Genomic DNA, 144,179 nt, shown 5'->3' on the forward strand with positions numbered 1-144,179 from the left:
AAGTAAAGAATTGACTTGTGGTCTAATTCCAAACTTTTGGCTGGCCCAGGTTGGGTCACTTGATCACTCTTGTTCCAGCCACCTGTGTTGGAGTTCAGGGCAATGCACAAAATGGGGTCCCACTGTTTGAGATGGGGCAGCAGGGAGGGAGAGATTAACTGGGAAGACATCCCATAGGAAGAATGTCTGACAAAGCAGAGTGGGCATTCTGGAGGGGGGAGGGGGTAAAAAGGGCCAGGAACAGCTAATAAGATGCTTGGTTTCACTTACGCTATGCATCATGGGGTCTTGGGAGGCAGCCCTGGTGGTTATGTGCAGGGCCTGTGCTGAGTAATTTCCATGCTCTTCCTTAATTAAATCTCAGATGAAGTAGATGAGGATAAGGAAACTGAGTCACGGGGAGCAGAAGTTGGTTGCTCAAGTTCACCTGGTTTAGGAGTGGCAGATCCAGGATCTAGGGGAAGAATTGCTCAGTGTCAATGTTACATTGCTCCAGGTCCCCTCACACCTGGCGCAGCCCTCAGGTCACCTCACACCCCTCCCAAAGGCCTGCAAGGCCTTGGCCTGACCTTGTCTCCCATCCTCTCTGACCTGTCTTCCTCTCTCTGCACCACACCTACTGGTCTCCTGCCTGTCCGATGACCACAATCAGTATGTTCCTACCCCATGGCCTTGGAACAAACCCTTCCCTGTGCCTTGGATGCTTGTTTACTTCAAATTTATAAGACTCACCTCACTCAGGTCTGCTAAGATGTCCCCTTGCCAGAGAACCTTCTCTGAACAGCCCACCACCACAACCTCCCCATTGCCCTCTACCCCCCTTCATCCCCCTCAGTCGCATGTGTCCCCCCCTGCTATCATTGGATCTTATGTGTATTTGTTTATCTGGTTATTGTCCATGCTCTACACTAGAACACAAGTTCAATGAGGCCAGAAATATGGTTAATTTTGTTCACTGCAATTTCCTGGTGTCCAGAGCATAGCTTGGCACACAATAGGTGCTCGATAACTATTTGTGTGCAAATCAACCTACAAAGCCAGTGACAATACCTCCTCCTCACATGTGCTGTGACAGTTAACTTAGATCATGTATGTATTTATTTATTTATTTTATTAAAAAAAATTTTTTTTGTATTTTTCTGAAGCTGGAAACTGGGAGAGACAGTCAGACAGACTCCCGCATGCGCCCGACCGGGATCCACCTGGCACGCCCACCGGGGGTGGGTGGGGGGGCGACGCTCTGCCCACCAGGGGGCGATGCTCTGCCCCTCCGGGGCGTCACTCTGTTGCGACCAGAGCCACTTTAGTGCCTGGGGCAGAGGCCAAGGAGCCATCCCCAGCACCCGGGCCATCTTTGCTCCAATGAGCCTCGCTGCGGGAGGGGAAGAGAGAGACAGAGAGGAAGGAGAGGGAGAGGGGTGGAGAAGCAGATGGGCGCTTCTCCTGTGTGCCCTGGCCGGGAATCGAACCCAGGACTTCTGCACGCCAGGCCAACGCTCTACCACTGAGCCAACCGGCCAGGGTGATCATGTATTTATTGAATGTATCATAGGGCCTGACTTGGGGCAGTTTTTCGATAATAGTCATTATCGTGGTCTTTCCTTTCAGTTGTGCCCGCCACCAGGGTCTGTGACTTGCTAAGAGGCAGCAGCGGCCACCCAGTCACCCAGGCTGGAGAGCTGGTGTGGGGTCCTCAGCTTCCCCAGTGTTCCCGCCCTCTTCTTTTCCTGGCACCAGCAAGGACCGACCTTCTGGCCTCCCAGAGATTTGGGGAGAGAAGAGTTGAGCGACTCATTCTGGGCAATTTGTTGTGAGTGCAAGTGCTTGCTATGGACTGAACTGTGTCCCCTCAGAATTCATATGTTGAGGTCCTAACCCCCCAAGATGATGTTGTTTGGAGATGAGGCCTTTGGGAGGTAGTGAAGGTTCGATGAAGTCTTGAGGGTGGGGCCCTGATGATGAGATTAGTGACCTTATGGGAAGAGATACCAGAGCTTGCTTCCTCCCTCTCTCTCTCCACCCTCCCACACTAAGGAAAGGACACATGAAGACACAGCAAGAAGGTGATCATTGGCAATCCAAGGAAGGCGTCCTCACTAGATGCAGCCCTGCTGTGCCTGATCTGGGACTTCCAGTTTCTGGAACTGTGAAAAACACATCTCTGTGGTTTAATAAGCTACCCTATCTATAGTATTTTGTTATAGAGGTGTGCACTGTCTGGGACAGTGGTGTCAGACAACTCTGTTGATCTGCTCCAGTGACCGGCAATGTGCCAGACGGTGGCCACTCTGGTGGCCTGGGTCCCTAAAAGAAGACTACCAGGGGCAGAGCCTCAGTGAACACAAACCCTCACTAATAGATCTTTGTTGATTTGGGGGTTGTTTTTTATTGCACAAAAGCCTCACTTATCCTGATGGGTCAGGTTACAGGGGCCAGTAAGGTTACACCTGTCGCGTAGTAGAACAATGTCTCTTTAGGATGAAGAAGGCTTGCTGCTGAAGCTGAATTCAGGCCTTGTCATTCTCTGGTTTCCAGAGAGGAATGACAATGTGGAAGCTGGAATCTCAGGAGGATGGGCCATCATGAAAATGAGAAGCCTGGATGGGCTACTGTTCTGGGGTCCCTGCCAGCCCATGACTCTGTGCTGTTTGTTTTCCTAGTTCCTTCAGCCTCCTGGGAAGGTCACTCAGAAATATTAACCCCCCCCTCTCTCCAGGTGAGGACATGTGAAGAATTGGCCATGTCTTCTGGTTTGCTTGCTGTCACATTGAATGCAGGCTCCAAGCCTGGCCACTCAGTCACTGTCATCAAGCCCCACACTCAGAGCGAGCACCGGAATCCTTCCCACTCACGAGGCTCTTCTCAGAGACTCCAGCCCTCCCCCAATCCTGTTTCTCTTCACTCTTCCTGTCACATCGGGAGATAGTGGCGTACAAGGTGTCTGGCAGCCAGAGGAAGAGTTAATTAAGCCTTGTTGAGGTGAAATTCTCTAAGGAGCTGTGCTTCTGGTTTGTTCCTTTCTGAGTCCAGAAGCGTGACTGTGCTCCTACAGTACTGTCCCCCTACTTTTGGCCATGTGTGGCATGACCTGCAGAGGCTCCTAGGCTCAGAACTTTAGGATGGTGACTGGATAATTCTTTGAGAGAGGCAGCATCACTCTGTGAGAAGAGAGCTGTTGACAATTCACCGTACAGGTTGTGCAAGACTAACGCAATTTCGGATGGTCTCAGCGGAGCTTGTGGCCAAGACATTGATCCACCAACTAGTCCACATGCCACCCTGCATTTCTCAGGCTCTCTTGAGGTTAAGTTCACACCATGTGACTTGTTCTGACCAATGGACTGTGAGAGATAAAATGTGTCACTTCCAGGGTGAGGTGGTGAAGAGCTAATGTGACTCCTCTGTCCCTCTTTTCCTATTCAAGGGAACTTGGGGCCACATGTTCCGGACAGTGTAGCTACAAGATGGAGAAGAACTAACAGACTCACATTAGGCCATGATGTGAATGAGAAAAAAGTCTTTATTGTGTGAAGCCATTGGATTTTGGAGTGTATCAATGGTGGGGGTCAGCGTTTATTAAGCCAGCAGATAGAGACCCTGGAGAATGTAAGCTCCATGTGAGCAGGGCCTTTCCTGTCTTGACAAGCATAAAAACTGCTAAATAAACCTCTGATGAATGACTGAATGAAGTTTCTCTTTGTCCAATGTTTCCTCACTAGGCAACAGTAAAAACCCTGCATCCAGGGTTTTCCAACAGAGGTCTTTGTTCTTTTCATTATTCTTGCTTGGCTCAGGTTCCATGGGTCATCACTTCTGGGAGTCCCTGCTGGTCCTGCTCATACTGCTCTATCTCCTGATGTCACTTTCCTGTGACTCAGGTCTTTCTCACATTTGCCCTAAGTCTGCGTTTTCTTCAACAGCTGTCTTATGGAGCACATTTGCCCCTGTGACATATCTGCCATTAACCACTGGCATAGGGGCTTCCCACACCAATTTCCCCAGTAGTTTGGTCCTAGGCCAACATGGAAGTTTGATACATGGATATCTGAGTCTGGAGACAGTGGCAACCAATGCTTCACAGCTAGTCTTGATCTGGTAGATGCCATCAGTGCCGCTGGGTCATCCTTCATGAGACAGTAGTCATGTGCTTCTAAATCTATCAACAGGCTCAAGTTTTGGGCCTCTAAATAAACCTCTTAGATTAATGACTAGAGGACTCTTTCTAAAGTCAAAGCTGACCCATCCCTCTGTTGCTGAAGAAGAGTTTTATGGCTTGGAACATGGGTTTTAGAACCCAGATACCCTGGTTCAAGTCCTCTTTCACCATTTAATGCTGTGTGGTCTTTGGTAATCTACCTAACCGCTCTCTGGCTCAGTTTCCACAACTGTTAATGGGGAAATTTGGAGTGGGAAGAAGCCTCCTCCAACTTTAAATAATGAAATAATAGTGTGGCCACTCTCTGTGCCTAAGGCATGGCTGTCACCATCTGAGGTTTAGAAAAATCCACTCACTCTCCCAAAGCCCTGGGAACTGGGGCTCGGGAAATGGCCCCAGGTGTTACTTGTGTCTCCTCCTCTTCACCACCCTCCACGGTGACCACACCAGGCAGGGACCCTGCTGGCCTGGCCCCCCAGCCTCCTGGGGCTTACTCAGTGTGACCAGCTCTGACCCTCAGAAAGGGCTTCTTCCCTTTGGAGTCCATCCTGCCTTCTGGAAGCTTCTGCCACTGGTCCTTGTTTTGTCCTTTGAAGCTGCACAGTGAGTTTAATCTCCTCAGTAACTGCAAAATAAATTTAATAAACTCCATTAAAGTGTGTAATCTCATAGACAGGGTGCAGAATTTCTCTGCTTCAGATGTTTTTCCATAATTGCCAGCACCATGGAAATTGCAGGGATTAGAGACTCGATTGGAGACAGGGACAGATTGTGTCACCAAGAAAGTACAAATGAACAGAACTTGCACACACTAAGACAGGCTGGGATTTGCATTAAATTAGGAGGCAGGTTCAGGCCATTAACTCCCTGGGCACCGACATTGCCCATCTAGTGTTTGTTTAGGCACTAGGGAAGTGAGGGGGGGTTGAGGTGGGGGTTGAGTGTGGTGATTTGGTGGCAGCCTACCTTTAACAAATGGACTCATTTTACCTCTCAGAGTTCATCTGGGACACCCCGTTTTCCAGGTCAGACAGCACCCTTCTTCCACCATCCCTCCTCCTCCACCGTCCATCCCCAGGAACGAACATGGCCTCAGTACCACAGCTAGTCAATGGGAACCTGGACCATAGTACAGGCTTTCTGATGCTATATCCAGTGACCTTCCCATCGGTCCTGGTTCCTGTCAGCTTTGACGAAACAAAATGCATGTGCTGCCAGACAGTCACCAGGTCAGCAGAAAATGTCACAGAACATGTCAGAAATTTGTCAGAAGAAGACTTTTCTTTTCCTACACCTATAGGATCCACAAGGAACCATGGGGAGGGCAGGGCGGAGTGGGGCCTGGCCCCTCTTAGCCCCAGTCCTGCTGCCCGCACGCTCGGCAGCACACCCGCACTGCGTCCCGTTGCATACTCAGGGCGACAGCGTTGATTGACTTCAGCAGCGTTCACACTAAGTGTGGACCTCGCAATCTTCTCCAATACCGGAGTTAACTCATGAGATGAAAGCTATTTGCTATACTCGGTCTTTATAAGCTCCATCAACCAAGAGAAAAAGTGCACAATTTGTGACTTTTTTTCTCCCTAGAACTCACTATTGAGCATTAACCATGGCCATTAGTGTGTGAAGTACTATGGTAGACTTATTGCAAGAATGGCCACAATCCCCATCTTTCCCTGTAATCGAGCCTTTCACAATATAACCCTGCATCTTCTTGCCTCAGGAGCAGGAGTTTATTTCCCCACTCCCTGTACCTGGGTTGGCTCTGTGATTTCCTTGGCTCAATAGAATGGGCTGGAAATGGCAGTATGACAGACAGTTCAGAGCCTGGGCCCCAGGAGACCCTGTATTCTTTTACCCAGTTGCTTGTCCTACTGCTGCCATGGGAACAAGGCTGGGCTAGTCTGCTAGAAGATGAGAGACCTCATGGCCTAAATATCCCCACTATCCCAGATGACAGCCAGGTAGCTGTCATTCATTTGAGTAAGGCTATCAAAGACCAGCTCCAGCTGACTTGCCGGCCTACTGTAGAAGTATGAGCATTCAAGTGGAATCAGCCAAACCTGTCCATACAAAAGCATCCCCCAGCTGTGTTGTGGACTCAAAAAATAAAATAAGTGCTCATTGTTTTAAGACAAGAGGTTTTGAAAATTAAAAAAAAAAAAAAGATTTTATTGATTTGAGAGAGAAAGAGAGAGAGAGGGAGGGAGGAGAGGGAAGAATAAATTTGCAGTTACTTCTTGTATGTGCCTTGACCAGGCAAGCCTGGGGTCTCGAACTGGCGACCTTAGCATTCCATGTCAATACCCCATCCACTGTGAATGCAGCCACATTTAACATGCACTACCTAATGTTATTTCATTTAATAATTTTATCCATGATCCCTAGTTTACAGATGATAAAGTTGAGGCTCAAAGAAGTAAAGAGTTGCTTGAGTTTATCCTGATAGTAATCACAGAGCTAAAATTCAACCTATGCTTTTTTGATTCCTTTGTGAATGTTTGACATAGCTGAAGAATCTCTAATGCTGGAGTGACAGATTGATTTCATTTCCTTTGCCAATGTCAGCTAGTGGTAATGTCTGCCTGTAATGTAGTGTTGAAAAGATGCAGGGAAAATAAGAGAGTACTGTGGTTGATTAGTGATGTCTGCTATGGGTGGTGAATGCAGAAGCAGCAGTGTGAGTGCTATATATTTTCCATGTAAGCTTTGTATCTACCAATACCAAAGTATGAGTGAACTGTGGCTGATAAATCAGGATTTGTCACTGAGGCAGAGCAGGGTGCCTGTAAGCACCACCTACTCTTACCTAAGATGACCATGCATTCTTCATTTATGTACAGCCCTGGGTCCCCTACTTGTTAGCCTTGCTGCCACCACTATCTGGCTCAGGATGACATAGTATTGTTTACGTCCTAGGGTTAGTGTTAAGATGAAGAGATAATGGGTGAGCCTGACCAGGCACTGGCGCAGTGGATAGAGTGTCAGACTGGGATGTGGAGGACCCAGGTTCGAGACCCAAGGTCGCTCGCTTGAGCGCGGGCTCATCTGGTTTGAGCAAGGTTCACCAGCTTGAGGCCAAGGTCGCTGGTTCAAGCAAGGGGTCACTCAGTCTGCTGTAGCCCCCTGATCAAGGCACATATGAGAAATCAATCAATGAACAACTGAGGAACCGCAATGAAGAATTGATGTTTCTCATCTCTCTCCCTTCCCGTCTGTCTTTCCCTATCTGTCCCTCTCTCTGACTCTCCCTGTCTCTATCACACATACACACAAAAGAGATAATGGGTGAGAAAATGATAACATAAGGACATTTGAATTCTATTCCTCTTCCAAAATCAACTAAAAACAATAATAACAAAAAATGGAATGTAGAAGTTGTTTTCCTCCCTGAATTTTTATTAAAATCAGAAATGGCCACAGACCAAAACCACGAACTTGGAAGTCTCTCTGCCCCATCACTGTGACATTTAGACCAGCACATGGAGCAACTATGGATCCATGCAAACATTCTGAGTATGTTTTTTTGTTAGGAAAGCTGAAGCTTTGTGGGATACATCCCAAATTTGAAAACTTCATCCAAAAGTCCTTGCCTTAGAGTACTTAGACCCAGACACAGTCTCCTCAGAGTCTTGGCTGGAGCCGCACTGACTGTTAAGTGTCAAACACTGAGCTGTGCTCTCACAGCAAAGGGAACCACCGATGTGGTGAGAAAGTCTAAGAGGATAAACCCAAATGGAAGCTGTCGTCTGCCCAAGGTCGTCCCTCCCCCTTCCCACACTTCTGTCCCACAAAGAGCTGGCCCCATTCAAAAATGAGGTAAGAAGAAACCAACACAGGGACTGTGCATAAACGCTGCAGAAAGGGAGAAAGGGAACATAAACAAAGGCAGATGAGGAATGGACATGGCAGGAGGAACTGCCCAAAAAGAAACTGGGGAAAACAGTTGTTTGTCACAGTTCCCATCAATTTCAAATGACTTGATGTTTCTTTGAAAAGGCTTAAATAAATATGAGAATTGAAAGAAGTGATTATAAAGTAACAACATGAGATAAAAATCAAGCTGGCTGTTCTCAGGAATGAAACAGAAAGAAAGAAGGAAAGTAAGAAAGCAAGGGAGCAAGAAAGCAAGGAAAAAGACAGAAAGAAAGAGCCCTGGCCGGTTGGCTCAGCGGTAGAGCGTCGGCCTAGCGTGTGGAGGACCCGGGTTGATTCCCAGCCAGGGCACACAGGAGAAGCGCCCATTTGCTTCTCCACCCCTCCGCCGCGCTTTCCTCTCTGTCTCTCTCTTCCCCTCCCACAGCCAAGGCTCCATTGGAGCAAAGATGGCCCGGGAGCTGGGGATGGCTCTGTGGCCTCTGCCTCAGGCGCTAGAGTGGCTCTGGTCGCAACATGGCGATGCCCAGGATGGGCAGAGCATCGCCCCATGGTGGGCGTGCCGGGTGGATCCCGGTCGAGTGCATGCAGGAGTCTGTCTGACTGTCTCTCCCTGTTTCCAGCTTCAGAAAAATGAAAAAAGAAAGAAAGAAAGAAAGAAAGAAAGAAAGAAAGAAAGAAAGAAACAGGGAGAGAAAGAAAAAGAAACAGAAGAGATTAAAACCACATTAGAAACACCAACGAATAAAATGAGTGTGACACTACAATAAGGAACATTGTGGATAAGCTATAGAAAGTCATATAACATTAAATAGAAAAGAAGAGCCTTGTTTTAGGTCAAAGATTAGAGTGATGAAAGGCATAAAAGACAGAAGTTATCTAACAAAATAAACCTTGTATGGGACAAATGGTATAAAAATATTCAAATTATTCAGAAATGAAAGTCTAGAAAAATCATGAATCTGCTGGTCCAAAGTGCACATGATTTCCCAGGAAAAATTGCTGATCAAATATCAGTTCTAAGACAAATATGAACAAAATAGTTAAGCTTCAAAAATAAAAGATTGATCTGGTAAAAAGATCAAATGACAATGGAGGGAGAAATCAGGTTGGCATGAATATCTCCATAACCATGCTGTGAGGCAGAATGAGACAATGTCTACAAAATTCTGAGGGAAAGAAAATACACCCCACAAATTTTATACCCAGCCAAGTTGCCTTTCAAGTGAAACGGTGACATGTTCTCCAGTGTGCAGAGCTCGGGAAAAAAACGTCCACAACTCCTTCTGGAAAAAAAAAATTCTGTTAAAACTTTTTGAAATAAAAAAAGAAAAGGCAAAGCTATGGTTAAAAATTAAAATAGAAAAGTAGAAAGGCAGGCAGGCAGGAAGGACTGGGGCTGAGAACAGACTCTATTTAAATGCAGAGAGAATCATGCTTCCACACCAGCGTGAAATGCTATAAACCTTGACAAGGTAATAACAACGTTTTAAGGAATAGTATAAGTGTGCTAATTTCCTAACATTTATTACCAGAGAGTCAATACGTTCAATTTAAAATCAAAACAAAGTTTTTTGTTTTTTTTTTAAGCATGGCCACAACATCTTAAAATTTTACAACCTTTCTTATTAACTGTAAAAATATTTTAGGAAAAAATACCTCTTGTGAAGCAACATTTATCTGAAGTTCATGTTTATTTCAGTTTAAACTCAATTTAAAAATTTTCTGTTAAATTTAAGTTAAATGGTATTTAATATGCTTTTATTAAAAATAGCATGTATAATTTCATTTTTCCTTATCTATCTTTTCTTCTACCCAAATACAGTCATGCCTCACCATTCCACAGTTCACTTTTCACAGTCTCACTGTATTGCAGACTTTAAAATTGTATGTATCTAATTTTGTACAGTATTGTGGATTTTTCGCTATATCGTGGGATTTTGCGGTACATAGGTATTTTTATATAGTTATTATTTTAATTATTTTTGTGGTAAAATAAGCATTTTCCAGCCTAAAAAATTGAAAACAATATAAAAATATTAATTAAAACATGTTAAAATGATATTACTGTATAATCACTGGGGAGTACCCATATAGAATTTTATATGTTGTTAAAATTACGTAGGTTTAAGAGTGTAGAAAGTGTTTAAGAGCATAGGAAGTGTTTATAAGAGTGAAGGAAAGGTTAATAACAGTGCGGGAAAGGTTTATAAGAGTGTGGGGAGGGTTTATAAAGCCTTATAATATATATAAATAATAAAATAGATATAAGGTCGCTACTTTGTGGATTTTCACCTATTGCAGGGAGTTCTGGAACCTAACCCCCGTGATAGACGAGGGACCACTTGTATATGCATGGTCTTAGAATAAAGATGCTTAGAATAAAGATTCACCAAATATTGCACTTATTTTTTGGGTACAATTTAGTATTACTTGGATGTTTTACACTACACATTTGCCAGTTTTACAAAATAAAATTCATTTAAAATTATTTTGGTGGCATCAGTCAGATCTCAGATTGTGTGCTGCTCAGTGAACTCAAAGCTAGTGTTTTGCTGGCCTCTCCTCAGACCCATGCGGTAGAGACTCTTATTAATGCCCAGTTTACAGGCAAGGGGACTGAGCTACAGAGAGGTTGAGTCACTGGTCCCAGGTCCCACTGCCCTGAATGGTAGAGCCAGGACTAGACCAGGCTATGTAGCTTTAACTCCGACATTGTTAGCTACCATGGCCCCACCCCTCACCCTCTATTCACCCTCCTCCTGCCATCCAGGCCCTGATAGGCCATGTAGCGACAGCAGGAGGATTCCACCCAGCAGCTGTGTATGTGTCACCAATAAGCTCCACCATAAGCCCAAGCAGCAGAGTTATCTGGAGAGATTGAAGATTGAGCATTTAGAGATGGGGTCAAGCTTTGGTTCATCCCTGTGAGGGTTGTGTGACTTTGGGCCAGCCACTTAACCTCTCTGGGTTGTCCTTTCCTCCTGAGCTTTGCTTCCTGCCTGGTGCAATGGGGAGAGGTTCAAGTGGATAAGAATACATTTTACAAACCTGAGAGGGGAAAAGGATTATTATGAGTTTGTGGGTATCAGTGTCATCATGGGGGCCCCCTCCTGTTCTCAAGCAATCCCAGGACACAGTAAGAAGCTCTTCTTTCCTCCCCTGGCACTGTTTCTCCTGAACCAAATCCCCCAGCAGGCGAGCAAGTGAAAGCTATGATTGAGCTGCCTTTATCAATATTCCTCCCACTGTTTGCCATCCTCCCCTGCGGACTAAGTATGAAAAATCCATCCCTGCCTCTGGAACTCCGAGCTTTATGAGGCCTTCAGTTTCCTTAGAACCCCAGCATGTCAGAACTACACTCCAGGATGCCATCTGGCTCAACCCTTTCACTGTGCAGCTGGGGAAACTGAGGTCTGAGGGTAAATAATAACAACAACAATAATGTCTCTGTCAATGCTTTCAGCTGCACAAGATGAAGAAAAAATCCATACCAAACTGACTTCAGCACAAGGGGGAGATACTGGCATAGGTAACTGAAGAGTCAGAGTAGGGCTTCAGGAATGGCTTGATCAAGAGTTCAATGTTGCTAGGTTGAGTCTCACTCTCCCTTTGCTCTGATTCTGCCTTATTGACCCCATCTTCAGACCCTGTGTGGTGGCAAGATGGCTGCAGTAGCCTTTTTGTCCCTTAAGATTCAATTTCAGAGGCAAAGAATATGTGCCTCTGTCCCAGCACTCTCAGCCAGTGCTGGCTGCCCCTTGTTTGCTCTTATTGGCCCACGTGATCATCCCTCAGCCAGTGGCTGAGTTACTGTCATCCCCTGACTAGGGGAGCCTGGTATAAAGCCCCACCTAGGACTTTAGACTGAGAATAGAAGAAAGGGTTACTTTTGATTCCTTCCCAAATCAAGGGTCGTTTTTGACATGAAAACATGGGTACTGAGCAGGGGAGGGGTGGCAGGGCAAGCTACAGATGCCCACTTGTGCACACCTGCTGCACACAGATCCTGCTCTAAGCACTTGGTACCCATTTTCACAAATCTTCCAAGCAAGCTGCCAGGGGGCATCCTCAGGAGGAGGAGGAAGCTAAAGCCAGAACGCGAGGCGACTCACCTACGCTCACCCTGGAAGGGATCAGTGTCCGCTCACCAAAGTGCACTTTGGGAGTTACCACAGGAGGCAACTGGGGCTCAGTCCCGGTAGGGAGCCCTAGGAGACATTCTAGAACAGGCCCCCAGCTATCCCAACAATGGTTCAGTTGGCGAGGTGAGTGTCCTTCGTGTCCCCACCCATCCTCCACGGAAGGAAGGCTGTCTGCCTGGCACAGAGGTGGGGAGAAAGCTCAGATGGAGACGCGAGGTACTGGCCGGAGCATGCCTGTGGCAGAGTCCGGGAGGGGGTGTGCTGAGGGACTGTGTCTGAGAGCACAAGGCATTTGCTACTATATGATTGTCAGAAGGGGAGGAAGTCTTCCCCTTTCCAGTCACGCCCACTGTGCCTTCCTGGCCTCTCCCACCCCATCAGAACGCATTATTGCTGGTGCCAGGGTCCATGTGCTACAAGACCGGAGCCTCTCTCTTCCGCTTCCTGCCACTGCCAGATGGAGGGCAGATGTAGGCAAGACCCACCTCGTCTTTCCCACTTTGTCCAAAAAAATCAGTAGGTGGGTGAGTTAGACCAGAGAGTGCAAGGTTGGCCCCGTGGCTCTCCTTCCCATCTTGAACTTCCTTCCTCCTTGTGGTCAGCCAAAGGTGAACCAATCTCAAAACCCACGGAAGAGTAAGGTAGGAGGACCCACTTAAGCTTTGAGCTTAAGCTGGAAACATTTATACAGGAGTCTGGAGAAGAGGCACAGTCAGGTGTGGAAGCATGGCCCACACAGAGAAACTGTGGACACGGTACAACGTGGTAGTGTGAATTGGATCCTGCCATTGCCGCAAGTTGTTCTCATGGCTGGGTTGTTGGGACACCTTCAAGTGCATTGCTAAAAATTCCAGGGTGCTGTGAAGCCCAAACACAGTATTGAGAACCATTTTGACCTTGGGGGATCAGCAGCCGCCCTTTGCTCCCACGCTCTGGGCCGCGTGGCCGAGGGACTGCCCCCCTGGAAGTGGCTGGGAGTCCTCAAGGGCAAAGTGACCCCGCGAGTACCCCTCCCGGTGCTGGGCTCGCTTCCGCCACGGCCCAGCTCGTCTCCTGCTCCACCGCGGGTCAGGGCGCTGGGCTGGGAGGTTAATGGGAGCCGGGAGGGGATGGCGGAGGGAAATTGCTGCTGGGCTTTCTCTCTCTTCTCCTCTGCGCCGCGGTCCTCCTTCCTCATCCAGCCGTCAGGCCAGGGCTCGGGCTCGGACTTTCACATTCCTTTTAACTGTTCTGGGTCAGAGTCTTATTGCTTTTGGCCAAAGGCCACTTCAAAATTTACACAGGGAAGAGTAGGTACAGCACGATCATTAGAATAAGTTACCGGGTTCACACGGAGCCCGTGGGTCTGATTTAGCGGCTCTGAATTACCTTTCCCTGGAGCGCGTCCAGCAGCCAGGACCCACGTTGCAGCTACGGCCACATCGGGCGGTTGGACGTGATTCCTCTTTCCCAGATGTGTCGTGATCACTGAGGAGCTGGTGGTGGCTCCGGGGCCTGGGCAGAGCGGGGGTGCCAGGACAGCACCGGGTGGTGAGGGCTCACTGTCTGCACCCAGCACACCCACGTGGGGCTGTGGGCCAAGATCCAGGGAGAGCAAGTGTCTAGCCAGCCCACGCCAGGTGGTGTCCTCGAAAATAAATCATTTTTCTGGTGACCCAAATGAAAAACATATTGCTTGGAAAGTGCTGTTTAAACAGAATTATCCGAACCTTTTATCATCAGAGCAGGCTTCACATGGTAGACATCTGGCGAAGGTGTCAATTACCATAATTAATTAGACCTTCCCCAGATTCCTGACAGGACAGTCTGTCTGCAGGAGCTGACTGCCCAGTCTGCAAGGATGAGGGGCAGGGAGGCACTGACCCCACACCTAGGTGCACCCGACTGTGGGAGCTCAGGGCGCTCAGTGGCCATGACAGCCCCAGATGGGGCAACTATATCCAGGACAGGCAGTGTTCACCCCAAACACGTCTTGGGGATGGTTTCTGAGATTCAGGCCAGGTGAATGGGAAGCACGTGTGTGTGTGTGTGTGTGTGTGTGTGTGTGTGTGTGTGACAAAAGTGTGACAGTAATAGTGATGATGTCACAGTTCTTGGGTATAAAGTGCTTACTCTGAGCTAGGACAAAATCAGATTTCATAGACATGAACTTGTTTAACCCTAATGACAAAGGTGACTACATGATTTACCATCCCACTGGGGCACTTCAAAGAATGACATCCTCCCTTGGGCTCCTTGATTCTTACAGATTGATTCTTACATTTCAGGTCTCAGCTCAGATGTCACCTCCCTCAAACCACTCCTGACTGTTCTCTGAAGTCTCAGCTTCACTTCCAGTCATGCACTATCCTCCACACTGTTCTGTGTCCTTGTCCTGTCCATGGGCCTCTTCTCTTCTCTTCTCTTCTCTTCTCTTCTCTTCTCTTCTCTTCTCTTCTCTTCTCTTCTCTTCTCTTCTCTTCTCTTCTCTTCTCTCTTCCCTTCCCTTCCCTTCCCTTCCCTTCCCTTCCCTTCCCTTCCCTTCCCTTCCCTTCCCTTCCCTTCCCTGCCCTGCCCTGCCCTGCCCTTCCCTTCTCTTTCCTTCCTCTTCTCTTCTCTTCTCTTCTCTTCTCTTCTCTTCTCTTCTCTTCTCTTCTCTTCTCTTCTCTTCTCTTCTCCCCTCCCCTCCCCTCCCCTCCCCTTCCCTTCTCTTCTCTTGTCGTAGTCACTTTTATGCCCTCATCAACATCCGGCCCGTCACTGAGTTGGTCAGTTGCTGGTGTCTGTCTCCCCTCCCCATTACCATGTGGACCCATGAGAGGAAGGGTCGGGTGTCTTCCGTCTTTTGCTGCACCCCGTGTCTAGAGCAGTGCTGGGCCTCAGTAGCTGCTCATCAGATGATGTGTGGGGGGGAAAATGAATGATGAGTAAATGAATTAATGAAAAGTTGTAAAAGAGAAGAACTGGAATATGAGCTCTCATCTTCTCTCTATGGGCTTTGCTGAGGCAACAACTCTCTTGGAAGAATCTTCTGTAATCTGTTACTTCGCAGGCTTGGGGGAGGGGGCAGCTGGGGCCTGGAGGTGAGCTGCTCAGTCTGAGAGGCAGCCTGGTGGACAGGCAGAGCACCCTGCAGGGTGGTGGGAGGGTGAGGAGCACCCAGGGACTTTGAAAATCTAGCTGTGTTCAACCACCGCAGCTGGGAAGGGGGTGAAGAATGCAGCCTGAATCAGTGGAGGGGAGCATTGAATAGCTGCATGCATGACCTTGGGTCTGTCACCTCCCTCTCTGCCCTCTTCATGTGTAAACAGTGATCTGACCCAGGCTGCTTTGAAGATAAAAAGAGTGAGGATGTGTGGGCACTTTGAACCAGTGCACAAGGCTTGGAGAGGCAGGGACTTAGTTTGATCTCCCTAGAGTGCACAGGCCTCCTAAGAGGGTCTCCCGCCCACCACCCACCCTCCAGCAGCCGCTGTCCCTGTGCAGGGCTTGATCAAGGGGCTCAGTCAACCAGGCAGGCCTGGGATCCTGTGACTTGGGCTGTTAACTCCTTCTGAGTCAGCCAGTTCCTTAGTGACAGATGTGGGCAAGTGGGCGGGGGGTGGGGTGGGGTGGGGAGAGGCAGTGCCAGCAGGAGCCAGGGGTCGGGTTTTGCCCAATGCCAAGGTTAAGATGGGGTGGGGGCATAATTCTTCTTGGAAACTTGTTTTCCCTAAAAGTTCTCATTATTCCCTCTCATAAATCTTTATTGAGCTCCTGGTACATAATGGGCACTGTGCTGGGGCTGAAGTATCATGGGAGTGACACAGACATGGCCACTGATCACTGGAGGTCAGAGACCAGCAGGAAGGGCAGGTGTGACTAAAATAATCACCCATAACACAGACATGCCCACTGGAAAAGTGTTGCGGGGGATGGGGGGGGTTGGAAGGGCTACAATGGGAGTGAGCTCGGACCAGCCCTGTCTCTCTCTGCACCTGTTTCCTTGTCTGTAAAATGGGGCCAGTCATGCATTCACCCCACAGGAGGTTGTGAGGGTGAAATAAATCTCACCTGTAAGGTGTTCATAGTGTGCCCGGACAACAGTAGGTGTCCAGCACTGGTTATGAGGGTGATGATGATGATGATGATAATTTCAAGTTTCTTCATCAGAAGCATACACATTAGTGGGAACTAGTTGTCACCAGTTTGCTGCGTGGCCTTGGCAAGCTGTTCCCTCACTTTCCTCAGTTCAGACATGGGATCAGGCTCCAAGTCGATGGTGGGCCCAGGGCTCCTTCCCAAGGCTGGGGCTCCCTGAGGAGAATGAGGTCACGCCAGCCACTGACCGGGAGGTCACAGTGGAGCCGAGGCTGGGGGTGGGGAACATGCCCTCTTCTCTGGAGACTCACTAGTCCTGCCCAGCCGCTCTGCAGTCTGCAGTCTCTTGTCCACCCCCTGCTCAGGCCCCGCCCAGGCCAGGCTACACTGGCCGCCCCTGGGCCTGGCCCCAGTGAGTCACTCTAGCTGAGGCCCTTGGGTCATCCAGGTGATCCCCCTCTCACAGAGGAGGAAACTGAGGGCCGGGGCTGGCTCGGGTCTAGCTCCGCTCACCACGGCGTCCTAGTCTCTTGCATAAAGCATGGCTCACAGTAGGTGCGTAAGTTATTTTAAAATGGGTTGGTGAGTTAATAGGTAACAGGGAGGAGCTTGACTAATCCAGCAGCCAAAAGGGATCAAAACAGGTCTCCCAACTCCATCCTGCCTCCTCACCAACCACATCTCAGATATGGGCACGGTGCACAGCAGTTTGCAAAGCCCTTTCTCTATTGGTGTTAATATTATATTAATGGAAGCCCGTTGTGTCTTTTTATCCCTCATGTTTCTTCAGCCTCACAACAAGCGTTATTGAGCCATTTTATAGACGAGGAAAGAGGCTTAGGGGAGGCTCTGACCCTCCTGGGCACAGCTGGGCCTGAGGCGTGCTGGGAAGAGTCCCTTGAGTCCCTCGTAGTTATGAATGGTGAAGCCAAGGCCTCAGGAAGGATAGCCTTCTGCCTGGGCTGACAGTGTGTTCAGGCCCAGCTGCCGGTCCTACTCCACAGACATCAGGATGGGAAGGTGGCAGGAACCCCTGGCCTCCTGCAGAAGCCCCTGTTGCTGGGGAACAAGGGGATGGTGTCCACTGAGTCTTCCCTGAGTCTCCGACTCCCCACAAGAGAGTGGCCACAAAAAGGCAAAGAGAGCTGGGTCAGGTGGCCCCAGCAAGGTTTTGAGTGACAGCTTCTAGCCAGGCCTCCAGAGCCTCTGGCCTCCCTGAGGGCTTCGGTGAGGACCCAGGGGTTAATGCCTGAGAGGTTCCGAGCCCTGCTGCCTGCCCCTCCTCACTGAGATTAATTCAGTTTGGTAAAGCTGTATTTACGCTGGAAATTTAATCGTCATTTCTGATGGTAGAGGAATTGAAAAATAAATTGAAAGTGTCAGGTGATGCATTAGGGTGGGTGATGGAGTGGAAGCAGGGTGTCCACCTGGCCTCCCCATTGGGCGGTTTATGGGCCCAAGAAATTAACCAGGTTTCTGTTCTCACAATTGCAGGATCACGAGCCACAGGTGATGGGGAGAGTGGGGTGAGGCAAGGAGACAAGAAGAGAGAGGGGGGACATTCTAGTACAAAAGTGGTGGCAGTATTAGCTGTCACCTGGCCTAGCCCTGATTCCAGATGAGGAGATGGGCCTGGAGAGTGGCAGGGGTCTGTCCACAATGACACGGGATGCTGGGGGCACAGTGAGGCTGGGGTCCACCTCCTTCTGCCAGGCCAGGGGATGATACTGATGGGGTCTGACGTCCCAGGAGAGGGATACTCTTGACAGCTCTGCCTTGGGGTCCACTAACCTGGGGGGATAACCAACACCCCCTCCAAGCTGCCCCTCTGCCTGAGGGAGGGGGCTGTCCACCCGAGAGAGGGGCCACCTCACCAGCGGTCTCTGTCGGGACAGTGTGTGTGCATGTCTATGTGAGTCTGCAGGGACCGGGTCCCCTCAGCATTGCCAGGTCTCTCCCAGAGTGCTTTGGGCCCCAGAGAGGAGGAGGGTGCCCCCTTCAGTTTGGTTGTTGTCAAGGGCAGGGCTGTGTCTTCTGGTAGGCTGGGGACTTCTTAGGATAGCTCTCTGAATCTCCTTCCAGGTCAGTGGCTTTGAGAGCCGGTGTGTGTCTCTTCCTTCAGACTGGGGTCACCTGAAGTCAGGACTGCCCCTCACTCCCACCAGCCTGAGCCTCCCTGAAGGAAGTGAACAAGCCACCCCCATTGGAATCCTCTCTTTAGTCCACTTAACAGGTCCGGGGTGGGTGGGGTCTATTGAAGGCCCAGTGGTCAGGCTGGCTCTGTCCAGACTGACCTGCAGACATGTGGAGGGGGTGTAGGCAGCAAGCTGTAAATGGAGAGGAAGCCACATGCTGACTTTCCAACTCCTTGGATACAAGAGAAGGTCCTTGTCAGGAGGACCAGGGGCCAAAGGATCATGAAGACAGATCCCCACAGTAACCTCCAGCTTGAGAGGACCAGCCCCTAACCCTGCTTGAAACCCTTCCTCCCTGATTGTTAACTGTGGAACAGGGAACTCCTAGCATAGGAGGCAGAAGGTCTCGGCTCTGGCCTAGCTGATTCATTCATTCATTCATTCATTCATTCATTCATTCATTCAATTGTCTCTTGAGCACCTTCTTTGTGCCTGGTCCCCTTCAGGGCTCTGCAGATGCAACAGGGAACAAAGCAGACAAGGTCCCTGTTGCATGGGAGCCTTCAGCCTTGTGGGAAGAGTGATACTAAACAGACCAATGAACAAATAAGCAGTATAATTTCTGAAAGTGTTAAATGCCATGAAGGAAATAAACAGGACAATGTGTACAGAGTGCCTGGGGTGGGAGTTGTTCCCTCAGGAGATCTGGGAAGGCCTTAAGACTCTAGGCTGAGATCTGAGAATGGGAAGGGCCTCCCAGGCATGGGGACGGTGAACAGAAAGGTTTAGGCACCATCTAGGAGTAATCAAAGTCCAGGTGGCCGAGCCACGGTCCACAAGGGACTGCAGGAGAGGATGGAAATGCTGTCAGTTCCTGTACAGCCCTGTGGCTGTGCGAGGATTCTGAAGTTGATTCAGGGAGCAGCAGAGTCCCTGGGTGGTTTTTAGAGAATAACGACACAGTCATATGTGTTTTTACAAGGTCACACTCATTTGTTGTGGGTAGTGGCATGTGGAGGGCAGAAAGGAACAGGGGGATCTGGCAGGAGCCACAGCAGGTGTTCAGGTGAGAGCTGGGGCCCTGGGCCAGGGTGCAAGCCGTGCAAATGGAGAGAGGCAGATGGAACCCAGACACACCACTGAGGTTGAATCAACAGAACTGGGTAACAAGTTTGAAGTGGGTGGTGGGAAAAGAGGAGAGTCAGAATGACTCTCAAGTTCTCAGATTGATTAACTGGTAGATGGAAGTGCCATTTGCAGGCATGGGAAAGCTTGGGGAGGTAATTTGGAGGAGGAGGACATTCCCTCTCAGAAATGCTGAGTTTTAGCTGCCTCCTGGGTGTACAACTGGGGATACCGGATATGCTGTTGGTGCTTGTACTGTGCACCAACTATTCCTTTTCTCCTCCCAGATACATGATGCACTTCTCTGCCCGCCTGAATTTGGATGAGGTCACCTGACTTGCTTTGCTCAACAAAACATGAGCAGATAGGAGCTTAAGAATCTGTGCACGATTCCCCTTGCTCCTGTTTCTCTCTGCCTAAGTGACCAGACATGCTTCCTCAGACCTGTCAGCCTGGGTCTTGGAGAGAAGATAACATGGATTAGAGGGGCCAGCCAATCAGGAACAGGTATCTTGAGTGAGAAAGAAGCTTTTGTGGTTTTAAACCACTGAGATTTGGGGGATGTTTGTTACCACAGCATAGACTAGCCTAACTGACCGAAGCAAAGCTCAGCTCAGAGTCTGAAACTCAGAGAAATGCTCATCTAATTGTGAGAGTCATCAGTGATTGACTTAAGACTTAACAACAAAATCATATTAGAAGGTACTGGGAGTGAGATTAGTGAGAGAAATGCCCCTTGCCCTCTCTGCATCATACTATATATTGGTCCAATGAATTCACTACCTTCTCCCCAAACCCCGGCTCTACCCCAACATTCCATGAAAAAGCTCAACATTCCAGGATGATCCTCTAAGTCACATTAATCTCTGCCCTCTCCCTCCCTTGTCAGTTTGTCCTTACAGGTATCTGTGGGAGGGCCCCTCCTTCCTGCCCCCAATGCCGCCATCCCAGATGTCAGCCCTGTGTGGGGCAGGCAGTGCTGGATTCAAGCCTGAGGGTGGCCACTTAATAGATGTATGATTCTCAGAGGGTAACTTAACCTCTCTGAGCTTCAGTTGCCTGAAGAAATGGGACTGTTAATAGAACAGTTCTGAAGATGAACTAAAACGAAGCACATGAAATTCCCAGGACCCACAGTGGTCAATATATGGTCACTAGTGTTACATCACAACTTGATGGTCACTAGACCTGTCTCCCACACAGCAGCCAAATGGCCCTGTTCTCCCTTAAACAGGTCTTTTAATCCCCCAGCCAGAGTGGTCTAAAGAGTCCAGGCATAAGGGTAACCTGAGTTCTATCTAGTCCCTGCTTTACAACTGATTTATAGTGTAACCCTGGGGAAATTTCTTGCCCTCTCTGGGCCTCAGCTTCCCTATTCAAGAAATGGAGGGGTCAGAGGGGGCGGAAATCAATCATCTAAATGCTTCATCGTAAAGCAAGCATTCCACCTCTGGGAGCCAAGCTACTCCCTTATTCCCAGCACTGCTGGGCCTGCCCCACCTCCCTTTCTTCCCCACCCTCTCCTCCTCCCCCTCCTGCAGTGAAAGAGAAGTCAGCGAGGGGAGGAGGCACAGCCGCGCAGCCGCTGGGCTGCTGGGACCGCAGGCCTGAGCAATTACACCTCAAGGGGGCGGGTCTGATCAGCAAAGGCGCTGCTGTGCAGGTGAGACTGAAACTGCCGGTTTCCAGGATTCAGAGTGTGGGTGCTGGGAGGAGGTGGGCGGAGTTCTGAGCACAGAGGGTGTGGTTGGGGGGGGGGGGCTTGTGAAATGGGGTCATTGGTGGGCAGGGAGTGAGGGGGGCAGCGACATTCACTGAGTTCGTCCTGAATAAAATGCTCACCAACATCATGTCATTTTTTCAAAGTGCTGTATAGGTGTCAGCTATTATTGTTATGCTTAACCTTCATAATTACCCATCATTCTACCTAAAGAGCTCCCATTTATTGAGTATTTACCTTACACTGAGCCCTGCTTTAACTTCCCTAAGGCTCCTGATTTACCTAATCTTAATGGTATCTCTACAAGACACCTATCATTTTACCACGGACCTCCTACTTTATGGATAAGAAAATTGTGTGGTTAAGCAATTTACCCAAGATTACGAAGCTCACAGGTGCTGAGGGCAGGATTTGAACCCAGGCTGTTGAGGCGGTGCCTAACCAGTACCCTGCGCCATCTCCATGTAGACCAGGGGTCCCCAAACTTTTTACACAGGGGGCCAGTTCACTGTCCCTCAGACCGTTGGAGGGTCGGACTATAAAAAAACTATGAACAAATCCCTATGCACACTGCATATATCTTATTTTAAAGTAAAAAAACAAAATGGGAACAAATACAATATTTAAAATAAAGAACAAGTAAATTTAAATCAACAAACTGACCAGTATTTCAATGGGAACTATGAGCCTGTTTTTAGTTAATGAGATGGTCAATGTGCTCCTCTCACTGACCACCAATGAAAGAGGTGCCCCTTCTGGAAGTGCGGCGGGGGCCGGATAAATGGCCTCCGGGGGCCGCATGCTGCCCGCTGGCCGTAGTTTGGGGACCCCTGATGTAGACCATGCTTCCCCCTCCCCCCCACCTTCCCATCTTCATTTGACAGGGGAAGACACAGGCTAAGAAGAGGGGTGGGACCTGCCTAAGGTCACACTGGAAAGCCCTTCGGTGGAATCTGCACCCCAGGTGCGGAGGGGCTGCCTGCCTTTCTTGCACTCTCTGTATTACCCTGAGCTTTAGAGAGTGGGGGGAGCTCATGGGCTCACCTCAGGTCCCTGAGTGAGTGGTCAGTGGAGACAACCTGGGAGAGGAGTGCCACTGGTGGTTTGTGGCCTTGGGCCAGTCACTCAAGCCTCAGTTTCCTCCTCTATAGAGAGGGGCAGTGGCATCTCATGGCGGGGGGGGGGGGGAGCCGAAGCAGGATCTCAGGCTCAGGAATGGCCGTGCCTTCCCATCCTCCCCGGAGGGTTGGATAAAAGAGGGTTATTAGTATTTTAAATAAATAATAGTTATTAGTATTTTTTGGCAGGATGGAGAGACAATGTAATGACCACACAGGTGTCAGAGCATAACCATGGGTGATAAGGAGTGGGCTTGCCTTGGCTAGGGGTTCCAGCTGCCCTCTCTAGAGAGATGTATCCATCCTTCAAGAGGTGTATGCCATCCTCCTCTGTGGTCAACCCAGTCTCTTCTTCCATTCGCAGTGTCCCGCAGTGGGAGCCTAGGACCCCACACAGGGGATTGTCTCTCCGGATGGTCAGCCTGCAGGAGTCTCAGCCAGTGGAGTTGAAGAGGCTTGGGAAGGGGAAATTAACAACTAGGAAGCAGGCACGTGGGCCCACCTGCCTGCAGGGCCCCAGCTGTCACCTCCACGGACAGACTTGCACCTGTATCCCATTACCCACTCCCCAGGTATCTTCATGCCATCGTCTGTCACTTGACCCTACCTCCTGTGCCCTGTCCCTGACAAGGTGCCCCTGATGAGGCAACTAAAGCCCAGAGAGGCCACGAGATGCGCTTGGTCATTCAACCAGCCAGCAAGCAGCAGAGCCAGAACTGACCCAGGCCTTGACTCCCAGCTGAGGGTGCCGAGTCCTGCCTCTCTGACTTTCTCTCAGCTTCCCTGGCCCAGGACCCCTATGGGGCCCCCCAACCCTGGGTCTGTCCTCTGTGATCACCAGCCTCCTCTTCCCACCAGTTGCCTCACCCAGGGCTTAGCTCAGAGCTGCTGCCACTCCCAAGCCCTTTCTCCAACCTCTTCCCTGAGCCCAGCCCCTTTGCTCCAGCTGCTGCCAGACACCGGGGTCAGGGACCCACAGAATGTCAGGATGGCTGGGGACTCAGGCAGCATCTGGTTCATCCTCCTAGGGGCACAGTGGAGCAATAGCCCCCAGGGCCTGACTTGGGGTGCTGCTCTCCTTTTTACACTTTTCCTCTTGCTTCCTGTCTCACTTACCCCTCAGCTAAGGTGACCAACTTTTTTTACAATGAAAAGGACAAAAATAAATGGAAGAAAACAATATCGTAAATAAAAGAAACATTTTATTCGTTGCAACAATTATACGCTATACTATGATAAATGCATAATAAAAACATTTGTAATATTTTATATTATAATTATGCTTACATGCCTATTAATTTTTAATAATTATTGAATGAATATTTTTGTAACCATATATTGGAACTATCTGAACAAGAAATATCCTTCATATTAAATTCTACGTGAATTGTGCTTACCTGTCTATGATTGAATATTCACCGAGAAAGAAATAACTGTGAGTCTACAATGTCATATGTGCTGTGTCATGTTTCAGTAAGAAGTACACAAAGCCATTTGCACACTTGCTATATCGCGTGCTCTCTCAAGGTCTCCTGTGTGGAGCACATGCATCTCATAATCGCGTCTGGCCGCACTGTACTGATTCTTGATGAATTGTCATGTCAAATACATCACATCACACGCAATGGATCGACTCTGCATTGATCGAATACGGACATTTACAGATTAGTCTTCCAATATCAAAAAGGAGGATATGTAGGAGGACATTTTTCGAGGGAGGACAGAACTTACAAAAGAAGGACTGTCCTCCCTAAGGGAGGACGATTGGTCACCTTATCCTCAGCAGATCCTGTAATCCAGGTCTAAATTCTGATTTACAAACTTCCTGGGGAAGGAGGGTGGTGTCTGCACCTGCAGTGGCTAAGAGGCTGGTGATTCACTCAGCAGGAAATGTTTGATTCTCAGGAGGGATCGGCTCGGCCCCTCCAGTTGAAGGCTGGGAGTTACTAAAGCTTTCCTTTCCCAGGGACCCGCCTGCTGGGGAGACACTAAACGTGGAGGAGCTATGGGGACCCTCACAGAGTAAAGAATAAATGTAGACCGTGTAGAGGGAGAAAGAAGGTGGACTTAAGGGTCATCAGGGGCCCGAGTTTAAATCCCTGCTCAACAGGTCTCTTCAGGGGCTTTAACTATGCATGTACAATAGAGTCTGAATTTGTCCCATAACTCACTGTTGCCCTGTCCACTTAAAAAATTCTTTTTCTCTTTATGTTTCAGTTTAAATAGTTTCTATTACTATGGTATCCTATTCATTAATCTTTTCTTCTGCAATTTCTAATCTGCTGTCAATTTTATCCAGTGTGTATATCATCTCACACATTGTAGTTTTCACCTCTCAATGTCCCATTGATCTTTTTAATCTCTTCCATGTCTCTACTTCAAGTTTGAGAACATATGAAATACAGATATAATAACTTTTAAAGTCCTTGTCTGTGTATGCTATCATCTTTGTCACTCCTGAGTTGGTTTGGATCGACTCATTTATCTCCTCATTATGGGGTTGCATTTTTCTGCTTCCTTGAATGCCTGCTAACTTTTAATAAAATCTATCATAATGGATGCTGGGTAGTTTTGTATGTCTATAAAATTTCTTATGCTATATTCCGGGGTGTAGTTAAATTGTTAATAGTTTAATCCTTTTGGTCTTGTTTCTAAGAATTGTTAGGTGGGCCTGAAGTAGTACTTAATCTAGGGGTATTTACTGCTCATGATCTAGGCCAGACCCTCTGTGTACTTCACTCAAATCCCTGTGAACCGGGGGTTTCCCTGCCTGACGAGTGGGCACCGGCTCTATTCCTAGCCCTCTATTCCCAGCCCTGTGTGAGCGCTGGCTACGCTACCTCTCATCCTTTCTGGTGGTTCCTTCCCCAGAGTTTCCTCACATGGGGGCCTTTTCCAGTGGAATACTTGAGAGGGACCCTCTGCCGATCTTCCGAGTTCTCTCTGTGTCCTTCCTTCTCCTCTTGCTACTCTGTCCTGCGAGCTGTCACTGTCCTGTCCTTCCTGGTTTCTCAGCAATGTCTCTTTAGCTTAGCCCCGCCTCTTTCCTCTTTCTTGCCTCCTGGCCCAGAAATTCCGTCAAGACGCTAAACTGGGAAGTCCCTGGTCCCATCTCTTTATGCCTCATCTCTCCGGGGGTCACTGTCCTCAATTGTCTCATGTCCAGCATCTCAGTCCTGGCACTTTACTTCTGAGGCTTTGATTTCTTATCCACCAAAGGGGGGTATAACAATAACCACCCTCCCTTTCTGGAGGTGCTGTGAAGATTAAATGAGATAATCTACTAAACCACCAAGCCTGAAGCCTAGAATACAACAAGCGCTAAGTAGATGGGGGCTGCTATCATTTTTATCATGACTGCCACCACTGCTATTTGGTACCAACGACTGAAGAAATACGTAATGGGCAGGCCCTGGCCGGTTGGCTCAGTGGTAGAGCGTCAGCCTGGCGTGCAGGAGTCCCGGGTTCGATTCCCGGCCAGGGCACACAGGAGAAGCGCCCATCTGCTTCTCCCCCCCTCCCCCCCTCCTTCCTCTCTGTCTTTCTCTTCCCCTCCGGCAGCCAAGGCTCCACTGGAGCAAAGTTGGCCCTGGGTGCTGAGGATGGCTCTATGGCCTCTGCCTCAGGCACTAGAATGGCTCTGGTTGCGACAGAGCGAAGCCCCAGATGGGCAGAGCATTGCCCCCTGGTGGGCATGCCGGGTGGATCCTGGTTGGGTGCATGCGGGAGTCTGTCTGACTGCCTCCCCGTTTTCAAATTCAGAAAAAAAAAAAGAAAAAAAAAAGAAATACATAATGGGCAAAAGCTAGCAGGAATGCAGAAATGTTTTTAATGAACTTCTCTGTTATAACCACAGTAGCACACACACATAACAAAGCAGTGGTCGATTATGTGTTATGTGTTTGAGAACCCCTTGCAACACCATCCCCAGGAGGTTAATATAACCACATTCTGACCTGATCTATTTGGAGCCGAGAGGGGTTTCTGATTGCATAGTTATGGCAGCGTTGCAGTAATAGGAGTCCAACACTCACCTGGGTCCAGCTTCCCCTCTGTCCCTGCTCCCCGTCCAAACAGAGTACTCAGCAGTCCGGGCCCCCTCTGGATTCAGAGCTGGGCCCTCCTCCCCTCCCCACCCTTAAGTCTCAAGCACTTGTGACTGAGGTTTGTATTTCTTTCTTTTTTTCTTTCAATGAATACATAATCATTTCATAGGATGAGCTAAGATGATGGCTGTAGTAAAACTGGTTCATTACATCCCTCTACACAGAGCTGTTTAATGAACACGTGGCTGCCAGCCCTCCTTGGCCCCTGAGTCAAATGAAAATAAAATGCATACCACAGTATCATTTAATTAGTTAGCGGATGGGGTTGGGAGAGGGAAGAGATAGTATGGGACAGAGACAGAGATAGAGGAAAGCATGACAGTGCAGGACAGTGGGGGAGGGGTGGCAGAGAGGATGGGGGAGGGTGGGAAGGAAGAAAGAGGGTGAGAGGAGGACAGGAGAGAGACAGGAAGTGAGGAGAAGTGAGATGGGACACTTACCTTTGGATCTAACACTCCAAATTGCTCCTATAGGGAAGGGAACATTGGGTGGGCTCATTATCCCACTGGAAAATGAGGACACCAAGTCCTTCCATGTGCTGCACACTGTGTCAGGGGCTAGATGAGATGGGTTTCAACAATGAACACAGCAGGCAAGATCTCTGCCTTCTTGGGTTCACGATAGGTGGAGAAGACAGGCATTCAGCAAATAATCACATCAAACACAGACAAAACTACAGGTAGCTTGCGATTATTTGCACGATGGTGTTTGGAAGGAGTGTGCAGAGTGGTTAAGAGTGTGGGCTCTGAAGAATGACTGCCTGGATTATAATCCCAGCTGCATTCTGATGGTGGGGGCTTGAGCAAGTCACTTAATCTCTCTGGGCCTCGGTTTCCTCATTTCTGAAATGGAGATAAAAGTACACATCTCTTAGGTGTCAATCACTTAGAATGGTGCTTGGTGCCCAGTAAGTAATGACAGATCTCCTTGACCAAACTTTAGACAGGCTCCTCTGAGCCTCCTTCTTGACCAGACCTTGACTTTGGGCTTGCGTAGCCATTATTGCCAAGTCCAGTTTTAATCAGGATCCTCTGAAATCGGTTAAGAGAGAGTCTCTCCTCTTTGGCATCTGATCACCTGTCTTACATTCAGTAAGGATCCTGTTAGATCAGTTTAAGAACCTCCCACCCTTGTTGCTTCCCTTAGTAATTTTCCATCCACCAACCCCTCACCTTGCTGTTTGGTTGTAAATCTGCATTTGTGCTTGTTGTATTTAAAATGGTGCTTAGTTTTACACTGAAGGCTCTCTTCCTCTATTGCAACAGTTTAAAAAAAAATAAAATCGGTCTTTACAACTTTACTAGTGTCTGGCTCTGGCTTTCTTTGATAGTACTTAACACATTCCAATTTTGAATATAAAAGAGCTAAAAGGTAAACAAAAGGATTAGAGGCTGTGGTTTGGCTCAGGGGTCAGGAGAGTACTTTCTGGAGAGGTGCGTCTTAAACTGAGATCTGAACAAGGATCCACACGTCAGGAAGAAGGGAGACAAAGTGGGCAGTTGGCTTCTGTTTTTTCGTTTTCCTGTCTAGAGCTTATCTCTCTTCTGGTACGACCACTTTTCCTTTGAAAAAAACATCCTACCCACTCTCAGGCCATCCTGGTGGGGCTGACCCATCTCTTGGCTTCTGCTACCCAGCCCTGGAAGTTCAGTTAATTTCACTTCCTAGCTATAGTAATTATTTCAGTAGCCAGTGTGATATCATCCTAATGCTGATAGTGTCCATTTCCCGCCTGGAGTGGGGAGCTTGACCACGAAAAACACCAACATAGAAGAGACGGAAAGACAATATCTTGATGTCTCTTGATCATTTAAGCACCGAAGTCCAGCTACGCTGGAAGTCATCAACTCTGGATTTTTTTCAGGTAAGTGCACTAATTAATTTTCCTTTTTTTTGTTAGTTTGAACCAGGTTTATTTATTAATTTTTTTGCCACTTGCAACAGAAATAATTCTCCTTGATATTGTATATTTCTGGCAAAGGAAATGGCATATGAAGGGTCTCAGAGGAGAGAAGGATCACGGTCTATTCAAGAAACTCAGCTTGACCGGGAGGTGGCGCAGTGGGTAGAGGGTTGGACTGGGATGCGGAAGACCCAGGTTCGAGACCCAGAGGTCACCAGCTTGAGAGTGGGCTCATCTAGTTTGAGCAAAGCTCACCAGCTTGGATCCAAGGTCGCTGGCTTGAATAAGGGGTTAATTTGGTCTGCTGAAGGCCCGCGGTCAAGGCATGTATGAGAAGGCAATCAATGAACAATTAAGGTGTTGCAATGCGCAACGAAAAACTAAAGATTGATGCTTCTCATCTCTTTGTTCCTGTCTGTCTGTCCCCGTCTATCCCTCTCTCTGACTCTCTCTCTGTCTGTGTAAAAAAAAAAGAAACTCAGAGGATGCCAGTGACACTGATGTGTGGCACGTGAGGGGGTGTGGTGAGTGTCTGCCTGTCATGGCTCAGGGTGCCACAAAATCTGAAAATACATTGAGGAAAGTAGAGAGGAACAATAAAGAAGCTAAAACATTGGCAGGAATTTATTTTTATTATCAGTGTTCCCGATGACCTGTTCCAAAGGCCTTATATTTTGTTACGCTTCATGCTTGACTCTTTATCCACTCATAGAAAGTCCTGAATCAAAGACCCAGGGACAATTATGACTGGACAGTTATGGAACATCAATACCTCTTACACAAATATTCTCACTTTATTTTAAATAATTAACCAAATAATATAAAAATAGATAATGTCTAATAATATGAATGAAGCAAATGGCTTTATTTTAAAGAATGAGAATTGGGTTCAAGAATCTCCATCTTGCCCAGAAAGATCTTGGGATAATAATAACAACAAAAATAATAGCTCACCTATTCATTTGGTACCAGCTATGTACCAGCTATTATGCCAAGCTCTTTACTTTAATTACCCTAGGAAGTAGATACCATTATTATTCTTATTTGCCATAAGGCAGCCATGTAGAGGCATTAAGAAACTTGCCCAAGATTATGTAACTAGTAAGGGGCAGAGCCAGGACTTAAATTTAAGCTTTCTCGTTTTAGAACCCATTTACTGATTCCAGTCACAATGCATAATTTGCAAGAGCAAATTTTCTTTATCAACCTGATAATTTTATCAGCTCTTTAGGCTACTCTTTATAACACCCATGTTGTCTAATCTGAGATTTGCTCCTTTTCTTATGAGCTGCTTTAGTTGAGCCTTGGACCACCAGCATTCCCAAGCTATAACTCTCTTTGCTTTTTCTCTTGGTCCAATCTGTGCTTGTACTTGGGATATAGGGGGGGAAACAGTTCTTGCCCTTAAGGAGCTATAGGCAATCTGGGGATATAACATATATACAAGATACACATTAGGTAAGGCCTAAACACCCTGAGGTTGCATACAAGACTCTGTAGGGTCTCCTCTAACATAATATATATATATATATATATATATATATATATATATATATATATTTTTTTTTTTTTTTTTTTTTTTTTTTTTTTTTCTAACATGATATTTTGTCTCAATGATTACCTTCACCTTTAGTCTCTAAACACAGATGCATCTCTGGGCCTTTTCAGATACTGCTCTCTGACTGGCATAACCTCCTACATGTCTGTTGAGCTCAGGTGCCACCTTCTCCAGGCAGGCTACTGTCGTTTCTACCACCAAAGAACCTTTGAGGCTTTTGAGGGTGAAACTAATAACAATGGGGGATACAGAAGGCAATAAGATATGGCAGCATTCCATGCCAGCACTCAATCCTTCAGAGACAATCTGGGATGCAGGAAGAGCTCTAGGCTTAGAATAAGGAGAACTAGGGTCTTTCCTTGGATTTCCTAAATACTCTGTGACCACAACTTCAGGCACCCACTCTGGAACATAAGCTAAATGATTGAAGAACACCCTCTTTATAGAGACATGCCTTGAGTGGCGCTGGGTCAGACCCAGTGCAGGGATGGGGTGAATGCAGAGAGAATCAGACCTGAACGGTAAGAGAGGTCAGGCATGGACTGCATCACAAGACTCAGGAGAGAACAAGACAGCTCAGATGAAGAAGGACCCTGTCAAAGCATGGGCATCAAGGGAGCTTCTTGTGGGAAAGAATATCTGAGTGGGGTGATGAAGGATTTAAGATGATAAAGGAGGCAGAGAGCATTTCAGAGAGAACAAAGGTCTCTGGTTCTAGTGTTCTAGGGTCTGATTCTGGGCTTTGGGCTCTGTAATTCTAGGTTCAGCGACTCTTATTTCTCTGTTCTGGATTTCATGGCTCAGAATTCTGTGACTCTGGGTTCAGAATTTCTGGGTTTAGAGTTCTTTAATTCTGGAGTCTTTTTCTCTAGGTTCTATGGCTCTAAGATTTACAGTCTATGAATCAGAGGTCTGAGATTCTACAGTCTTGAATCTGGTTTATATAATCCTGAATTCTGCATTCTAGACTTTATTTATGGTTCTGAGAACTTCATCATTTATATTCATCTTCAGACTCAAATGTGGAAAAGATGGGGAAGAGAAGAAGATTCCTACACCCTCCCAGCTCCTCTGAAGAATGTTGTTTCCCTCCCCACAGCAGGCAACTGGTCAAGGGAAACCCCTCCATTCATCCCGTCCTACCTTCTTTTATAGCCCTTTTCCTCGCAGTTTCTCTGCCTTAAATTTTTTACAGAGACAGAGTGAGTCAGAGAGAGGGATAGACAAGGACAGACAGACCGGAATGGAGAGAGATGAGAAGCATCAATTATTAGTTTTTCATTGCGCGTTGCAACACCTTAGTTGTTCATTGATTGCTTTCTCATATGTGCCTTGACTGCGGGCCTTCAGCAGACCGAGTAACCCCTTGCTGGAGCCAGCGACCTTGGGTTCAAGCTGGTGGGCTTTTGCTCAAACCAGATGAGCTCGTGCTCAAGCTGGCGACCTCGGTGTCTCGAATCTAGGTCCTCTGCATCCCAGTCCGACGCTCTATCCACTGTGCCACCGCCTGGTCAGGCTTCTCTGCCTTTAATAAGGTACTCCATGAAGATTGAGGGACAAGCTGAGAAAGGGTGTGGATGGAAGGGCCAGTCCACCTAACTCAGCAGAGCAGAAAATATATGTCCCCAGCCTCTGCCAATCCCTAAGTGATGGATGGCCTGGGTAGGACACTGCTCTCAGAAAATACTTTCCCCTCTCCTGAAATAACTTGAGAGCTTCCTCCATACTGAAGAAGGAGAAAGGAGTGTGATTTAGGGCACTGCATACTACCAGGGAGTCATCTTTTTGGATTAAGCATTGCTCTACCCTGGTGTCATCCCTCAGGCCGTTTCCCAAGCCCTGGAGGCCCACCCAGCCGTTCCGTTCTGCCTGAGCCAGACCCGACCGAAACAGGAAGCAGCAGTGAGGTTGGTGTAGCTCCTTCCCCAACACACATGCACTCATGCACGCACACATGCATGCATGTGACCTAACCAGCTCTGGCTCCCAGTAACTGAGTTCTCTTGAAGGAGGGACTGTTGGAACAGAATATAAGAACACTTCAAGGCTCGAGGAGAGATGTGTCACTTGTCTCGAGAAATGGGTGTGTATGAATTTGACTGGGTGTGTGAGAGAGAGGCCTGATGGTGGGACCATGCTGTCCCCAAAGATGTAGGTGGTGGCCTTGAGATAGCACAGCTGTCCCAGAGCTTGTGAGTGACTGTCCCTACCCATCCATCTGTAGCTTCATTCTCTCTCTGGGCTCTCGGCCATTGGAGGTGGGGAAGAGACAGCCCACTCTTCTTCAAAAATATTAAGTCTAAATTCCTTGCAGGGAGGTAATTTTTCCTAATCACTCACCCTGCTGCACAGATCTCCACAACTTGATTACCTCTAATTAGATTAATTAGATGGTGAATGATTTCTTTTCTCTGGGAATATGAATGGTCCCCAGGACAGAGCCCAAGTTTCGGAGTCCAGTGTGGGGCCTGCCTGGATGAGATGTCTGTTCCCTGAGTGGGGGAGGGACTTGCCCAAAGTCACACCACAAACAAATTGAACCCAGGTCTGCCTGATTCTGGAACCCAACTCTTAACTATCATATCACACTATTGGTCTCACCTTGGCCACCCCCTCGCTTCTCCCCTCCTGGTGTGAGGTCAATAGGCTGTACCCTCTCCAAGGTCACAGGACCCAGGGAGGGGTTAGGGTGTAGCTCCCCCCAGTGGACAGTGAGCTGGCCTCCTGGACAAACACATCTTCATGTCCCTCTCTAACTGCAGATCGTGTCTATGTCCTAGATCATGGAGTCTCTGTCACCGTAAACAAGGATAAGGGAAGGATTCTAGGAAACCAGAGACGGCACACTGCCCGGGCATTTGGAAATGCGCTGTGGAGTTGCTGGCCCAGGAATTGAGAGGCCCTGGGAGGCACCTGGCCCTTCTGCCTGACTCATCCTGGGCAGCTGCGATCTGTCTAATCCCTAGATGTGCATCCAAGCCATGCCAGCATAAGCTCGGGGGGCTGGCCTCCTCCCCCACCACAGCTGAGGCTCCTTGGCTCCACTTGTGGGCTTATTGCCCGAGCCCTGGATGGGCCCTGACTTGCAGTAGGAGAGGGTGGGTGTCAGCTTCACCCCCTGGGGCTCAGCACCAGGTCCTGGACTCTGCGTTTCCACTTTAGTGCTGGGCATCGTGTACCCGCTGTCACTGATCACCCCCTTCTTGCCCTCTCTGCGTCCTGCAAGTATTCACTGAATCCCCACCCTGTGTGGCCTGGCTGAGACAGGCACCCACGTGCCCTGAGAAAGCAGAGCGGTCCTGAGACCACCACCCTTACACTCAGGGATAGTCACTGTCCCTGCTCTCACACACCTAGTTACACTCATACCCACTCACAACCTGAGAGTCCATCCTTGTGACCTTCACATGTGTGCTGTGAGACCATCTAACACACACCATCTCTCTCTCTCTCTCTCTCTCTCTCACACACACACACACACACACCATCCCCCCCCTCTCTCTCTCTCTCTCTCTCTCTCTCACACACACACACACACCATCTCTCTCTCTCTCTCTCTCTCTCTCTCTCTCACACACACACACACACACACACACCATCTCCCTCTCTCTCTCTCTCTCTCTCTCTCTCTCTCACACACACACACACACACACACACACACACCATCTCTCTCTCTCTCTCTCACACACACACACACACACACCATCCCTCTCTCTCTCTCTCTCTCTCTCTCTCTCTCTCTCTCTCACACACACACACACACACACACACACCATCTCTCTCTCTCTCTCTCTCTCTCTCTCACACACACACACACACACACACACACACCATCTCCCTCTCTCTCTCTCTCTCTCTCTCTCTCTCTCTCTCTCTCTCTCTCTCACACACACACACACACACACACACACACACACACACACACACACACACACACCATCTCACGCAGCAGCATCGGCCCTCAGGAGTCCTGCCTGCTAGTCCCAGCCATGCCCAGATGTGTAGACCTCTGCTCCTTCTCACAGCCTGAGTCTCTCCCTCTGTAATAGGAGAGTTAGACTCAGTTTTTTGAGTCCCTTCTGGCTATGGCACCTTGGGGTTTAATTTTCTCCTTCTTCTCTCTCTTCCAATTTGAAGTTGACCGAGGGGCAGCCCAGCGTGGCGTCACAGGCTAATGCTCATTATTAACCTCATCATCACACTGGGATCTCACCTCAGTATCGCCAGGACAGAGTCAGAGATGGAGTCCGGGGCCTGGGAAAACAGCGAGGGCTTTCTGCCCCCACGCGGGCCCAATCAGATGCACGCGTGCTCTACTTTCATGCTGAGACACATCTGCAAGAAAAGTCGTTACCAGCTCGGAGAAACAGGATTTATCATCCAACACCAGTACTAGGGCCAGGACTCTACCTCCCACCACCTGTGACCAGTGACCACCATCTGTTCTTTGAATGTTTCTCTGAGAATTTTGCTGGCGAGGAGGACCATCCAAGGAAGGCGAGAGAGAGCAAATCTGGAGCCAGAAACCTAAAGACAGATGAATCATGTCTGGTCGCTGCAGATAGGCTCTGAGGACAGTTTGAAGGAAGGGGGCCTGGAGTCCTAGGTGGACCACAGAGTTGAGCTCCAGTTATGTGACCAGAAGGCTCTAGGTTAACTGACCTATCCTGCCCCAGGCAAGGGGGTTTAAAGAGTTTTGGGACAGGTAATCCAGTAAGGGGAATCTTGGAGTCTGACCTGGGTTTGATTTCCAACCACTGACTCACTGCAGGATCTGAGCAGCCACCGCCCCGACTCTGGAGATGGGTCCCTCATCCTCTCACCAGGGTGTGGAGCCTGCCAGGACCCCATGTGGGTTCCCACTGGGCAAAGGTGGCATCTGCAGGAGCTCCGTGGATGTTTGTTCTGTCCCCTCTGCAGGCCTCCCAGTGCCTGGCTCCAAGTCACCAGTAAATTAACTGGGTGAGATAATGAAATGAGCCCATGCTCCATGTCTGGACCTCATGGCAGCAACATCTAAAACTGTGTTAGGAAATTGAACAACTAGTGGGCCAGTGGGGTGGGGCTATCAGGAGTTTGGCTGCCAGACATCAGGGACGACATCTTAGAAAAGCAGGCCTTGGGTTGGGTAGGAGCTGGATGGAGGAGGGAAAGGCCTACCAGAGAGGGAGACTGCATGTGCAAAAGAGGGAAGTGGGAAGGGGAGAAATCAAGGTGAGACCTCTCTGTTGCATTGTGAAGCTGACATGGGTATTTGTGTGTGTGTGTACGTGTGTGTCTTTGGGTAGGGGCACCCCAGCATAGTGCTGAGGTCTCAGGGGACACTCAGTAACAGGGGCTCCTTCCCCCCTGTTAGCTCAGCCAGGTCACTTTCTCCCCTCTGTCTCCAGAGGTGGCCTTCTGACCTGGTCACATGTGGTCCCATCCCAGAGGGGAGCAGGCTCCAGTGCATGGACCTGAGGGGGGACCATAAACACATCACCCCTCTTGGGGAAGACCAGCAGGCTTTTCTTGCTATGAAAGAGCCCAGAAGCTCAGAGCTGGGAGGCTCCTCCAGCCCCTTCACCCTGTAGGAACCCGGTACAGAGAGGTTAAGGGAGTGGTCAAAGTCACCCGGCACCCAATAAAGGGCCTTCCAGTGCTTTGCTTTCTAACCAGCCTGGGGGAGGGTCTTTTGTCTCCAAACACCCTAACAGAGAGCCTCAGGGATTCCTCTCCCTTTGTCCTCCCTCTGCCCTTAGACCCCCATGCTCAACAGGCTGAGAAGAGCTTGGAAAGGGGGCCCAGGCCAGAGATTTATAGACCCACCTGGCTGAGGCCCAGGCTTGTGGCGGGAAGGGGAGGGCTAAGTCCTGAGTGGCTAGCCCTTTCTGGTTGGTGTTTAACTTGCAGTTTCTAAAGGCCATCAGAAGCCCCACAGAACAATTGTTTTTTGTCTTAATGACACTGCAGCAGATTAAAGAGTGCCCATCTCCCAGCCAGCACTGACAAGAGACCATCCATCACCTAGAATGGCTGCAAACCAGCAGCTGGAACAACTTTCCCAGAGACCTGCCTGAGTGGAGGAGGGGCCCTCTCATTCCTGCCGTCAGCAGCAGATCCTGCCGGGTCCCTCTGACACTCACTTCAGAGAGGACAGTTTGGAAAGACATTGAGATAGCCTGGGGCTCTGCTCCACACAAGAGAGAGCTCCTGGTCCCAGTGGACCACAAGTTGACAGCAGTCTGCCTTCATCTACCTTTTTCCTTTCTTTAATCTCTTTTCTTCCCCTTTTTCTCTAGCCAATCGCTGATCTGCTTTCTGTTACTATAGATTAGTTTACATTTTATGTAACTAGAACTATAGAGCATGTATTGTTTTGTCTGGTTTCTTTCACTCAGCTTAATTATTTTGAGTTTTATCCATGTTGTTTCATGTATATCCTGCTTGTTCCTTTTAATTACTGAGTAGTAATTTGCTACATGGATATACTGTACCACAATTTATTAATCCATTCACTTGGTGATGGATATTTAGGTTGTTTTCTGGTTTTTTTTTTTTTTTTTTTGATATTACAAATAAAGCTACTACAAACCTTTGTGTACAAGTCTTTGGGTGAACTTATGTTTTCATTTTTCTCGGGTAAATAGCTAAAAGTGGAATGGCTGGGTCATAGGGTAGGTTGTGTGTTTGCCTTTTTAGGAAACCATAAAACTGTTTTCACAGCACTGGTACCATTTCCCATTTCCACCAACAGTGTATGGGAGTCGCCCCTGACATTGGGTGTTTCAGTCTCTTTAATTTTCACCATTCTAATCAGTGTGTAGTAGTAGCTCACTGTGGTTTTAATTTGCATTTTCCTAATAACTAAAGATGTCAAGTGTATTTTTGTATAATTGTTTTCTACCCACATCTATTCAAGTCTTTTGCCCTTTTAAAAAACTGAGTTGTTTATTTTATTTGTGTGGAGTTTTGAGAATTCTTAATATATTCTGGAAACAAGACTAACATATTATCAGATATATGATTTGCAGATCTTTTCTAAAGCCTAGGGTTTGTCTTTTCAGTCTTTAACCAGTGCCTTTTGAAGGTCAACATTTTTAGATTTAATGAGGCTGCCATTCCAACTTTGCTGCTCATTATGATAATTATGCCATCTGCCATTATGGGATCTATCATCCCTACAGATGCCAGGGAACCCTGCTCTGGAACAAGCCCTTCCCGGGGTGTTAAATCCACCGCCACACGACAGTCTCCCTGTACCAACATGTTTCACTATCCGGCTTTATATTCTGCTCCCCTGACCCAGTACTTCCAAGATCATTTCCCGGTCTGCTCCCTGCTTCCTACTGGGCCTCGTAGCCAGGTCCCGTGGCTCTTTGGATATGTAATCGCTCTCTTCCCCTCCCAGTACTTAGGAAGTTGATTTATGCTTAGATTTGAGCCTAGTTATGGGTCTGGTGGCTAAGAGGGGATGTAGAGGAAGAAGGCACGCCTTTCTGTGTCAGGCATATCTCCTCCTCTGAGGCCTCTGCACAGCCTTCTGCCGAAGGGCTTTCACCTCCCGACACGGAGAACAGGCCACTTTGCGGGCCTGGGAGTTCCAGGGAATCTGGGTTCTCAAGTCCACCCCCAGGCACTCCCCCAAGTCTCTGGCACTTCCTCTGCTCCTATCAGGGCCCCGACGTTGGCACAGAAGACTTTCCTAGCCAGAGTTCATTTGTCTTTGGAGAGCTCCGCCGCTTTCCAGTGAGACCCTGCGCCTGGTCCCTGGCTGCTGGAGATGGATGCTTCTGTCTGTGCTGCCAAGTCGGCTCTCTGATGAACCTGCTGCTTCAGATTGCTGATCAATAAATCTGAGTCTATAATTTTCAGTCTTTGGTGTATCAGTGACACTTAACAATAACTTCTAATTCCAATTTCCTTGTGATTATTGATCTCACTTATGTCATGGTGCCAAAGACCTTGCACCAGCCACAGCACCCCCTCCCCACCTGTGTCCCTTCCCTGTTCCCTTTGCTGACTGTCTTAACAATGGCATTGCCACCACATGTCAGGGATGGCTTGCTACGCCCCTACCAGCAGTGACAGGGTCCTCACCGCGCTCTCAATAATTTCATCTTAGAGACTGCTTCTTAGGATGGCTTCCACTACCATGTAGCTGAGACTGGGCTCCCGAGAAGCAGAGCCTGAGATGGGGATTCTTGGGAAAGGGGTTTACTGGGATGGGGGGGAAGAAAGGGGAGCAGGTGCGACGGGAGGAGGAGGAGCTAAACAAAGATGCTGTCTCCAGACCCAGGAGAGCTGACTTAGGGAGGCTACCCGCTAAATATTAGGACATCCCTGTGGAACTGGGACTCTTGGTCTGGGCAGGTGTATCGGTCAGGCCTCTCTGGAGGAACAGAACTAATAAGGTGTGTGTGTGTGTGTGTGTGTGTGTGTGTGTGTGTGTGTGTGTGTGTCTATGGAGATTTATTATGTGGAAGTGGCTCATGCAGTTGCAATTATGGAACTGGAGAGTCCAGAGTCTGCTCTGCACGCTGCAGTCCTGAGAGGCAGTCTGCCGGGGAGCTCCCTCTTGCTCGGGGAGGTTGGTCTTTTTGTTTATTCAGGCCTTTGGTTGGACTAGGCCCATCCACACCATGGAGGGCAATCTGTTCACTCAAAATTTACCAATTTAAGCATTATTTTCACTCAAAACGTGTTCCAAGTTGACATATATAATTAACCCTCACAGCAGGATAGGTGGGCTGGGGCCTTACCACCAGGAGAGGGAACGCTAGCCCAGGACGGGAGGCAGAGGGCTGCCTAGGGGGACCTGTGCCTGGTCATGGGATGGGTGAGACAGGGGGCCACTGTCCAGGCCTGGCCACCTGGCTAGCTGGTGACATCGGGCAGATCTGCCAGCAGGCTTTGAGAGCCAGTGCAAACACGGGGAACAAGAGGGGCCTCAGACACTAGCCAGGAGTCTGTCTCATTAGAGGCTCGGGTGGGAAAGTCTGCTATCACCATTTCCCGTTCAGCCCATCCCACTCCTGCCCTCGGTCTACGATACCTCTCAACCCTGTGCTCCACCCGTCCCGCCGTTCTGCGTGACCCAGTGCTGAGGTTTACACGGGAGGTGATCCCAGGAGACTCGGTGAGGAGGGGACAACGGGGTGGGGAGGGAGAAAAGCCCTAAGGACTGAATCAGAGCGCTGGGGCTCAGTCCTGCTGGGGACCCCCTGAGGGGGTGTGCCAGACGTTCTGGAAACTGCCCCACTATGTTCACCTGCTGCAGGTGAACTCAGAGCTGACCCAGGGGACACGAGGCGAGGTATCCAAAGCATGAGGCTCCCCCTGGGAACACCCCCTCCTGTAAATGTACCTGACGCAGCTTCCCCACCTGCTGTTATCCCCGGCTCCTGCTATAAACAGCCAGACCCTCTCTCCATTCTAACCAGCAACACAACCCTCACTTCATGCTAAAGGCATAATTTGCTGCAAATTAAGCTTAATGGGACTATAATAATTATATTGACTTTTAAAAGTACTTTGAGATAAAAACTTGATTTGATATTTCAGAACATCAACCTTTTCATTGTGTTTCCTGAGAGAAAAGGGAGAGGAGGTGAGGCGGGAGTCAGAGAGAAGATGCCGAGGGCGGGGGAAGGCCTCAGAAACCATCTGAGGAGTACCCCCCCACCCCCCTTAGACCTCTCAAGGGGAGTAGAACCCAGGCCAACCTGTGGGAAAGCAATAATGCAAAGCATATCCAAAGTCTTAAAAATACCCACACCGCCTGACCAGGCAGTGGCGCAGTGGATAGAGCGTCGGACTGGGAGGCAGAAGACCCAGGTTCGAGACCCCGAGGTCACCAGCTTGAGTGAGGGCTCATCTGGTTTGAGCAAAAGCTCACCAGCTTGAGCCCAACGTCCCTGGCTCGAGCAAGGGGTTACTCGGTCTGCTGAAGGCCCGCGGTCAAGGCAAATAAAAAAAAAAAAATACCCACACCGTTGTCCTGCAAAGTCCACACATCTATCATAAGGGAAAATAAAAGGGGATAAAGATCTATGTGAAGAGTCAGCCATCCCAGTATCATTTATAAAAGACACAATTAGATGGGAACCATCTAAATGCCTAACAATAGCAATGAGCTACCTCAGTTACAGAACAACCATGTGACGGAATGTAGGGTACCATGAAAAACAAGCCAGTCAGGCAGTAATTCACATTGGGAAGATGCTGATAAAATAAGAGAGAGTAGCCTGACCAGGCGATGGCGCAGTGGATAGAGCGTCGGACTGGGATGCGGAAGGACCCAGGTTTGAGACCCCGGGGTTGCCAGCTTGAGTGTGGGCTCATCTGGTTTGAGCAAAAAAAAAAGCTCACTAGCATGGACCCAAGGTCACTGGCTCCAGCGGGGGGTTACTCAGTCTGCTGAAGGCCCGCGGTCAAGGCACATATGAGAAAGCAATCAATGAACAACTATGGTGTCGCAACGAAAAACTGATGATTGATGCTTCTCATCTCTCTCTGTTCCTGTCTGTCTGTCCCTATCTATCCCTCTATCTGACTCTCTCTCTGTCCCTGTAAAAAAAAAAAAAATTAAAATAAGAGAGAGTAAAAAGCAACATAGAAGTCTAAACATTCTAGACATACCCAGAGAAAAAGAAGTCTCAGGAGGAAGTATGCAAGAATACCAATAGTTGTTAATTAATTTTTAATGTAAAGGAAAAACAGCCTCTTGGGTGTCTCCTCGATTCTCACTCCTCTCACACCACCCTGCTTCACTCCTGATGTTAGGTGTGTGGGTTTCTACACATTAAACAATTTTGTGACACCAGCTGGCTGTCCTATGATTTAACTCAGTTCTGACGCTATTTAAATGGAGATAATATCAGATCCCATGAATTAAGGATTCAGTCCCACAGTTTGTGCTCCCACCCAACTCCCCACTTCAGAGGCACCGATCTGGGTGCCAGTGTGGGTGGGGGGAAGGTCACCGGATGGAAAGCACCACGTGAGGGTTCAAGGTTGCTGAGGGAATGCGTATCCTGGGTGCATGGCTGTGCTAGGTATAACCAGAGAGACTCAGACCCTCGCTGCTGACCGACTTGGAAGTTGCCGGATCCAGCAGAAGCCCCCTCCTCCTGCGATGTTCCTCCAGCGCTCTCTACTGAGAAAGCTTAATGTTGTGCTCACTGAGAAGGAGAAATGCTTAAAATAACTCAGCCCACTCTTACAGGCCAGGTTTGAAGAGTGAAGTTGGAGCTGAGGGGAGATACCCTGATAGCTGGCGCAATGCATCCATTTCACTGAAGTAGAAAGAGGGTGAAACTGGAAGTCAAGACACCTGGACTCTGCCTATGACCTTAAGCAAGTCCCTTTCCCCTTCTGGGCCTCAGTTTCTCATTTATTAAGTGGGAAGAGTTAGTTGGATGGAAGAATGTTGAAGTTTCCTTCTGATCTAAGGATCTGTGACTGTGACTGGGCCATTATGGCACACGGGAGACTGTGACGTGTTGACTGAGGTAAGAGCCTCCCCAGCTGACCCTCTACTTCCTCCCAGGCTCCCACAGCTACCAGGAACAAGGGCAGCACAGGGCCAGCCCCAAGCAGAGTCAGGGCTGAGTGTGGCGACACCAGAATTCCCAGCCCACTGATTTTAGCTCTCCCTGGGAAGGAGAGTCGACACAGGGAGGGAAGATGTCAATAGAAGTAGTGAGTTACCTTGTAGGGCATTTTCTCATCAAATTTTAGTATTTGAAGAGAACCTAGTGGTCTTCTCGTTCTATCCCTTGCTTGGGGTTCCTTCCACATGACCACTGCCACCAATCATAAAAATAATTTTACTATCATTAATAATCTTGTCACCCTTGTCATCATCATCTACATCCCCAGCACCGCCACCACCACCACTCTCCTTCTTATCACCTCTGTCATCTCCATCAACAACATGACTACCATCATTTCCATCCTCACCATCACCACCATCTTCTCCATCAATACTGTCACCACCATCATCATCACTGTTATCACCACCACTCATTCTCCTTCTTATCACCTCCATCATCACCATCAACATCATCATCACCATAATCATCACCATCATCATTATCACCAGCACCACCATAGTCATCATCCTTATCATCACATCATCACTTCCCCTTGTTGAGTACCTTCTATGTATTAGGCCAGTGGTCCCCAACCTTTTTTGGGCCATGGACTGGTTTAATGTCAGAAAATATTTTCACGGACTGGCCTTTAGGGTGGGATGGATAAATGTATCACGTGACCGAGACAAGTGTCAAGAGTGAGTCTTAGATGGATGTAACAGAGGGAATATGGTCATTTAAAAAAAAATAAAACATTGTTCAGACTTAAATATAAATAAAACGGAAATAATGTAAGTTATGTATTCTTTCTCTGTGGACCGGTACCAAATGGCCCACGGACCAGTACCGGTCCACGTTCCGGGGGTTGAAGACCACTGTATTAGGCACACAATATATATGACGGACAAATACAGATGAGGAAACTAAAGCTCTGAATTCAGATTTGTCTGATTCTAAAAGCTAACCTCTGTCCACTCCCCCTGGTGGCCCTGAGAGCTGACCTTCGCTGTCCACCTCCAATGTGTGTGGGGGGGCTGTCCCATCTTGGTTCACACTGAAAACTTTCTTGTGGCTTCACCCATTGCTCCTGGCTCTGACCTTTTGAGGACCGCAGAATGGCCCCAACTTCTGGCTCATGTGACAGCCTCTCTGAAGTTGGAGGCCAGCTCCCATATCCATGGGAGTCTCTTCATTTTTTCGATGAACGTTCTGTTCCTCCAATACTCCATGTGTAAATGACCACTTATCTGCCCTCCTTGGTTCCCAGCCTGGTCATCGTGTACTTCTGCAATTCCTCCTTCCTGGTCTCTCTGCTTCCATGCTCACCACAACAGCTCTTTCTTACCCAGCAGCCACAGTGATCTTAAAATACAAATCAGGTCACATCACTTTCCTGCTCAAAACTGCAATGAATCCCCTCAACACTAAACATAAAATCCAAACTTTACTATGGCCTGTAGACCCTAAATGATCTTTCTTCCACCAGCTCCTCACAACTAGTCTCTTATTTTTTTTTTCCTTACTCCCTCTGCTTCGACCACACTGACTCTCCACCGCCCTTGGGCGTATTGTTAAACCAAATTCGGAGGGACCCGAAATATGGAAGACAGGAGCAAGGTCCGTCGTTTACACATCAAAGCTTTATTGTCTAGCTTGGCCAAGCGGTGGGAACTCCGACAGAAATCTGATGGAGAGCGCGCCGGCCCTTTGTTCTACTTAGTTTTTATAGTTTTGTAAGTGGGAAGTACAGAAGCAAAAATTGCAATTAGGAGCCCCTTATGCTATTGGTTATAGTCATATGTCCTTTAACATGATAGGACCACATTCAATTTGCAAACCATACATTATTTGGGGGAAAACAAAGTTTACAAGCCAACACAATGGTAGAAAGATGTCTCTTTACATATTAAAGGCATTCCTATATTATCTAGTGTTTATCTGCTATCTCTCTGTCCAGAGTCACACACGCATTTACATAGGAGAGGTAGTTTCGGTGGGGACAAATGCCCGCAAATGGCTCATTGCTATAAGAAAAGGTTTATTTTGGCTTTTCTCTTCCTGCACCTGGCTAGCCATTCACCCCTTTCCCCACAGGTGTGGTGGAATGTCTGGGAATCCATGTTTTCCTCCCCTTGCATTTACAATACAATGCCAAGGGCCATCCTGGTTATGCCAATCACACAGTACAGGGACTATTCTCACAATTTCTCTGCACACCTTAATCCAAATTAATAAAATGTTCTCCAAGCCTCCTAAAATATTAATATTAATTCTGTAGCCTTTGGTACTTTACAACACCTGCAGGTGAAATGGCTCAGTGGCTCCTCACGTATAATATTCATTTCTACCTCAGGGCCTTTGCATCTGCTGCTCCCTGTGACTGAATCATTCTCTTGACAATTATTGCAATGTTCACTTCCTTACTTCATGTCTGTGCTAAAATATCACCTCTTCAGGGAGGCTTTTCCTTGACCACCCTCTCTAATACAGCTCCCTCGTCTCTTTTCATTCATACTTTTCTTCATTTTAGAAGGTATCACTGCCTAATATGTACTTATTCGATTATTTTCTGTCTTCCCTACTGGAGTGCAAGCTCTAGAAAGTAGGGACTTTGTCCACCTTCTTCACCTTTATATCTCCAGTGCTTAGAAGAGGACTTAATACTTAGTAGGATTCTAATAACTACATCTTAAATTAATTAATTAATCAATGTAACCTTGTTCCCATGCCCTTCTTGGCCCAGATGCCTTGTGTTTAAGGCAAGTTTCAGCTTATCTATCACCCTCGTGAAGTGTGAAGCTGAAGGTACAAAGCTCCGAGCCGCCCAGTTAAGCAGGATTCTCTCCTCTCTTTTTTTTAGACTTCATATAGCTGTTTACATAGTCTAAAAAGCAGCAGGATCAGCACAGAAGAATGTCCGTTTTGAAGTAAAATATGAGGTTCAGACTTCAGCTCTGCTACTTACTATCTTTGCATTACTTAGATTCTCTGAGCCTTGGTTTCCTCTTGTGTAAAATGGTATTAATGATACTAACCATGCAAACTGGTTGTGACGAGCTAATATGAGCACCCAGTACAAAGGAAGCATTTGGGAACTGGGGGCTTTTATTATTGCTCTTGTCGGTGTTATTATTAAACTGATCTCATTCGGGGGCCCTCCATCTCTCGGGAAAAGCCTTGGTTGGGACTGGATTGGGTGACGGGGTGCGATGGGTGAGAGAACAGTGAAAAGACAGGTGACAAGAGAGACATGGCACCTCATGAATTCACACTGGGCTCTTTGTCAGTCCCACCTCAAGGCCTGTCTCCCCTCCTCTGTCCCTGAGCTGTTGATTTATTTGGCACCACATGTTTAATTCACCAGTGCAGGCAAAATCCATCGTATGAGCCTCAGTCTGCGGCGGAGGCCTGCAGGGATGTTCTTTTCCGCTCTGGTCCAAGATGCTTGCTTGTCTTCGAGAGCCTGTCATCTGCAAAACTGAAGAGCTCAGCTCCCAGTGGTGTGATTGCTAATGCCGCTGCGCGTCTCTTCTTCCATCCGATGGAAGGCTCCTGGGAGGCAGGGATCAAGCTGACACTTCAGGAGACCTTTGCCCAGAAAGGTCCACGCCAGACCCATGGGGCACGCCAGGATGGTCGGCTCGTGGGAAGTGTTCTGTCAATGGAACGAGCTTGAAGGTCACACTGTCCCATAAACTGTGAATACAGATGAAAGGGTGTTGGATCTTGAAGTCATTAGAATAAGTCATATCCTTTGACCAACTTTCTCGTGAAGACTAGAGTGAGTTTCAAGGCCAGAGTTCAAACCAGCGTTTGGATGCGAGTCAGGGTCAATGTCAGATGGGGTTAGGTGTGAGGTCAGTGTTGGTGGTCAGGTTCATATGAGGAATAGGATAAGGAACATGATCAGGGTCCAGATGGAAATTAAGGTAAAATTTAAGGTCAGATTTCAAGTCGGAATTAAGATACGAGTGAGAAACCAGATATGAGTGAGAAACCAGATTAAGGCTGAGAATAGAATCAAGGTTAAGGTAAAAAAATTAGATCAAGTTGGAGACTGTCAGAGCAAGGCTCCACTGGGTCTGGGCTGAGGGTCAGCAGGGCCAGGGTCTGCAGTGAGGGACCAGGCGAGGCCCAGGTGAGGGGTCCTGGCCGGACTGCGGCCCTGCACCTCGTACTCCTGCTTGAAGCCATAGCCCTCCGCCGTCTTCATCTGGTTGATGTGCTGCAGAAGGTCGGCCACGCGCACCGCAGGATGCAGCTGCCCTGTGTGATACGGGGAGCCCTTCCGGCCACACGGACGCCGCGGAGAGCCCCCCAGAAGGCTGCTGGCCTCAGTGACCCCACCGCCACGGTAGTCCCTTGCAGCTGGAGAAAGAGAAAGGGGTTCCTGACACACTGACCCCAGCCTGGGGAATCCCTGATGGAAGGGGGCACCGGCAACATGGAGGATGGCTGGCTTGTTCACTGGAGTCAAGCAGCCTCGCTGGGCCAGCCCATGTGACCCTGAACAAGTTTCTTCCCTATTGCAACTTGGTTTTTCCATCTGTAAAATGAGTAGCCCAGATCACAGGACCTCTGAGGGCCCTTCCGGCCCAGCCCTGCCTGCTGTGATCCTGTGGTCCCCTCACTCCATCCCGCTGTACGAGCCTAGGACCATGCTTCCTGCAGGAGGCAGCGCTCAGCATAGCCCGTGACATCTCCCTCCTTCCTCCTCCGCTTCCAGGGAACAATCTGGAACACTGGTAACTCCCAGAAATGACCCCCTTTAAAGACAAGCAAATCTGGAAATTAGCTGCTGGCCCCACCCCCTCTGCAGATTAAGGCGAGGCACGTGAATAGAGGCGTTTCTCTTGCGCAAGCATTTCCGCTGACAGCGGGCCTCAGCTGATGGGGAACAGATGGAAAGGTTCACAGTGTCCCCCCCCCCCCTCCATCTTTCACCTCCGGAAAACTATCCCCTCCCCCCCCAGCCCCACCCCTTCCCGACTCTTGTGGTCAGCATCCCCAAGGCCATCATCCCACCATGGTCCCTGAGATTAGGTCCTGGGATTGAGGAACAGCCCCACTCAGTTCCATCCACCTCAATCATTCACTCCCACAGGCACGGGGCTCACCCCACAGCCGCCGGACTCAGCGTGTGTTGGTTTCCCTCTCAGGATCGCAGTCCTGAGCTGCCTGTTGCCCAGGATCTGGAAACAGTTGTTTTATGCATTTTGTCCTGTTCTCCGGAGGCAGAGGTGGGGAGGGCAGTCCCGCGGTTACTCATCACGACCAGAGCTCCACTGAGGCTCAGAAAGACGTGACTTGCCACTTGAAATGTCTCCTGAAGTGTCTTCCAGACAAAACTAGTTACACAAGATGATGAAGTGGTAGTTCATTTACACAATGAGCCATAAGGACAAATGTTCAGTTTTTATTTTTATGAATTTGGAACATTTTGGTTTAAGTAAAATGGAACAGGTGTGTCCCCTGCAGGACATCTCAGGACTTCCAACACACTCCTGTGCACAGTGACTCTCCGTGAGGAGGGTAGAAGGAGCAATATAGCCCCCTCCCTTTTTTTGTCTGTTTCACAGAATGTCTTTAGTGAAACAGCATAATGTGGTAAGGAAGAGCGAGGTTCTCCGGATTATGACATGCTTGAGTTTATATCCCAGTTCTGCCACGTACTGGCTATGTGTCCTTGGGAAGGTCACTAGCCCTTTCTGAACCTCAGTTTTCACATATGCCAAATGGGGATAAAGTCGTTATTATCTGATGGAGGTTGTTGGGCAGATAAAATGTATTGTGCTCACTTTGTTAAAAATAGGCGCTGCCCACGTGAGGCCGTTGCCCAGGTGATATTGATGTGTGTTGAGAATTGTTGTAGCCTGAGGCTTGGTTTTGGGATTAAGCCTGTCCCACCCTTTTTGGTGTGAGGTGGTACAATCCTATCATGCCTCAGAGAAGTGACTTTGTATTAGAGACTTCCCTATTATGTATATTGGATTAAAGGTTGTGAAGCTACACTATAAAATAGGGGTAGAACGGGAGCTTGCCCTCTTGGTTCCTGAGATTATCATTAGAAGAGAGAGCAGAGAGAGCAGAGAAAGGCCACGTGGAGGAGGCCAGGAGAAGCAGCCAAGATGGCGGAGTGCTGAGTGAGATGCCAGTTTGTACAGAGTTTGTATCTGGGATAAGGAAGGAGATGGGGAACTGAGGAGAATAAGGCTAGTGAGCTAGAAACCTTTGATTCTAGGAAACTCGGATAAGTCAGTAGCTTTGTGAGCACTGAATGTGACTGGGTTTTGGAGCCCAGTGTGTATTTTTACTTGCCCGCCGGGTGCAAGCTAGATTAAAGACTATGGCCCACCAGTTTTTGGCTCCATGGTTTCTTTACCGACTGTCCGAATCCAATGCGAACCTGCATGTGAATGGCCACGATGGCGGCTCCTGGCCTTACAGAGGTATTGTGATTATTAAATGAGAGGATGCATGAAAATTGCCCCGTCCATTGTTGGCACGTTGTGAATGCCCACAGACAGCTGCTGCTGGTATTATTAGAATTTACTGTGAAGTCAGATAAGGTCTGAGTCCTGGAAAAACGGGGGCAGCTTCTCAGAAGAAAGAAGGAGCCGACAGAAGTGGGGCTTGACCTGCCTTTAATCTCCCTTTAGAGTAAGAACTTGAACCAGGACTTGAAAGGTAGCACTGGAGAGGTGATTCTTCTGAGGCGGCTGCAGCCGACATGCAAAACACGTGTTCAGATTTCTAGAGGGAGAATTTTCTCCTGTTCCAAGAATGCTCAGGAAAGTGGGGAGACAAAGGATTACTCAGGCTCTTTGTGGGTGCTGTGCTGACAGCTCACCAGAGAGCTCTTCAGGTGGTGGTGGGGGTGCACCAGGGCTTCCCGAAAGGCTGGCAGAGAGTGGGCACAGGAGGAACTCATGTGGCCGAAGATGAGTAAATCGTGCCACCCGGTGAGGGAAACATTAGGAGGCCAGGGCACATCTGGGCAACTTCCTGGCTGAGTCCAAGGAAAACATAAGCTGGCAAATATAAATACAAATGCAAATACAGCTGAGAGGCAGGGGCAGGGTACTCACATGAGTGTAATCATATAGCACATATTTTTCTGTGACTGGCTTATTTCATTTATTTATTTACTTATTTTTAAAATTATTTTTATTTATTTATTCATTTCAGAGATGAGAAAGAGAGACAGAGAGAGAAGTGGGGAGGAGCAGTAAGCACCAACTCCCACATGTGCCTTGGCTGGGCAAGCCCAGGGTTTCGAACATGCGACCTCAGCATTCCAGGTTGACACTTGATCCACTGCGCCACCACAGGTCAGGCTGACTTATTTCATTTAGAAGACTGTCCTCAAGTTTTCCCTATGTTGCAGCGTCTTTAAGAATTTCCTTCCTTTTAAAGTTGAATAATATGCAACTGTATGTACACACTGCATTTCGTTGATCCATTCATCTGTTGACGAACTCTTGAGTTACTGTCACCTCTCGGCTATTGTGAAGAGCACTGCTATGAACATGGGTGGATGCCCCACTCTTAGCTTCGCCTTCACTGTGGCTCAGGGCACCACCAAAGACTCTTTTGGGTGCAGGTGAGGAGAAGCCTTTGTGGTTGTAACCTTGACCATGAATATACGAGAGAAAGTAGAGGAGGAAGGAGGGAAGAGAAGGGAAGTGAGGAGGGGATGAGAGGGGGTGAGAGGTAGGATACAGAGAAGGAAGAGAGGGCAGGGGGAGGGACAATGACAAAAAGAGAGAGAGATATGGGGAAGGGGATAGAGAGAGGGAGGGACAGGTAAGACACCAGCAAACCATGGGGAAGACAGGCAGAGGACCATGGACAGAAGACAGCTGGTCAATCTGGCTACAATGTTGCCCAAGGAGGACCCGTCACAAGCGGACACTGGCCTAGACGGCAGTCCCCAGTGGTGTGTCACAGGCTCTGTTCCTGCCCTCCTGGCCTCCTTTGGAAGAACTACAAGCACCAACCAACCAGATTCACAGGAGACAGACCCGGAGGGACACCGAACACACCGGCCCCGGCTGACCTCAGGGTGGGATTAAGCAGACAGAATGTAACACAGACACTCGGGAAAGTTCTGCATTTCAGCTCAGAAATCACTGCCCAGCGGAGGGGGAGAGCCGCCTGGTCAGCAGTTCCTGTACAAGCCGAGCTGGGGGCTCTGATGGTTGACGGGGTGTGGCTGCTGGAAAAGCTAGGATGACACTGGGTGATGTCGACGCAAGTAGAGGGTCCAGGGAGGAGGGGGTGAGAGGTTACCATCCTCTGGGCTGGTCCGGGACCATCTGAGCCTGCTCTTCAAGGAGGGAGAACAAGCAAGTTTGGGGGAATGTTCTAGAAGGCTTGCAGAGTCAGAGAAGGCAGAGGCAGAAGACAGCCTGTGGAATCAGATGGGGACCTGGGTGGTAATCCCAGTTCTGCACTTTCTGTGGCCTCTAAAAGGTCCCTTAGCTTCCTTGAGTCTCAGTTTCCTCATCAGTAAAATGGGTTCCTACTTCTCAGGGTTGGTGTGAATATTGTGTGTAAAGAAGTGAGTCCAGAGGAAGCGCCTAGGAAACGGCGGGTCAAGAAGCCTGGGGTCACTGGGCAGAGAAGGGGCTTCTGGTGACTTGACGCAATCTGCCAGTGTGGGGACAGGTCTGCCCCCAACATGCACACACATGCACACGGCTGTGGACTCCCAAGAGGGGCTATGTGAGGACCTGTCTGGACGTGGACTGCGGTCTGACGTCAGGAAGTTCTGACCAGCAGCAAGGTTCAGGAACATAAAGGGCTGCCTCAAGGATGGCAAGTTGACTTGCCTGAGGTGACAGCAGAGCCAGGTCTAAACCCAGGACTCTGATTGCCAAGCCAGTGCTTCTGACCCCCATGCGAGGTTGCATATACTTCTTATCTATACTCACAAATGCAGTCATAGACACGCATGCACCGTCACATACATTTAAACTCTCACATTGACACAGACACATATTCACAAATACACACACAAATGTGTACACTCAATCACATGACTCCCCCCACTCACACACTCAAGGTCACTATACTCACCCCTGTAGGCAGCGCTCACCCTCAGTCCCAATCCCCCTCACACCTGCAGGCCCCTCTGGCCCTGAGGGGACAGCTGTTTGCATGCACCTGTGCCTGGGAGAGCACCAGTGGCTGGGCAGGGAGGGGGCAGGGTGGAGAGAGCTCAAGGGCAAACCTGGGGCCCCCTCGCCCACCCAGTCTGCCCCCAGGGGTCCATTAAAGGAGCCAGGTCACCCTTCACGGGAGCCCAAAGCACTGCTTGAGACAAGAGCTGAGACAGGACCACAGAGCCCCCACAGAGGGGGGGCAGAGCAGGTCCGATTCCCACTTCTCAGGGGAGGGAGCTGAGGCTGACAGTCGCGGTCTTCCCGGGACTCTCTGGGGTCACTAGTGGAGTCCAGAGCAGGGTCAGGACACCAGAGCCAGCTCCCTCCGCAGGCCCTACTCAGGCACATCCAGGGGTCCTCCATGCACCTGCCCTACATCACCCCATCGGCACAGACCCCAAGGAATGGCCTTCCACAAGGACATCCTGCAGATTGGGGGAAGGGAAGGCGAGAGGAGGGTGGGAGACTGAGCACCAGCAGGGCAGGAGTTTGCCTCCAGGTCACACAGCATATCTTATCCATCCTAGGGGAGAGAGGAGGGTCCTAGGCCCTTTGGATGATCACAGAGGTTGAGGTGGGGTGGGCGGAGGAGGGCAGTATGTTGTGGTGGTCTGGGCTTGAGTTTAGAGATAAGGCAGACCTTGGTCAATCCTGGTTCCACCTCTCGGTATATACAAGTTATTTTTACAAATGATAAACCCAGATTCTGTTCTTCTTCCCTTGTCCAAAACAAACAAACAAACAAACAAACAAAAAATCCCTTCATGACTGTACCTAACAGTCCCCACATACAATAAATGCGGGCTGCTGTGGACTGGGTTTGCTGCCTCCAGCTGTTTGACCTTGAGGAAGTCATTCCCCTCTCTGCAGCCACATACACAGACTAAAATGGAGGCCCTTCTAATGACAGCACAGTGCCACAGGTCGCTGTGAAGCTCAAATGGGATCATGCATGATTAAAAAAGAAAAAGCCCAGGATATCTGTATACTGATCCGAAAACACCAAACTCAGCATAAAGCGCTGTGCAGCTGTTATTACTGCCCTGGGTCGGCTGTTCCCCCCCGGCCCACCCCCGTCTCTCCTCAGTGGTCCCCCAGCCCCTCCGGCTGCTGGATAATGAGCTGGAGGCTTCAGTAATGAGGCCGCTTCATCATTGAATGTTCTGGATCAGCCTCGGAGGGAGCGGGGGTGAATGGGGTGAGGAGGGGAGAGGTGGGGTGCTGGGCTCAGCCATGGCCTGGCAGCTCCAGTCTGCCCACAGGGCATCTCCCCCAGTCTAGAGCAAGCAGTAAGAGGGGAGAGAGAGGCACCCCTGCTCTTATGGTGGAGGTCCCCTCTCCTATGACATGGAAAGAAACAAGGACTTAAATATATGAGCTCAGCCCCCACCCCAGCAGCTGCTCGCTAGCCTCCCTAACTCCAGGCTCAGCACCCTCCCTGTCTAATTCCTGCCTTGCCCCACAGTGATCTTGAAAAACCCTTCAGGTCCTGCTGTGCCCCTTTCTGGGTCCCCGGGGCCTACGATGCCTCCTGTTGCTCCTCTCAGGGGCCCCGGGGCCTGGCACACTCTTCTCACCACCATGACCGTTGCACATGCTGTTCCCTCCTCTGTCTTCACGTCCTCCCTGGCCTCCTGCGGTCTCCTGACCGATCTCCAGTCCTAGATGTCCTCTGTGTTATGAGACAGTTCTCTCCTCCGACACCCCCATGGGACTGGAAACTGCTTGGGTCTCTGCATGAGGATCAGTCACTGCTGTTTCCCAGAGTTCAGGGCAGTGCCTGACACTTTAGCTAGCATATATTGAGTGCTGACTGTGTGCTGGGACTTTGCTTAGCCCTTTATAGACACATATTAATTAACCTTCAAGGTCATTTTAAAGGGTGTGCTGGAGACAGGACAGCATTTGAGCTGGGAGCAACTAGATTTCAATCAGGCTTTGGCCGGTCGACCTTCGTGCTGTTGCATAAGCTCTCTGTGTCTCAGTTTCTTCATGTAAGATGGAGCAAGTAATGATGGTACCTACTGTGGGGTGGTCAGCAGTGGGGGATGGTCACGTGGGGGACCCAGGCCCGGGAACTTTGGCTAGGACCGCCCACAGCCAAGCGCACCAAAAGAAACTTCCCAAGAGCCCTTTGGAAAAAAGCGACCATCTGTCAGCCAGTGAGATTTCACCACATCATATTAGCTCGACCACCCTATAGACCCTTTAAATATTCTCCACAGGGGTCACCCAATGCGACTCCCCTTGCCTCTGTCCCCGGAGTCGGAGTCGGGGAACTTCGTCATATGGGATGCGCTCTGTACTCAATAAAGCCTTTTATTATTCCACACTTCATGGCCCCGGCCCCTTCCTTCTTCCTCGGCAGGGAAAAATACCTTACACCTACCTCATGAGGTTGTGATTATTAAAGAGTGATTATATATAAAGGCTTAAAATGGTGTCCGACAGAGTAAGTGCTGGTTGTTAATTCTAGCCACATTTGACAGATGGAGACCGAGGGAGAGGGAGTCATTTGTCCCAGATCTCAGCAATCAGTTGGTTAGAACGAGGTCCAAGATTTGCCTGACCCCAAAGTACTATCCTTTACTAAGCCTTGTGAGCCTCAGTTTCCCCACCTAAAAGTTAAAGGTCTGGAGTGAGTGATGCCTGGAGTTCCAGCACTAATAACACTCTTTGCCTCCAGGATTCTTGGTGGAGAGTCCAGATGTGGAGCAGGTTTCAGGAGCCATGAGTTCCCCTGTGCATTCAACCAAGGATCCCGTCCACAGCTGTTGGGCAGATAAAATATATTATGCTCTGTTAAAGACAGTGCTGCCCACATGAAAGCCCGTCACCCAGATGATATTGCCTGTAGAGCCAGTAGCCAAGGCCAGGGCCACTATCACAGCAGCCCAGCCCATGCAGGTTCGCATTGGATTCGGACAGTCGGTAAAGAAACAGCGGAGCCAAAAACTGATGGGCCATAGTCTTTAATTCTAGCTTGCACCCGGCGGGCAAGTAAAAATACACACTGGGCTCCAAAACCCAGTCACATTCAGTGCTCACAAAGCCACTGACTTATCCGAGTTTCCTAGAATCAAAGGTTTCTAGCTCACCAGACTTATTCACCTCTGTTCCCCATCTCCTTCCTTATCCCAAATACAAACTCTACACAAACTGGCATCTCACTCAGCACTCCACCATCTTGGCTGCTTCTCCTGGCCTCCTCCACGTGGCCTTTCTCTGCTCTCTCCTCTAATGACAATCTCAGGAACCAAGAGCGAAAACTCTCGTTCCGCCCCCATCTTATATTGTAGCTTCACAACCTCTAATCCAATATACAAAATAGGGAAGTCTCCAATACAAAGTCACTTCTCTGAGGCATGATTGGATTGTACCGCCCCACATCAAAAAGGGTAGGAAAGGCTTAATCCCAAAACCAAGCCCCAGGCTACAAGGATTCTGCCTGCCTTTAGCCCACTCCAACACACATTAATATCACCTGGGCGACGGCCTCCTCGTGTTATCTTTTTAACAAAGTGAGCATAATACATTTTATCTGCCCAACATTGCCCTTCTTCTTGGGATGGGTGTGATTATATTAATGTGTGTTGGGGTTGGGGCTGTGGGTAGGCAGGATCCTTGTAGCCTGTGGCTTGGTTTTGGGACTAAGCCTTTCCCACCCTTTTTGATGTGAGGTGGTGCACTCTCATGAGGAATTCCATTATGCCTCAGATAAGTGACTTTGTATCAAAGACTTCCTTGTTTGTATATTGGATTAAAGGTTTTGGTTTCTACACCAGGGGTAGGGAAATTTTTTGGCTGAGAGAGCCATGAATGCCACATATTTTAAAATGTAATTCTGTGAGAGCCATACAATGACCTGTGTACATTACGCATTATCCAATAAAAATTTGGTGTTGTCCCAGAGGACAGCTGTGATTGGCTCCAGCCACCCGCAACTATGAACATGAGCAGTAGGAAATGAATGGATTGTAATACATGAGAATGTTTTATATTTTTAACGTTATTATTATTTTTTATTAAAGATTTATCTGCGAGCCAGATGCAGCCATCAAAAGAGCCACATCTGGCTCATGAGCGATAGGTTCCCGACCCCTGTTCTACACTATAAAGCAGGGGTCCCCAAACTTTTTACACAGGGAGCCAGTTCACTGTCCCTCAGACCATTGGAGGGCCGGACTATAAAAAAAACTATGAACAAATCCCTATGCACACTGCACATATCTTATTTTAAAGTAAAAAAAAAACAAAATGGGAACAAATACAATATTTAAAATAAAGAACAAGTAAATTTAAATCAACAAACTGACCAGTATTTAAATGGGAACTATGCTCCTCTCACTGACCACCAATGAAAGAGGTGCCCCTTCCAGAAGTGCGGCAGGGGCCGGATAAATGGCCTCAGGGGGCCGCATGTGGCCCGCGGGCCGTAGTTTGGGGACCCTTGCTATAAAGTGTAGCAGACCGGGAGCTTGCTCTCTTGGTTCCTGAGATTAGCATTAGAGCAGAGAGCAGGTTTGAGAGCAGAGTAAGGCCACGTGGAGGAGAGGAGAGGCAGCCAAGATGGTAGAGTGCTGAAAGAGAAGCCAGTTAGTGCAGAGTTTGTATAGAGAGAAGGAGATGGGGAACAGAGGTGAATGAGACTGGTGAGGTTAGAAACCTTTGATCTTAGGAAACTCGGATAAGTCAGTAGCTTTGTGAGCACTGAATGAGTGGGTTTTGGAGCCCAGTGTGTATTTTTACTTGCCCGCCGGGTGCAAGCTAGGATTAAAGCTAATGGCCCACCAGGTCTTGGCTCCGTTGTTTCATTACCATCTGTCCAAATCTAATGTGAACCTGCATGTGAATGGCCACAATGGTGGCTCCTGGCCTTACAACAGCCCATGGAGGGCAAGACAGATTTGGTGTAGACAGTGGCTGGCTGGTTGGTCTGCAGTAAAGTGAGCTGGAGTGAGGAGAGGCTTCCATGCCCCCACATGCCCTGTATTGGAGTGCACTGACACAGGACAGTTGGGCTTCAGTTGTTACCTGCCATGACAAGTCACAGGCAGAAGGTGCAGGAGCACAGTCTGTTTCTGCAGGAGCTGGCTGACAGCATCCCCTGCAGAGCTGGAGCCGGGACCTACTCTGCAGAGGCCCTGGGGAGGGGTGGAAGCCCTGAGCTGAGAGAGGTAGAACCAGATTCTAATGGGTGTGTGTGTGTGTTGGGAGGCACCTACTGTGTGCTTGTGCATCCTGCACCCTGTCCCATTTATTCCCCTACACCCCTCTGCAGACTGGTTATTCATTCCCAAATTCAGCCACCCCTTAACCTCCTCGCATAACCTAACTCAGCCTCCATCTCCCCTCTCTCCCAATGTTTCAAGAACCTGCACACTGGGTGCCTGCACAGTCCTGCAGATCACAGCAGGCAGAGGAACCCTCCCTCTTACCGTGGTCAGATAGCATCCCCCTATCTTTCCACTGAATCTTTTAATGGCTCTCCTTGCCCTCCTCCATTGGCCCATGAAGACCTAGGTGACCTATTTCCTTGTCTCCTTCCACAGCTGCTGGCCTCCTACATGCTCTGGGAATACATTAAACTCCTTCTCACCACAGGGCGTTGTCACCTGATGTTCTCTCTGCCAGGAAGCTCAGAGCTCCATCAGCCTGGTTCCACTGTTGTCTCTTTCTGGTCTCTGCCTAAAAGTCACAACCTCCGAGTGGCCCTTCCTAAGTGTCTATCTAAAGGAGTCCCACCCCCAGTCCTGCCCCAACCCCTTTGTTCTTAGTGTATCTCACCACTTCCTGTTCAGGTTCTGTGCTAGCCACGGAGCACACTGCAGTGAGCAGGACTTGTCCCTGTCCTTGGACCTGTGGGCTCTATTGACAAGATGGAAGGATGGGAAATGATATTAACTGAGGATGCATCCTCGCGTGCACACACATGCATACACACAAATATACAAATGCAACTGATGGGGCCACACAGGAAGCTCATAGTTTGTCATGGAAACATGTCACAAGGCCAAGGTGGGGCTGACCTGTTGTGGGGGTTAGGGAGGGCTTCTCTGCTTCTAAGAGTGACAACAAAATATCTAAAGGATGGGATGTCTGTTTCCTCCAAGGTGGAGTAGCCCCATTCCTCTCAGGTCTTTCTCCCCCAACTAAAGCACGCTGGCTGTAACACAACATCGAGTACGGAGGACTGAGAGACAGAAAGCAGAGGTGAACCGCCGACGTGGTGGTGGTGGTGGTGGCTCCGCGGGTTTCCTTATCGCCACCCATATATCCTGACAGAATGCTGCGGGGCCCTCCAACCCAGACCACACCAACTAAAAAAGCTCCAAGAAAAACCTGGCACTCTAGCTAACGGACTGGGAAAAGGGCGGCCTTATAACAGGAAACCTTTTTGTCAAAATCTGCTTACTCCAGCCAAAAAACAACAGAATAGCTACTCTCCCCTCCCTCCTCCTGCCCTGCATTTTCAGCAGGGTTGAGCAGGAAGCTGGTGATCCGCCCCACCCCGCCTCCACCCTGTGTAAGCAGGCGTAGGTGCTCTGGTTCCTCTGCGTGGGCCGTGTCAGGTGGGTCTAACCATGAGCGAAGCCTCCACTCCCTCCTGGCAGCAATGAGACCTAAGTGGTGATGGAAGTGGGGCCATTCACGTTTGATGCCTCATCTACTATTTAACTGGTATCAGTGAGTCCCAGAGGGGAGCTGAGTCTCTACCCCAAGCTGGCATCAATGAGGCACAGGGAGATGGTGGGAGGCAGGACTAGTTGGCACACTGCTTCCCTCCCCTCTTGGTGTCAGCAGGCCCCAGTGGGAAGCTCAGCTCTTACCTCCACCCTACAGCAGCAACGTGGTGTGTGAGTCAATCCTCAGCATCCCCATCCCTGCTGGGGATGTGTCAGTGGGGCAGGGGAGAAGCTGAGCTTAGCATCCCCATCCAGAAGCAACAAGGAGTAGTTGGCGCCCTCTCTTTGCAGGCATGCCCGGGGCGGGGCGGGGAGCCGAGCATGCATACCCATCTGGCTTCGTGATACAATTTCTGGTAAAAAAAAAAAAAATTAATTTAATTAGAATCCAGAGTCTTGTAATATTCAAACTGTCCAGGATACAATTAAAAGAAATGAATCAGTCATCAAACTTAAAAACCAGGAAAATCATAAGTTGAATGAGAAAGATAATCAACAGACGCCAATCCTGAGACGAATCAAATGTTAGAATGATCTAACACGGACTTTAAAGCAGCCATCATAAAAATGATTCAATAAGCAATTATGAATTCTCTGGAAACAAATGAAAGAACATCTCAGCAAAGAAATAGACATTATAAAAGAACTGAATGGCAATTATAGTACTAAAATATACAATGACCAAAATTAAAAACTCAATGGGTGGCTCAACTGTAGAGTAGAGATTATGGAGGATCGAATTGTGAACTTTGGGATAGATCTATAGAATTGACTCACTCTGAACAACTGCGTTGCCTCAGGGAAAATTAGGAGGCTGCTAGCAGAGGCTTGGTGCTGGGTGGACAGACCCACCAGTAATTACTGATGATGGGGGTCAGAGTTGAGCCTGTGTTAGTTTCCTAGGGGGGCCAGAACAAAGCAGAGTGGATGACTTCAACAACAAAAATCTGTTGTCTCCTAGTCCTGGAAGCTTAGAAGTCCAGGTCAAAGTGTTGGCAGGGTTGGTTCCTGCTAAGGCTATGTGGAAGAATCTTTTCCCTGCCTCTCCCCAGCTTCTGGTGGGTTGCTGGCAGCCTTTGGCGTTCCTTGGCGTGCAGAGCATCCCTGCGATCTCTGCCTATTCTCTTCACATGGCATTCTCCTTGTGGGAGCATCTGTGTCCAGATTCCCCTTTTTATTAGATCACTAGTGATATTGAATTAAGGCTCATGCTAACTGTTGGGCAGATAAAATATATTATGCTCACTTTGTTAAAGATGGCGCTGCCTACATGGAAGCCCATCATCCAGGTGATATTAATGTGTGTTGGGGGCGGGCTGTGGGCAGGCAGGATACTTGTAGCCTGGGGCCTGGCTTTAGGACTAAGCCCTTCCCACCCTTTTTGATGTGGGGTGGTGCAATCCCATCATGCCTCAGATAAGTGACTTTGTATTAGGGACTTCCCTATTTTGTATATTGGATTAAAGGTTTTGATTTCTGCGCTATAAAGTGGGGAGACCAGGAGCTTGCTCTCTCGGTTCCTGAGATTAGCATTAGAGCAGAGAGCAGAGAGAGGCCACGTGGAGGAGAGGAGAAGCAGCCAAGATGGCGGAGTGTTGAAGGAGAAGCCAACTTGTGCAGAGTTTGTGCAGAGAAAAGGAGATGGGGAACAGAGGTGAATAAGGCTGGTGAGCTAGAAACCTTTGATTCTAGGAAACTCGGATAAGTCAGTAGCTTTGTGAGCGCTGAATGAGTGGGTTTTGGAGCCCAGTGTGTGTTTTTTACTTGCCCATGGGGGGCAAGCTAGGATTAAAGATAATGGCCCACCAGTTCATGGCTCCGTTGTTTCTTTACTGACTGTTCGAATCCAATGAGAACCTGCATGGGCCAGGTGACCGTGGGTACTGGCTTCACACTAACAACCTCATTTTAACTTGTTTTCTGTGTAAGGACCCTATCTCCAGATAAGATCACATTCCGAGCTTCTGGGGGTTAGGACTTTAACACGGGGATTTGGGCTGGAGACTCCCCCAGATGTGTTTACGGGTCCAGTGCACCCATGTTCTAGCAGTGTTGAGTATTAACCTCAGCTGACTTACTCTGGAAAGGCCGAGGTTACCCTCTCTCCACTTGATGAGAGGTACAAAAAGCCTGTCTCCTTGTCCGAGGAGCACCGCCACGTGATGCCATCTGCTCTCCAGGGTCCCCCATGAGCTCAGGCTGAGGCCACGCCCTTGCCTAGCTCCTCTCCTCCTCCTCAGAGAGTGTCCTCTGTAAGCTACTTGTTCATCAGTCCCCACCTCCCTCTGCTTCTAGGGAACCTGCCCTGTGCTGATCTCTTTCCAGACAGCCTCATCCCCACTGCTGTGGTCCTGGGTCCGTTTTTCCCTAGAGGGCTGAGTCTAAAAGGACCATCTTGTCAGGTTCTGAGGAAGGCGGGGCTGGCATCTTGGGGTGTGATAAGGTGCCAAAGAACTGTAAAACTTAGTATTGGCAACGCCATTAAAAAAAAAAGTCAGGCTTCTTGCCCCCTCCTTTCTGTGGAGAATGGAGGAAGAAGGATGCAGACACTTCCTGGCTTACAAGGACAACTGGGTCATCTAGTCATAGCTTAACTATAGTTCTCTGGAAGGACTGAGGCCACTATTGCTGGACAACAAAGAAGATAAAACTTATCTGGAAACTCCCTCTTCCCCTTCCTTAAGATCCTTTAGAAGACAATGTTTACATATCTTAATTAAAAATTCTGGCCCTGGCTGGTTGGCTCAGTGGTAGAGCGTCGGCCTGGCGTGCAGGAGTCCTGGGTTTGATTCCCGGCCAGGGCACACAGGAGAAGCACCCATCTGCTTCTCCACCCCTCCCCCTCTCCTTCCTCTCTGTCTTTCTCTTCCCCTCTCTCAGCCAAGGCTCCATTGGAGCAAAATTGGCCCAAGTGCTGAGGATAGCTCTGTGGCCTTTGCCTCAGGCGCTAGAATGGCTCTGGTTGCAATAGAGCGATGCCCCAGATGGGCAGAGCATCGCCCCCTGGTGGGCATACCGGGTGGATCCCGGTCAGGCGCATGTGGAAGTCTGTCTGACTGCCTCCCCATTTCCAACTTCAGAAATATACCAAAAAAAAAAAAAAAAAAAAAAAAAAAAATTCCTACACTGATTCTAACTCTTCCTCCCCTCCAGGAGTCCTGAGAGTGATGTATACCTCTAGACAAAGGAATCACAAGACCATTCCCCTTGCTTTAAAAACCTGCATTCTGTAACATTATATATGCTTTCTAATAATCATCCCTCTTGAAATCCTTTATGTAAAGCCAGTATCCAGGGCCAGCCTCACAGCCGCCTGGCCCATGCAGGTTCTCATTGGATTCATACAGTCAGTAAAGAAACAATGGAGCCAAAAACTGGTGGGTGTTGGGCAGATAAAATATATTATGCTCACTTTGTTAAAGATGGCACTGCCCATGTGGAAGCCCGTCGCCCAGGTGATATTAATGTGTGTTGGGGGCAGGCTGTGGACAGGCAGGATCCTTGTAGCCTGGGACTTGGTTTTAGGACTAAGCCTTTCCCATCCTTTTTGATGTGGGGCAGTGCAATCCCATCATGCCTCAGATAAGTGACTTTGTATTAGGGACTTCGCTATTTTGTATATTGGATTAAAGGTTTTGATTTCTGCACTATAAAGTGGGGAGACCGGGAGCTTGCTCTCTCGGTTCCTGAGATTAGCATTAGAGCAGAGAGCAGAGAGGAGAGCAGAGAGAGGCCACGTGGAGGAGAGGAGAAGCAGCCAAGATGGCGGAGTGTTGAAGGAGAAGCCAGCTTGTGCAGAGTTTGTGCAGAGAAAAGGAGATGGGGAACAGAGGTGAATAAGGCTGGTGAGCTAGAAACCTTTGATTCTAGGAAACTCGGATAAGTCAGTAGCTTTGTGAGCGCTGAATGAGTGGGTTTTGGAGCCCAGTGTGTGTTTTTATTTGCCCACCGGGTGCAAGCTAGGATTAAAGCTAATGGCCCACCAGTTATTGGCTCCATTGTTTCATTACCATCTGTCCGAATCTAATGTAAACCTGCATGTGAATGGCCATGATGGTGGCTACTGGCTTTACAGTGGGCCATCATCTTTAATCCTATCTTGCACCTGGTGGGCAAGTAAAAACACACACTGGGCTCCAAAACTCACTCACTCAGTGCTCACAAAGCTACTGACTTATCCGAGTTTCCTAGAATCAAAGGTTTCTACCTCACCAGCCTTATTCACCTCTATTGCCCATCTCCTTCTCTCTGCACAAACTGGCTTCTCACTCAGCACTCCACCATCTTGGCTGCTTCTCCTGGTCTCCTCCACGTGGCCTTTGCTCTCCTCTCTAATGTTAATCTCAGGAATGGAGAGAGCAAGCTCCCGGTCTCCCCACTTTATAGTGCAGAAACGAAAACCTTTAATCCAATATACAAAATAGGGAAGTCTCTGATACAAAGTCACTTATCTGAGGCATGATGGGATTACACCACCCTACATCAAAAAAGGATGGGAAAGGCTTAGTCCTAAAACCAAGCCCCAGGCTACAAGGATCCTGCCTGCCCACAGCCTGCCCCCAACACACATTAATATCACCTGGGCAACGGCTTCCACGTGGGCAGCGCCATCTTTAACAAAGTGAGCATAATATATTTTATCTTCCCAACACTTTATATGTATAAAAACTTGTAAACTAAACAAGCAGGGGACTAGCTTATTAGGTTTCCTTAATAAGCTAGCCCCAACACTTTTAGCAAAGTTATTTTCATTTAGCCTCTCTCCTTATCCTAAGCTAACCATTTCGCTGTGGCAACAGGGATAGGGGGTTGTGGGTTAAATAAGTTTGGAAATATGATGTATATGTTTTCTCGCTTATAGTTTGCACTGGGTGTGGGGGACAGGCTGTAAGCAGTAAGGGTAGTTATAGCCTAAGGATTAGTTTTAAGACTAAGCTTTTCCCCACACCCTTGACTGTTGCATGATGTGGGGTGGTATACTCTCATTAGGAATCCCATTATGCCTCAGATAAGTGACTTTGTATCAGAGACTTCCTTGTTTGTATATTGGATTAAAGGTTTTAATTTCTACACTATAAAATGGGGCAGAAGAGCCCATGCTGGAGGAGAGCAGAGAAAGGCTACGTGGAGGAGAGGAGAAGCCACCAAGATGGCAGAGTGCTGAAAGAGAAGCCAGTTTGTGCAGAAAGAAGGGGATGAGAAACAGAAGTGAATAAGGCTGGTGAAGTAGAAAGCTTTGATTCTAGGAAACTCAGATAAGTCAATGGCTTTGGGAGACCTGAATGGAAAGGGAAGCATTTTCCCACTGTGTGTATTTCTTGCCCGCCAGGTGCAAGCTAGAATTAAAGCTAATGGCTCACCAGTTCTTGGCTCCATTGTTTCATTACTGTATGGTCGGTGGGTAATGGGGGATGGTCACGTGGGGAACTCAGACCTGCGAACTTTGGCTAGGACCGCCCACAACCAAGCGCGCCAAAGGAGGCTTCACAGGAACCCTTCGGAATAAAGCGACCGTCTACCAGCCAGTGAGATTTCAACACGTCATGTTAGCTCGACTTCCCTAGAGGGACCCTTTAAATATCTCCCATGCGCTTTAATCCTTGCAACTTCCCTGGCCTCTCATCTTACCTCGGGGCCAGGGAACCTTGCCAGGCGGGATGCGCTGTACTTTAATAAAGCCTTTTACTATTCCACACTTCGTGGCTCCGGCCGTTCCTTCCTTCTCGGCGGGGAAAAATACCTTACATTTTGGTGCCGAAAACCTGGAAGGAGTTAGAAGTCCGCAAGGACCGCTCCTCTCCACGTCCCCTCTGAGAAAGTACCAGGATCTCCGACCTTCCACCCACTTCGGCGCACGGTGCACGGTGCGGTAAGTCCTTTGCCTCCAGCCTTCCTCTCAGTTCTTTCCTCTGAGACTCCCTGTCCGAAACTGCAGCTACATCAGGGAAGTCTTTTCTGTCCGTCTGAGTGTGTGTGCTTCGGAGACGTACGGAGCATATCCACTTTACCTTTTCTGTCCATGGCCAGACCTTGAGTTTTTAGGACGCTAATACTCAAATCTGACCACTCTGAGGACTGAGGGCGGCTGTGGGGGCACAGGAATCTCCTTCCCTAAAGAAGAAGAAACTGTTCTTCTTCTCCGCTGTGGCCAGGCCACAGAACCCACTGAATTAGCCTCCTGAAGGGACTTTCGGTTTTAACATCCTCACCAATTTAACTATCGCCAAAAAAGCTGGGAACTGATTGGAGATCTCTTACATACACGGCTTCTAATTATTCGCGCACCTGTTCTTAATCTCTGTGCCGCCTGTTCCACACCGTGCAGGCCTTTATCTGGCCAGAGAAACCTCACCTAAAACCTCCACTCCTAATCTTTCCTTCTCCGCAGACTCCCAACTCTCTCTCTCTCCTGTCTGATCCCCAGGGGCGCCCCTCTCTCGGGACTTTTCTCTGGTCCCTCTGTGGACCTCTTTTGTGCTCGGGTCTCTTCCCTCTGAGAGCCCCCTCCCTTCCCTTCTCAAAAACCTGTTTCTTATTCACCACTACTATCTCTTTCTTCTCCCCTGCTGACAGGGGCCCCTTCCTTCACTGTGTTCTTAAGTCCCTCCTCCGTCAGGCCTTTCTCAGCCTGGCATTGGCTCTTACACCGGTTTTCAGGATATCCAACCCCAATTTTCTTGCAGGAAGTTCTGGCCCTGTCCTGCCTTTGGCTCCAGCATTTCCTGTGGGATCTGGGTGCCAGGCTCTGCATAAGCCCTCCTCCTCTTATTCCTAATCCCCCAAACCCCTATCCGGAACCTGTGAACATGGCATTTAAAGTTTTTAACAGTCCCAACTAGTAAGAAACAGGCCAAGGCTGTTTGCCAGGCCCGCATACAGCAGAAGGTAATGCTCTAAACTCTGGCTCTTGTGGCAACCCTGAGACCAGAGAAACCCCACCAGCAGCTTGCTTTAAGTGTGGCAAGCAGGACCACTGGTTCTGGCAGTGCCCCTGCTGGCAGCTGCCCACTGAGCCCTGCCCTGACTGCAAGCAGCCCGGTCACTGGCGGAGCAATTGCCCCTTTGGGCAACAGGTTTTTCCTCAGCGCCTCTACGTGGAGGACAAGCTGCCTAAATGGGAAGGCCAATCCAGCCAGGTGGGTGCATCCCTCGAACTCCTAGGACACGGCCTGGACACAGAGAACCCAGGGTATGCTGCAACAAGTGGGACCGCATCCGTGAAGTTTCTCCAATCACGGCCACACAGATGTTCCTCATGACACCCCTCAAAGCCACCACCTTCTGATCTCCCCCTCCCCACGATGCCCCTAATCAGCAGGAAGTAGCCAGATGAATAAATGGCGCCCCTTTTTCTATTTAACACAAAAGGTTAGAATGTAAGGTCGGTGGATAATGGGGGATGGTCACGTGGGGAACTCAGACCCACAAACTTTGGCTAGGACCGCCCACAACCAAGCGCGCCAAAGAGTGCTTCACAGGAACCCTTTGGAAAAAAGCGACTGTCTACCAGCCAGTGAGATTTCACCATGTCATGTTAGCTCGATTTCCCTAGAGGGACTCCTTTATTTATTTATTTTTTAATTTTTTAATAATTTTATTTTTTTAATGGGGCGACATCAATAAATCAGGATACATATATTCAAAGATAACATGTCCAGGTTATCTTGTCGTTCAATTATGTTGCATACCCATCACCCAAAGTCAAATTGTCCTCTGTCACCTTCTATCTAGTTTTCTTTGTGCCCCTCCCCCTCCCCTTTCCATCTCCCTCTCCCCTCTCCCCCCGTAACTACCACACTCTTATCAATGTCTCTTAGTCTCACTTTTATGTCCCACCTATGTATGGAATAATGCAGTTCCTATTTTTTTCTGATTTACTTATTTCACTTCGTATAATGTTATCAAGATCCCACCATTTTGCTGTAAATGATCCGATGTCATCATTTCTTATGACTGAGTAGTATTCCATAGTGTATATGTGCCACATCTTCTTTATCCAGTCATCTATTGATGGGCTTTTTGGTTGTTTCCATGTCCTGGCCACTGTGAACAATGCTGCAATAAACATGGGGCTGCATGTGTCTTTACGTATCAATGTTTCTGAGTTTTGGGGGTATATACCCAGTAGAGGGATTGCTGGGTCATAAGGTAGTTCTATTTTCAGTTTTTTGAGGAACCACCATACTTTCTTCCATAATGGTTGTACTACTTTACATTCCCACCAACAGTGTATGAGGGTTCCTTTTTCTCCACAACCTCTCCAACATTTGCTATTACCTGTCTTGTTAATAATAGCTAATCTAACAGGTGTGAGGTGGTATCTCATTGCAGTTTTGATTTGCATTTCTCTAATAACTAAAGAAGATGCGCATCTTTTCATATATCTGTTGGCCATTTGTATTTCTTCCTGGGAGAAGTGTCTGTTCATGTCCTCTTCCCATTTTTTTATTGGATTGTTTGTTTGTTTGTTGTTGAGTTTTATGAGTTCTTTGTATATTTTGGATATTAGGCCCTTATCTGAGCTGTTGTTTGAAAATATCATTCCCCATTTAGTTGGCTGTCTGTTTATTTTGTTATCAGTTTCTCTTGCTGAGCAAAAACTTCTTAGTCTGATGTAGTCCCATTCATTAATTTTTGCCTTCACTTCTCTTGCCTTTGGAGTCAAATTCATAAAATGCTCCTTAAAACCCAGGTCCATGAGTTTAGTACCTATGTCTTCTTCTATGTACTTTATTGTTTCAAGTCTTATGTTTAGATCTTTGATCCATTTTGAATTAATTTTAGTACAGGGGGATAGACTGTAGTCCAGTTTCATTCTTTTGCATGTGGCTTTCCAGTTTCCCCAGCACCATTTATTGAAGAGGCTTTCTTTTCTCCATTGTGTGTTGTTGGCCCCTTTATCAAAAATTATTTGATTATATATATGTGGTTTTATTTCTGGGTTTTCTATTCTGTTCCATTGGTCTGAGTGTCTATTTTTCTGCCAATACCATGCTGTTTTGATTGTCGTGGCCCTATAATATAGTTTGAAGTCAGGTATTGTAATGCCCCCAGCTTCATTCTTTTTCTTTAGGATTGCTTTGGCTATTCAGGGTTTTTTATAGTTCCATATAAATCTGATGATTTTTTGCTCCATTTCTTTAAAAAATGTCATTGGAATTTTGATGGGAATTGCATTAAATTTGTATATTGCTTTGGGTAATATGGCCATTTTGATTATATTTATTCTTCCTAACCAAGAACAAGGAATATTCTTCCATCTCATTATATCTTTTTTGATTTCCCTTAACAATGGTTTATAGTTTTCATTATATAAGTCCTTTACATTCTTTGTTATGTTTATTCCTAAGTATTTTATTTTTTTTGTTGCAATCGAGGAGGGGATTATTCTTTTGAGTTCGTTCTCAAATGTTTCATTGTTGGCATATAGAAAGGCTATTGACTTCTATATGTTAATTTTGTATCCTGCGACCTTACTGTATTGGCTTATTGTTTCTAGTAGTCTTTTTGTGGATTCTTTGGGGTTTTCGATGTATAGGATCATATCATCTGCAAAAAGTGATACCTTTACTTCTTCTTTTCCGATATGGATGCCTTTTATTTCTTTGTCTTGTCTGATTGCTCTGGTTAGAACCTCTAGTACCACATTAAATAAGAGTGGAGAGAGTGGACAACCCTGTCTTGTTCCTGATTTAAGGGGGAAAACCTTCAGTTTTGTGCCATTTAATATGATGTTAGCTGATGGTTTATCATATATGGCCTTTATCATGTTGAGATATTTTCCTTCTATTTTGTTGAGAGTCTTAGACATAAAATTGTGTTGTATTTTATAGAAAGCCTTTTCTGTGTCTATTGATAAGATCATGTGGTTTTTGTTCTTTGTTTTGTTGATATGGTGTATTACATTAACTGTTTTATGTATGTTGAACCATCCTTGAGATTCTGGGATGAATCCCACTTGATCATGATGTATTATTTTTTTAATATGTTGTTGTATTTGATTTGCTAGTATTTTGTTTAGTATTTTAGCATCTGTATTTATTAGAGATATTGGTCTGTAGTTTTCTTTTTTTGTGCCATCCTTGCCTGGTTTTGGTATGAGGGTTATGTTGGCCTCATAAAATGTGTTTGGAAGTATTGCTTCTTCTTCAATTTTTTGGAAGACTTTCAGTAGAATAGGAACCAAGTCTTCTTTGAATGTTTGATAAAATTTGCTGGTATAGCCATCTGGGCCTGGACTTTTATTTTTGGGGAGAGAGGGACCCCTTTAAATATCTGTTGGGCGGATAAAATGTATTATGCTCACTTTGTTAAAGATGCCGTCGCCCAGGTGATATTGATGTGTGTTGGGGTGGGCTAAAGGCAGGCAGAATCCTTGTAGCCTGGGGCTTGGTTTTGGGATTGAGCCTTTCCCACCCTTTTTGATGTGGGGTGGTGCAATCCAGTCATGCCTCGGAGGAGTGACTTTGTATTAGGGACTTCCCTACTTTGTATATTGGATTAGAGGGTGTGAATCTACACTATAAAATAGGGGTAGGACGGGAGCTTCTGCTCTTGGTTCCTGAGGTTAGCATGAGAGAGCAGAGAGAGTAGAGCCAGCAGCGGAAGGAGGCCACGTGGAGGAGGCCAGGAAAAGCAGCCAAGATGGCGGAGTGCTGAGTGAGATGCCAGTTTGTACAGAGTTTGTATCTGGGATAAGGAAGGAGATGGGGAACTGAGGAGAATAAGGCTGGTGAGCTAGAAACCTTTGATTCTAGGAAACTCGGATAAGTCAGTGGCTTTGTGAGCACTAAATGTGATTGGGTTTTGGAGCCCAGTGTGTATTTTTTACTTGCCCGCCGGGTGCAAGCTAGGATTAAAGACTATGGCCCACCAGTTTGTGGCTCCGTTGTTTCTTTACCGACTGTCCGAATCCAATGCGAACCTGCATGGGCTGGGAGGCTGCTCTGATGGCAGCCCTGGTAGCGCTGCCTCCTGGCTTTACAATATCTCCCACGCGGTTTAATCCTTGCGACTTCCTTGGCCTCCATCTTACCTCGGGGCCAGGGAACCTCGCCAGGCAGGATGCGCATTCTGTACTCAATAAAGCCTTTTGTATTCCACACTTGGTGGCGCTCCGAGCCCCGTTTCTTTCTTCTCGGCGGGGAAAAATACCTTATAATTACCGTCTGTCCGAATCAAACCTGAACCTGGACAGGCCAGGCAGCTGTGATGGTGGCCATGGCTAATGGCTTTACAGGGGTAGACACTAGAAGATTTTGGAATGTTTTTGCCGGGTATGTAAACTTTTATCACTACTGTGTTATCTTGTGGTCTTGATGTGTAAGAATGCTTTTTTCCTTTTAATAGATCCTATAGATAGATGTTATAAGCTTGTTAGTAATTGATTATTGTACCATGCTCCTTGCTTACCCACCCCAGCCAGTACTTGATTTTGTATAAAAGAAGGTCTAGAACGGTAAGAGGGCCTACATGATTTGGGATTGTGCCCCATGTAGCTAGGCGGCTAATTAATAAACTCCTCAAAAATTCATTTGGACTTGGTGTCTCTGTGTAACCCGCAGATTGCAGTACTTTATAACAGGGGTCTTTCAAACTCAAGCTCTTGCTGCTAACTCACCCCACTTTTCCCCAAGTCTGCTCTGGGTCCTCCTGCAGCCACCTCTCCCAATTGTTCCACGTCTCCCTTGGATCTCTGTTTAATTAACAGGAGGATAATCAAATAACAAGGACCAGAGACAGGGAAAGCGGACGTCTCCCCAGGGCAGCCACATCTATTGGCAAGTTGCTTTCTAACCAATATTTTTGTTTTCTTGATTTTACATAGATAAAAAATTAAGCTAATTAATATACACTTCTTTCCTTCTTCAGGTCTTGGGAAGCTCTTTGCCCCACAATGAATTGATTACCAGTTTTCTGTAAAGGATCTGTCTTTGCAATTACAATTCATTAATGGATTTACAAGAGCGGGAAGATGTTAAGTCCCGCTAGGAGGATTGCTTTGCATTTTTTCTTTTTTAATTAGATGGTTTTGTCCTGGCCCAAAGCTCTGTAAAAAAATGGAGGGAGAAGTACCAACACCCCATCTGTTTCAGATGCAAATGAAATCGATAAGGGAGAAGACAGGCATGGGGAGGGGCTCTGCCCTAGGTGGACACGCCTTCTTTCCCTTCAGAGCTTCTGGCTGGGAGGCTCTAGGAGACAGTGTGAGGGTGGGATGTGCCAGCATCCCGGTCCAGGGATGGGGAAGAGCTAGGGGCCACTCAGGAGAGCTGAGGGGCCCAATTATCAAAATCACCATGTCCCAGCAAACTGAGCTGTTTACTGTGCTGTGACTGGCTGGATGTTGGGGGCTGGAAAGGTAGAAGTGGAAGACCCTGGAAGTTGCCCAGCTGATTCTTCACCAGGGGTTCCCTAACATGGGCTCTGCGGCTCTAAATCCCAGAACCTGGCTTTGAGATCCTAATTTGTCAAATGGAGGGGGCGGGGTGTCCTGGAGCTTGAATTTCAAAGAGACCCTTGTGGAGGGGGAATTCTGATTGCTCACCCTGCCTCTGCTCAGGCCTGGGTGGGGGACTGCTCCAGCACCCGGCACAGGAGCCGCGCTGGGGGCGTCCCTGTCTTCTGAGCCTCCTCATCCATCTGAGTGGGCGAATGCTTCCTGCTTCCTGGGCTTCTCCTGATGGCTCAATGAGATGCTGCCATGAGCGTGCCTTGGCCTATGACCCGCACACAGTAGGCATGTTATCAGGGTGAACATACCCAAAATTCCAGTAGGCACCCACTGGGCAGGGTGTGACTGCAGTTAAATCATTGCCCACTTTGAACAAAAGATGAGTCCCAGCCCTTTCCCTGTATCTACACTCAGCACCCAGCACAGTGTCTGGCTTAAAACAGGTGCTAGTAGATACACTTGTTGAATAAAATGAGTTAATAAATGATTTGGAGCCACACGTAACATTCTGGCTTCCTTTCCTCCCACAGCCCATCAGCTGAGACAGTAAATGATATTCAACAACAAAAATTGTGATAGCTGACACATACAGAGTGCTTCCCCGGTGCTGGTGCTAAGCATAACTTTTCACAACAACCTCAGGACACAGATTCCAGTCCATCCCATTTTACAGATGGGGAAAATGAGGCTCAATGAGCAGAGGGATTTGCAGTGGTAAGAGAAGGAGCCAAAGCCTGAACGCAGGCCTGTACTGCACATGGCCCCTTATGTTTCTCTTTTCTCAGTGGAAAGCCTCTCGTTCCCCACATACTCTCCAGGGGATGGGGTTGGGGTCCCCTCCCCTGCGTGCATCTGGACGCCCTCCAGCTTGACCACATCCCCTCCATGTGGGCCCAGAGCAGACACCCTGTCTCAGCAGGCTTTCCCACCCACACAGCCCCCACTCCAGCCTGGAGGCTTTTCTGTTTGTCTTCCACCCCCTCCCACTCCACCCCACCCCACCCCACCCCACCCCAGTTGCTGCGGCTGGGGATGTGGCTGCGTTTCTGGAAGGTTCTGTTCCTTTTTCTTGCTGTCAGATTTTCCTTTGCAGTTTCCTGTCTTAGTTCTTGGCAGGACTCTGCAGATGAACAGAAGGCACATCCTGGCTTCTCTCCCGGGGGTGGTGCCGAGCTGGAGATTCTGCTCCTGGTGTCCAGGGCTGCCTTTGGGAGAGAGGAGGGCATGTGGTGGGCCCCCCAACATACATCCCATGCTCAGGGGCCATGGGGGCCATCGCAGCCTTTTGGTCTTTTCCCCACGGGGTCTTTGCTCACAGGGTCTGGGGCAAGCCCAGCCCCCTCCAGCTGTGACAGTGTTTCCTTTGCTGAGGCCCAGCCTGGGGGTAGCAGATGAGGTGGGGTCTCCCCAGGAGAAAGAGAAACCTCACTGTCCTGGGCTGGGCTGGGAGGGACCAGGCCATGTCCACTAGCCAGATGCCACCACCTCGCCCTCCTCCCGGCCTCCCCAGCAGCAGGCCTGAGCCTCTCGGGAGTGGGATGTGCTCACTGGGGGGTCAGAGAGGTGACTACGGGCGGTGCGCAAACAAATGTTAACATTTTCTGTTTTACTAGCCGTGTATGTATATTAATGGGTATCAGAAAACCCCACAGCGGTTAGTGCTTTGAACCCTCGCTATCATGGGTATTCTTTCTTGCTCAGGGTGAGGCGAATTGAAAAAGGGAGCCCATTTCAAGTCACTTTAAAGGGAGGCGTTGAGTCTGCCTTGTGCAGGAGGAGGGTGGCGAAGGCAAGAAGCAGGGAAGGACCAGAGGAACGGCTCGAGCTGGGGGGACACCAATGAGGCCTGTGAGCCCCACGTGAGGTCCCCCAGGGTCCAGCCTGGCTCTGCCTGTGGCTGAGGGACCTGGGCAGGTCACTGCACCTCCGTAAGCCTTAGTAGCCTTCTCTATAATGTGGGGATGAGTCCTCCGGGTGCAAGCTAGAATTAAAGCTCTCAGGGTGGTGGAGAGGGTTAAGTGAGATGAAAAGGTTGGAGTGCTTGCTAGCTTGAAGCTCGGCACAGGGTCAGTGCCAGCTGTGGCAGTAGTGGTGGTACATCCATTATCCATCCATCCATCCATCCATCCATCCATCCATCCATCCATGGTGATTGAGTACTCCTATGTGTCAGGTGTCATGGCACAGACCTTGCTGAACAAGACAACTGAGGCCCCACCTTCATGGTGCTTCAGTTGAGCAAAGAAACTTGTTCTGAGCACATGTCTGTGAAGTGCGAGCGTGGCATGGAGGGGGAGCACCGGCTGCAGAGGTGTTCCCTGCAGGAGTCAGGGAAGCCTGCCTGGAGAAAGGGGCATCGGAGCAGAGACACCAGAGGAGTTCACCAGTGAAGACGGATGGGTGAGTAGGGATTTTCCTGATGGAGGCTCCCCTTGCCTTGGGAGGTGCAGACAGGGTGGCGAGGGGAAGAGCAGAAACATGGTTGCTGTGGCTGGGGTAGGGACGGGGGTGGGGTGGGAGAGACAGTGGCTGTGGGTGCCTTGCGGAGGTGGTTGCTGTGCAGGGTGTGACCAGAAGGAAGAGCTGAGCAAATTAGTGTTAGAAGGTCCCTCTAGCCGGGAGCAGGTGGCGAGGGGCACCCTGGGACATGCTGCATGACACACTTTGGATCCAGCCTTCTGCAGAATTCCAGCTCCTCCCTGACTGGTCTCCATTTCTCCCTTCCCTGGAATCCAATTTCTTTCCAAGGAAATCAAATGGAACCCGAAGGACAGTCACTGCTCAGAGCCCACTGAGAGCCACCGAATTACAAACCGAATATAAGAGAAGACCTCTGTGATGAGCAGGGCGAGTGGATCAGGAAAAGCAAACAAGACTGAAAGGAAATAAGTTTCCTGCTTTCCCATCCCCAAGCTGCTTATTCTGAGGGGAGACACACCAGAAAATTCTACTCTGAGCAGGCTGCGCATCCCCCTCACACTCATAAGTCGCAGAGCAGGGAAACTGCAGAACAGCAAAGTGTTCAGCTGAAAGCGCATCTACCTGAGGGTTGGCTTCGTGGGCTGTCACCTCAGGCTTCAGGATCTATTTAACCCACTGAACATGAGGGGACCGGGGAGGGTGCATGAGCCAGGTGAGGAGAGGGGAGACAGGGACTCCTGGGGCCCTCATGCCAGTGCTGAGAGCAGCTGGCAGGTCATTGCCCAGGGTGTCCTCCTGTGGGTGCTGAAACCTAGAGGGGGGTCTTGGAAACCTCCTTCTCCCACGCACTCCAGGATTTTAGATCTGTCAGTCCTTTCATGGCAGCTGTGACCCACAGGATCTTGGAATTAAAACTTCTCTCATAGACTCAAAGTCGGTTTCATAAAATCTTTGAATCTCACAAGCTGAGCATCTGGTCCCTTTCACAGAACCCTAGAATTCTGGGATCACAGAATCACTTGTGGACTCAGAGGCCCGAGAGTCTCAAAATGAAGGAATCTCTGGAGAAGACCTGGAACTCTCCCATAGCTCACGGGGCCTGTGCAATCACAGGGTCAATCCGGAGAAAAGTGTAGTTGAAATTGACATCTTGGAGACAGAATCTTTTTTTTTTTTTTTTGTGACAGAGATAGAGAGAGGGACAGATAGGGACAGACAGACAGGAAGGGAGATGAGAAGCATCAATTCCTTGTGGGGGCACCTTAGTTGTTCATTGATTGCTTTATCATATGTGCTTTGATCAGGGGGCTACAGCAGAGCAAGTGACCTCTTGCTCAAGCCAGTGACCTTGGGTCCAAACTGGTGGGCCTTGCTTAAAATGGATGAGCCTGCGCTCAAGCTGGCAACCTCGGGGTTTTGAACCTGGGTCCTCTGTCCTAGTCCGATGCTCTCTTCACCGCACCACCGCCTGGTCACGCATGGAGACAGAATCTTAGCACAGGAAGTAACCTTAGTCCAGCTCCCCCAGTTATTCAGGAAGCACCTTTCACTGTCCTATAATAACGTGAACTCTTATAGGGACGGGCAGCTCACCACCTGCCGGGGAACCTGCCCCACCACTGGGCACATCCAGCTGCTGATACTGAGCCTAAACCTGCTCCCACGCTACCCCGCTCTCCTGGCCCCTCTGGAGAGATGAACATGTGACAGTGTGAACTGGACACGAGCACAGAGCCTTAACCTAGGCAAGTACAGCTCAGTCCTTCTGGGGTCTGTCTCCCTCCATGATAGAGTTGGGCACCAGAATGTGGGAATGGAATGGAGCCATTTGGCTCACCTTGACTTACTTTTGTGCACCATCATGAGCAGGAGAAGAACTCTGCCTGCTTCTCTTGTTGAGGAAGACTCTTCAGAGGCAGACAGACAGGAAATAACCATGTGGGAAAGGTGCTCAGTAATGCCCGGGGAGTGCACACAGGAAGGAGTGATGTCCCTTCCTGGGGGTCAGGTGGATGGCTAGAGACATCCCGGACTGTGGTTCAGCTGAGTTGGACAGAGTGATCCCAGTCCTGCCACTGACCCAGAGTAATTTTGGAAAAAAAAGTTACTCCATATTTCTGAGCCTCAGTTTCTCCATCTGTAAAATGGGCTAATGAAGCTCAGTCTGTGACTGGTTCTGGGCTGCAGAGTGACTCACGAAGAGTCTTCATCTGGGCATGGCCCATGACTCATGGCAGAAGGGCAAATCTGTTAGCTATCCCTCATCCTGCCATCTGTGCCTGGGCCTTGGGGAATGACCAGATGGAGAAGACATGGAAAGGCATTCCTGGTAAAGGACCTGAGAGCCACAGGCATGTCAGGATAAGATGGGGAGCAGTACATCATACTTTTAGAGGGGTGGGATATGGGGGTGAAGCTGCAGGTGTGGTTTAGGGGGCAGTGGGGCCCTGGACTGCTGTCTGGGAGGATGGGATGAGGGTGCTGGGGGCCATGGCAGGCAGAGAGGGCCTCCTGTGAAGATTCTTCCCCACTTTGGCACCTGGGACCCCATTGACCAGGCATGGCAGGACAGTTGAACAAACTAAGACATGCTAGAAACAGTCATTAGAGAGATGGGATCTGCTCGCTCCCAGCCACCACCCAGCCCTGACCACATGGACTGATTTAATGGTGAAACCCAGCACCGGAACACTGGAGCAATTTAGAAAGATCTGGCAGGGTTTGACTCTGACATAAAGAGCTGGATTTTATTAAGTTTACTTCAAACGTCAACTGGGGAGTAAGGAGGCCAAGTCTCCTGATGAGCCAAGGCACTGGCCATGACAAGTCTGGGAAAGCAGCCTGAGGTGCATTGTAGAGGCCGTGTCTGGGCTGGGATCTCAGTTCTGCCCCCATGAGCTGTGTGACGTGGGGCCAGTGACCTAACCTCTCTGGCTCATGTCCCTGCAGGATGCAGTGAGGTTGATGATGGAGCTCTCTCATGGGGCAACAGCACAGACAGTGTTGCAAGACCTCTGCTTCCTTGGACCGCAGACGTCCCTGTGTCTTCCATTCCTCGGGCGTCCATTCATTCCGGCTCTCTCATTCACCCTCCTGTCCATTCAGGATCTGTGTACCCGTCCAGTCAGGCGTGATGTACTCTCCCTGTCAGCTCTCCTGCTCCTCTGTTCAGTGCATCCATTCATTCCTGCTTCTAGCGGGCTCCCCCTGGCTGTATAGCCCTTCCCCAGCATGTGGACAGATATTCCCAGTCCTATGTGTGACCCCAACCTTCCTGAGAACGGCCACGATTCGTCCCATGCCTGTGAAAGGGGCCAGGCAGTTTAAAGAGCATGAGTGTGACTCATTTGGGTCCCATGTACCCCAGGTCCCAGCCTGCCTCCCCCCCCCCCCCCCGCCCCGGTCACTCAGGGTCTGGACACTAATGGGTGGACTCTGGAGGGCAGGTCAGAGCGACATCACCTGGAGGGGCACCTGCTGCCCCTCAGGGTTTCCGTGAGACCTGAGTCAGAGCACCTGCCCTTGTCTGTCCTGGGACGTCCTTTCACCTCTGGGGAGGGTGTCTGAGCCCCCGAGCTCTGCGCTGGGAGGAGGTTCTGCCCCTGGGGCGCTTGCAGAGAAGAGAGGCTGTCATCCACCCTGTTACTCACTGCCGCAGTTCTATCTGTATAAGTTGATGTCTATGTCCACATCCATACCTATATCATTATATCTGTATCTGTAACTTACATCTAATTTGTTCTTCCAGGAAATTAAGCACGTGAGGTCTTTCCCCTTGAGTGCCTCACTCCTGACCAGCAGGGGCTGATGGTGCTGGTTGAGCCCAGTTCAGGGTCAGCTCTACTGAAGCAGGGGGTGATGAGATAGATGGATTATCTTCAAAGTCTATTCCACTTTTTACCTTGGTGAAGGGTATCCTGCAGTGAAGTGCCCTCTGGTCGGTCAGTGGCACTAATGAATTGATTTTATTGCCTATACTTGAGGCCTCTGGAGCCATGGCATGCAAATATATGCAAATGTCAGCAGAGGGGGTTAAACCCAAAGCCTGGTGAGCATCCACCTGGACTGGGCTGGTTTTTCTGCTCACATTTCCTGTTGAAATCCTCTCATGTTCCCAGAGAGTAGGAGAGGGGGAGAGGAGCAGGGATCTTATTACCAGCCTGACCTGGGTTCAAATCCCAGCCACACCTCTTACTGCTGTGTGTGATCTTGGGGAGTCCCTTCACCTCTCAGTGCCACGTGTCCCCTACCCTGCAGCAGGGATGGTAACACTGTACGGGCTGGGCGGGGCACAGGAAGCAGGTGCTCAATAAACAGACCTCCCATGCTTGCTGTAAGGAGCAGTCCCACTAGAAGCCCCTAAATCACGCATGTCTGAGGTGGCGGGGACCACAGTGTGTCACTCTGGGCTTTGCAGCCCTGCAGAGCATGTGCTCCTTGGGAGGGGGACTGCCATGTCCCCTAATCAATGGCAGCTGCTCCTTAATAGAGTCCCTGCCTCTTATTCCTGCCTTGATATGGCCTGTGTTATGTGTGACCTTTGCTGAACACAGCCGTTCCCCTGAGGAAGAGGGGAAATTACAAAAAAGATTGGAATTTAAACATCCTGGAAGATTTAGTGTATGTAATGGACGGAACAAATCCCACAAAAACCACACAAGGTACGTCAGGAGAAGTGGGGCTGAGGTGGGCCCGAGGCTGGGCTGGGGCCTTGTAGGGAGGTGGGCTGGGAGTTTGAAGGCGGCTGGACAAAGGAGTCATTCAAAAGCTTCTTAGAATCTCAGCTCTGAATTGGATGCAGCTTATGGAGAGTGCCCGCCTTTGCAGGGGAGGGCCTGGCATTGACTGAGCACCTACTGTGTGCAGGGCCGCGTTCATGCTGAACCCCGTCAACCGTCATTGCTGCTCCTCCTTTTCTGGAGGGGAGTCTGGGGCTCTGAGGGGTGCACTGACTTGTCCCAGGTCACCCAGCTTGCCAGTGGCAGGAGGGGAGGTGAGCTGGGCCTGGTGGAGCAAGTCGCTGCTCCTTCCCTGGGCCTGTGCAGGAGGGACACTGGATTTGTACGCTGAGGGACCTGGGACTGCGGACATTGGTGTGGGACTTGTCACTGATCCAAATAGGGCTGAGACCACATTCAATTCAGCCAACATGGAGCGTTTATCTGTGAAGCACAGGCTGGCACTTGGAGGAGGGTCCAAAGGAGGCAGGTCCTGGCTCCCTGGGAACATGTACCCCATCAGGATCTAAATTCCAAACAAGCAGCTGGAAAGAGGCACAGGCACTCTGGGGAATCGGAAGGCATCCTTGGGGATACAGGCTGTGGAGACTCAGAGGACCGAATCAGGCAGACAGACTGGGAGAGGCAACCAGGAGGAGGAAATGGTGGGGCAGAGTCTGGGGGGATTGAACTGATGAGCAGATGCCAATCAAACCTTCAGTGACACTGCTTGGCTCTGCTTTTTAGGTTCTGGGGATACAGGGAAGATGCAGGCATGCTTCCTGCTTGAGTTGCTCACTGTGGATTTGGGCAGACAACCTGGGACGCAGATAATATGTGGAGGCAGGGGTTCCGTAATCTTGAAACTGATTGTTCCCTCCACCTGAAGGAGTTCTTCCTCCTTCCCCTCCTCCTCCTCATTCTCTTCTTCCTCCCCTCTTTTTCCTTCCCATTCTCCTCTTCTCTCTCCTTCTCCTCTTCCTCCTTGGGGAGCCCTTCCATCCCCTAGGCTGGGTTGGGTCCCCCCTCTGGCTCCAACATAGCCTGTGCTTCCCTATCAGATCCCCTGTATTGTTGTCACCTGTCCCCCTGTGGACTGGGAGCTTGGAGGGCAATGTCTCCATCCCCACGGTTGGCACAGGGCCTGGCTCAGGGCCAGCCTCCATCGGTGCCTGTGGAGAGACGGCTCTGTGCTCACTCTGCCCTCACTAGCTCTGGGGCTTTGGACAAATTGCCTAACCACTCAGAGCCTCAGTGTCCACATCGGTGAAAGGAGATGACAATCTATCTCCCAGGATTGCTGGGGTATGAAGTGAGACGTGTGCGGACAGCTCCGGAGAGTGACAGGCTCAGTGATGAGCACAGTGACAGGCACATGCAACAGAGCATGCTCCTCAGACCCCAGCCTCTCCCCTCCCTCCTGCCTCCCTTCTTTCCCTTCTCACCGCCACTTCTGAGGGTACCCAGGGCTCCACTACCCTGCAGGGCTCCCCACCACCCACCTTATCCCTCCATTCAGAGGAAAGTTAATTAAAAACTTTCTCCCGGATTCACATTTCCTAAAATCCCATGCTTAATTAGCACATCCTGCTAGCCGACAAGTCAGGTAATAGACACCCAGCCTCTGCTCCGGCGCCTGGCTTCTCCCTGTAGGAGTGGCTTTGTAATTTGTGGACCCAGAGAAAAATGAATACGTGGGGCCCTTGTTCAAAAAGCTAAAACGAAGTGCCACTAAACATCGTAAAATGGAAAACTTTTCCCTTTCTGCCACAGCGTCTCTCTCATCTTGTCATGGTGGTTTTCATTTTCTATTTCATGTTGTTCCAAGTAAAGAAGATTAGAATTTTAAATTATTAGCGTGAACTTTACTGTTCATCTTTATATTGTGCAATGCCAGTTTTAAGTGCAAATACGAGAACATTCCATTTGCATATGGAATCACTGAAATCACACGATTTGTATTTCATAGCTCATTCATGGCTACGTATTTCACTCTCGCCAGAAGGGCGGAAACGCTGCACAGAACCAGCTCCACAGTTTTTATTTCATTCTCGAGATGCGGTCACGTTCCCAGCACTTTCTACCTTAGGCAGCTGGTGAGTAAGGAGAGATGGAAAGGAAAGGAACCAGGAAGTGCTTTATCTTCACCTTTTGTCCTGTCATAATTTTCAGGTGGGAGGGTTGACAGACACAGGGAAGAAACACAAGAGAGAAAGAATGTGGTAAGCTTGGTCATTTTTGTTTCTTGGAATAACAATGACTTCTTTCTGTACTTGTAGAACATTCTGGCTCCAATGGGAAGCCTGGATTTTGGGGGCTGTCAACACCCCCCTCCCCTTACTCAGCTGTAGACATAAAACTTGTCTTGTATTCCCTTTGAGTCCTGCTGAACCACCACATAGTGTGGGTCTGCTGGTACCCACTGGGCATCACGAACGCCGTATGCGAATGGGGACGGCAAGAAAAAAGCGGACACACGCCTCATGTACACCCACTTCTCGCATGCGTGTGCTCCATCATCCCATCGAACTTCGCATACACGTCATGGGTAAAGATAAAATTGTTAAAAATTTCAAGATGGCGGTAGCTGAGTGCTCAGTCAAATGTGCAGAGCTTTGAGTGGCCACACGGGTTGCAGACTCACCCCATCTTCTGGAGGTGTTTCTAAAAATATTTGCCTGTCAGGCCCTAGCTCCTTCTTTATAGCTGAACTTGTTTTACTGAGATTTTTAAAAATTGAAACCCAGGAGTGAGTGACTCTATGCTCTAGCTGGAGGTTATGCAGCTCTGAAATGTCAAAGCCAGAATTCAACCCATTAACTAACGTGTTCATGTGACAAACTGATTGATGGAGGTCCTACTTTGGGATGGACCCGGTAATTCCCGGAATTTGCTAAAACTCAATGGCATTTAAGGGCATGGAACAGATGGGCGCCGGTGCTGGTCCCGGTCGCCTCGGTGCCCTCGGTGCCGGACCGCACTGCTGGCTCCCTTCACTGCCTTGGCTTCACAGCAGCCCACACCGTGTGGGGGGAGGGCATTAACCCACTTGGCGGAGGAGGAGACTGAGGCCCAGTGAGAGATGAGGCCACTAGCTAGGGCAAGGGTAGTGGGCTCAGGCCTGGACTGTGGGCAGCCATGAGCAGACAGGTGAATCCAGCAGGGGATGGGGCGGGAAAGAGGAGCCCGGGCTGGAGCGGGCAGGAGAAGAGGGGGACATGTGAACAGCCGCTGGCTCTGCTCATCCATCCCGCCCCCTCCACATCGGGGCACTCAGGACTGTCACTCTGCCTCGGACCCAGTTCAGCTTAGGTGTGGGCCCTGCCACTTAGTTGAGGTGACTTCATACGCATTTCTCAGTCCCGTTCCCCATGGCCTCAGTCACCAAGCCGCAGACCCCACCTGCTGCCTCCTGCTGGATCTGTCTCCTTCTCTCCAGGCCACGCGTCTCTCCCCGAGGGCTGCAGCAGCTTCCCCCCGGCTCTGCCCATCCTGCCCTCATTTCCTGCTTCTCCCCAAGGCGCCGTCCACCCCGGCCATGGCCACGGGGGTCTTCTGACATCATCTTCTGGGATAGAGTCAACCTTTCTTTCTTTCCTTCTTTTTTTTTTATAAGCAATATTTTTATTTAAAAAATTTTAATTTATTGATTTGAGAGAGAGAAACATCGATTTTGTTATTTCACTTATTTATGCATTTATTGGTAGATTCTTGTATGTGCCCTGACCTATATAACCTTGTTGTATCAAGACGACACTTTAACCAACTGAGCTACTCTGCCAGGGCTTAGAGCAGACCATTTTTAATTAATGCAGTGTGATGGGAGGCAGCAGGGAAAGAAAATGAGGAAAGGTTGACAACTAGGAGTAGCCTTAAAAAGTTGGCAGAATTGATCCTGATGCTCCTTTGCACCCCCCCAACCCTGTATCCAGTCGTCCTGATGGGGGCGCAACCTGGTCCCAACTTCTGTTGTGGGGTCTCCTTGGCCTGGCTTCAAAGCTCACCCTCTCATTTTGACAACCCTTTTCTCCTCTGAATTCTTGCTTTTCCTGAGGAGGGGGTATCTGCTAATCTATAACTGGCCTCCCAGTGTCTCCCATGCTAAAACTCTTGAAAAGGAAATGTATACTCTGGAATAACTCCTGTTTCCTAGAGAGCAAGGAAGCGTTAATTACTACCGGCACCTTTCTTGTCTTCTTGCAACACCCAGCTCTGTGGTGAGGACTTTGGTCCTGATTAAAGGTAGGCAGCAGCATTCTGAGATGGCATTTCCCTGTCCTCAGAGATGACAAACAGCAAGGGAGGATGAGGAAAAGAAAAGACGAAAGAAAGAGAGAAAAAAGAGAAAACAGGGGTTTCTCGTTTGTTTTGGGGAATTGAAACTCAGGGCTTTGAGAGGACACAGCCAGTCTTTGGGTGACCTTGAAGGGACAGCTGGTGACTGTCGGGGAGACCAATAAAACCTGCAGAATCAGTTTAGTTTTAACACCGCTGATGTCTCACACATTACTTTCACGTTGCTTTGCTGTGGCAAAAACATACTGATCTGTTCAAAGGAAGGATCAAATGTGTTCTGGAACCCTCTGTGCGCCTGGTACAGATCTAGGCAGGTGGAGTGTGCTGGGGTTTCTGTGCTAACAACCCCGACCCAGCTCAACCACCTCCCTTTGCTCTGCTGTGGTTGGAGCTTCTTTTCATCCCTGCGTGGACCCTTCAGACTAATTTCTGAGCTGAGCTATCAGTCTGGCTCAGTGTAGACCCATTTCCTGGACCTTGTTTTCCATACTTCTTCTGAGGAAGAGCTCCTGCCTGGAGGTCAGTCCTGCCCTGTCCATGCCAGCTCAGGCCTCTGGCTCTGGAGGACTGGGACAAAGCAGTGGTATAGATTCTAGGCTTTGGAGCCAAACAGATACGGGTTTTAATCCCGGTTGCCCCACTGATTTACTTCTTTGAGTTTGGTTTACTTATCTGTAACTCAAAGTTCGAAATGCCTGTCCCATGACGTTTTTAAAATTATTGAGGAAGATAAGTAAAGTTACCAAGTTTCTAGTCAGGAGAAAGAGAAAGAGAGAGAGAACAAACACCAATATTAGAATATTGAGCCAATAGACATTTTAAGTATAATAAGGGAACACTATATTATGCACATAAATTTGTTAGATACAATGGACCAATTCCTTGAAAGATACAGACTACCAAAAACTCACTCAAGAAGAAATAGATAACTTGAATCATCCTGCTCTATTATCGAAACATCAATGCAACTCACCATATTAATAAATTTCAAGAAGATCATTTCAATAGCAATAAACATCCAGAAATTTAAATTAAGATATCTTATTTACAATGGCATAAAAATATGAAATACTTAGGAATAAATCTGATAAAAGATTTATATAAATCTGAGAGTGAAATGCTACTTAGCAATAAAAAGGGATAAATTTATGATACACTTATCAACATAGCTAAATCGTCAAATAATTCTGCTGAGTGAGAGGAGCTACACAAAAAGTACACACTTTAAGAAATGCAAACTATAGTACAACCACTATGGAAGAAAGTATGGTGGTTCCTCAAAAAACTAAAAATAGAACTACCATATGACCCAGCAATCCTCTTCTGAGTATATACCCCCAAAACTCAAAAACATTGGTACGTAAAGACACATGCAGCCCCATGTTCATTGCAGCATTGTTCACGGTGGCCAAGACATGGAAACAATCAAAAAGCTCTTCAATAGAAGACTAGATAAAGAAGATGTGGTACATATATACTATGGAATACTACTCAGCCATAAGAAATGATGACATCGGATCATTTACAACAACATGGATGGACCTTGATAACATTATATTGAGTGAAATAAGTAAATCAGAAAAAACTAAGAACTATATGATTCCATATATAGGTGGGATATAAAAATGAGACTCAGAGACATGGACAAGAGTGTGGTGGTTACTGGGGAGGGGGGGAGGGAGAAGAAAGAGAGGGTGGAGGGAGGGGAGGGGCACAAAGAAAACCAGATAGAAGGTGATGGAAGACAATTTGACTTTGGGTGATGGGTATGCAACATAATTAAATGTTAAAATAATCTGGAGATGTTTTCTCTGAACATATGTACCCTAATTTTTAAATTTTACCCCATTAAAATAAAAAAATGCAAACTAATCTATAGGAACAGAAAGCCAATCAATGCTTGCTAGAGGATGGAGAACAGGAGGGATGGATTACAAGAGGTCATGAGGAAACTACTGGAGGTGATGGATATATTCATTATCTTGATTATAGCGATGGTTTCATGGGTGTATACAGATGTTAGAACTTATTCATTTTTACACCTTAAGTATGTTCAGTTTATTGCATTTCAGTTCTACCTTTAAAAAGTTCTTCTTCTTTTTTTTTTTTTAACATTTATTTATTTATTTATTTTTAGAGAGGAGGGGGCGGAGAGAGAGCGAGAGAGAGAGAGAGAGAGAGAGAGAGAAGGGGGAGGAGCAGGAAGCATCAACTCCATATGTGCCTTGACCAGGCAAGCCAGGGTTTTGAACCGGCAACCTCAGTGTTTCCAGGTTGACGCTTTATCCACTGCGCCACCACAGGTCAGGCCTAAAAAGTTCTTTAAAAATAAAATAAAATACCATATTTCTTCTACTCTAAATTCACTTCCCAGACAAAATACTGCAAATAACAACAATGCTTAGAAAAGTTAAGATTTCTTTTTAAATTTTTTACCTCTGAGTAGTTTTCCATTGTGTAAATGTATCACAGCTTTTTTATTCACTAATTTGCAACAGCATGGACAGACCTGGAGAGGATTATACCAAGTGAAACAAGCCTGTCAGAGAAAGACAAGTACCATATGATCTCACTCATATGTGGAATCTAATGAACAGAATGAACTAACAAGCAAAACAGCCGACAGTTGTTGGGATGGGGCTGGGTGAGGGGGTAGAGAGATTGAGCGAGAAAGAACAACAACAAGAAACCCTGCATGACACGCATGGACACGGACAACAGTGTGGCAATTGCTGGGGGTTGGGGGGAGGTGGAGGAGGGTAGATGGTGCATAACTGGTGATGGACGGAGACTTGACTTAGGGCGGTGAACACACAATACAGTGTACAGAAGATGTCTTGTACACTTGTGCACCTGAGACCTGTATAATTTGGCTAACCAGTGTCACCCCAATAAGTTAAATAAAAAACCCAATAATTATGGGTTCTAGCTTTTGTCTCTGCTGTGACAAACGTTTTGGACACATTGGTTCAATCAGTTCTCCATAAACCTCATGCAGTAGATGCTGTTGCTGCCATTTAGAGATGAGCAAACTGACGTTCAGAGACATGGGGTGACCTCCCCAAGGCCCCTCTATTAGTAACCATCACAAGAGAGATTTCAACCCGGGTCTCTGTGCTGCCAAAGCTCACGCTCGTTATCTTACGGTGCATATTCTTATGTGTATTCTACATTTTCTTTCTTTTGTAAAATTCGGACCATATAAGACCCACGTTTTTCAAGTTGTTTTTTCATTTGCGAATATCTTGCTTCCTTCTTTCCCTAGCTGCCTGGTATCCTGTTGCCATAGGCACCATCATTTATTTAGTTAGTTCCCTATGGATGAATATTTAGGTTGTTTTTGGCTTTTATGCTATTATAACAATGTTGCAATAAGATGATCCTGCCACTTCCCCCATTCACTTTAAATTATTTTTTTTAATTAAAACACAAGTGCTGCATGCAGACGGTCTCACGGCTTTGTATGCAAGAATCCAGATAAGGGAAAGGCTCCTCTGTTCTATCTTCCACCGTAATTACCTCCAATGTTCAATCTCCGCCATGTAGCACACTGTTATCAGTGTGACGGGTAATCCTTACAGACCCTTTAATATGCATTTCTGCACATAGAGACGTATGCTGAGCTATGTTTGTTTACTCTGTGTTTTAAAAAAACACAGCAGCTATTAAAGCATATGTATTGTTTTACATCTGGCTTTTTATCATTTAACATCACTTACATCTTTCCATGTCGGTATACACCGAGCTACCTCATTCTTTTTCACAGGCAGGTATCATGTCCAGTCCCTCCCTCCCTCCCTCCCTCCCTCCCTCCTTCTTTTCTTAAGTCATTCCCCTATAAATTTTTAGGTTGTTTCCATTTTGTCCTCTTTATAAACACCCTTACACTACAACAAACATCCTGTATGTGCCTCACTCTGTGCTCATGGAAGCATTTCTCTGGTATTGATACCTAGACCTTGAGTTGCTGGGTTGAAGTGTTTGCCAGGCCAGGTCTTGTCTGAGGTCGTGAGAAGCTGGGGAAGGTCAGGGTTGCAGGGCCCAGGCGGCTGTTTGTGCAGACAGCCAGCAGGAGGCGAGATGGGAGGGGATCCCCACTTTATCCCATAGTTCGCTCTATGTGGCCAAGTTCTTGGACAGCTCCTGGTGACACAGACCTCCTGCCACTATGGCCATTTGGCGGAATGAGCATAACAGCCCTATGGGTCCACTGTGGGCCAGCCCCACATGTGGTGTGCTTCCTCTTTGTGCTGACTGGGGTTTGGACCGACCCATCAGACACCAGCTATTTGAAGGATTTCAGTCTATTTGCTCAGTGTGTCCTAAGAAAGATCAGGGGGCAACGTGTAACAAAACTCAAAGAAAAATTGTTCTCGAAACCTCCTCTGTGCCAGGGTGGACGTGCAGGGTCCTGCCCTCCAGGAGTGGTGTCCAGCGGAGGAGACACACCTCAGCTGGCCAGGGGCGTGGTAGCAGAAGTGCAGGACATTTTGGGGACACATAAGGGGGCTTCTGATGGGGTCTGAGAGTGGTCAGGGGAGATTCCTGGTTGAGTCTTAAAGAGTGAGTAGGAATTAATCAGGTGAATGTGTGTGTGTGTGTGTGGGGGAGTGAATAGAATGTCTACTTTTTTTTTTACCTTCATGTTTTCTAGTAATAGCACCTCTTTCCCCTTGAGAGAACTTCCCATCAGCCCCATGTGATTCTGAGAACTCTCGATTCCTTACCCTCACCTCTCCCCGCCCAGGGATTGGCATGTGACCCAGGCTTGGCCAGTCAGAGTATTGCACTCTGAGCCCCAGAGGTTGGTTCAGAGATGGGGCCATCAGAGCCCTCCCTGGGCCTCTACGCTGAAGCTAATGGGAGAAATTCTTAACTTTGGGATCATAGAGCTGGAAGCAACCATGTGGGGTCACCTTTCTTGTCCTCATGAGGCACGCCTGGGTCTGATGAGGGAAACAGAGACCACTTTGCAGAATGAGGCAGAGACAAGCAAGAGATCGCAGAAGAGAACCTTTGAAAACATGAGACTCCAATTCCTGCACTTTCTGTTTTGAGAGTTTCCCCATATCTTCCCTGACTCTGGGGGCCTGTCAGGGAAGAACCCCACCTTGTAGAGGACAGCAAGGAATGAGCCTGCCACCACTCCATGGGGGGCCATCGTAGACTTGTGACTTTAGTAGATCAGAGCAAAACCTTTCACTACTCCGCACAGTAAAGGGCAGGACCATTATTAGCATAGTTGCATTGATGCCCCTGAGCTAAGTCCCACAGGGCAGGTAATGGACTCGGACCCAGGTGGATCCTACACTTGCAGTGGTTGTGGTGGAGCCCAGGGCTCAGGCTTCAGTACTTGCTGAGTGTGAAGCCAACACTGGAACAGGCACTCAACATCCCAATCCCCTTCATGGAAGGCATGAGCATCTACAGAGTGGTGTTTGCTGACAGGTATCATGGTCCCTCCTCAGCAGGCAGATGGAGACCCATGTTTGGAGCCCATTGGGTTACAGCGGCAGGATTGCTGTGCCCAGTCCTGTAATGGATCCCAGTTGTGATGCTGGCTACCTAGGCTGCTCAGGTGTGATCAGCCACACTGTTCCACCCACTTTTGTGTGAGTATGGCATCTACGTGGGTTTGTGAATTTCTCATTGGGCCGTGGCGATGCATTTGCAGAGCACACGGCTCCACAGAAGTGTGTCTTTTACTGGTGAACCATCACTTGACCAGATACTTATGCCATTAGCCATAGTCCAAGAGTTGGTGAAAATGTCTTGTTCTTAGGAGTATTGTCCAAGACAAGGGTGATGGCTTTCAGTGTGGGTTTCTGAGCTACAAGGCAGGACAGCTGCTCACTGGACACCATCGGCTGATGGTTTGGCTGAGCTGTCGGTAAACCAAGCCCAGGTATCCTGAGTCACTTCCTGGAACCAGACCTATATCTCCAGATAGCCAAAGGCTGCCCCTGTGGTTGACTAAGGGAGATACAACAGCTCCTAAAAGTACGGTTACCCCTTTACATATTGGGGATACACTTGTGGGATCACTTGCTTCCTTCCTGAGTATTCCATTGATGAAGACAATGCCACTGTGTCTTTCCAATACTGTGGTTAGTACCTGAATGAACCCAACCCAAGATGGGACTCTCTGTGTGCAGTGTTACCTGGCGGCCCTGCATTAGGTATTTAGGTCTACAAGTGCCCCACTCTGGGCCGGAAGCTATTTCTCTAATGAGATGTAGCCGGGTAGCTGGGTCAGGGAAGCAGGGCACCCACATCCCCAAGGAGTGCCTGCAGGTGGACTACCCCCTGTGCCTGAGGCTTTAATCAGCCATGATATATGAGTTAACGAGGGTCTTGGGTGGGCATGTCCTGAAGGTAGGGTTGCTGAGACATCCTGTTTTGCCTCACACGCCGTCTGCTGATCCAGTACCCAGACTGTCACAGGTTTTCTGGTCAATTTATACATACGGCTCAGCAGAACACCTTAATGAGGCCCATGCTGTCTCCCGCACCTGAACAGGCTAATTAAGTACTGTGTTTGGGCTAGGCTGAGGGACTTCTCCTTTCCTGTCTCAGGGATCAATCTTTGAGCCACAGGTCACGTTGCTCCCAGAATTTGACTTGGGCAGTTGGTCCCTGTAATCAAGTCTAATCCGCCTTTATACAGATGAGACACCTGAGGCTCAAAAAGACCAGTCACTTGCATAGCAGGTGAGTGGCAGGTCTGGATTTGGAGCCAGGTCCATGTGAGTCCAGGGTCCAGGCCTTTCCCCCGCCCTCATGGCTGTTGGCCTCCCCCCCCCCCCCCCCCCAGAGGATCGCACCCTGACTCAGGCCCATCTGTGTGTTTTTTCGCTCCATCTGCAGCCCGGTCCCCCTGACAGGAGGGTGTGAGTGGCTGTTGGGCCCTGGCTCTGTGCTCCCACTTCTCACAGCTGCTATTTATCCATCAATATGGTCTGGAAAGGCCTGAACCACACGGGGCCAGATGCCAGCTCTAGAATTTCATTCCTCATTTGGGCCCTTGGGTTGCAGGAGTGGATGTCAACACATCTCTTTCTGAATTCTCCACTTTCTTGCTGCCCCCAGTGCACCCTAAGCCAGACTCCCCCCTCTCCCCACCCCTTACCAGTACTCACCTCTGACTGCGCTACCCCCGCCCAGCACTGCCAGGCTCTCCTGCGTTCCCCTCTGTGGAGCTGACCCTTTCCCATTCTTCACCATGTAGTTTGGGTGGGATTGACCCACTCACAGCTTCAGGGTGGGCCCTAATTGGCCTGACAACTCCTTGTTCCTCTATTTAACTTACTGTGAGTCCTTGGGCAAGTTACCTACCCTCTAGGAGCCTCGATTTCTTCATTCATCACCTCTCAGATTCCACGCTATCTCCACGACCCGGACCCTGCACTTAAGCAGGTGTTCTGGGAACATTCCTGACCTACCTCTGCCTTTAGGCTGCTGTGTGTCCTTGGGCAGGGCTCTCCTCCTTGCTGGGCCTGTTTCCCTCTCTGTAAATCAAGAGGTTTATATTCAGTGGTTTTCAAGGCACCCCACCCCTTACCCCACCCTTTCTGGCTTTCCTTTGATTAATTGACTCTCAGTTGCTCAGCTCAACAGACAAACAGCCCAGTGGCTTTGTCTCTCTCTGCGGAGGGGAGGCCCGGGGGAGCAGCTTGGCGGTGTTGAGAAGTCTGGCACGTCCACCGTTTGTGTTTAATTACTTTGGCAACTGTTTACTGCCTCCTCGATTTCCTGAGCAAACAGCCCCATTATTTGGAGTGATTTACTGGCAGAAGCTTTGGCTGCGAGGAGTGGAAGCTTTGAGACATGTCTCCACTTCAGCCACTGAACCCTGGTCATGCTCACACAGCCAAGCTCTCTGAGGGGCTGAGAGGGGCTGAGGGTGGAATGCGAGCCTTCCCCGGTGTCCTGGACTCAGGAGTCTTTTGCCTGGATGCTGGGCCCCGCATCCCCCTCTAGCCTTGGCACAGCCACCCGGGTCTGAAGCCTGAGGTTCAGTGCAGTGGTTAGAGCAGAGGCTCTGGAGATGACAGGACCTGGGTTCAGGTCCCAGCTCTGCTGCTTTATTACTGTGTGACCTCAGGTAAGTTCCTTTGCTCTGTGAGTCTCAGTTTGCTCATCTGTGAAATGGGGGCTGCTCCTTTCCTAGTTCTCAATCATTCTTGAGGCATCTGCACTTATCCTTTTCTGCATGGCAATTGTGGGGACTCCCATGATCTTATATGACCTATCCCCTCCCCAGACCACCATGATTTAGACTAATTTGGAACTTGACCAAAGCAGGATTGATCCTGGTCTCCCAGCTCACAGCCTTTCAAGGTTTAGGTAAGACTGATACGAACCCCTATCCCACATGCTGTTGGTGCACATGTGAGGGCAGCGGAGGCGGGGCTTCCTCACTCCAACATGGGAGCTATGGTGGAGCCTCAGGCCCCCCTTTCTTAACCTGCTCCAGCCTCATGCTGTCCCCTGAGCTCTTGAGCTCTTCTTCTTCTTTTTTTTTTTTTTTTTGTGTTTTTCTGAAGTGAGAATTGGGGAAGCAGAGGGACAGACTCTTGCATGCGCCCGACCGGGATCCACCCAGCATGCCCACCAGAGGGCAATGCTCTGCCCATCTGGGGCGTTGTTCCATTGCAACCGGAGCCATTCTAGCATCTGAGGTGGAGGCCATGAGCCATCCTCAGCGCCCAGGCCAACTCTGCTCCAATGGAGACTTGGCTGCAGGAGGGGAAGAGAGAGACAGAGAGAAAGTAGAGGGGGAAGGATGGAGAAGCAGATGGGTGCTTCTCCTGTGTGCCCTGGCCAGGAATTGAACCCAGGACTTCCACACGCCGGGCCAATGCTCTACCACTGAGCCAACTGGCCAGAGCCTCTTCTTTTTTATTTCCTTTCCCTCACTCCTTCTTCCTCCTGGGTTACTCCTGTGAACTGAACTCCACCTACTGCCTGAATATCGTTTGGTACCCTAGTTGGAGTCTGGTTATTCGTCACCACATAACAAATCACCTGGCATTCAGTATAAAATAACAACCAGGGTCTATGTGAGTCATGGATTTTGACAAGGTGCTGTGGGCATGGTTTGACCCCTATTCCAAAACATCCGGGACCTCAGCTGGAAAGATTTGAATGGCTGAAAGTGACATTAACAGCTGGGTGTTGAAGACATCAGGAGAATTCTTCACTCACATGTGTGATGACTGAGTGGGGGCGGGGGAGGGCGGGGGGGGGGGTTTGAAGGCTGACTCAGCTGAAAACGTTGACCAGAGCCTTTCCATGGGGCTTGGGGAGCTTCCTCACAGCATGGGAGCCCCGGGGTAGTTGTACTCACAGCTTTTTGGATCTAGTCCTAAAAGTCATATGGCTTCCACCAAAAACAAAGCAGCCCAGGAAGAGAATCAAAGAATTTGTAATCTTATTTTAAAATTGCCACTGTTGGTGATGGAGAGAGTATTGTTGTTGCAGAAAGCTGGTCAAAGATTATCCCCAAATTCTAGGTGCCATGTCTGGATCTGACCCACCCCAATCAACCCATCAGTTCACTCAGCAAACACACACGGCCTGGTCTCTTCTGTTCTAGAGTCCGGGAAGAAGAGAGGAGGCGGGAGACTGGCAGAGCTCACGGGGGACAGCCACTCCGTTCTGTGAGCACAGGGCAGTCAGTTCTCCACCTGCACATGACGCTTTTCTCACCTCCCCAAACAGCAAGAGCAGCTTATGGGAATAATGCTCATTGTTTTAATTCAGAGACAGCTTGCATCCGAAGGAAAAGCCTGGGTTTGTGATTCAATGTTAGATGCCCTGGGAAAGACTTGGTTCCTGGGCTGGAGGCTGACGGAGCAGCCAGACCGTGATCCCTACCCTCAGCCTGACTCACGCACGTGGAAGTGGGTGAGACACCTGCCCTCTCTGAACTGACCTGCCCCTGTTTGAAAGAGAGACTCACAAAGAGGATGGGCCTCTGTAGGAGGGGAGAGAGCGGCTAACCACAGAGACCCACCCAGATGAGGTTTCCCCCCTGTCACCTGCTCCCTGTGTCCCTGACTGGGCCTGGCCCTGGTAGGCCCCTGCTGTTGTCCCTGACCCTGGATAGAACCCCGGTCTGAGTCAAGGATGGCGTCTCCTCAGGGCATGTCTTTAGGTAGTCCCATCTTGGCCCAGGAAACGCCTGTGGTTTAAGAGCTTTTATATTTAGGGTCAATTTAGTAAGTGGGTTTCCAATTGATTTCCAGAAGGAAAAGGGGATAGATTTATAGCTCCTTAAAACAGGGTTGCAACCTGGCCACAGATCTGCACCAGGCAGTGGGCAGGAAGTTACTGACGTGACCTCCAACCATGGGGAGGGAAAGATAACAAGGGTATGATAAATCCGTCTTCACAGGGTTTATTGCTGGCCCCTTAGAGACGGGGCTTGACGCAGACACGCAGCTCTCCAAGTGCCACAGGGGAGAGGGACACGGTGCAGACACCCTGGGAAATGAGGGTCACCAGCTGTCTCCCTTCTGGCTTTCAGAGAATGGGCTCTGCCTTAACCCCTCTGACTTTGCAGAGGATTGAAGTCTTCAAAGTTCCCCCAAACTCCAGAAACTGGGTGATCGCTGGAGTCCTGGGGGCTGGCTGACCTGTCTGCTCTCCCTACAGGCCCCTGTCTCTGCAGCTCCCTTCCCTCAGCTGCGGCCTATTGTTGGTCCCCTTACAGGCTCAGAACAAGGAAGGGAGAAAACCTCTTTTGCTGTGGTTTTGGGAACAGAGAGGCCTGGGTGTGAATTCTATGGGAATCTTCCACATGCTGGAAGTTCCATGAACACCGTGGGCCTCAGTTTCCTTGCCTATGAAGTGGGAAACGAGGAGACTTCCCTCTGAGGTCAGCTGTGCGATGAGATGAGGTATAAAAGGAGCAGCACAGTGCTTGGCATATGGTGGTGGGGACATGGGACCAGACATGATGGATAGGAGGTAAAGAGCTGACTCCATTGTCTGTGTGATCCTGACCATGCACCTTAGCCTCTGTGAGCCTCAGTTTGCTCATCTGTAAAATAGGGAGGATGATAAAGATCCTAGGCATGATAAGGGACTTTAATAGGCCTTGCACTATTCTACACGCTTTATAACAGTTCTATAACGTAGGTATCATTGTTAGCTCCCTTTTATAGGTGAGAAAACAGTCTCAAATCATAAACAACTTGTTCAAGGTCAACTAGAAAGTGATGGAGGGAGGAATTCTGGCTCCAGAGCTCATATTCTTGGCTGATGCTTAGGATTCTGAGGGTCCCTTAAAAGGAAGGGTGTGAATGGGCTCTGCAAACTTTAAAGTGCTATAAAAATGCCAGAGGTGGTCACCTTTCTTGGAAGAAAGAATTTGAACCAAATTGCTATGGCTGTGCTCTATAAACAATCTCACATTCTGCCGAGACCACCTGCTGTTTAGGAAAAAGATGGACTGAGATCAGAGTCGGGTGGCAGGGGCTTGGAGAAATCAGGGAAGACTTCCTGGAGGAGGTGCACTATGCATTGAGGTTGGAGAGATGGGCAAAACTGACTGGCCTTGGTCCAGAGAAAGTGTAGGGGAAACTGAACTCAGAGAGTGCAGTGATGGCAGGCCCAGCCCAAGGTTTAGCCTCTGGGCTCACTTGACAATGCAGGTGGGGCTTCAGGAATCACTTAGGTGGCTAGAAAATCCTCAAACTCTGCCACAGGCTCTGATGTTCCCTCTCTATGGTTTGTTATTGCATTAGCTGGTTTCTGCCTCTTTAGTTAAGAAGTTGCATGTTTCCTCATAATTCAATGTCATTGTTTTATCAATTCAGTGTCTCCGACCCTATAATCAGGGGGTGAGTTGTGGCTTTTTTCCTCTGCACTTACTCGGTTCTATTGACTTGTCCTTCCTCATTATTCAGCTAGTTAATTCTTTTCATGAGCTTTTATTGATTTCCATATTGAAATATTACTTGATGCCCTTTTTAACAAGAGTTTTGTTTCACGTATCCTAGCATCAAGTTAGAATGTTTTTATTTTGGACCTGATTCATTATTAAAAACAACATCAATGCCTCACAGGACATGACATGCCTGTGGACTCTCGTCCTGAGATCCTCCGTGAGGACACATGAGAGGACTAGTGAGACTCCTGGGGCTCCAGGCAGGTGGCAGTTGAGCCACAAACCCCAGCCCCTCCCTATCCTCGAGTGGACCTCTTCTCACTGGGTGTGGACAGCATCTAGACCACACAAGATGTGTCACTATTACCTTAGAGAGAGACTCTCCAGTTCCCTCAAGTGATGCCACTGCCAGCAAGCATTCACTGAGCACCGCTGTATGCCAGGCCCTGTGCTAACCCTGGGCCCAGTGTTTTTCTGAATGTGAATTGGTTATATCTCTTCCCTCCTGACCCCTCAGTATCTTCTCCTTCAGCCCAGGAGAAGTGCAGGCTCCTCCTCTTAGCCACCAGGCCTGTGTGGTCCTACCCCTGCCCACCCTGTCCCATCTCCCTGCCTCTACTCTGCTCTCTGCTTTTTCTCCCTGGAACAACCTAAGCCCTTTCCTACCACAGGACCTTTGCATGTCTAGCTCCCTCTCCCTGGAATGCCTTTTTCTGTCCTCCCTTCACTTGGTGGGTCCCTCTCACCTATGGGTCCTACCCCACCTGCAGACTTGCTTCCTTTCACCCAGTGTCATCCTCCTACCCCCTGGTTTTTCCTCTGGTCCTACTCAGCACCATCTGGAATCCTTTTCTTAGGGTGTTCATGGTACCAACTGTCATCCACACTAATATGGGGGCTCCAGGAGAGCAGGGGCTGTGTGAATCCCACTTCTGGCATTCATAGGGCCCAGCAAATGCCTGGCACAGGGTTCTTTGTTGATTGGATGAGTAAACAGAGAGGAGTCAGGAGCCCAGAGGCTCTTGGGCAGGAGACTTGCACATTTTTATGGGCTATGCCTGTCAGGAGGTTTCAGTACCCTGCACACTGGCAGGACTCTCCCAGACCTGTGACTTGGGTGGTGTTGGGTGACGTGTCTGTCCTACAGGGACCAGCATCTATGGGGGCCTGGGAGTTGGGGAGCACAGGCCACCTCCTTTCTTCTTATAGTCATGTACCTTCTTGGGTGACCAGTGGTGGCATCAGTCAGGAGGCCTGGGCTATGCTGCAGTAACCAACGGCCATGACACATGAGAAGGTCCTTCTCTCTGCACTGACATGCTTGGGGCAGGTGCCAGGCTCTGCTCACCAGAGTTGCTCTGGGATGACAAGAGCTTCACCTCTCAGATCACCCCAGCCAAGTGTGGGCTGGCTCTTAAAGGCCCCTTTTGGAGGTGACAGATGACTTCATCTCTCACATCTCATTGGCTTGAGCCACACCAGTCTCGAAAGGGAGCGATAAAGGTGATCCCACTGCGAGTCAGGAATGAGCTGGAGGTGTGGGAGAATGGAGACGAGAGCTCTCAGCTTGTCCCCTGCTGGGCCAAGAGCCACACTGGGCAGGGTCTGTGTCTCCCTATCTACACGGTCGCTGGTGCCCTCCCAGGGCTGAGTGTGGAGCAGAAGAAAGCTAATGCTCTTCAGTTCAGCAAATGCTGCGTGACCCACTCTGCGCCAGGGACAGGGGCCTCAAGATGACAGTGACATAGATCCAGGGGTTGGGTCAGACTTGCAGAAGAAGGTGACTAATCCAGCGCAGTATGCTGTGGGCAAAGCTTTGCCCCTTGTCTTCCTGCTCAGGACAGTGACTGTGGGGAGCTCTAACTCAGTAGCGGGCTCCTCTAAGCCAGCCCTCCCCTCTTCACCTCCCCTGTCACCCCTCAGCTCCCCACATGTCACTCCAGGCAGGACCAAACCTCTTCCAGTTCCTAGCCCTCTGTTCCCCTCACTCTTGCCTCTGAGACTTTGCCATTGCTGTTCCCTCTGCCCGTACACAGCTTCATGAGGGAGCACTTGGTGGCCAGACACCTCAACCTGAAGCCTGGCCCTGCCAGTTGTCAGACGGTGCCTCATTTTCCTTCTCTGTAAAATGGGGGTTGAGGGAGTATTACCTCACTTTCAGGGGGGGTGACTGTAGGGATTTTATGAATTAATATATATATGCAAAGCCCTTAGAACAGGGCCCAGCACACGGTAAATGTGCAGTTAGCTTTTATGCTTAGCAGCCCATCCTTTCAACCTGGTTCACACCGTAACCCCTCAGGTCTCAGACAGCCCCGGAAGGCATCTGGCATTGTATCCTCAGCACAGAGGCCCTGGCTGGCCCCAGAGGCCACGTGAGCCTTGACTGTCCCGTCTTGGGGCACTTGCCTTCCAGCAGCTATGTGAGGAACCAGCATCGGACAAAAACGAAGTGTGCAGGGGGCGGGGGGCAGAAGGCTGGGGCTCTCCTGACTGGAACTGCCCCTCTCTGCCGGTTGGTCTGCAGCTCTTGTACCTGGACATGCCACATATTTGGGCCACTTCTCTTCTCCTGTTGGCTTTCAGGAGCATCTGTCACCGGCTGTTTTGGGTGACATTAAAAGCATTTTGACACGGCTCAAGAAAATAAAACCTTATACTTCGAGCAGTTCCAAAGGATTCTGTGATGTTGGAGGCAGAAGCCCCATCCATGCCTCTCCCAGAGGTCTCAGCCTGCTTACCTGGGGGCGGCAGGGGACGAGGGCATGACAGAAAGGCTACTTGGTGCAAGATGCAAGATTGTACATTTGGACGTAGAGCTATGCCTATTTGGCCACCTTCAGACGTCTGGTTTTGCAAGTGGCAAGATAGCATAGGCTTAACTACTTGGGTTACCTGCCCTCTCGGGACTGCAGAGGAGAGCTTCGCAGCCTCAACTTGACCTTTGTCTGAAGCTGGTTCCTCATGTTGCTCCTGGAAGGCAAGTGCCCCAGGAAGGAGGGGCCCCTGACCAACTGGGCCAGTTAGGAAAAGCCTCCCAGAACCCGGGGTTGCTGTGTACTGTTGCACAAGCTGTGCAGTGCACAACTCACATGTGTACCCTAAGGTGAGTGGCGCCCCCTAGAGTTGTACGGGCCGCAGCCCTGCCAGATGGCATTCTAAGGCTGTGTTTTAACGGATGGAAAACGGATGCAGAATTTTAACAACAGCAATGATAGCAGCAACACCACATTCACTGAGTGCTTTCTCAGTGTCAGACAGAGGTTAGGACAGCAGAGCCTCCTGACTCTGGCCTGAGACTTCCCTGAGGCCAGTGCTCAGGACTGCTGGGCTGGCGGGCAGCTGGCACTGGGCCATGTGGCCTCGGGGACCTGGGGTCAGAGCTGAGGAAGCCTCAGTGCCAAGTGACTGCTTTTGTCTCAAATCTGGGTTTTATTTCTTAGCGATTTCAATTTCAGGAGCTTTTTCTGTCCGTGTTTTTATTTTCTCATCATTCGTATGCTTTCTCTCTGGTTAATCTGAGGGTTGCAGGCAGCTAACTACGATGTGTTCATTCAAATGAAATGCAATAAAATATAATTGAACGTATCTCTTTCATGTCTGAGCAGTGGATTAATCTCCCTGGCACATCTGATTTCCTATTTTCTCCCTCTGCTTTTTTCTCTGAGTATTTTCCTCCTTGCCCCACAATCTCTGGGATTTGAACAGCCCTGTGACCTCTGCTCATTGCAGATGCACAAACGATGCTGACGCCACAGCACTAAAGCGATCCCCACAGATAACTCCTGGGGCTGAGGAGAGGGTGCTGCCGGCATCTGTGTGCATTTGGAGGGGTCTGCACTGATGTCAGGGACAGTGGCAGGCCCATGGTGTAACTGGCAGGGGTTCCTGTGGATGCAGAGACTCTCAGGTAGACTAACCTTCGGTGAGTTTGTCTAGAACTGAGGCTGGATAATTATGATCATGACTTTCAGCCAAAGCAGCCATCGGGGGTCCCTAGTGACAAGGGCTTTTCAAAAAAAAAATTTTTTTTTTAATTTTTAATTTTTATTTTTTACAGAGACAGAGAGTGAGTCAGAGAGAGGGATAGACAGGGACAGACAGATATGAACGAAGAGAGATGAGAAGCATCAATCATTAGTTTTTCATTGTGCGTTGCAACACCTTAGTTGTTCATTGATTGCTTTCTCATATGTGCCTTGACTACAGGCCTTCAGCAGACCGAGTAACCCCTTGCTGGAGCCAGCGACCTTGGGTTCAAGCTGGTGGGCTTTTGCTTAAACCAGATGAGCCCGTGCTCAAGCTGGTGACCACGGGGTCTCGAACCTGGGTCCTCTGCATCCCAGTCCGACGCTCTATCCACTGCGCCACTGCCTGGTGAGGCCCTAGTGACAAGGGCTTTTATCAGCACTTTTCGGTGAGAAACCTGAAGCTCAGAGAGGTTAAGTTACTTGCCTGGGGACACACAGCTGGTGAACCACATTGCTGGGACTCTATTCTAGGTCTGTCACCTACAGTCTGTGCCTATAACCACTACACCACACTGTCCCTCCCCCAAGAAGTTCTTGAAGTCCAACCCAATTCCTGCATCCTGACTTTCAGATCAGCAGCATTATAGTAAGAAGCTATAGAACTCCAGAGGGCAAGGAGAGTTTTATTTTATTCATCTTGATATGTCCCATAATAATTGAAGAATGAATGTTGAAAGACCAAGTGCAATACAGTCACTCGGCATGTTGGTAAGGAGATAGGCAAACAGGTAGGAGGTGGGCAGGCAGACAGGTGAGCACTCTGGTAGAAGGTGAGCAGGCAGATAATAGGAGGGCAGACAGGTAGGATGTGGCTGCCAGGTGTTTGGTGAAGGGAGAGAACTCAGAGCTTTTTAAGGGGAAGGTGCTGTTCAAGGGCATAATCTTAGAGAAGGCATCAAAACTGATCTTGGTGCAACTCATACAAATCGGTGTGTCATGGGCCCGGAGATGTCATGATGGGGAGGCAGGGGTGGGGTCTGGGCCCTACTTGGAACCGCCAGCTGCCAGGGTGATGCTGAGGGGGTGTTGATCTGGGCAGCCAGGACTGGGCTCAGAGGGTCAGTGTCTAACTCCAAACCTGCCCTCTGGCATGGAGATGGGTGGGTGGGGGACACTAGGAACTCTTCTGTACTGGCTTCTCCTGGGCGAGTCTGAAGGTAGACGAGGGGAGCACCTGCCTGCCTTCCCCTACTTCAATGCTCCCCACCTTGACTGGACCTTTTGCAGACACCACAAATATGAGACAGCAGTGGGAAGAAGATCTCTCCTTGGTTTTGCCAAAAACCCAACTGTGGGTGAAGCACAATGATGTCAAGTGGTTAACAGAGTCCTCATGGTGGAATGTGTTTTGTTTTATTCTTTTATCTTGTCGGCTCACAAAATGAATTCTACCTAGCCGGTTGGAGCCAACTCAAATTAAAACATTTTGGAGGAGAAAGATCTCTTACTCTGATGGCAAAATTCATTTGAAATGATCCTTTAATCCAGTTCCCCTGTGAAATCTGGAGCTGAAATTTTAACACCTGTTCACCCTAAATGGTTTCTTCTTACCCTTCCCGCGGCCTCCTCTCCTGGTGCCCTGTCCCCTGTCTCTTACAAAATGACGTAGCAAAGAATCGCAGCTGGCAGAATGATAACCATTTGGTTTCTTGCCACAATATTTTAGAGAGTAAATGGCAGAGCACAAAGGCTTGTTGCTCAGTGTCTGTTGGGGGAGGGAGGCGCTGGCTGTCCAGGCTCCAGCAGCCCAGGGGGACAGCTGCGCAGGGTGGGCGGGATTTGACACACCTGACCTCTGTGTGGCAGGATGGAGAGACGGGAGACGTCAGGGAGCATGGCGGTGTCTCATTCCTGCAGGAGCAAGGGGCTGCCACCTTTTCTCTGTCCCTGCACCTCTCTATCCCTCATCTGTGTTCATCATCTATATCTTAATCCTGCATTTGGACTCAGCACTTTACAGTTTGTAAAGCATTTTCTCCTTCATTATGCTTATCTATCCATTCACTTGTCTATTCATTTGTGCCCTTGCTCATCATCTACTCATGGCACTCAACACGTGGAGTCTGTGTGCTGTGCCCTGTTGGCCCTGGGGACGGGGAGGTACAGAGATCAGCAAGACACAGCTTCTGCCCTCTAAGAGCTCAGGGATTAGTGAGGGAGACAGAATCAGAAACAAATAGCTGGGTGCTTAGCAGACAGTCTGGTGCTGCCATCAGTTCAGATATTCTGAGCAGCAAGTAACAGAAAACTCAACAACAGTCGCTTGAGCAATTGAGATGCAAAAAGACCTCGCATGATTGGATGGCTGGAAGGATTCTGGGGTTGTCAGAAACTCAGAGATGGTAACAGAGACCCAGGCACTTTCTCTCTTTCTTCTCTACCATCTGGGCCATGTTGATCCAGGATCTGCTATGGGAGACAGGGACTGCTATGATAGACAAGCCATGACCCTCCGTGTGGGGGTTGATGAGAGACATGAGCTGGGCATAGAGTAGGTGCTTCCACTAGTTAGGGTGTGTTGGATATCAAGTAACAGAAAACCTCCAAATAGCGACTCAAGTCATTGAAATAACGTAATGATTGTGCACAGAAAGATGTCTGGAGGGAAGTCGTTCTGGGGTTGGTCAGAGGCTCAGTGATGCCAACAAGCCAGGGTCTCTCTCTCTTTCCTATGTAGCCATCCTTGTCAATTTTGGCCTTTTTTCCTTAACGTATTTATTGCCTCATGGTTGCAGGATGGCTGCCACAGCCTCACACATCACGCCTCACACTGCAGCATTCAGGCTGAGAAGAAGGGAGTGAACTGAAGTAAGACAGAAAAAATAATTTCTGAAAGCCTTCCCGCCCCCAGCACATGTCCCCTCACACCTCAGTGGCCAGATCTGGTCCCACGCCTCTCCTAGAGCTGTCCTGTCTCTGGGAGAGGCGTGGCTCCGCTCCAGGCCTGGCGGGGCCCACCCCGTCTGAGCCTGTTGTTGCAGAACAAACTCAGGGTTGTGCAAGTGAAGGAAGGGGGGGGGGCTGTTGGGCAGGCAGCCACGTGTGTTCACCACCTTGTGACTCAGTGTCCCAGGCAATGTAGGTTCTAGGAAAGAGGCCAAAGGTAGGTTCTGGGAAGGAGGCCAAAGGTAGGTCCTGGGGACAGAAAGCCCTGCTCTGATCCTGTCTCCCCACCACAGGCCTGTGTGATCTGGGAAGCACTTGACCCATCCGTGGCACAGCCTCTTCCCCGTGGAGTGAGGACCGCAGCAGCACCTGCCACAAAGGGCTGTCATGAAGGTGACATGGGTCATGTGAGTAGGCACCTGATGCAGTTGGGGTGTTAAGAGCTGTTAGCTGTTGCAGTGATGAGCCCATCTGTGAAATGGGTCCATGGTGCCTCCCTTGTAAGAGTCCTGGCGGTGACAATAGTGGGAGCAGTACACACATGTGAACACCTCTGGCGTGTGCTGGGCACCCTTTACGGGCACTCACCCCTTCATCCTCACAGCCACCGAGAGGAGGAGGCTGTTCTCACCCTCACTCTGCAGCTGAGGACACTGAGGCTCAGGGAGGTGACCTAGGTCGTGGGAGAGCAGATGGGGCTCCAGGATCGGCAGATTCCAGCTGCCCTGTTCTGACCAACTGCGAAGTCTGGGAGGAGCTGAGTAGGAATGTGCTCGGGCAGACCCTCCCTGCCCTGCTGACTGTCGCCCAGGTCCAGGTGGTGGCTGGGGTGACCCCTCTCCTGAGCCTGCTCTCTGCCCGTCCTGGAGCTCCGGGACCCAGAACCTGCCTGAGGCATGGGAGATCTGCCCACTGTCCTGGCTGCTCCTCCTCCCCAGGATGATGAATGGACACATTCTGTGTCTTGTTGGTGGGGGACACATGTCAGGCTGGTGTCCCTGTGTCTGAATGATGAATTGGCAACTTGCATTCTTAGGAAAACAATATATACTTATGAGGAACATAAGCATATGCTAATGATGGATAATTACACTGCATATTTATAGATTTCTCAAATACACAAAACCATTCTGACAATTAAACACCTACAGGCACATCACAGTTTAATAACTGCACACGAGGCCCTTGGCCAGCACCACAATGTAAGCTTGGACACCAAGTGCGTGTGTGTGGCTTCTCCTAGCCGCCTCCCTCAGACCTGTGCCCATCACTGCCCTTCCCAACCTTCCTGGCCCTCCCAGTCTCCCACAGTGATGGTCTTGGGGGTGGTTCACCGAAGATAGACTCTGGGAGGACTTCTCCCTTTTCCATATGGGAAAACTGAGGTCCACTCACCATTTATTCTCTCACCCAAGAGTTTACTGCGTGCCTACTACGTGTCTGGCTCTGTTCTAAGCACAGGGACCCGTCAGGTATGTGGGGGAGGGGGGGGTGGGCGACAATGCCAGGTGGCGATGAGCACCATGAAGAGACTTAAACTGGGCGGAAGGAGAGAGCGATGGGCTGACAGTTGTGAAAGTCATCTGTGTGAAAATGCTAGGCTGAGAAGTAAACGCGATGAAAGTCGCCTCCCTTATCCCGAGGCGGACTGTGCTGGGCCCCCCAGCGCACAGGGGAGGAGACTGAGCAGGGTAGTGGGGGTCAGGTGGGGGTAGTGACTCTGACCTCGGTGGTCTCCCCCACCTGCACGGTCCAGGCAGACTGTGCCGGGACCCCCAGCGCACAGGGGAGGGGGGCTGAGCAGGGCAGCGGGGGTCAGGTGGGGGTAGTGACTCTGACCGTGGTGGTCTCCCCCACCTGCACGGTCCAGGCAGACTGTGCCGGGACCCCCAGCGTACAGGGGAGGAGACTGAGCAGGGCAGCGGGGGTCAGGTGGGGGTAGTGACTCTGACCGTGGTGGTCTCCCCCACCTGCACGGTCCAGGCAGACTGTGCTGGGCCCCCCAGCGCACAGGGGAGGAGACTGAGCAGGGCAGCGGGGGTCAGGTGGGGGTAGTGACTCTGACCGTGGTGGTCTCCCCCACCTGCACGGTCCAGGCAGACTGTGCCGGGCCCCCCAGCGCACAGGGGAGGAGGCTGAGCAGGGTAGTGGGGGTCAGGTGGGGGTAGTGACTCTGACCGTGGTGGTCTCTCTGACCTGCACGGTCCAGGCAGACTGTGCCGGGACCCCCAGCGTACAGGGGAGGGGGGCTGAGCAGGGCAGTGGGGGTCAGGTGGGGGTAGTGACTCTGACCTCGGTGGTCTCTCTGACCTGCACGGTCCAGACCGGCACCTCTGCTCCTGGCCTGGATGCAAGGCTCTTCGGAACACGTCTGGTTTTACACCGATCTGACTCTGAGCTTGCCATTGGCATCGGCCCCATTTTACTGGGTAAGGCCCGTGGGGGCTGAGGATCATGGAGTTGGATGGGAAAAAAGAAGGAAAAGAATTCCCATCACAGGAGATAGAGATGTTTGTCTATTATTATTTTTCATTTTAAAATGGTTTTCTTAAATGTGTTTATTTTTAAATATAACCCGAGGAAAACGTTAAAACTGGTGCAATAGCTCGCCTGACCAGGCGGTGGTGCAGTGGATAGAGCGTTGGACTGGGATGCGGAAGGACCCAGGTTCGAGACCGGGAGGTCACCAGCTTGAGTGAGGGCTCATCTGGTTTGAGCAAATAGCTCATCAGCTTGGACCCAAGGTCACTGGCTCGAGCAAGGGGTTACTTGGTCTGCTGAAGGCCCCACGGTCAAGGCACATATGAGAAAGCAATCAATGAACAACTAAAGTGTCACAATGCGCAACGAAAAACTGATGATTGATGCTTCTCAACTCTCTCCGTTCCTGTCTGTCTGTCCCTGTCTATCCCTCTCTCTGACTCTCTGTCTCTGTAAAAAAATAAAATAAAATAAAAAAAAACTAAAAAAAAAAACTGGTGCAATAGCACAATAGAATAAGTATTGCAGGTTTTGGGAGGAAAGAAGGAGATATTCAGAACCTTTGACCAGAACCGCCCCCCCCCCCCAACCTGATCATAATGGATTAAGAAAGTGCTTTGTGGAAGTGGTTGGTTGACGACACCAGCTTAACGGATCTTTCTGCACCAAATCCCACGGAGTTATCTGGTCCCCTCGCCATTAGGCGACGAGCACACATACCATCCAAGGGATGTTCTTCAAGCGATTGACTGGGACTGACCCTCAGTTAAATAATTTTCCTAAATGACACTCCTGTCACCTTCCCGTGCCTCCCCTCCTGCTCCCTGGCTGCCTGTCTTCTCTCCATTCCCCCTTCCCCTCATGATATTCTACAGTTCTTTCTCCTATTTTTGCTTACCTATAAGACGACATTTTTTGTCCCATCATTTTCATCCAGATCCTCTGGCAGGAATATAGCAGAGCTGACTGTGGAGGCCCTTTTGCAGGGACCAAAGAAACCATTTTGCAATTTGCAGAAAATGATTAAAAATTGGGGGAGTATTCCAGTCAATTATAGCTGGAGATGGCTGGAAAGGTGGCTTGGATGGGGGTGGGGCTGGGGTGCAACACCATCCTTAGTAATGGGGGGCAGCAGGAGCATGGGCAATGGGGACAGCCTGGAGTAGGAGCCAGAGGTCCCCATGGGCTGGGGGTGGGACTCTCCTGGGCCCTGGGTCTCAGTGAGCCCCTGTGGTCCCCCAGAGCTCACCTCTGTATGTGCAGACAGGTGTGCAGATATGTGCAGTGGATAGGTAGGGATACACCATCACCACACGCACACATACATTCATGTCACACATAGACGTGCGTCCACCTGGCCAGGGTCAGAGGCAGAGGTGGCTGTGGAAGCCTGGTTGGCAGCAGGAGGTGAGCCCACAGGCAGAGGAGGGTGGGGTGTTAGCCCCTTGTCTCCCGTGTGTGCCCAATTCTCCTCTGGACAGAGGTGATGAAGAACGTAGAGTTGACCTGATTGTTGGTGTCACAGCCTTCACGGTCTTAAGGGTCATGAGTGGATTTGGCACCTAACACTGATGAACCCTCTACCCAGAGCCTGCTACCTAGAGCCCCTGGCGCCTCCAGGTGACAAGCACAGGCACCTCCTGTTTTGAGTCCTTGGCCTCATAGAGAATTCAGCTGGTGTAATGACAGTCCATGAGCATATGACACAGATCATGCGAGGCAGGACTTGGCCCTGGTGACACGTGCAATTCTGACAAGCTAATTCTCAGGGCCCTGGTGAGTCAGTGGCCAAGGGGGGATGTGACCCACATGTCAGGTCAGTCTTTGCTGGCCCTTGACCTGAGGATGTGTGGTTTCAGGGGAGCAGGGATGGTCACTTTGGCAGTGAGAGGAGAGAAGCAGGGAAACTGGCTATAGAGAGAAGAACAAAACAGGTGCACACAGACACTGAGATGGACCCACGGCTGGAGGGAGCAGGTGTGTACTATGTGGGGTCCCAGAGGGGGTTCCAGACCCTGGTGATGCATGGCCTTCCATGAGACACCCCTCCACCCCATGCCTGGTAAAACACTCCACCCAGACACAATTTCTCTTTGCCTAAGCTAGACTGAATGATTTTCTGTTACTTGCAAAGAGCCCTGACTCAGACACCAAGGAAACCTATTTATTTTTAAAACTGCTTTAAAAAAAACACCATTTCCTACAATGAATGTCTCTCGCCCATAGAGGCCTTGTCAAATATGAGGAACGAGGCGTTTGCAAACCTATATGAAAATTAAACCCACAATTTGGGCACACACTTGTTTGACAAGTGATAATTAACTGCTGACAATATAATTCCAGTTTGGATGCAAATGTGTTTTTCATTAAAAAGTAATCAAAGCAGAAGATATATGAATGGCCAATAAGCACAAGAAAAGATGCTCAACATCGTTAGTCATCAAGGAAATGCAAATTAAAGCCACAATAAGATGCCATTACACACCCGGTAGAATGGCTAAAATTAAAAAGATTGAAAATAACAAGTATTGGTGAGGATGTGGAAGAATGGAGCCCGCATACACTGCTGGTGGGAATATGAAATGTTTGGATGACTATGGAAACCAATCCGGTGGTTTCTTAAAAACTTAACTTGCGTCTACCATATGAGCCAACCCTTCTCCATTTACCCCAAGACTCTGGGCTCGACTGTGGGAACTCACGTGTTCTGCTGAAAAGATGTTTGGAATAGGTATTGAGTGTTTGCTACTCTTTGCTGAGAAAGGATTTTGTCCACAAAGGACACTGGGATTTTGTCCCTGGACCTTCTGTGACCCACAGACCTGGGAGCAGCCCCCAGAAGGTGGCTCAGATAGTCCCTCTCTTGTTAAGGTGCCAGCATCCTCCTCTGCGTGTGTCCAGCCCTGAATGTGCCCCAAACCATCTGGAATGGGTCTTGGCACTGACTCCACCTTCAGGGAAGGAGGGACAGCTTATTTTGGCAACCCCTACCCACCCCAGGTCCTGAGGCATCATATTCCATCTCCCCATTTCACAGAGGAGGAACTGAGGGTCAGAGACACAGAGTCACTTATTCAAGGCCACATAGGTGGTGGCAAAATAGGGATGTGAACTCTCACCTGCCTGACTGCCACCCCACCTACTTTCCTATCCTGTAATGGACTTGCCTTCACTGTGCCTCTGCTTTCCCATCTGTAAAGTGGGAATAATAATGCTACTCACTTTATGAGCTTGTTGTGAGGACTAAAGTCAATACACAGAACAGTGCCTGGTACACAGAACTCTCTCAATTCACATGACTTATGATGTTTATTATTAATTAATTCAGATGATTACTAATATCGTTGTGCCATCTTCATTTCTTCCCTCACTGAGACCAGTTGGCTCATTTCCTCTAATGCTCTCTAGCCCCCTGGGGACTCTGTCTTTTCTGTCAGCATCCATTTAAGAGGCAGACCTGAAAGGGACCTGTGCCTTGGAGAACAGGGCAAGGATTTGTTTCCTGGCCGGTGAGGGGCAGACTCCTCTGAGGACAGACATATGAGAAGGCAAGATTCCTACACCATTCAAATAGCCAGAAACCTCCAGGCACTTAGTAATTGAAGAATCTATCCTACCGGGGTGAAAGTGCAAAAGGAAACTTGATCTCATTTCAAAGGAACCACCTCTATTTCTCTTCTCTTTTTATAACTTCTTCCAATTGTGCAATTTGTGATGATCAAGGGCAGTTTGGAAGATGCCACTAACTTACGAAGAGAAGCCTGACCTCCTTCTTGGATGGTCTGTCCTTCTCCAACTCTTTCTCTCTTCTGGAAGCAGGCAGAAAGCCCGTACTCACAGATGCAGACCCATTCGGTCAGGAGAATGGACTGTAGAGACGGCATCACGGTCATTGGACTCTCCACCCAGCTCCTTTAGGCACTCAAGGGGGACTTGGCAGTTCTCTCCCCCCCGCCCCCCGTTGTCCCAATGAGGGTCAGGCCCACATGCTGACCTCTCATCAGTTGTGGGCCAGGTCAGGGTCAGTATAGACACCCAGAGAAGTGATATACACTTTCGCCCAGAGCAGAGCCTCTCATCCCCTCATCAGAGGCCATCGATACTTTATGCACAATTGTTCCAGCTTGTTCCCAACCCCCCCTGGCCCCCAGGTGTTAGAGCAGCACACAGGGAGTGGGAGAGGGGCCGAGACAGGCAGGCGCCCGTGGAGTAAACAGAAGGAAGGCTGGCCTGGGAGTGAGCGGGAAGCTGGAAGTGATGTCAGAGTGGCTGGCTGTTTATCCAACTATCTTTTGTTTAAAAAGATAGTTTATTAAACACACAGTATGTGATAAGATTAATCCACTCCTTTAACCAGCGTCCACTGAGCACCTCCTGCGTGGAGGCACTGCACTGGGGGCTGGGTGTGCACGGAGCTTAGTCTGGTGCGGGAAAAGCACCCGTCAAGAGGAGGTCCTGTTGACCCAAGATGAGGACATGCCCAGTGCTGTGAGGGTGTCACAAACCCTGACCCTGAACTGGGTCTAGAGTGGGAGCTCCTTGATGGCCCAGGGACTTAGGGAATTTGGAGAGCCATCTTCACATCACAGGGCAGGTGACCAAGGACCATACGGGGAACGGGAATGACTTGCTTGGTATTCCAGATCCAGATTTTCCCAAACCCGAGCTCTGTCCACAGCATCACCTGGCCTCAGAGTCTCGCAGGACCATCTCAGTGACAGTGTGATCCCATTCCTCATTCCCAGGCTACCCAGCAAACTTTCTCGTATTGACATTAATTACACTTCCCAGAGGTTAATTTGTAAGGAGACGGTGAAAGTGCATTATTTAAATAGTGATTATTAAAATCATGCTGGGGTTTGCCACATAATAGGTAATTATCTGGAACGTAATTGGAAAACAATGCAGTCAATTCTACTGAGCTCTTCCCACTGAACCTGGAGTTAATCCTAAGGAGCGAGCGGCATGCTCAATAGCATTAGTAGTATTTGTGCAATCATATTTTTATTATGTCTAAATTGAGGTCACTTTAGGAACTTCCTTCTCTGAGAGGAATGCACTGATTTGTCAAGACCTTGACCCCAGGTGTCTGAGTGGAGACACTTTATTCAGAGTTACTTCTCATATTGAACCATTTATCTACTTATGCATTTGTACAATATTCATTTGCCTATTTTTTTTATATTTTTATATCCACTCATTCACCTCTTGCACTCGGTTTATTTTCATTCCTTTACTGCTTCTTTCATTTGTTTGTTCACAATTCACCCTGTTTGGTTTATGTATTCCTGCTTCCATTGATTGCGCTTTCATTCATTCTTTCTTCCACTGAATTCAGTTCCTCACTCAGTCACCCAGTGATCGCTTCATTCCTTCACTCTTTCTGTCATTGGTGCATTCATCCTCCCGCTCACAAGACTGTTCTTTCAGTCATCACTTCATTCACTTATTATTCCTTGCTTTCCTCATCTAGTCGATGGTTCATGCGGTTGTCGACTCGTTCATTCATCACTCAACAATGAATGATTCCTCCATAGACAATGTGTTGGGTGTGTCACTCTGGTGTGACGATAGCCATACTGCCCCTCTGGCATTTTCTAAGAAGATCAGTAAAAGGGATTTTGGGGGTTCTCTTTTTTTATAGAAAACTTTTTATCATAGGATAATGTAATATGTAAAACTTATATCGAGAAAAGTACACAAATCATAAATGTATAGCTAGGACAATTTTCTGAGATTGAAAAGACACAGGTTAAGCAAGAGAATGTTACCAGTACCCTGACAGCCGCCCTTGGTCCCTGCCTCTCGCTTACCCTTGAGGTGGGGCTGATGATCAGCATCTTGACTTCGAACCCTGTATATTACCTGCGCCCGTTCCAGAGCTTCAGAAGAATGGGTTTACACCTTGTGGTGCTTTTACGTGTCTTGTTTCCACTTTGTTTAACACTTTGTTTGTGTGGTTTGTCCATGTTACTATGTTAAGTTGTACATTATGAATCCATATTGATAGGTGGTATTTGTATATTATGTGAATATACAATTATTTATTTACCCATCCAACGCTAGATGAAATTGAGTGTCTTCCAGTTTGGGGCTGTTGTGAAATCCTAGTGCTGCTATGAATTGTTGTACATACTTTTGGTGAACATATGGATGAATTTCTGCTGGGCTGACACTTGGGAGTAGCATTTCTGGATTTCATGGACAATACATATGTTCAGCTTTAGGAGACATTGTCTTACAGCTTTCTAGCTTACACTCCCACCAGCACTGTGTGGTGGGCTCATCCTTTCTCTACAGACTGGCCCCTGAGCCTCCCCATGACCTCACTCACCCTCCTCGTGACCCCGCCTCGCTCTTGCTCTGTCTCAGGTTCCCCTGGCCCAGCTCCATGCTCCCTGAGCCCCGTGCTCCCTCTGAGCCCTTGCCCCTCACTGGGGCTTTGGTGCAGGACTTTCTCCACCCTGGTCCTGCTGTTGGCTCCTTTCAGTCTGGTCCTGAAGACATATTCTCAAGGCACTATGGGTAATGTCACCTGGGCCTGCCCCAGCCCAGCAGTTGCGTTTCCTATCCTGGAGCTTTCATTGGTGGAAGGGCCCCCCATGCATCCTGACCTACCTCCTGGGGGAACCTGAGGCAGGTCAGCTTTCTGCTGAGCACTGGGTGGGGGTCTTTGATCAACCAGGTGTGGGGTCTTCCCCTGCAGGGTTCACTGACTGGTGTCTGAGATACAGCCTGGACTTTTCTTGCCATTACTTAAAGATGGATACTCAGATTGACAGGAAGAAATGAACAGAAGAAACTTCCCGTGGTAACAACGCACGGAGCTTGGCATCTGATTTCCTGGGGATGGGGTGGGGAACAGGGCTGATGCCATAGGACAGAAAATACCTGAACTTTAAAACCAGTCAGATCTGGGCTCAAATTCTAATGCATCCCCAACCCAGCTGTGTATCTGAAAACCCACCAGCACCAGTTTGGTGACGAGAACACACGGAGAGTCCAACAGCGCCTCCAGGAGGAGATGACTGACTGCTGAGGAGGGGCCCCGACTGGAAGCCGGCAAGATCAGCGAGGGTATCGCCTCTACCACACTCCTGGGGGCTGTAGCCAACCAAATCCACGTTTCCTGCTGTTTTCCTTCCCTGACTCTAGCAGTGTGACCTCAGGCAAGTCCCACCATCTTGCTGAGTCTCAGGCTCAGCAGTTGTGAAATGGAGTTAATAATAGCTGCCTCCTGGGACGATGGGGAAGATTGAGTGAGCTAATGGCGGGGAAGGCGGTTCACAAACTCCGTCGTCTCATTCATCCCGGGCTGCGGCTGGTCGGCACATTCTCACGGAGGACGCTACGCTGCTCTCCTCACTTCGGTCCTATGCAGCGTCCTTCAGGCTTTTCTTTCCCTCCTCCTCTCCACTCCCTGCTGCTCATGCACCTTCCTTTATCTCACTTTTGCTTTGACTTATTATCATTTTAGACTCAGAGGGCTTGTTAGAGATTTGGCACATGCCTCCTGTTTTACACGTTATGGAAACTGAGGCCCCGAGAAGGGGTGCAGCGGGCTCAAGTTCGCCCAACCAGCAGCAGCTCAGCTCCCAGCTGAACTCTGGAGTTCCAGCCCAAGAACAGTGAATGTCCTTGCTCAGTGCCGCGCCTACTCTAAGCTCTAGGGAGATGTTCAACCTCGTCTGGGAATTTTCTGACTGATGTTCTCAACAAAGCAAAACCCAACAGGCATGAAATGTTGCCTTTGAAATGCTGGAGGCTGATCTGCCCTGGGGCCATATTTTCTTTTAAGATCCCACCAAAAGCCACATTATCTGATCCAAACTGGCTGTCAGTTTCACTCAGAAGCAACTACACTTGATCTATTGCCTATGTGAACATAGTACGCTATTGATGTAATTACATCCAGCTTAAAAATCTCATCCACGAAGTTTATGATAAAAGAAGGGGTTTGATTTCGGAGAATGCAAGTTAATTCCCAACTTTTCATTCTATTTTTAAACCAAGAAAGAGTAAATCATTTCTAAAGGTTACCTTTCCCTGAAAAATGCTCCAGATATGTGTCACTCAGGCATGTACTGTCTGTGTAAAACGTGTGAGTGTTTTATCACTTTTCCAAGCCTTTCTCCGATGATGGGAGGACCTTGGTAAGGGATTCCCTGCTGTACTGCATCCCTGGCAATTTCTTTCTTGCAGCCTGAGTGTTTTTGTTTTTCAGTTCCCTCTGAGAAACTGGACTCAGCTCCTGGATTTAGATGTGACCAGGCACCTGCAAGATTTGATGTTGGATTTATCAGCATTTTCTATTTACTTATAGAAATAGCTACCATCTCCTGAGGGCCTACTATATATGTGCCATGAACTATGCATGTTATGTGCCGTTGAGTTGGTTCTGGCTCCTGGAAACTGTGGGTGAGTGGTGTCCACAAAGTCCTGTCTTCAATGATCCTGCTCAGATCTTGTAGAAAAAAGCCTTTGGCTTTTTTTTTTTTTTTTCCAGAGACAGAGAGAGCGTCAGAGAGAGGGATAGACAGGGACAGACAGACAGGAACAGAGAGATGAGAAGCATCAATCTGAAAACTAATGTTTTCCGTTGCACGTTGCAACACCTTAGTTGTTCATTGATTGCTTTCTCCTATGTGCCTTGACTGTGGGCCTTCAGCAGACCGAGTAACCCCTTGCTCGAGCCAGCGACCTTGGGTCCAAGCTGGTGAGGTTTTCTCCGAGATGAGCCCGCGCTCAAGCTGGCGACTTCAGGGTCTCGAACCTGGGTCTTCTGCATCCCAGTCCAACGCTCTATCCACTGTGCTACCGCCTGGTCAGGCGCCTTTGGCTTTTATTTTTAATTTTTAAATTTTTTCTTGTGGAAGAGACAGAGAGAGTCAGAGAAAGGGAAATACAGGGACAGACAGACAGGAAGGGAGAGAGATGAGAAACAACAGTTCTTCGTTGTGGCTCCTTAGTTGTTCATTGATTGATTTCTCATATGTACCTTGACCAGGGAGCTACAGCAGATTGAGTGACCCCTTGCTCGAGCCAGCGACCTTGGGCTCAAGCTGATGAGCTTTGCTCAAACCAGATGAGCTCACACTCAAGCTGGCGACCTCGGGGTCTCGAACCTGGGTCCTCCACATCCCAGTCCAACGCTTCATCCACTGCGCCACCGCCTGGTTGGGCACCTTTGGCTTTTTTCATGGAGCCAATCCATCTTATATTTGGGCTTCCTCTTTTCCTGCTGCCTTCTATTTTCCCCAGTATTTTTGTCTTTTCCAAAGAACCCTGCCTTCTCATGAAGTGCCCAATGCTCATGCACTGTGCTGAGTGGCATTTGTTTGTTTAGTTATTATTCATTATTTATAGTCCTTATAGTAACCTTGGAAAATACATGTTTATTTAAGCTTTTGCCCTGATCACAACGACCATCTGCCGGGATTATCGCAGGAGCTGCCAAACCTTTCTTCTGATTCCATTTGCCCCCTATGTTCTCTTCTCCATAAGAGAAGAGTCTTTAAAAGTGCCAGTGCAAACACTGGCCACAGTCCTTCCCTGGCCCTCGAGATCCCTGTGACATCTCTTACCTCACTATCCCTACTGCCCACCCCGACTCTGCCTCAGCCACCTGGGCCTCGTTGTTGACCCTCCGGGGTGCTGGGCACACTCCCACCTCCTGCTTCTGTACCTGTGGTTCTCACAGCCTGGGATACTCTCAGCTCACGCTTCTTATGATCCAGTTGACCTTTAGGGATTAGGGTTATGAGGGCTTGGATAATCTTTAGGATTCTGGTTAGTGTTAAGGGCAATGCTCCTGAAACCTTTCTTGCAAAAGCCCCTTTCAGGCAGGGGTAGTGAATGCCTCCCCTCTGGGAGCCTGAGGGTGTTGACAGAATTGAGCCACTACAAAGTGAGTATTATGAGGACTGCTCACTTGTCTTTTAAAAATTCATGTTAATTTTTACTCTATTCCATTATATATTTATATTTTATTGAATTAAAATAAATCTCCCACCAAGTCCTTGAATAACATTGATGTTCTAAGAAAATTGGCTTATGGATCAAAGAGGTGCTGTGTTCAGGAATTTACCAAGTGGAAAAAGGCAAAGACTTTTTTTGTGGGGGGGGGGGATAAGGTAGGGTGAGGTCTTGGGGTAGATAGAAGAGGATGAAGCTAGAGCTGGCACGGGGTCTTTGAGAGAGGAAGAACATAGTGGTTAAGAGCACAAGCTTTGGAGCAGTGAGACCTTGACATGTCTCTCATATCTATACCACCCAGCCGAGTGTCTTTTATCATCAATTTTTCATCTTTAAAATGGTGCTAACATTGAGAATTATTTTATAGAGCTGCTTAGAGTCTAAGCTTTAAAGGGTCAGTGGAATAATGAGTGCAAAGCAACCAACTCACAGTGATCTTCAGTTAATGACATCATCATAGCTGTTGTTAGCTTTCACCACAACAGGGCTGAGTGTTTAGGGTCTTTAGCCCAGCGATGTGACTGACATGTTTTGGGTTGATTTCCTCAGCATTTGTAGAGGAAATAGACATGGATACTGGCTGCAGGCTGAGAGTTGATCTTGCTCTGGTTTTAGCGTTGACCCTAAGTTACAGATGAACTCTGGGTAAGTAGTTTTCTCTTTTAGGGCCACAGTTTCTCTCTCTGCAAAATGCAGGGAGTTGGATAAAACAATTGGCAAAACACTTCCAGTTGCAACATCCTCTAAATCTGGGAGTTGCTTTCTTGACCTGAACACCAACCATTTCATTGTCTCATGAGGTCTCTGATAAAGAAACTTTTAGAAAATCTCTTTGTTTGATATTGATGAATATCACCACATTTATTAGCTACTTCTCTAAAATCTTCTACATAGGAGAAGAGGAGAGACAAAAGACTTGAAAAGCAAAAGTATGGTGGGCAGTCAGCAGACTCACAAGTCTATTGGGTCCCTTCCCCCATATGAAGACAGAATCAGGGCTGAGGGACTCAGATATGTCACCTGCATGTTACCTCAAACCAGGTATCTTACAATCACAGAATTTAGGGGTACTGTGGCTCATAGAGGAGATTAATTGTTTCCCAGAGGGATATAAAGCTGATTTAAGACGTGGGCCTTTTAGTCTAGTGATCATTTTATCAAATTACGTCACTAATCAATTCAACACTCCTTGCATTTCTTGACTGTAAAATGAAGAGAGAGACCAAGATGGCCTTTGAGATTCCTTTTCATTATTTTAATTTACAATTCTTTGAGTTATAAAAAGACATGCAGAAGCTAGGGTCAGAACCTAGGTCAGCATGACTGCTGTCCAAGGTCCTGAAAGACACTGAGAGGGTCAGTTCCTACCGACAGGCCCCCACAGCCAAGGGGAGGAGGGCACCATTAAGAGCTTCATTTCATTCCCGAGAATCACCGTTCCTACTATCTCATCACTCCCCCGTGTGTCAGGCTCCTGGTGCCCTCCTCACCAAGCCTTGGAACCCGGGGATGACAAAGGCCTTTGGAAGAGAGGACAGCAGTGGTGACTAGTGGGCTAGCTTTATTTTCTCTCTGTCTTAAGCTTGGGTGGTCCAGCAAAAAGGACATTAGAGGCAAGCTCTCTCCATCAGCTTTGATATCTTCATATGATTCAGGGCAGGGTGCTCTTGGATACAGTAAAGGGAGCACTCACATGTTGTGGCCAGGTTATTACCCAAGACCTTGGATGGGCTGACTGTCAGGACCCTGGATGAGCAGCTATAGCCAACAGGGTGGGAGAGCAGGAGGGGCAAGAGAATCCTGGCTCAGACTCACACCTGAATCAGTTGACCTGAAGAACAGATCATCACGAAAGAGATTTGAGGAAGCTGTGCCTGATGATATCAGCTCTTCTTCCGATTAACTGTTGCACACAGTCACTGAGCATTCACTGTGTTCCTCAGCTTACATATGTGCTTTCATTTCATTTATTCTGGTGATCAAATAAAGAATGCAACATTATTGCCATTTACAACTAAGCCAATGCAGACTGGGAGTGGTGGAGGGACTTGCCCAAGTCCTCTCAGTTGGGTGTGGCAAAAGCGAGGTTTGAAATAACCTCTGTCTGCCTGTCAGATCCTCACTCATTCCACAGCAAACACTTCCTCCCTGACTCTGAATGCAATGGGAACAGGGCTGGACTTGTCTGAAGTGAGTGAGCAGGTGGGTACAGGAAGGGTACTGAGTCTCTTCCTGCTGTCTGACTTCTGAGCAGAAACACACTGAGTCAGGATGGCCGAGAAGCCCATTCCTGGGAGAAAGGTAGTGGGTACCGGCTGGCATTGTTTCTGAGTGCCCTGGGAAGAGTGATTTGGGAATATCCACTGGTCAATTCATCAAAGAAATTAGCTGTTGGATCATCCTTGGGCCTTAGGTCAGTAGTCATGAACACTGGCTCAGCTACCAGATGTGTCTGGGACATTGGGCACCTCTCTCTTGAGATCACATGAGTCTTTGAATAAATAAGAGCTGTATTTTGAACATCTACTTTGCTCATTCATACTTTGCTATTGAGTGCCCACTAGGTGCTGGCCAACCAGACTCCGTGCTCTGCCCACTGTGGTTGCTGTCTCTGTCTCCCCTTTCATGCCCTGACCCCTTCTGTTGCTCAGGCCTGGGCACTGTTGTTCCCACTCGTCATAGCTGGTCTTTGGTCTTTTAGTCTCCTGGGAGCTGGGGCTGGTGGCCAGGGGAAGGAAACAAACAGGGACATGGGGGTCAAATCGCAGAGCCAAGTGGGATTTCCTCCCTGTTTCTTCCTCTAACAGATGACAAGTTTAATTAAGTCCAGTTTCTACCTTAAGAAAGAATAAAAATCTGGTTAGACTCAATTTCTTGGTTATTCTTTCAAGCCTGGTATAAATCTACTCATCAGCTTAGGTCGCCAGGAGAAAACATGCTTTTTCAGAAGTTTTCTAACTGAAAATAAATGCCTCATTAAGTTAAACATATTAACCTGAGAACAGTATTGATGTCAGACAGACTAATGAATGTCATTACAGGGAACGCACAGTAGTCCTCAAAGGGGACCAAGCATTAGGAATTCTCTGAAAGTGCACACAGTTATTATATAGGGACAGAATCACAGAGGGAGGGAGGGGGCATGGGAAGGAGTTGGTGTGGAGCTGTGGTCATTTCTCGGAACGATGAATTCCGTCATCTTTTTTTTTTTTTTACAGAGACAGAGAGAGAGTCAGAGAGAGAAATAGACAGGGACAGACAGACAGGAACGGAGTGATGAGAATCATCAATCATTAGTTTTTCGTTGCGCGTTGCGACACCTTGTTTGTTTATTGATTGCTTTCTCACATGTGCCTTGACCGCGGGCCTTCAGCAGACCGAGTAACCCCCTGCTGGAGCCAGCGACCTTGGGTCCAAGCTGGTGAGCTTGTGCTCAAACCAGATGAGTCTGCACTTAAGCTGGCGACTTTGGGGTCTCAAACCTGGGTCCTCGGCATCCCAGTCCGTCGCTCTACCCACTGCGCCACCGCCTGGTCAGGTGAATTCTGTCATCTTTGAATGTTGTGAAGGTGCATGGCCAAGGGAGGCACCATGTGTGACATGACTCATTGTTGGGCACAAGGGGAGGAGGCTGGCTTAGCTTCTACAGAGGAGGAAGGGCAAGAAGGTCAGAGTTTGGGCATCAGAACACAGGTTCTAGTCCCAGGTCATTACCTCACAGGGGGTGAGGCTTGGTTTCAGCCAATCTTCACTAGGCCGAGCACTGGGCTGGGCACTTTCATATGCAACCCTCGCAGAAGAGAGAGACAGAGAGGAAGGAGAGGGGGAGGGATGGAGAAGCAGATGGGCGCCTCTCCTGTGTGCCCTGGCCGGGAATCGAACCCGGGACTCCTGCACACCAGGCCAACGCTCTACCACTGAGCCAACCAGCCAGGGCGAGTCTCGGTTTCTTTATCAACAAAATGGGAATGGGTACTGGCACCCTATAGGGTTGTTGTGATGATCAAATGAACTAATAAGTGGAAAGTTCCTGATGTACAGTAAGTATTTCTACTGTGTGCTGAGCTCCTCCTGGTCCATCCAGCTGGATTTGGTCCTGGAGGAGAGATTGAACTAAGTTCCGGGGTATGTGAGGAGCAGATTGCCCTCCTGATGTCTAGCTCAGCAATTAGAGGCAGCCTCTAATCTCACAGTCTACAGACATTCCTAGAAGACCCAACCTGTTCCAGGTACCATAGGGAATATGGAGATGACCTTGCATGATCTCCCAAACCAGGGAATTTACATCTGAGTGAGGGAGATGACCAAGGGCATTGGAGAGTTCAAGGACAGGGCAGAGAAAACTGGGAAGGATCTGAGACAAAGGCAGAGCCCCTGGGCCTGGCACAGAAAAAATCTGGGCATGGCATGGAGGAGGTGCCTTTTGTACACGTGTGTTGTGCCAGCCAGCCTTTTCCTGGTACCAGAAATGGGAGGACTCTATATTAAGGTCCAGGACAGCTAGGGGCCTGGTCAAAGATTGAGGTAAGCAGAAAAAACAGAAATTCATGTATTTATAGATGCTGTGTCTATCATTTTGTTTATTAACAAGGGGATAAACATTGTTGTTTATAATTTTATTTATTTCTAACAGATAATCTCTGAGAGGTGGTTAGGTGAGGAAACTGAGGCTCAGAGTGGCTGAGTGGCTGCTCAGGTTCATACAGCTATAACAGCTGGATTTCACACCCACATCTGCCTCACCTCAAGGGCCATGATTCCCCACTGGCCACCATGCCTCTTACACCAGCAGGTCCAGCCGAATAGCGTTTGTTCCCCCTGCAGACTACAGATATCCAGAAAATGTTTGTTACTGGCCCTCCCCCTTTCACACCCTGATTTGACTCTAAGGTAGGATGCATCTCATAGGCAGGAGACTTGAAAACTCTTGAATTCTTCCCAGCCTTGCCTGTGGAGAGGCAAGGCCTGCCACTGCGTGACAGCACAAGCTTAAAGGCTCCAGTGCAGACCAGTGGTGACTCCTCTGACCCAGAGCCTGTGCTCCCACCTCGCAGAGCGAGCCCAGCTGTTCACTCAGGGGTGTGAGCTCCCCGCCCTGTGACACCTGCTCTCTCCTGCGGTGGGCTCTGAGCATGCTGCTGAGCACCGTGGCTGCAATGGGCTGGAGTACTTTATGTGCTGAATGGCACAAATTCTGGGTGAAATGCTATGTTTAGCTCCACTGTCATTATTTCTGCAATTATTTATTTAATTTTCATATTTCCTACATGTTTTTTGGTGGCAGCTTCTTTGTCTACCTTATTCATTGTCTGTTCTTCTGTGCCTGGCACACATAGTAGGTATGCTTTAAACTTCCCGTTGAATGGTTGAATAAAGGATACACTGAAAAAGAGAAATGAGTTCTACTAATTCAGTTATAGTTTCTTTAGACAGGAAGGAACACCTGTGGGATTTCAGGAACAAAGATGGTGGAGAAGAAATCATTGAGAAGAATCAAGTTATTAGCTGAAATATCGCAAGGTCTATATTGAGTCCAACAGTAATGCAGTGAGAGAGATATGGTGTATTAGTTAGCTAATACTGCATACCAAACATCCCAAGGTTTATTAGCTTGAAATAATAAACATTTATTTAGCTCAGGGTGTGTAGGTAAGCTGGGTACTTCTGCCGACCTGAGGTTGACTTGGTCTCGCTGGGTGAGCTTGTGGGCTGGCTGGAGCTCCCTAGTTTAGCATGGGCTCAGCTGGGATGGCTCACTGCAGTTTCATGTGGCTTCGTTTGACAACAGGACAGCCCAGACGTGTGTTCATGGTGAAGATAAAAGTTGAGAAAAGGAGTGAAGACACACAAGGTGTTTTGAGGCATGGCCTGGGAGGCTGACCATACATTCTTCCTTTTAATTGAATTTATTGGGGTGACATTGGTTAATAAAATTAGATACATTTCAGGGGTACAATTATTCTATGTATTGACCATGTATTCTTTTTTTTTTTTTTTTTTGGTATTTTTCTGAAGTTGGAAACGGAGAGGCAGTCAGACAGACTCCCGCATGTGCCCGACCGGGATCCACCAGGCATGCCCACCAGAGGGCGATGCTCTGCCCATCTGGGGCGTTGTTCTGTTGCAACCAGAGCCATTCTAGTGCCTGAGGCAGAGGCCATAGAGCCACCCCCAGTGCCCGGGCCAACTTTGCTCCAATAGAGCCTTGGCTGCGGGAGGGGAAGAGAGAGACAGAGAGGAAGGAGGGGGGGAGGGGTGGAGAAGCAGATGGGTGCGTCTCCTGTGTGCCCTGGCCAGGGATTGAACCGAGACTCCTGCATGCCAGGCTGACGCTCTACCACTGAGCCAACCGGCCAGGGCTTGATCATGTATTCTTATCTTCTGTATTTTTGATTGTTCTGGCATTGGAAACTTGATCCTGGAGAGACTACTTCTCTTTGGGATAACTAATTTCTTCCCTGTGTCCATGCTATCGACATAAAAACCAGCCAATCCAGAGCTCATACCTCCAACACCTTTATCTAACTCTCACACACCCAGTCAATATTCCCCCTGCCCTAAATGACCCCAGAACAAGTTACTAGACATCTAGGGACCACCCCAAGGGCCAAGAGCCTGCTGAAATTATTCAAACTCTGTGATCCTAAGGTTACTCAGCATACCTACTTTACCTTGCTCGTTCCTTCCTGAAAAAATGCTAATAATGATTTTGGCCATGCTCACCCCTCTTCTCTGTCTGCCTCCTGACCCATCCTGGTGCTTCCCTAGGTATCCCTGTGCAGTGTGCTGTGCCTCTTGTTTCTAGAGATCTGTGAATATAAACTTCTTTCTTAATAACAGTTATTTCTGTATCTGTGTGTCTTATATCTGGTTAAAAAAAATCCTGGGTACATTTGAAAACATCTGAGAACTGACATATCACTTCTACCTATTCTATGGGCCAAAGTAAGTCTCAGGGCCAGCCTAGATTCAAGAGTTGGGAAAGCAGACCTCACTTCTTAATGGGTAGAGAGGCAAAGTCACATTTCAATGGGCAAGATACAGATAGAGAAGTATTATGCCCATTTACAATCCATTTTCACCTAAGTTTTAATATTTTATTACTCACCATTTATATTTCTGATAAAAGCTCTCAGCAAACTAGGAGTAGAAAGGAACTTCTGCCCACTGATGAAGAGCACCTTTGGAAAACCAACAGATTACATCAGACTTAATGAGAAAGACAGTATTCCGCCCCTAAGATTAGGAACAAGAGAAGGATGTCTTTTTCTCTCAACATCTGCTCTGTTCACCATTGTACTTAAAAGTCTAGCGAGTGCAATAAGGCATAAAAAGAAATTAAATGCATCAATATTAGAAAAAAAGATAATTAAAACTTTAGTTGTAGACACCATGATCATCCACATAGGAAACACAAAAAAAATCTATAAGTTATTAGAACTAATAAGTGAGGTTAGCAAGGCTGCAGGCTGGAAGATCAATATGGAAAAATCCATTGTATTTATATTTACTAGTAATGAACAATTAGAGATTGAAATAAAAACACCATTTACGACAGCATCAAAAAATTTTCAATCTAGTGTTAAATTTGACAAAAGATATACAAGACCTGTACACTGAACTAAAAAGAATTGCTGAAAGGAATTAAAGAAGATCCAAATAAACAAAGAGATATATGTTATTTGCGGGTCACAGGACCTAACATTGATAAGTGTCACTTCTTCCCAAATTGATTTCTAGGTCAACTCAATCCAACAAAAAAGCTTAATAGACATTTTTTTTGGTGGAAATTTACAAGCTGGTTTTAAAATTTATATAGAAATGCAAAAGACCTAGAATATTCCAAACAACTGTAAAAAAGAATAATATGAATGGAGGATTAACATTAACTAATTTTAAGATAAAAAGTAATCAAAATAATGTAGTATTGTCACTTAGTTAGAAAGATCAATGGAACAGAATACAGTGTCCAGAAACAGACCTATAGAAATATAGACAACTGTTTTTTGACAAAAGTGCAAAGAAAATTTGTTAGAGAAATAATTTCCAACAAATGGTGCTGGCACAATTGGATGTCTATATGCAAAGAAGTGAGTTTCAGTTCATACCATATAGCACATAAACACTTATCTCAAAATGGATTATAGATCTAAATAGAATTCCTAAAATTATATAACTTGTAGAATAAAACAGAGGAGAAAATCTTTGTGACCTTGGGTTAGGCAAAGCTTGCTGAGCTATGACACCAAAACCAGGATCCATAAGTGAAAACATTGATAAATTGGAGTTAATAAAAATTAAAAGCTTCTGCTCTTTAAAAGATATTAAAACAATAAAAATACAAGCCATGAACTGGGAGAAAATATTTGTACTGCATCTATCTGATAAAAGATTAATATCTAGGATTTGTAAAGAATTCTCAAGACCATTGATTAAAAAAAAATAGACAAAGGATTTGAACACTTCACCAAAAAAGACACAGGAATGACAAATATACAAGCATGGGAAAAGACGCTGAGCATCATTAGTGGTTAGGAAAGCACAGATTAGAACCACAATGAAATACTTCTACAGACTGAGGGTGGTAGAAAGGCTGAAATAAAAAAGAACTAATATCAAGTTGTGTCCAGAATGTGAAGGAACTGGAAGTCTCACCCACTGCTGGTGGGAATGTTAAACGGGACAGCCGATATGGAAGAGTTTGACAGTTTCTTATAAAGTTCAACACTTGCCATGTGATCTAGCCCTTTCACTCATAGTTATTTACCCAACAGGAGCATGAATGTTCGTAGCAACTTTAACTCTAATAACCTCAAACTAGACATAGCCCGAATGTTCATCGGCGGGTAAATAGAGGAACAAATTTGGCACATTCACACCATGAAACACTACTCAGCAAGAAAATAACTATTGATACATGCAACAACACGGATGAATCTCAGAATAATTACGCTGATGCCGACATAAAGGACCACATAGCTGTATGGTTCCATTTACATAAAATTCTAGAAAATGCAAACTAATCAATAGCGACAGGAAGCAGATCCATGCAGTCTGGGAATGGAGATGGGGAAGGCAGGGAAGGGCAGGAGAGAGGGATTATAAAGGAGCACGTGAGACTTCTGAGGGTGATGAATACATTCATTATCCTGATTGCAGTGATAGTTTCAAGGATGTATACTTACGTCAAACTTATCCAAATGTACATTTTAAATACATGCGGCTTATTTTATGCCAATTGTACCTCGAAAAAAGTGGCTTTAAACATTCTTATTATTCAGATCTCCAGCTGCAGTTCGAGGGGAGATTTCTGACAGGAATCAGGTGAACAGGGTAGTGAACGAAGGCGAATTCGCCTGGTGGGCCATGGCCAGCCCAATGTCTCTGCATTCAGGCAGAGTGGGTAGAAAAGGTCAGAAACTTGGTCCAGGGCCCTGCGGCCTCCTACCCTGGAGCACTGCATCCGGGTTTGTCAGACAGTGCGGCAGGGAGACAGGGAACCGGGGCTTGGTGGGAAGGGCTGTGTGATGAGGAAGGCTGACAAAATGGGACTGTAGAGCCTGGGGAGGCGATGTTTCTGGGGGGAAAGAGAGGGTTATCTTCATTTGTAGAACAATCTGTCATGTGTGAGAGGAAGCAGCTCCCCTCAGTGTGGTCTGAAGGAAGAACTTTCCAATGTTCAAAAGCTGTCTGGAGAGGGAATGACGAGCTCCCCACTCTTGGGCATGTGCAATCAGAAGATGGGGTGGGGGGTGTAATAGGGAAGGGCTCAGGATTTGTTGTTGGACAGACCTGGATTTGAATTGCAGCTTGGCTGTTTCAGGGCAAAAGACTTCCCCTCTCTGAGCCTCAATTTCCTGATCTATAAAGTGGGGTCACCATACCATCTAACCCACTAGGCTATGATGAGACTTCCCTGCAGTAACCCATGTAGAGCTAAGGTAGGGCCTGACCTGTGGTGGCGCAGTGGATAAAGCGTCGACCTGGAAATGCTGAGGTTGCCGGTTTGAAACCCTGGGCTTGCCTGGTCAAGGCACATATGGGAGTTGATGCTTCCAGCTCCTCCCCCCCTTCTCTCTCTCTGTCTCTCTCTCTCTCCTCTCTAAAAATGAATAAATAAAAAAGAAAAGAGTATTTGCTAGGCATTCCATTTAAAAAAAAAAAGAGCTAAGGTAGGAGGGTCAGGCTCATAGAAGATCCCAGTGGCTGGCAGCTGATGTCCTTGTGTAGGGTATCTGTCATCAGGTGTCTTCATCACTCTGTCTTTGGAACAAACTCCAACATTTATCTCTGGGAATTAGTGATCTCCCCCCCCCCCCCGCCACAAACCCCCATGCTCTCCCTTATTCCCCCTCTCTCTCTAGAAATGGTCTTTGCTGATTCACAACCTCTCATCTGGCCTTCCCTCTCCCAGTGAATTAAGGCATTGAGATGACATCAGGTCCTTGCTCCCGCAGTCCACATGTGTGCATGAGGATGACTGACTCACACTAGGAGTGGCCACAGAATCACAGATATGATGACAGTTCTTGGGGGGAGCAAGATCCCTCCCAGGGAGTGATGTGTGAGTGCCTCCTTTGTCTACTAGGCAGGCATGGCTGGCTGCTCTCTTAATCATCCTCCTTGGTCTCCAAAATGAACATTAATTTCAGGCAGAGGAAAAAGAAAAGGCTCATAAAGCCTTGTTCCAGGGCTCCCGGCAGAGTTATCATTTCTTGGTCTTAGTCAAAGGCCCCCTTCATGAGCAATTGGCCACTTAGCACTTGTTAATGGATCTAACTTCCACAGGCTTTAAGTGTTTCCTTGAAATTGATCTCCCAGTGAAAAGTAGGCTTTGGAGACATGAAATAACCATCAGAGAGCCTTAAATGAATTACACTGTATCAAGAAGAGAAAAACAATGCACTTGAAACATGCGCTACAAGGGAAATGAAGGGCTGTCAGGCAAGGAGATGGGAGGGCGAGCAGAGGGCCCCTGCGCCTTCCTGCTGCTGAACTTGTCTTGTCACAAGTGTCTGTATTTGCATTCAAGAGGGGAATGCTATGTCCTGGATCATTTTCTCTGCTGTGTGATGCAACACTTCCTGCTCCCACCCACCGCACCCCAGCTCTGCCCCCCCAGGGAGGAAGGGTGTCTGAGTCACTGCCCTCAGGGGAGCGATGGCTATGTCTGGAGAGGGGAGGCGGAAACGGGTCCAGCTTTCTCCTCAACCCTTTCTCCCTCCCCCCATCCTCTGCTTCCTCCCTCCTGGGCCCCATCTGCTGAGGCATGAACCCTGGGCAAAAGGGGGTTCAGGGGTCCCAATTCTCTAGGAATGTGCCCAGGTAGAGAGGCATCTCCTCTGAGAAGAGAGAACTGAAATTAGCGCCCCCTCCCTCCTTCCCCACCCAAGGGCTGGAGAAGGGGCTCTGTTCACTCAGATTCTCAGTTAGCAAACACGTGCTGAGGGCCAGCCTGCACCCCACTCTGCGTCCAGGCTGGAGAGGCAGCAGGATGAGCCCCGGTCCCTCCCCTCACTCTGCACTGTCAGGCCCCTTCAGCTTCTAACGGGCCTGCCTACCCATCACCTGTCCTCTTATCCTGCTTTGTTTCTCTCAGCGTGTGTCACCACCTGACTGTAGATAAGGCTGTGTCTGTTACTGCCTGTCTCCCCACCCGTCAGCTCTGTGAGGATGGGGCTTTTCTGTTTCCCTCAGAGCTGTGTCCCCTGGGCCTGGAACGGCTCCGGGCACCTAGTGAACGCTATTTTGTGAATGAATGTTGTTGGATACACTCACGGAAGATCAGGAGGCAGAGTTGCAGGTGTCTTAGTGGGCAGTCTTCCTTAGTGCGAGAAGGCCGGTGCCCAGTGCCCAGGGGACAAGGACGGGGCACCAGCAGAGTCTCCTACAATCAGTAAGAGCTTCCTGTGCATGGAGTGCCCAGGGCTCAGAATCAGCAAACTCCATCCTCCCGTGACCAACGCCAACCCAGCCTCTGCCAGAGACAAAGAGGTCCTCTCACTGCTGCTGGACCACGGGGAGCTGCATGGCCACCACCACCGCCTCAGCCCCAGCCCAGACAGAAGGCTCCGTGGGGACTTCCATGTTGTGTCTCGGCCACTGGCTTTCTGCTCTCGGCTTGGAGTGGGCTTTCTGAACATCAGCCAAATATAGAAATCAAGTGGGCAGATGAGACTTGGGACCCAGGGAAGAGGCAGGAGTGGAGGGAGGACACGTGGTGTGAGGGGTCAGGGTACAAGCTGAGGACGGGGAGACAGCACAGGGAACCGGCGTCTCAGCTTCAGGAGCGTCAGCGTTAGACAGGCCTCCCTGGCACAGCTCTGTGGGCAGCCAGACAGCAGGGCGCAGAGGCAGGACCTGAGCTCTGCTGGACATCTGACCGGAGAAGGGGTTCTGGGGAGAGGCAGCCTGTGCCAGCTGGCGGGAAGGACGGGGCAGACCTTTCCCATGAAGGCGATAGTCAGAGGGGGAGTCACAAGGGGTTCTGGAGCAGCAGGCAGGGGCCCTGAAAGGGCCGTAGTGCCAAGCAGAAAAAGTGGGGGGCAGCCACTGTACAGTGAACAGCAGGTCCCCTACTGCTGCTGGAGAAGGGTAGACAGTTCCAGCTGGTGCCCAGGACTCAGGGCTCCCTCTGACAAGTGCATTCCCAGCCTGGGCTACACAGTAAATTCCGGAGCTCGCTAGTGGTGGGACGAGGGTTGCTCATATACTCCCTGCACTTGCCTGGCCCTGGACCAGAGAGAGAGAAAGAGAGAGAGAGAGAGAGAGAGAGAGAGAGAGAGAGAGAGAGAGAGATGGAACCCTGTTTATGGAGCATCTCCTGGGAGCCCATGAGTTGAGTCCACAATCGCCTTAATCTTCCTAGCCAGCCTCAGAGAAAATAGGAATGACATCGCCCATCTTCAGAGGGGAAGGTGGAGGCTCAGGGAGGTGACCGGACAAGTGAGCATGGAGAAGGGGCTCTGAGGAGGGTAGGCTGAGACCATCAGGGTCCTGGGACTTGATGTGCCTGCCCTGGAGTTGTGGGGGTGCAGTTCTAGTCCAGGAGGGCTGCACTTCTAACAGCTCCTGTGTGGTGCTGTGCTGCTGGTCCATGGAACCATACTGAGTAGCCGGGGGTGTTATGGGTCGTCTTGCTTGTGCATTGATGGAAAGTTGTTGACTGAGGGCCCCTATGTGCTCGGTGCTTGGACATGATGGGCTCGTCCCTGCTCTGTGGAGCTCACATGCCGGCCAGACAAGCTAATGGATGTGTTTTTTTGTTTGTTTGTTTTTTTTGAATTGATAAAGGGGAACCTTAGGTCTACAGAGGGAGAAGGAGGTAATTTTCCCCATTTTGCAAAGGAGAAAGCTGGGATTCAGAGAGGTTAGTGATGTATTTGTATGACACCAACAGTAAATGGCAGGGCAGGATGCAAACCTCCCAGCATGATCCCTACGCGCTCCCCCTGAGCCCGCGCACTGGCCCTGAGCCTGCACACTGGCCCTGAGCCTGTGCGCTCACCCACTGTCCACACAGAGGGAGGCTTGGTGTCTGAACTCCTCTCTCCAGGGAAATGAAGTGGGGAGCTGCCTAGAGGGAGCAGAGGATGGCCACGTGCAAAGTCAGGGCAAAAGGCAATGAGGAGACTGGCCTGCAGGTCTCAAAAGGCCTGGTTATCAGATATAAAGAGAAGGGGTTGGAATTACAGGCCCAAGAGCTAAAGAGAAAAGCTAACAACTTAAGGGCAAGGAGGGGAGAAATCAGCACTCCTTGAACCTGCATTGCACAGCGGCCTTTCACCCCCTGTCCGCTTTGGGGCCCTCCTTGGCCAACCAAAGGCAAGGCTGCTTGCCCGTGGTCCTCTTGCTACAGCAGCTGTGCTGACTTTGTCTGTGGGCCAATCCTTTCCTTGCTCTCAGTCTTTGAATGAGGCTGCACCCGCTCAGCGGGGGCCAACGTGACCAAGGCTTAAGCCAATCTGTAAAATAAATTTTCTAGCCATGGGACTTTGCTCAAAGAGGTCACAGGACCCATTGGAACTAATGAGCTGCAAGAGGGGTTTCATTGGGGAGTCTGAGAACAACTCTTGCTTCTTGCCACTGGATTTGAACCTAAAAGCTCACAGTCTACCACTGTTGCCACCTTCTTAGCTGCAGCCTAAGAGGAAGACAGTTTGTAGAGGCGAAATGGAGAGAAACCAGGTCTTGGGTGACTCGCCGGAGGCCCCTTCCAGCTGTCTGAAACCAGCCCTAACATGGAAAGTTTCCATGACACGAATTGATGGATTCCCATCTGGTTTAAGCCAGTGTGGGTTGACTTTTCTGACATGCGCAACAGAGAAGAACCCCAACTGGTTCACAGATGCACACAAAGGAGCTCACATAGAAAGAGGGCTTAGTTGTGGAAGGACGAGGGGACCGACCCCTCAGGCCTCAACTGTAGGGAGTCCAGCCAGGGATTGTGAAACCTGGGAGTGACTCGACAGGGATGCTTCCTGTCTCTCCGTGTATGTCTGGATCAGCCGAACGACGCATCTCTCGTTCCCTCTGCTTGTCTTCCTTCATGCTGTAGGCTGCCAGGCTTCTTGGCTCACTTCTCACCCACTATGGCCATACCAGGATGGTGGCCTCTACCCTGAGCTACTTGTTTGTCCTGCTGTCTCCATGTTTCAAACTGGGATTTCAGGCAAGAAGATCTGGTCATTCGTCCAGCGTGGACCAGGTGTCCACCTCAGTCCTGTTAGTAAGCTGAGGGTCGGTGGTGGCGGTAGTGGAGGGGAGGACAACTTCTCAGAGTTTGGGGCTGAGCAGAAAGGGATGGGCCAGGAGAAAACAACCCACATTTCTGAAGGACAGAAGCTATCGTCCTTATTTTTCAGAGGTACAGTGAGTTTACTAAGGATTACACGGCTTGCCAGCTGCAGAATCATGATTTATACCCTAAGTTCAGCTGGACTCCAAACTCCGACCCTCAAGCCCTCTTGTTTTCTGCCTCTTCCTCCCATCTGCTCCTCTCACCTGTCCCTTCCTGCTGGGCCAAGCAGAGCAGGAGGTGGAGGGAAAATGACTTCCCGACAGAAGAGATAATGTGGCGGCTCCTGGGGGTGGCCACGGGGAAGACCGTCCTTGCTCCCTCGGGCCCTGGGCGTTTGCAGACCCCCAGAGCCCTGCACCTGCCGAAGCTGCCCCGGCTCTCCTTCCAGAACAGGCCCGACCACGTCAGTGCACTGGAATTTTATACTCAGCTATTCATGCGAGTAAAAATTTAATTAAAATTTCATGGCAGTCCATGTCTTTTTTTATTTATTTATGTTTTATTTATTTTATTTCTCAATTACAGTTTACAGTCAATATTATTATTCTGTATTAGTAAACAATGTTGCAATGAACACGGGGATGCATATATTCTTTTGAATTAGTGTCTCGAGTTTCTTTGGTTATATTCGCAGGAGTGGAATGGCTGGGCCATAGGGCAGTTCCATTTTTAAATTTTTGAGGAACTTCCACACTCTTTTCCATAGTGGTTGCACCAGTCTGCGTTCCCACCAACAGTGCACAGGGTTCCCTCTTCTCCAGGTCCTCACCAACACTTGCTGTTTGTTGATTGTTTGATGAGCGCCATTCTGACAGGTGTGAGGCGGTATCTCATTGCGATTTTAATTTACATTTCTCTGATGATTAGTGATGTTGAGCAACTTTTCAGAAGTCTATTGGCCATCTGTATGTATTCTTTGGAAAAGTGTCTATTCAGGTTCTCTGCCCCATTTTTAATTGGGTTGTTTGCTTTTCTGGTGTTGAGTTGTCTGAGTTCTTTATAAAGTTTGGCTATTAACCCTTTATTGGATGTATCATTGGTGAATATCTTCTTTTATTCAGTAGGTTGTCTTTACATTTTGTTGATGGTTACCATTGCTGTGCAAAAACTTTTTAGTTTGACCTCTTCCCATTTGTTTATTTTTTCTTTTGTTTTCCTTGCCTGAGAAGAGAGGCAGTCGTATTTTACTCAAACAGCTGATGACCTTGCATTTCTGCCCGAGTCCAGCCATCTCACCGTGGAGCTCTGCCCCTGAAGCCTTTCAACCTCCACAGATCAGATTTGATAACAAGCCCTCCTGTGGTTGCCACAAGGTCCCGAGTGGGGCGGGCCGCCCGCGGACACAGCAGAGCAGTGACCTCAGCTGAACAAGGCCGTCTCAGGATCCGGCTGGGCGTCTGCCAGTCACGCAGCCCCGGCCTCCGGGTCCAGGAGACGGACTCTGGTGTTTACTTGGCATCGATTCCAGATAAACAACAGTCAGGAAGGATTTAGAATGGGGGTTGTAGTGCGGGTTGTGCTTGGAGGTTACTGAAAACCACATCCCTGCAGATAGGGCAGGGGGAGGGCAGGGCTGTATGTGTATCCCCTTCATGGTTCCTACGGTCAGGAGGGTGACCTAGGGGCAGTGACTAAACCTCTCATGTGACTTTCCCCAATGAAGGTTGAGCTTCACAGGCAGTTGAGAGTCACAGGGGAGGGGCTATGGGCAGCTGTCAGCCCAGGGCCTGCAGTATAGTAGGTGCTCAGATAAGTGGCTGTTGACTTGAGTTAGGTGCACAGATGACTTCTTACCTGGGTGGGGGTGCTGATGGGGAGCCCTGACTTCCAGCCCTCACCTGTCCCATCACTGATAGTGTGAGGATGCTTTAGCACCATGTGGCAGTGGAAGGGGGGGCTGCATTGAGGGGTGCCAGATGTGAATACTCAGGGATGTGAGCAATAGACTTTCCTGCCCAAAGAGACAAGAGGCTTTGGGGGCAGCGTAGCCTTATTTGACAGGAAATAAGACTCAGCATTTAGAGAGACTGGGGGTAGGTGAGATATAGCCAGAAAGGTCAGTCCAGGCCTTCCAGCCACAAAACAGAACACACGTGTGTCCTGCAGGTAGAGCTCCACTCACCAGGAGGCAGGGGCTGAGAGCAGGAGATGAGGGGAGACCCTGACTCAGGGTGAAGAAGGGCACCCCTGAGGTCTGGTGAGGGACCAGTGTCCTGGGTCAGCTCAGGCCCTGGGAATCAGAGTGCAGCAGACACCGTGGTGGCCACCCTGTCCCCTCCGCATCCACCAGTGCAGGACCTGCTGATGGAAGGACTGAGATCTGGTGCGTCACTGGGGTGTGCAGTGCGGTGTAGACTCTGGGACAAAGCAAGGGCACTACAGGAGGGGCTTCTTAGGATTGACTCAGAGAGCCAGCAAGAAGAAAGTTCTGGATGAGGGGAACCTGGGGAAGAAACAAGTCTCATCCTGGGAGGAAACCATTGCAGAGCAAAGGGAACAATTGGATTCAAAATTATTTTTATTTATTTATTCATTTTTTTAGAGGGGGGGCGGGAGAGAGAGAGAGAGAGAGAGAGAGAGAGAGAAGGGGGGAGGAGCAGGAAGCTTCAACTCCCATATGTGCCTTGACCAGGCAAGCCCAGGGTTTTGAACCAGCGACCTTAGCATTCCAGGTTGATGCTTTATCCACTGCGCCACCACAGGTCAGGCACAATTGGACTCAGAATTGGGAGATCCAGATTCTGGGCCCAATTCAGTCTCTAGACCACTCTGTGACTGGGGACAAGTTACTTGGCCTCTGTGGGCTTAGTCTGCATATCTGCAGAACAAGGTAATTTCTAAAACTCCTCCTGAGCCTTGACTCTAGAAGGTTCTGTGTAATTGCCCTCACTAATCCCACTTAAATCTGACCAGTGAGTGGCTTTCTAGCTCAACCCTGGCTTTTGTCAGAAAGAGGCAAGTCAACAGCAGGAGGCCACAGTGCTGAGTCAGCAGCCGTCACAGCCATGGTGTGATGCCAGGTCTGGCAGCGACAGGTCTGCTCTGTTCATCAGAGTCTGGGGAGGATGTGCCCTGACCCTTGGGGATGCCGTTATGGGTTGGCTTCTGCAGCTTCCTCTGTGGGAGGGAAGGAGATGGAGAGATAGGGCAGCGGGAGAGGGTCCTGACTCATGCCCTTGGGGGAGAAGCGGGGACAGCACAGGTTTGTTCTCCTCTCGGCTTGGGGACTCAGCTGCTGGAAGGGAGGCAGCCATGAGGCTCCTTCATTTCCTGACAGGAACCTCAGTGTAACCTGGCTGGGGCTCAGCAGGGATTGATTGGTTTTATGTCACTGAAAAGCTCAGGGAGGGGCCTTTAGTTAGATCTTGCTGCAAGGGCTCGAATGGTGCCACCAGGATCTTCTCCATCTTTAAGATCTCTCCCGTGCAAGGCCATGCTCAGGTCCCCCTTCTTGGTGGCCAGATGGTTTTCTATGCAAACTACAGTCCAGCAGAGAAGAGAAAACGTCTCCAACAGCTGATCAAAAGTCTTGAACTGGCTTCCATTGGCTCCTATCCTGAACCAATCTTGAAGGCCAATGAGAGGGGATGTGGTGATTGGCGTAATCCAATCAGGGACCATCCTAGCATCTCAGGTGAGGTTGGCCCTGCCTAAACCTGAGATAGGCTGAGAGAAGGGGGGGGCAGATTTGGGGCACAGCTTTAGTAGTAGAGGACACCAGGGTACTGCATGGCAATGACCCACAGATATCCTCCACTGGGCTTGGGGCACAGGACAAGAAAAGCAAAGTATGAAATGAAATCAAGTGGGATAGGGGGAGAAAAGCCTAGCGTCCATGGAGTGTGGCTGATCAAATTTCTAATAATCTAATGAGAGTACAGCTACTATTACTCTAAATTTAGAATTTTGTATTTTAGTGTTTGAAGGATCTTTAAATGATCTGACATCCTCATGTTTTTGGATAAGGCAACAGAGACTCAGAGAGGTTGACTGTCTCAAGGTTATACAGCTCATTAGTAAAAGACCTCGGTCTTTCCAGAGAGAGCTTATCCCAGTGGGTGTCCATAAGCTCAGAGCTGTTGCTTAATTACAGTGAACTCCACAAAGCATGCATTGCTCTCACTCAAACCAGGCAGGGCATCCTGTATGGGCCAGAGTCCTCGCTGCCCTGGATGAGTGGACCAAGGGGTCTGTCATCACTTCCCTGTTCCTTCCACCTTCTTCCCTGAGTGGATCCTGCTGGAGACCTCTCTCAGAGGATCATGGGGTTCTTCACACTTCAGACTCTGGATTGGTTGCTGATCCCAACCCCTGCCACCTCGCCCTGCCTCCTTGCAGGTTTGTGAAAGCAGAAGAGTTATCTCCAAGAATATGAGAGATAATGAGGCACTTCATGGTCCAGTTACAACCTTGCATTTTATAGGGAAGGAAACAGACCAGGAGAGGAGGGGTATTCCAAGGCAGGCAGTGAGAGGTGGGGGGGCTCCTCGTTCCCACCTTGATGCTCTGCCACCACCCCGCTGGCCTTCCTGGCTGCATGGCCCTGAGCTGCCATCCTTGTGGCCTCTGGTAGCGACCATCAACTATCCTGAAGCTTAAATATTTACACACTGACAACCTCTCTCCCTTGAACTGTGTCACCCTCTGCAAGGTGTATCAAACATGAGACAACTGAGGATCAATGAACAGCTGGGGTTTGTCCAAGGTCAGCTGCTGGTCATTTAGAGATTGGGACCAGCCCCCAGCCTCCATGTCCCAGCTTTCAAAGAGTTTGTCGTTTGATCTCCATGATCTGGTGTCCCTATCCTAGTTATAAATGAGGAAATGAGTCTCAAAGAGGCCCCGCCGTTTGGGGTCCCTCACAAAACTGGCCCGTGGTGAAGAGGAAGCAGGCCAGGTTTCCTGACAGTCCAATCTGGTGCCCTGTCACCCCCCACACTGCCACCCACACACTTAGGAGTGGCACTTCACTGAGAGCAGGGAACTGGACCAACAGAGGCAGACAAACCAGGGGTGTATTTTCCCCACCTTATGAGTTGGTACAGCAGCTCCAAGATGTCATGGGGCCAGCCTCCTCCTCTGCTTCACCTCCGTGTCCTGGGAATGTGCGGGCTGCCTGAGGGCGCAGTTTGACTGCCTTACTTGGGCCTTGGGTCCCACTTCAGGATGGGTAGTGGGCGGTCCATGTTGGTCCAGCTGGCTGCTGCCCTTCCAGGAGTTTCCCAGAATGCCCCATAGTAACCTCTGCTCCTTCCTCATTGGTAGGAATTGTGTTACATGACTATCTGCAGAGGGACAGGAATGTAATGTTTTTAAGTAGAGAAAATTGTTGCCCCTGACATTGTTGTCCCTGACAAAATAGCAGTTGTGTGTATAAAAAAGAAGAAGCAGATAACTATCATCAGTAGACTGCCGGTAGTCTCTGCCCCAACCCTTATAATCTCATCTGTACTTCTGTTACCTCCCTGGAGCCGCACAATCACATGTGTGTGTGAGAGAGGGCCGTGAGAGGCCCAGCCGCTGGCTGAGGACCCACAGGAGTTCGCTGAGCCACAGTGGAGCCCCAGCTCCCTAATGCAGAGCACGCAACGGCTCCCCAGATCTGTCCTCTTGTCTCACCTTGTCTTCTCTCTCATCTCTGTCCCAATTCTCTGCCTCCCCAACGCCCCAGACCAGCCCAAGGAAGCACATTCCTGCAGCCTGGAGATGAGGGGGCTCTGTGTTTTAATCAGTTTTGGATCTGAGACCACTCTCAGGCTGAACCACTTTTAAGCAAGTCTGCTGTTGAAGGCCAAACACAAACCGACCCCCTACGGTTCACTTCCCGCAGGCGCGCAGCTCATTGGGGTAACCTTAGCTGAGGACACTGGGGCAGTGTCTATCAGAATGCAAAATGCACATATCCGTTGTCTCAGCAATTTGACTTCTAAGAGTCAATCATTCTGAAATACTCCAAATTACAAAGCTATGTAAGGAACTTCACTACAATGTTATTTGTAATAGCAAAATTGGAGAAATTTAAATGTCCATCAGCAGGAGATTGGTTACCTGAATTATGGCACATCCAAACCATTGAATACTAAGCAGCCATTAAAATGATTGAATTTGGCCTCTGTGCTTGGACTTGGGGGAGATGTCCCTGATACGTTTTTGAATGCAAAAAGTAGGTTTGCTGACAAATATGAACAGTACGATGAACATTCTAATAATCATGGTCTGTACAGTTAAATATTTGGAAGAAAGTGCCTGTACTGGGGACATTCAGAAAAATTCTTTTTTTTCTTTTTCTTTTTTTTTGTGGCAGAGACAGAGAGAGTCAGAGAGAAGAACAGACAGATAGGAAGGGAGAGAGATGAGAAACATCAATTCTTCGTTGCGGTTCCTTAGTTGTTCATTGATTGCTTTCTCATATGTGCCTATACCGGGGGGCTACAGCAGACGGAGTGACCCCTTGCTCAAGCCAGAGACCTTGAGCTCAAGCTGGCGAGCCTTGCTCAAACCCGATGAGCCCGCGCTCAAGCTGACGACCTCGGGGTCTTGAACCTGAGTCCTCCGCATCCCAGCCTGACGCTCTATCCACTGCGCCACCACCTGGTCAGGCAGGAAAATTCTTCATGAGGGAGACCCTCTGACCACATGACCTCTCCACCCCTTACCTAAGGCCATTGGTGCCTGAGATCCCCTCCCCTCTCTCCTTCTTCAATCACATTCCCATGTCTCCTGGATCATTCCAATTAGTGCACCATTAATTCTTTAATTCCCCCAAATAAAAACAAGTCAATAGCTAACCTCTCCTGTTACCTTTGCTTCATTTCACAGAAAAGCGAAACAGTCGTCACTCTTGCTCTCTCCCCTTTCCCACCTCCCATTTTCTTCTCACATGTCTCTTTTGTTCTCCAACACAGCCTTTAAAAACATGCTCAATCTCTGTCTGTTTCAAGTTCTGTCCAACCAGGACTTTCCCAAGTTCCCATGAAGAGCCAGGTGCTGTGGTTGGCACTGTGGGAGGACAGGGGTGAATAAGATCTGTGTTCCAAGGGAAACTGGCATCGCTGACTCTCTCACCTGGGGAGCGGATGCCACAGGAAATTCAGAAATACCCTCAGTGTCATAAGCCAAGGGAACAGGTGGCCCAGAATGAAGATGTGCTCCTGGTTTTTGATTTGACCAAACTCTAGCTGGGCTCCTCTGAGCCTTCTTCTCAACTAAACCTAACCTTGACCTATGGAAACTTGAACAAACGCTAGTGTAGTTTCTAACAGCTCAAAGCCACATCCCTAGGATGACTTCAGCCCCTCTTAAAAAACCTGACTAAAGACACTCAAAGATGCCAACATAAGTTACTGTTTGTTCCAGCCAGCCCCTGAAGACTGGGCTGCTGTCTCCCAGGCTCTGTGGGAGGTAGGAGCCCAACTTCCGTAAGTGCCACTTAGCACGCCAAGATGGGTTTCACCTAAACAAACCGTGTCCCACTTTTTGTAATTTTTCCCTCCCCTGACTCTGCTCAAGCCCCCTGCCATTGACCCTACACAACTTTTCAGGTCTACATTGTTCTCTGCTATGGCCCACGTCTAGCACAGAGCTGAGTATAGAGCAGCCATGTGCTAAACACTTGCTGAATGAATGAATACATGACTCAATGAATGAGACCTTTACTCCTTCTACAAGCTTATGAGGCACATCTTATTCTCATTTTATCACAGAAGAAATTGAAGCTTAGTGAGGTGAAGCTACTTTCCCAGGGTCACAAAGTGGATTGAGAGCAGAGCCAGGACTTGAACTCACACATGGAAAGAAGTCCCGTAGGCACCATTCATGGGGAAATGGGGAGAAGGGAGCCCAGGGACAGGCCTCTCCAGACTCACCTCTCACCTCTGCTCTGCTGCTTAGACATACACCCTATTCTGCAGCCATTTCAAGCTGGGTTCTCGTCCTGGAACAGGCCAGATGCCTCTGAGCCTCTGAGACGCTGCATATTCTATTCCCCCTGTCTGGAGTTCCCTTCCCATGGCAACACAACATCCCAATGAATTCCCCCTGATTGACATTTAGTTTAATGTCATCTTTTCTGTGAAGCGTGCCTGACCTCCCCAGGTAGGTGTGGACAAGTTCTGCTTGGATCTCCCCCAGCCCCCACTCATGACCCCAGAGCTGGTACCTCCCACTGCACCAGAGTTGCCTGTTCTGTGTGTTCCTCACCCATGTGGTTCCCAGAGGACCCTGCTACAGCTTATGAAGTGCTGAATGAACAAATGTGTGAACGAATGAATGAGTGAGTGAAGACCTCAGATCATGGAGACGTGAAGAGACCACTGAAGCCATCTCCTGTCATCCTGACAGGAGATGAACACCGATGAACACCGATGGTCGTCAACCCCAACATGATGCAAAAGGGGTTTTGAGACTGTAAATGGCATGAAAAGGTCTTTCAGCCACCCACCCCCCTGCCTCTACCCAGGAAGACAGCGTCCTTCTTATTCAAAGTTGCACAGTCAACACCCCACTAATAGCCCTGATTTCCAACAGCAACAGCCATCCTCGGCCACAATAACCGGAGCGTCCTGGCAGCTACAGGCACTGCGCCCTCAGCATGTGCCCCACGCTGTGCTGCAGACAGAGTGCGCCTCCTCTAGTTCAGCTCTCATTGCAAACGCATGAGGTGTGTACTCCTACTTTTATTTTGTTTGTATTTCGCTGTGTTTAGCTTTCTTCATACAAAAGATTTCTTCATACACTCATTTTAGAAGATTTCAAGCAATATCGAAAATGAGAGCCCTCTTCATCCCGTGCTCTGATTCTCATTTTACAAATGAGGATGAGTAAGGCTTGGGGTACTTTCTGTGCAACACAGCCTTATCCCCTAGGACTGTGCTCTCTGCTTGCCTGATGGGGCTCAGCAGCTCAGTGACTCCAGGGGACGCAAAGGCCTGGGGAGGTCTCCGGCAGTTAGAGACAATTGGCTCATTTGTAGAGTTTTTTTTTTTTTCTGCTGGGTGGGTTGGCATTCGCAAATCAATTCTTCAGTTGTGCCACGCGTGGTGGGTATGTGCCTCCCCACTCAGGTAGGATGGAGAGCAGCAGTAATCTTGACAAAATCTAAATAGCATTGTCTTGAGTGAACTGGAGGGGAGACTTTGTACAGGGGGCTCCCGAGGAGTCCATAAATCTGAGGCTGATGAATTACGTGGGCAGGTGCCTCTGCCACCGGCATCCTTGCCGGGGACCAGAAGAGGGATAATTACTTCTCTGGCGCTTGGTTGTCTGGCGTGAGCTGGCCCATTTATCTCTTTTATTGCCACTGGATTTCAGGAAAGTGTCTGCTGAATCGCTCATCCCTACCCCCCCATTTCTAAATGTTGGATTTATTTGACGACTCCACTAGATTTGGTGATGGGCACCGGAGTGTGCCCTGCAGTAGGAAGGACTTGGTCCCTGCACCCGCATGTCTGGTGGGTTCTAGTGGGTGTGATGGGTGGGTGGATGGACCGCCAGGTCGTTCATAACCATCATCCCCATTGGTGGTACCGTAAACTTCCCTTCCTTCCCCGTCCCTTGTCCTGTGGACTGGCTGTACCCAACCCGAGATAGTGGGATTAGGTTGAGGTGAGGTGAAGGTTTTCTCAGCCTTGGGGAATGTAGTCTGAGAAGCCATGTAAAAAGCTGAAATTTGAAGTTCAATTACTAACGAAAAATGGGGAGGATGTGTTGAGGGGTGCACTGGCTGAGCCATTGCACTCAGGAATGTAGGCAAGGGGCGTGTTTCTGGGAATTGGGGCGGGGCTGGCAGTGAGAGGGGGAAGAAGATGGGTCCACTCTGTCCTCTCCACTTTCTCTCTCTCCCTCAAGACCTCCTTCTCCTCCATGTTTCCCAGCCTTAGCATTGACAGGTGGTTCTTTTATGGCCTTAATTTGGACCTCCCAAAGCATTCTCTGGATGATCTCTGAGCTCTGGAGTCTCTCAAGCTAGTGAGACCACCTGAACATTTAGATATCTAATCAATGTTTACACTGACAGAGCTGTATCCATCTATAGTAACCACTGCTGAAACTCTTTGTTTGTTCATTCATCCATTTACTCAATACTTAGCAGGTTCTCAGGGATAAGAACTGTTCTGGGTGTTGGAGAGACAACAAAGAGAAGACTAGTTCTTGCCCTCTTAGAGCTTTTACTATAGTGGGATCAGACAATATAAAAAAATCAATCAGGCCCTGGCCGGTTGGCTCAGCGGTAGAGCGTCGGTCTGGCGTGCGGGGGACCCAGGTTCGATTCCCGGCCAGGGCACATAGGAGAAGCGCCCATTTGCTTCTCCACCCCCCCTCCTTCCTCTCTGTCTCTCTCTTCCCCTCCCGCAGCCAAGGCTCCATTGGAGCAAAGATGGCCTGGGCGCTGGGGATGGCTCCTTGGCCTCTGCCCCAAGCGCTAGAGTGGCTCTGGTCATGGCAGAGCGACGCCCCGGAGGGGCAGAGCATCGCCCCCTGGTGGGCAGAGCGTCGCCCCTGGTGGGCGTGCCGGGTGGATCCCGGTCGGGCGCATGCGGGAGTCTGTCTGACTGTCTCTCCCTGTTTCCAGCTTCAGAAATAAAAGATAGAGGAAAAAAAAATAAAATAAAAAAAAATCAATCAGCCTGACCAGGTGGTGGCGCAGTGGATAGAGCGTTGGACTGGGATGTGGAAGGACCCAGGTTCGAGAACCCGAGGTCTCCAGCTTGAGCGCGGGTTCATCTGGTTTGAGCAAAAGCTCACCAGCTTGGACCCAGAGTCGCTGGCTCCAGCAAGGGGTTACTTGGTCTGCTGTAGGCCCGCGGTCAAGGCACATATGAGAAAGCAATCAATGAACAACTAAGAAGTCACAACGCGCAACGAAAAACTAATGATTGATGCTTCTCATCTGTCTATATTTCTGTCTTTCTGTCCCTGTCTATCCCTCTGACTCTCTCTCTGTCTCTGTAAAAAAAAAAAAAAAATCAATCATCTAATGCATTCACAATTATAGCTGTAGTAAATGGTCCAGGAAGACTTTCTTGAGGCATTGATGAATAGGAGTTTTTCAGGTAAGAGGAGAGAAAAAATATTCTAGGCAAAAAGTATAGAATGTGCAAAGGCCCTGGGATGAGCAGCTTAGCATGACCAGGAGGCAAACGTGACTAAGCAGATAAAGTGAGGTGAGGCTGAAGCAAGGTTGGGCCCAGGCTGGGTAGGGCGCTATAAGCCATGTTAGGAAGTTCTGCCTCCAGTTAGGGTTGCAGAAGGCATCTGAACAGGGAAATTTGGGCTCCACAGTTAGGCAGCCTCTCAGATCCTCCTCTACTTCTAGAGACAGCGAAGGCCATTGTGATTCTTTCGCCGTCCCCATTGAAGATGCACCTGTCACCTGGGTGTTGAGGGGTCCTCAATCAACTTTGTTGCATGAGATCTCACACATCTGGATTTGAGCATGTCCAACCAGATTCACTGCAGCTAAAAGTCCAGAGCAAAGCATCAGCTGCAGCGATGGCCAGGACTCGTGGCCTGGATGTGGATCCCCGAGCGCAAGAGAAGCCTGGCTGCAAACGCGCCCTCTTGTAGCTGCTGTGATTGTGAGCGTGGGTGAAGACAGTCCTCATTAGCCCGTGCTGACCTCACTCCTGTCTAATAACCAAGGGAAAAGGCTTCTTTGGATTAAAGTTGACCCTTTGAGCTTTGGCATAAAAAGAGGAAGATCAATCCTTTCAGGGTACAATGAGTCAAAGTTCTTTCTCTTTTGGGAAACCGCTCACCCCCGTTCCAGGAAAGCTTGGAGTGGGCTCTCTCAGGGGACACTCCCAGGAGACACTCTGTCTCCCTCGCCTCTTCCCTGCCATTCCTGTGTGCTCTCCAGAGTGGCAGGGAAAGAAAGAGCGGGCTTGCAGTTGGCTGGCAAGGGACTCGGGGCCCACATCTCACCTGTACCATGGCCTGTGGTCAGTTACCATGACTGATGTTATATTAACAGTTGTGGTAATGGGGGCATCATTCTCTTTTGCCTCCTCTTCCTACTGACCCTGAAAGTGAAAGGCTTACCCCTCTTGGAATTATTGTCCAGAAGCTTCTGCCTCAGTTTCCACCTCTCATTTGCTCTTCTTTGAGAGAAGCAGAGGGGCTTGTCCGCTGAGTGAATTCAATTGACATTGTTCTTCTGTAATCCACACAATTAAACTGTGTGCTTTTCAGCAATATTGGCCCATTTGAGGACCATGGTGCCGGGAATGCTCGAGACAACTAGAACCTCAGTCGTCTTAGTCCAGTGACTTCTCCTGTCTGCGTCTCAGTTCCTCATCTGCAGAGGGGAGTCTGACTGTCTCTGCGTCAGTGGGTTGGGAATGCTGTCCAGAGAAAAACATGCTTCGAGAGCTGTGAGGTTGAGAAGTGGACGGGAGGTAGCCTTGGAGTGGGAGTTCCGGATTGTTGGTGTTTCTATTTTGTCCTGGCTCTGTGCCTACTCCGTTGATAATCTCTTTTAACAATGACATCAATTCTGTACATTATCATGACCTTTGTATATACAATGATGCTCAGATTCCAAGTCAATCAAACTGTGATTCAAAGTGGCTTACATACTAATGACACTCATCATTGCATGTGATGAATCCAGGGGTGGATGAGGTCTGTTCATTCACAGCCCAAAGGCCATTCTAGGATTTTTGGAGAATTAGGAAAAGGATCCCATCACAGTGTCAGCAGGATTCAAGGGAGGGGAGAGGAGAAGAAGGTACAATCTGCTACTGTTTATTGAGCCGTCATGTTGCACAATTTTGGGCAAAACCTTCTGCCTCCATGAGCCTCAGTTTCCCCATGTACATAATTGGATAATGACAGCTGCTACCTCCCAGGTTTCATGAGACTTAGTGGAGGATCTGTGAACCCCTCTGTAAGATTCCTGGCGGGCAGTGAGCATGCAGTAAATGCCAGCTCTTATTACTGTTGGCGCTGTTGATGCGGTTGATGTCTGAAGGCTGTTGGGTAGCTGATTCCACTTGTTCTGTGTTGTTCCTGGATGCACGGCTGCGATATTAAGAGAAACCTCCAGGAAGCAGAGCTCAGCTCTGAAGAAGGGATTTTCTGATCAAGTGAGCTGCCCAGTGCAGGTTGTGGTGGAGAAATGCAGAGGGTGGTTCCTGTGGAACTGTGAGTCTCCAGTCCTGGCCCTCCCCACGAAACGACCTTGCAGACTCGCTGTTCGTCCCCTACAGAGACTGTCAGAAGGGAAGGGGCTACCCTCGTCCCTGGTCTTGAATCACCACCTGGAGGAAAGCTGCTGCTGGGTGGCGATGTCCGGGGCCAGGACCCCTCACAGGGACACAGAGCGACAGAGCTAACACCTGTGGGAGTGACATCTGACTGCATCCCAGGGTCCTGTAATGTCACTGAGTCCCCAGTGGCTCCTCATCTCCTGCACAGTCACATGGCCCACCCCATGGCCCTTTACCTTCCCCGCTAGAGGGAGGTTGGGGTGACTGTGGATGCTGGAGGCAAGTGAGGAAAGGGAGGTCGGAGTCCCTAATGACCCCCAGGGCAAGTCAGTGCAGGGCTCCTGCTCCTTCCAGGCTCCGTCCCCACTGTCAGCGTGAGTCTCTCCTCTCTCAGCCGAGTCCCCAGGATTTACAGCGACTGGCCACAATCCCTGTTGGCATCGTTCCACCCAGAGCTCCGTGCTCTCTCTTCTCCATCGGCTCAATTAGCATCAGGGCTGCTTTTATTAGGAGCTCTCCTTTTAGGAGTGACATAAAACACGCCTTGAAAGGAAAAGCAGTTTCCATTTTCTCCCCGTTTTACCCATCATAACACATTTCCATTTCAATTGAGCCTCTTTTCTTTTTGTGCATCACATTTCAAAATCTGCAACATTAAAGACCAGCTGGAAATGGCATGCTCTGAGCTGGCTCCCTTCCTCAGCACCTTCCCGCTCCTTCCCCTGCCCCTTAGGCTTTCTCTGCGCGCGGCAGCTGCTCCCCTGAAAGAAGAACTTGAACCCACTCTGTCTGCCTGCAGGCCCCCAGATGTAATTGATGACGGTGGTGAAGATGGCTGCGATGATGCTAATGATCATTAGAAGTAGAACTGTGTCCCACCGGAAAGGTATGTTCAAGTCCTAACCCCCAGAACCTCAGCATGTCATAGGGTCTTCACGGAGGTAATCAAGTTAAAACGAGGGCGTTAGGATGAACCCTAATCCAATGTAACTGGCGTTCTTATGTAAAGGGGAAATTTGGACCCAGAGACAGACAGAGGGATGACTGTGAAGAGACACGGGGAGAAGATGGTCATCGATAACCCAAGGCGTACCTGAGGCTAATGAAAGCTAGGAGAAAAGCCTGGAACAAATCCTTCCTCAGAGCCTTCTGACACCTTGTTATGGGACTTCTGGTCTTTAGAACTGTGAGTCGATACATTTCTGTTGTTATAAATCATCCAGTTTGTGGTACCTTGTTCCAGAAGCCCAAGCATCAAATACAGTGGAGATGACAAGGTGAGGATCACTGTGAGGGGCTGGGTAGGGATGCTGGTGGGACGGGGCCACCAGGCGGGGTCACATTCCCAGACTCCCTGTGTCCAGGTGGGGCCAGGAGACTGGTCCTCATCAGTGGGCTGGGAGAAGCGACGTGAGTGCCACTTTCGGGCCAAGGTGATTAACAGGCAGGTGTGCTTTATCAACTCCCTCTCTTTTATATGATACTCATGATTTATTTAATTTATGATAATCATGAAAATTCTGAACAGCTATTGGTAAACACGTGTTTGAATATTTAATGGTATGCAAGTTTCATAATATGATATTAATGGAAAGAGAAGCATCCAAATGGTGGATATACATGAGATAAAAGGCAGCAAGAAATACACCAAAATGTTTAGTGAGTACATTTGATTGGGTAGGATTACTGGTTATTTTCATTTTCCTCATGGTATTATCCTTTATTTCTAAGTTTTCAGCAGTGACCTTTCACAGAATTTAAAACTAATTTTAAGGTTTTTAGAGAGTAGCTCTCTTGACCCTCTGGAAGCAGAGAAATCTGAGGCCTTGGAGGGGGTCTGAGTCACAAGACGGAAGGAGCCTGAGCCCGAATCACTGCATAGAGGAAAGCTGCCTACTGGCTGCAGAGTAGAGCTGTGAGAACTTGAGAGGGGTTTAACCCCGCCTGGCCAAAGGGGAGGGACCTTCCCCGAGGAGGGGGTGACTGTTCATGATCTTGTAAAAGTAAGGAATGGTCAGTGGGGAGGGGGAATTGTACCAGGCTGAGGAGACAGCAGGTGCAGAAGCCTGCAGGAGAGAAGCTGGGGCCGTGGGACCTCCAGTGGTGTCTGTGGTTAGGGTACACCCTGTGATGGGGACAGAGAGTTCAGAGGGCAGAGAGGTGAATGGGAGCTGGGTCGCTGATGGCCTTGGGGCACTGTCAGGGACTTTGTGAAGCATTCCGAGTCCACTGAGTGGCCACTGAAAGCTTTTGACCAGAAAGGCTCATGGTCACACTTTGAAAGGGCCTTCTGGCTCCCGCTGTGGGGCTGGGTGGGAGAGGGAGACCGAGGCATGAGCCAAGAGGGAGGGTGGGCGGTGGAACCAAGGCAGAGGGGCTGGGGGTGGCTCTTAGGGGAGTTCAGGTTTTAGCGTCAACAGGCTGTGGTGACTGAATTCAAGGAAAGGTGAGGGATAAATGATGGTGCATAGGTTATGGGCCTCAGGGTGGCGGGGCTGCTGCTGAGATGGAGACTCAGGACCTGCACAGCACCTCTGTCTGGTCTTGGCTTCAGTTTCCCCTGTTACAGTCATGTGTCCAGAATTACAGACATAGGTGATAGACAGACCAACAGATGAATGGGTTAGTCAACGGGAGCAACCAGAGCAAATGCAGAGAGGTGGGAAGTTCAGAGTGGGGGACCGTTTTTACTTGTGTGACATCTATCTCCTTCATGGGGCTGGGACATTTGTCCTTGCCTTGGTCACCTCTGCACCCCTAACAACAACAGACAGAGCCTGGAGCATAATAGACACTCAATTAATGTCTATGAATGAATGGAGAAATAGACAACAAATGAACCCCAGGTTGTTTGGTTTGGCTGGAGCCCAGAGAACTGGCGGGGACTCCTGGGATGGGGGAGTGGAGATCTTGAGTCCTGGGGTGGGTTTATTTTTTTATTCTGTTGGTGATGGGTTTTTATCTGAGGCAAGGTCTGGCAAGAAAAGACAGCCTGATTCCACAGCACAGCTACAGCGGTCGTTCGGGAGCTGAGGAAAGGGATGTCGTTGGTCTGATGGTCCTTATTGGTCTTTGCATATTAGAGAGCCTCCTGGAGTTCCCTGGTGGATGAAGATGAGGAAGAATGCTGGAGGGTCTGCACTGTGCCCTCCGCACTGGCCGTGGGAAGGAATCCCCATCGTCCTCCAGAGCCAGCTCTGCTCTCTGCTCTCCCCCCCAAAGGGGGCAGCAGGTGATGAATGGTTGACATGCCTGCTTCTTTCTCTGACAAAGTCAGTTGCCTTGTGAATGGTTTCATCCACCTTATCTGCAGTCAACTAGCTTTTCTGCCAGATGTCCAGAATGGAAACCAAAGGAGACAGGCTCTATCTTTGACTCCTGCTAGATGCCCAGGGAAGGCAGAGGCATGGCTGCAGGCAACTCAGGTGCCTCTGTCCCTGCTGAGTGGTCAGTTGAGTGGCCTCCCCCCTGCAGCCAGGCTTGTTCCCGTGGGGTCAAAAAAAGAGCGTATGCAGAGCCTGACACTGACTACTTCCCTTTGAGGGCAGGAACACTGAAAGGATGCCAGTGCAGGCGCACCTTCCAAAGCAGACTGTGTATCATCAACAAGGCCCATTCTCTCGCTCGCCACTTGTTCAACCTGCACAAAGGCAAATGGACAAGAGGAGAGGAATCAACATCT

This window comes from Saccopteryx leptura, chromosome 3, assembly GCF_036850995.1.
Source record: "Saccopteryx leptura isolate mSacLep1 chromosome 3, mSacLep1_pri_phased_curated, whole genome shotgun sequence".
Taxonomy (NCBI): Eukaryota; Metazoa; Chordata; class Mammalia; order Chiroptera; family Emballonuridae; genus Saccopteryx; species Saccopteryx leptura.